This window comes from Gadus macrocephalus, chromosome 20, assembly GCF_031168955.1.
Source record: "Gadus macrocephalus chromosome 20, ASM3116895v1".
Lineage (NCBI taxonomy): Eukaryota > Metazoa > Chordata > Actinopteri > Gadiformes > Gadidae > Gadus > Gadus macrocephalus.
Window position 1 is genome coordinate 18,258,820 of NC_082401.1, and position 123,631 is coordinate 18,382,450.

At 42.5% G+C, this 123,631-nt stretch overlaps 10 protein-coding genes, 1 long non-coding RNA gene and 1 pseudogene across 11 annotated transcripts in view; 10 read left to right on the forward strand and 2 right to left on the reverse strand.

The window, feature by feature from the left end:
- ramp1 (receptor activity modifying protein 1) overlaps positions 1–10,269 on the forward strand; it is a 22,163-nt gene extending 11,894 nt beyond the window's left edge. Inside the window, exon 2 of the mRNA XM_060039481.1 lies at positions 8,656–10,269. Within this exon, the coding sequence (XP_059895464.1) occupies positions 8,656–8,911 (256 nt within the window). The 3' untranslated portion in view covers positions 8,912–10,269. The remainder of the gene's footprint in view (positions 1–8,655) is intronic.
- Positions 10,270–24,753: 14,484 nt separating this feature from the next.
- LOC132449029 (uncharacterized) lies at positions 24,754–26,440 on the forward strand. The gene is made up of 2 exons (XR_009523492.1): positions 24,754–25,932; positions 26,028–26,440. It is a non-coding gene; the product is annotated as an uncharacterized LOC132449029 (long non-coding RNA).
- Positions 26,319–68,293, reverse strand: ube2f (ubiquitin-conjugating enzyme E2F (putative)). Its single transcript, XM_060040612.1, has 10 exons — positions 68,074–68,293; positions 65,414–65,612; positions 62,822–62,851; positions 60,652–60,717; positions 51,844–51,911; positions 49,557–49,627; positions 48,662–48,719; positions 43,630–43,662; positions 40,197–40,259; positions 26,319–26,883 (listed from the first exon to the last, which is right to left on the reverse strand). Exons 2-10 carry the CDS (start codon positions 65,526–65,528, stop codon positions 26,833–26,835), a joined length of 555 nt encoding a protein of 184 aa, XP_059896595.1. The 5' UTR covers positions 65,529–65,612; positions 68,074–68,293; the 3' UTR covers positions 26,319–26,832.
- A 643-nt stretch (positions 68,294–68,936) lies between these two features.
- On the reverse strand, positions 68,937–73,646 carry LOC132448600 (putative methyltransferase DDB_G0268948). Its single transcript, XM_060040036.1, has 7 exons — positions 73,358–73,646; positions 72,385–72,554; positions 71,557–71,708; positions 71,127–71,343; positions 70,206–70,309; positions 69,611–69,748; positions 68,937–69,488 (listed from the first exon to the last, which is right to left on the reverse strand). The coding sequence occupies exons 2-7, from the start codon at positions 72,493–72,495 to the stop codon at positions 69,392–69,394; spliced, it is 819 nt and encodes a 272-aa protein (XP_059896019.1). The 5' UTR covers positions 72,496–72,554; positions 73,358–73,646; the 3' UTR covers positions 68,937–69,391.
- A 6,940-nt stretch (positions 73,647–80,586) lies between these two features.
- Positions 80,587–83,389, forward strand: LOC132448122 (olfactory receptor 51L1-like; annotated as a pseudogene).
- Positions 83,390–84,558: 1,169 nt separating this feature from the next.
- Positions 84,559–85,506, forward strand: LOC132448318 (olfactory receptor 4B13-like). The gene has a single exon (XM_060039482.1). The coding sequence runs from the start codon at positions 84,565–84,567 to the stop codon at positions 85,504–85,506; it is 942 nt and encodes a 313-aa protein (XP_059895465.1). The 5' UTR covers positions 84,559–84,564.
- A 1,763-nt stretch (positions 85,507–87,269) lies between these two features.
- On the forward strand, positions 87,270–88,631 carry LOC132448824 (olfactory receptor 10J5-like). Its single transcript, XM_060040367.1, has one exon. The coding sequence runs from the start codon at positions 87,313–87,315 to the stop codon at positions 88,318–88,320; it is 1,008 nt and encodes a 335-aa protein (XP_059896350.1). The 5' UTR covers positions 87,270–87,312; the 3' UTR covers positions 88,321–88,631.
- Positions 88,632–89,684: 1,053 nt separating this feature from the next.
- LOC132448786 (olfactory receptor 2K2-like) lies at positions 89,685–91,225 on the forward strand. Its single transcript, XM_060040310.1, has one exon. It carries the CDS (start codon positions 89,935–89,937, stop codon positions 90,940–90,942), a length of 1,008 nt encoding a protein of 335 aa, XP_059896293.1. The 5' UTR covers positions 89,685–89,934; the 3' UTR covers positions 90,943–91,225.
- A 1,107-nt stretch (positions 91,226–92,332) lies between these two features.
- LOC132449188 (olfactory receptor 734-like) lies at positions 92,333–93,777 on the forward strand. The gene has a single exon (XM_060040881.1). The coding sequence runs from the start codon at positions 92,557–92,559 to the stop codon at positions 93,562–93,564; it is 1,008 nt and encodes a 335-aa protein (XP_059896864.1). The 5' UTR covers positions 92,333–92,556; the 3' UTR covers positions 93,565–93,777.
- A 1,968-nt stretch (positions 93,778–95,745) lies between these two features.
- Positions 95,746–96,720, forward strand: LOC132448319 (olfactory receptor 6C1-like). The gene has a single exon (XM_060039483.1). The coding sequence runs from the start codon at positions 95,785–95,787 to the stop codon at positions 96,718–96,720; it is 936 nt and encodes a 311-aa protein (XP_059895466.1). The 5' UTR covers positions 95,746–95,784.
- A 4,985-nt stretch (positions 96,721–101,705) lies between these two features.
- LOC132448817 (olfactory receptor 10G4-like) lies at positions 101,706–103,528 on the forward strand. Its single transcript, XM_060040355.1, has one exon. The coding sequence runs from the start codon at positions 101,849–101,851 to the stop codon at positions 102,836–102,838; it is 990 nt and encodes a 329-aa protein (XP_059896338.1). The 5' UTR covers positions 101,706–101,848; the 3' UTR covers positions 102,839–103,528.
- Positions 103,529–117,984: 14,456 nt separating this feature from the next.
- LOC132448694 (cytoplasmic protein NCK2-like) lies at positions 117,985–120,031 on the forward strand. The gene has a single exon (XM_060040178.1). It carries the CDS (start codon positions 118,894–118,896, stop codon positions 119,239–119,241), a length of 348 nt encoding a protein of 115 aa, XP_059896161.1. The 5' UTR covers positions 117,985–118,893; the 3' UTR covers positions 119,242–120,031.
- The last annotated feature ends 3,600 nt before the right edge of the window (positions 120,032–123,631 follow it).

Here is a 123,631-nt window from a genome sequence, read left to right on the forward strand (position 1 = left end):
ACTTTAACGACAGTTCACCAATTGACACTGCAAATGGATTCATTATGAACATCACACAATAGTGAATAAGTACTGAATAAATACAAACTCTCGAAGGACATTTTTTTAAATATTCCAGTGCTGGTTATGAGCCTTTGAGATAAAAAGATTGGTAGTTGTGTTTGTGGACATGAAGACGAGGAGTTGTTGAGCAGGCTCAGACGCCGACCTTCAGGACCGGGAGTGTAGAGGAGGAACATTGCGCTCTGTTTTCTTAACCTTAGGCAGGAGGTATCTTTTATTACAGTTTTTTCCTATCGTTTTCGGTCATGTACCCATACTATGGTCACTTTTCCCTATCACTTAACACAGTGGGCTTTAGAGACACACACCTCTGCATATCTGTTAACCTTTGGTGCAAAATGCACTACAACAACCACACCACAAACAATGCTGCCATAACTTAACACATGTTTCCTCTCAGAACACTATGACCTAAAAAACACTAACATCTTGAAGCATTGCCAATTGCATATATAAAATGTTGCTGTGTCCTCCAGTTTGGCATAGATTTCCTGTAGTGTTGCATTGAAAAAAAGAGAAAAAACACAGACAAACACTTCTTTGGACTACAGTAATAAAGTTTGTAATATTACAGTATGACAATCCAAGCCAAGTATCTGCTGACAGTGTTCATATGTCGGTTTACCTCCCACAAAAGATGTCACAATTGAGTGTGGTAAATGTACTGTAATTGTAAATACAGTAAATACTGTAAGTGTTTTATGAGAAACTGAGAATAACAATTTTCAGTTTTTGTAATGCAAATTACATACAGTAAGTACGTAATATATGATCCAGAAACAAATCACAAACACAACAGTTTTTTTCACTGTGCTTTACTTTTTGGAGATTTTGTGTTACACAAAACAGAAAATACATTACAAAGTCAAAAAATAAATAAACTATAAACTAAATATTTTTTCTTATTCAAACATGGAACTTCATTTGTCTGTCCAAATGCAGCATCTTTCCATCTACAGTGATCTAAATTACTGATAAGTTAGGTTTTGAACAGAAAGTTCACTGTTTTGAACAGAGTATCTAAACATTGGTAAAATATGCTGTAGTTCCACAGCGTTTTGCCGGTAGTGAACATTGACTGGGGCAGGTATCCATGAAATTTGGAAGAAGGCGTCATTGCCAGCATTTGTATCTTAGCATAGGGGCAAGTAACCACAGTTTGGTTCACATGGTCTACTGGTATGCTCACTGTGTGAAGTGTTTAGGGAATGTGAACATGGTTTAGGTAAATTGCCTAAAACGATAGGAAAAAACTGTATTTAGGAGCTTGACATTTGCTCCTCGGTTTCTATCAGAGCTGTATTTTACACAGAACACAGAACGACACTGACCTATAGCACTCTGTGCAGTTAAATGGGGATGTGTGTGTGTGTGTGTGTGTGTGTGTGTGTGTGTGTGTGTGTGTGTGTGTGCGTGTGTGTGTGTGTGTGTGTGTCTATCTGTGTGTGTGTGTGTGTGTGTGTGTGTGTGTGTGTGTGTGTGTGTGTGTCTATCTATGTGTGTGTGTGTGTGTGTGTGTCTATCTCTGTGTGTGTGTGTGTGTGTGTGTGTGTGTCTATCTGTGTGTGTGTGTGTGTGTGTGTCTATCTGTGTGTGTGTGTGTGTCTATCTGTGTGTGTGCGTGTGTGTGTGTGTGTGTGTGTGTTTGTATGTTAAACAGGAATGGACGTCATCATCGGAAGCTATGGACAACCAAAAGCAATAAAAAGGTGTTAGGTATGTATGAGTGTGTGCGTACGTGTGTGGGTGAGTGTTACCTTGGGGATTCGCAATAGGAGATAAAGCTCAGAGAGAATAGGCTTTATTGGAAGAGACAGAAGATGAAAGATCCATTGCTTACAGTTTTTTCCTATCGTTTTAGGCAATTTACCTAAACCATGTTCACATTCCCTAAACACTTCACACAGTGAGCATACCAGTAGACCATGTGAACCAAACTGTGGTTACTTGCCCCTATGCTAAGATACAAATGCTGGCAATGACGCCTTCTTCCAAATTTCATGGATACCTGCCCCAGTCAATGTTCACTACCGGCAAAACGCTGTGGAACTACAGCATATTTTACCAATGTTTAGATACTCTGTTCAAAACAGTGAACTTTCTGTTCAAAACCTAACTTATCAGTAATTTAGATCACTGTAGATGGAAAGATGCTGCATTTGGACAGACAAATGAAGTTACATGTTTGAATAAGAAAAAATATTTAGTTTATAGTTTATTTATTTTTTGACTTTGTAATGTATTTTCTGTTTTGTGTAACACAAAATCTCCAAAAAGTAAAGCACAGTGAAAAAAACTGTTGTGTTTGTGATTTGTTTCTGGATCATATATTACGTACTTACTGTATGTAATTTGCATTACAAAAACTGAAAATTGTTATTCTCAGTTTCTCATAAAACACTTACAGTATTTACTGTATTTACAATTACAGTACATTTACCACACTCAATTGTGACATCTTTTGTGGGAGGTAAACCGACATATGAACACTGTCAGCAGATACTTGGCTTGGATTGTCATACTGTAATATTACAAACTTTATTACTGTAGTCCAAAGAAGTGTTTGTCTGTGTTTTTTCTCTTTTTTTCAATGCAACACTACAGGAAATCTATGCCAAACTGGAGGACACAGCAACATTTTATATATGCAATTGGCAATGCTTCAAGATGTTAGTGTTTTTTAGGTCATAGTGTTCTGAGAGGAAACATGTGTTAAGTTATGGCAGCATTGTTTGTGGTGTGGTTGTTGTAGTGCATTTTGCACCAAAGGTTAACAGATATGCAGAGGTGTGTGTCTCTAAAGCCCACTGTGTTAAGTGATAGGGAAAAGTGACCATAGTATGGGTACATGACCGAAAACGATAGGAAAAAACTGTAACTGTGCGATGTGCTCCTCACTACAAGACAAAGGAACCAAACCGCCATTTTAGCCTGTTTGATTAGAAAACACAAACAGCACAACCACGGTTGAGAAACCTCCACAAATTAGCAGTTTTCTCGTGGCTGGCAGCAGTTCCAAAAGCAGCAAGATAATCCGATGGCCTCCTCGACGTTCCGACCCCCTTCTGTGCTCTGGAGGCGATGTCAATAATCACAGACCAATGGACCGTTCAAATAACACATCCACGTTCAGGATCTGTTGTTATCTTTCCACGCCATCGCGCCCGTTACTCCCCCACGGACCGGTTCATCACGCGCAGTCATTGACCCATTCACTCACTCTCTCATCCACTCCTTCCCTCTTTCAAGCAATTCACACATTCACTCCTTCACTCCTTCACTCTTTCACTCACTCACTCAGTCACAAATTTCATTCACAACATTCCTTTTAAACGATGATGAAGACTAATCTGACTGTCCATGCTTGACCTAAAATACCTCCAGACATTCAAATGAGGCAAATACCTCTTGGCAAACTGTTAATATGAGCTATTATCATATAATAAGGGCTTAACATGAGATACGTAGCATCAGGGGTTGATTGAGACTAATTAGGAATAATTAAGACAGATATTTCTGCACTCTCCAGTTGTCGTGGTAGCCTCCCAGGGGTGGTGAAGCAGAGATAACTGTGAGTCATCCCTCTGGTGTGTTTTCCCTCTTCTACCCCCATATGGTTGGCTTTGGGTCCTGGAAAGTCATTAGCAAAACATTGCTAATGCTGACACGAATTACATCCTACGCCGGTTGAAATGCTTCATTAAATCAGAGTCTTTTGCCCTCCCCCCAGCACACTTGCTATGTTATGAGCAAAAGACGTGTTTCCCTGATCTCAGTTGATACAAATGTAGGAAGACGCATTTGAGTGTTGAAGTGGTGAGCTGGAGAAGGCTTGATGATTAAAATGAGGACGTGTTAGCAGTGGGCGGTCGTCCAATACCAGCATGGCTATTGCTTTAAATCTATTCACATTTAGGGCGTTTAGCCTTTATCCAAAGCGACTTACAACGGTTCATAAACCCATTCACACACTGACGGGAGAATTGACCATGCGATCGGAAGCAGTTAGGGTTATGTGCCTTGCTCAGGGGCTCCTCGACACTCGGCTATGAGGAGACGAGGATCGAACTACCTGAGTAGTAGCCCCTTTGGTAGATGCTGCCGTCCCAACCAATTAATGAATTGATAAATTAAAGAAAGAAAATGGCATCTACCAAAGTTAGCACTGCATAAAAGCGTAAGGAATTCAAAAGGTGTTCAGTTGGTGGCCATCAGCAACCCCACTGCTAAATGCCACTTAACCATACAAACTTTGGTGGCTTTGGTCCCACTAAACAGGTTCTAAAATTGAAAAAAAAAGGATGTTCAGATTAATACGATCATGATAAAATAGCAAACAATACCGTACCAGCCTCCCCTCTTGCCCTGACCGTAATAAGAGGGCAGAACCTAGATGAACGGTTCATGTAGTCAGCCTGAGGTCAGCGGCTTCTGAAAAAACACTTTACATTTGTGCAAAAGTGAAATTGTGTTGGGGCCATCCTGCTCTGCCTCCTGCCGTGGTCCACTTATGGGTCGCTACCCACAGTTTGAGCACCGCTGCTCTACACAGGCTGGGGGTCCCTGTAGAGGCAGAACAGACAGACAGACAGACAGACAGACAGACAGACAGACAGACAGACCAACAGACAGACAGACCGACAGACAGACAGACAGACCGCCTACTGACCTCATCTCTTAACCCAGCAAACCATGTGTGAGGGATGGAATCTTCATCGCTTAAGTGGTCCTTTCAAGACTGAAGACTGGGAGAACTGTGTGTGTGTGTGTGTGTATTTTTGTGCGCGCCTGTTACTTGTGCTACAAGGGAGAAAAGTCCCGTTAAGCTGCATTCTCCCACGACTGCCCAGCGTGAGACATACGAGCCGTGTGTGTGTTGGCGTGGGTGCTTCGTAGTGCTGGAGACGGCTTAAGGCAGTGGTTCCCAACCATGAGGCCAGGACTCCACTTGGGGTCGCCTGACATACATTACATTAACATTTACCTTTAGGGCATTTAGCAGACGCTTTTATCCAAAGCGACTTACGATAAGTACATTTGTCGGAAGAAAAGCGACATGGGGGCGCTGGAGATTGCGACCCCATTTGTGTATCAGAGCTTATTTTAAAGGGTATCATAGAAGCTCTGTGTGTATTTACTGATAGCCCTGATGATTCAAAGCAAGGAGCAAAACACTTGGTGTATAGGGGAGTGAGTCAGTGACATTTACGTACATTAATACGGGTAGATATTCAATGGGTGAAAACAATTTGTGATGATGCAGATGTACGTAAGCTACAGTTGCGCTCACAAATATATTTAGAGCTAGAAATGGGGCCACGGGCCAAATAAAGTTTTGGAACCAGTGGCCTACTGTGTAAAGCGCTAGCACATTATGGAGTGATAGACCTGCAACAGGCTGGTGTTTTTTAATGTTCACAAGCAATAAAAAAAACATTTACTCTGTTTATCGGGATATTTCAATTTGCGTGTGCGTGTGTGTGTGTGTCTGTGTGTCTGTGTGTCTGTGTGTGTGTAGTGAGTGCAACAGTCCCTTCCTGAATGTGAACGGCGGATGTAAGCGATCCCAGACCAGAGTACAAACGGCTGCGATCAGATGGCTACAGGGTTACAAGTAAACAGCAGACATGGTACACCTCCACGAGGAGCTCTGCTCACCTCAGACGGAACGCTGGACATTAGAGGCGGTCGGATGTGATGGTTTAGTGGAGAGGGTGTTTGACTCCCAGCCAAGAGGTTGTGGGTTGCGAACCCCATGTCAGTTCAGACTGTATCCAAACAGGGTTCAGACATTATTAAGACTGGGTTAAGGCTACGTCCAGACTGTACGTGTACAGAATTCAAACAGGGTTTAGACTGTGTTGAAACAGGACTTTGACCTGATTCAAACTGGAAGTCAGACAGTATTCAGAGTATTCAGACTACTCAGACTCTATCCAGGCCTAATTCAAACAAGATTAGAATCGGATGGAGGCTGAATCGAGACTATTTTCAAGATGAATACAAACAGGATTCAGACTGCATTCACTTATACATGTCAACCGAGATGCGAGCTGGCCAGGCGTGCGTGGCTGGCTCATAATCAGCCCCCAGGAACCCAGCAGCCAGACTTATTTCCCGCTTCACCGGAGCGGCCGTCTATGGCGTCGCGGACTCGCGGCGCCCTGTTTACTTATTTATCCCTCCGTCACGTGGCACCGTGCAGTAAGCGGAGCAAATCGCTTTCAACCTCAGCGTTTGGCTCCTGTGATCCGGGTGTCTGTGAAGCACGTGGAGTTGGTTCTTTCAGTTGAATTAAATGTGAACCTCAACACCTGGTAGACGTCCCTCTCTCTACGATCCTTTCTCTTTTCTTCCACCCTGACGTCAATGCTTCCACCCTCTTTTACTTCGTCTGGAGGTTGTTTTGCCCGCTGCTGGAGTCGTGGCGAGGGTATGTGTTTGTTTTGGCCTACGCGTGTGCATCTGTGAGCCTGTGTGTGTGTGTGTGCGCGTGGAGCCCCAGCCACCCGCTCTCTGCTCTCAGTTGATACAGAGATCTGAGCTGATGTGTGGAAAGGGTGTCAGCAGCAGCGCTGGTGAGGTCGGGGGGAAGAGGGAGAGAGAGAGAGAGAGAGAGAGAGAGAGAGAGAGAGAGAGAGAGAGAGAGAGAGAGAGAGAGAGACACACAGAGAGAGAGAGAGAGAGAGAGGGAGAGGGAGAGGGAGAGAGAGAGAGAGAGAGAGAGAGAGAGAGAGAGAGAGAGAGAGAGAGAGACACAGAGAGAGAGAGAGAGAGAGAGAGAGAGAGAGAGGGAGAGGGAGAGAAGGCTCGGCGTTGAGGTCTGAGGTTAAACACGGCTCACTTCTGCTGGCCAAACGTGTTTTACACACAATGTTTTAAAGCCTCCCACACACAGGCACGCACACACTCAAACGCAAACACACTTTCTTCTACTAAACATCTTACATTTTTTGATGTAATGTGTGTGTGTGTGTGTGTGTGTGTGTGTGTGTGTGTGTGTGTGTGTGTGTGTGTGTGTGTGTGTGTGTGTGTGTGTGTGTGCGTACACATACAACATTGCATATATGGCCATGCACCTAACACAGTTAAACACACAAAAATTCTAACTCAGAAACACCCACGTACACCCAGAAGCTCAAACACACACTCACACACAAGCAGGGTCCTCCTTTATCTGCCCTACACATACGTATATTCTGTACCACAGAAACGTTTCAAATAGACTACACAGGAAATGTGAAACGAAGAAATATGAGGGTTTCTTTGTAAATCAATTTCTATGCAATTTCGAAAGTGTGACACAGGAGAAACTATTTCAACTGGCTCTATGTGACGTATAACCTATCTCCTTGTCTTCTAATTTGAAAAAGTTCATTTCAGAACTAAAAACAGTACACTTTTTCTTTACTTTTTGACTAAAAACTACTACAACAGCGATACCCCAAATCGTGTACAAATTAAGACCTCATGCCATTGAGGAACTTGGATTGGCTACCTGTATAGAAGTCATATTGCATCTCAAGTTATACATATACACCACATACAGCAATTAATTATCGAAAGCATTTGGAATGGTAAACCGCAGATCAGAGTTAAATGAATTTGACCTTTATTGAGGCGTTTCAATGGGGACAATTGTTGGTTATTAATGACAACAATTCAGGGTTGATAGACCCTATTGTCGACACAATTGTGTGTATGTGGGTGTGTATTGTGCGTCTGTTGTTTACCGTTTCTGCAGAGATGAATGTTTCTGAATCCATGCTTCTCGTGTGACTCATTGCAATCACTTATTACGGTAACCTCATTCGCTTGAGATCATATGGCCCTTTTTATAGTCAGTAAGACACACACACACACACACACACACACACACACACACACACACACACACACACACACATACTTATTGGCCGTTTGTGATGATTAATTAAACAGTGGTTGACCCTCCTAAACTCGTGCAGTTGCCAATAAGGATAACGTACTAATAAATTATCCTTATGACACATTTTGCTTGAACATATTTCCACATTCTACTTCGACCAATACTTGTACAGAAACTTCCTGAATCTGGTCCAAATTTCCAAATAAACCTGAATCATCTCCTCGTTATCTGATCTCTTTCTGTTAAAATTTGTTTTAAAACATTTGTCGATGCTTTTGGCCTTGATATTATATTGTCAGTGTGGACAAACCAAAATTGGTTTAGCTCACATTGTGATCAGATGAGCGAGGTTGGTCTCGCTTTACTGAGAATATTCTTTGGTATTCAGCTGGAACTTGAAATCCAAGCACAGATCGATCTAAAGAGTTTGTATTCAATTGTAAAGTTTGGTCCCTGTTCCTATCCGACACAAACAATGCCAAACTCTGTTGCTATGCTATAGAGTTGATAACTTGTTAATATTTGCTCTCAAAGTTGCACTTATTAATTTCTGACCACCAGAGGGCATTGGAAATTGCAAAAAAAAAAAATCATACAAAGTGAAACAAGCATGACCATCTTAATTTTTCATGTGTATTCTTTAGTATTTTTGTCATACAAAGAGATTAATACTTTATTATCCTATCTTATCCTATCTCCTCCAGGGCTTACAGTGAGTTGACCAACTGCACCTTCTTGGTGGCACTGAAGATGGGGTGCTTCTGGCCCAACCGGCTGGTGGACGACTTTTTCATCAGGGTCCACAGAGACTACTTCCACGACTGCTCGCTGTCGGGACGCATGCTTAAGGACCCTCCCAACCGCATCCTGGGACCCTTCATCATGGTCCCAGTGATGGTCACCCTGCTCATGACCGCCCTTGTGGTGTGGAGGAGTAAACGCAGTGAAGGGATGGTCTAGGTGGACCATGAAAGAAGGGTGTAAGGAGCTGGTGGGAATGAAACGAAGGCGATGGAACAGGAGGAGGATTTCATCAGAAAGTGCAAGAGAGAGAAGAACAGCCATGCCCTGTTTAATCTAAACAATGACATAGGGCTGATACTCCGTGACCCCGGCAGGCGATCTTGTTTGTTTTTATTTTTCCTTTCCAAGACCAAAGTTGTACCGTTGCATCTCTTAGTCCCACACGATGCCATGCTACTACCTACTGCTCAGACCTCAGTAGGAAGAACAAATGTTTATTTTTGCTTGACCGGTTTTGGGTTTCAACGTATACCATATCGACGGTGGAATGGTATACGTTTGAAAAGAGCAAAACCTGCCGTGTTTATATGCATATATATATTTTTGCAGCCCTACACCGCCAATTTAAACATGATTGTAAGGATGTTTACATTTGATGATGTAATTTAATGCTTAAAGCTCAAAGAATACAGCATACAGGAAACATAGTCCTGGCATAAATATGGTTCACCATTCACTGTAATATTTTATGGTTATCAACTTTCTTTTTCTCATTATTATTATTATTATTATTATTATTATTGTATTTCTAATTGAGTACCAGGAATGAACTGATTGAATGTGTTAACTAACACATCTAAAATGAATGAGTTACAACTCTTGGTCGTCCTTTAAGTTATCCCAGCCAAATCCACCTGTGACAACAAACATATGACGTGGTCCGTTAGAGATGGGGACGTGCACTACCGTGCCACAGCGGTTTGTTGTGAGACGGTGACTCCTGTGGCTTCTTCTACTCATCACCTTGGCATCGGGGGCTGTGCTTCTCTAGAAGTGTGTGACTATTTTTAATAATATTTTGCAAGAAATTCCAAAAAAACAGGTGTGCCCAGAGTTGACATTGAAGCGTCAGCTCTCTGCTTCATGTTGACAGTCAAAGGTCACCATAGGTCACAGACTTTTAGCAGAAACCCCAGAGCAGAGTGGGAAACTGTGGGAGAGCAACATTGGAGCAAGGGAAACATTTAATCTGCTTTGAAAGAAGACGCCGAAACTTCTATCAATGGAAAACCGTTGGATATCCATACAGAAAAATATTTTAACACTTATAATGCCACAGTTCAGTGCATGGACTTCAACCTTGTGTTAATTAAACAAAAATGTCTCCAGATTAAAAGTTTCTGCATTTTGATCTACAGAAACTATCGCTGATGTTACAGTATATGTAACATGTGTATGTTATAATCAATGCTGATAGTTTAGCTATAGCTAAAGCAGGTTGGAAATGTCATTTTGTGTTTGTTGGTTTTGAAAGATGTTTTCATGGCTCATAATAAACTTGCTGGATTCATTTACATGACGTCCTTTACAGATTCTCCAACTAGGTTTCCCTGGCTGACTTGTAATAGTTTGATTAATTGAGTCAGTAATCTAACTAGCTTTTTAAATATATGCATTTATTGAGCAAATATAATAAAAAGAAAAAACAGTTAAGAAAGACGGATGGTCATATCATGAATAAACCACTAGGTCAGCTTTTTATAAAAAAATGTCATGGACTAAGTAATTGCTACTCCTTCAAGTTAAGTAAGTTAAGTCATTCAGTTACTAAGGAATATGAGAGTCTAAAACACTTGTTCCTGTATTATTATTATTATGTCTCCTGCGATCAAAAGTGAAAGTTCTAATTATCGTCACCATCGTCTTTTAACTCAAGATAATTCAGAACACAGAATCTGGCAACCTGTTCTGTATTTAACAGCGTTGCCAGGTGCTATTGTCCCAAATCAGTTCCGCTTTCATCTTGCACTGCCCAGGTTCTGTTGCCTATTGATTCAAACTTCAGAGGGATGGCTGAGTGAGCTGTTTAATAGTTCTCAGTATTAGAGCCAAAAACAATGCAAACGTGGCTTATTAATCATACTTTGTTATATAAAATGGACAAACTATGGATTTTCAAGTACCTCACCATTTCGTCAAATCCAATTATGATGAAAACAGCATAAATACAATGTCAAAACAACTATGATGAATGGGTATAATCTGAGGCATGGGTATGGGCCTTGATAAGATACCTGGGTGGTGTATTTGAGTGACCTTCTTTTGAACAGAGGACACCTACAGGGAAACACCGGCATCAGGCGAGGAGACGGGGATTAGGTATCCAACACAAGGCCCTGCTATACGCATCACAACCAATCAGCATCTTCCAGCTCATCAAAAGACCGCTCTCACGCTAGTTGCACTCCAGAGTAGTAATGCACCTTTTACAGAGCAAAATCTCATGAATTGATTTATAGAACGCTGGCTTGTCTGTGTCTGTGATGTTGATTAGCCACAACAATCCTTCAAAATCAGTGTCCACCCAAATGTATGATGGATAGATCAGCATACACGTTGGTATAGTCCAGTATGGGCAGCAAAGATGATCTACCCATCATATATCTGGGTGTGCAATCCAACGTGTGACAACGTCAGAGTGTTCTTAAACATCATACTTGGTGCTTAAATCAGGGCCCATCAAGGAAAGTCCATATCTTAAGGAAATAAACAAAATATTACATTCGCTAATAATTTAATATGACCAATTAGTGAGGGTGAGGTGTGTGTTATTGCAGGCAGAGCTTGCAACACTCATTTAAGGACCATTCTGTTTAAATGTGTCAAAACAATGGAGCTAATGAAGCAGCCAGATCCATGTCGATGTTAATTGTTTTGGTAGCACCTGACCAGGTGACGATCCATGAATCATGAGCCTTATCTCCAAAATCTCTTATCTCCAAAAGGTCTAATAAATAAACCAAAATCTGTTATCTCAAAAAACTCTCTCTCCAAAACCATTACAAAAATTGGAAAAAAGCCTATATCAAAACAAGATAAATTTACATCAATTTAGAAAAAGTGTTGATTTATGTTTACTCTGCAGCTATGGAAAGAGCCTCAGTCGGATGCTTATGAAAGATTTGGTTGAATTAAATGTTCCATGAGGAGACAGACTTCAGGGTATAAATTATAGCCATGACTCATCAGGCTAAGCAACAAAGCCTCTGGAAATCAGCAGTGATAACACGATGCACCAGGAATACGAGGTTTCATAGATTCTATGTTATAGACTTTATTCAATATAATTAAAATAAACACATTTGAGAGGGAGAGAGATGTATCCACTACATACGTACCTACCAAATCTTGTTGGGGAAATGTCACATACATTTAAATGTACATTTATCCAAAGCAACTTACAACAATTCATACACTCAGCGACAGTGGAGTCAGCCACGCAGGGCGACAGCCAGCTCGTCGGTTGCAGCTCGTCGGTTGCAGTTAGGGTTAGATGTCTTGCTCAGAGACACCACGACACTAAGCTAGGAGGAGCCGGAGATTGAACCTTCTGGTTGCTAGTTCAACCCGCTCACCAGCTCTACCTTCTGAGCTAAGCTGACCCATATACTATGTTATCAGACATCTCAAGGACAGCTGACGTGCTGTAGGGATTCTTCATCATCACAAACACACAGCACATGTCTTTGGAAGATAAGATGAAATAAGATAAGATCGCCCTTCCTTAATCCCAGACGTGAAATCTGGGTATATGCCATAGCCCTTTGCTGTAGGTGTAGCCCTCTGAACAATGTTTATTCAAAACAGTTCTTCCCTTTGAAACGTGGAGAACCGGGGGTTGATCTCGCCGGGCGACGCTGTCAGCTAAAATCAGGTCAGCCTCAATTCCTGCCAGGGATCCAGAGTTCACCAGGTGGAAGAAAGGTCTAGGTTACCAGCAGAAAGATCTAGTTTACCAGCAGAAAGGTCTAGGTTACCAGCAGAAAGGTCTAGTTTACCAGCAGAAAGGTCTAGTTTACCAGGTGGAAGAAAGGTCTAGTTTACCAGGTGGAAGAAAGGTCTAGTTTACCAGCAGAAAGGTCTAATTTACCAGCAGAAAGGTCTAATTTACCAGCAGTGAAAGGTCTAATTTACCAGCAGAAAGGTCTAGTTTACCAGCAGAAAGGTCTAATTTACCAGCAGTGAAAGGTCTAATTTACCAGCAGAAGGGTCTAATTTACCAGCAGAAAGGTCTAGTTTACCAGCAGAAAGGTCTAGTTTGTGTCAATCTTGATACTTGTGAGTGTCTAGAGTGAGTTTATGTTTTTTAAGTTTTTATCGGTTGTAAAATAAGTTAATATCAAATGCTATAGAACGGAAGGTTGGGGAGGGCAGGCTGCCATTGAAATTAGTCCAAAGTTCTAAAATGTTTCAAGTTTTTTAATTAAATCACTGGCTGTATGTGTGTGCGTACAATTTGCTATGGGTGGGTTAAGGGTTTATTAAGTATGTTGATCCTTGTGGCAATATTCTGCCATTTTTGGCAATTAGCAGTAGCCTAGATTCTCTCTCTCTCCCTCTCTCTCTCTCTCTCTCTCTCTCTCTCTCTCTCTCTCTCTCTCTCTCTCTCTCTCTCTCTCTCTCTCTCCCTAACCATCTCCCTCTCCCTCTCTCTCTGCAGGGAGACTAACTACAGATCCAAAAGCTTACTGATGCTAGCACCCAAGATGGCACTAACCTCACAGGGATACACACACACACACACACACACACACACACACACACACACACACACACATATAGAGATCAGCACTGTTGATGCAGACTCCTGTCATGTTAGCTCTGATATCACATAGCCAACAAGCCATGCGGGTCTGCTACAATATCCTCCAAAGTACTGAATGAAAAACCCTTTTACTATTTACACATGTGATTGATTTTATATGTATTAGTAATGTACTTGTTTTAACATTGGGTTCATTTTAGATTTTTGTGCTAACCAAATAAAACTACAATCAAATGAAACACAAGATAGATTATTTAGATTCTCCTGCAGAATTGACCATGCAGAAAAACCTCTTGTTTATAAAGGCATATTCCACTGATTAGTAGTCTTTCTGTTTCATCCACTCGTCATTTAACCTGATTGAGGCTCTTAATGAGTCTTTGGTTTGGCAGAACAGCTGAATAAACTGATCTCAGCTCAACAATATGCGGGTTCCCTTTCCAGAGCAAATACACTCAACGCTCCTCTATGATGCCCGAAGGCTAGCACACTTTCCACAAAGTGTGTTCAATCTTCATCGGTAGACCCAGCTCTGAAGATGGACATTGGAATCTCGTTCCAGGATGTGGAAAGTTCTGTCCCCACTACCTGCATCCATCATATAACCATCATCTCTCTGGGCACAACCTCCATAACAGGGGGGGGGACGGTTCAGCCACAAGCACCCAGGAGGAGTGATGCTGCCCAGGCTATTTTTCAGCCTCCCCCCACCCCCCCCTTCACCCAGCCCCTCCCATATCATCTTTGTAGCCTGCTGCTATTTCTGTCTCCAATGGAATCCCTCCGGAAATGTCCCTTAGGAAGTAGTAACTCAGGAAGTACTTTTTACATAGTAAAGTAATTAAACACCATGTAAATGCTTTTCGTTTTTGATTTAATTTCTGATACTTGCAATGTTTCTGCTTGGGAGTGAAAGTGATCCCCAGCACCTAACGCCGAAGAGCTGAAAATAAGGGTTGAACTTGATGGATGAGCATGTCCAGCTATAATATTATAACTGTGATTATGTCTGCTGATGGGAGACCTTCGTCAATAGGTGTCCCATGGCGTAGCTGTAATAAATCCCAGCTCCTGTTAACACAGTCCGTTACACTTCCTCTTACCAGCTCCTATCCTCTCCAGTCTCTCGCTGTCATCCTGCCGGCAATACAACTCCCTAATGCCTTCCGCAGATGTCGCTTGTTGATGTTAATGCATATCCTATTTCCAAGCATCCAATTATGCACGTCCAAATTTAATTTGACCTCTGTTCCTATGCGGCGCCGGCATATTTTGGGCCTTGTTCAGGAATTTCCCAGTGGATTCTGAATGCAGCGTACGCACTGCCAAGCAACAGCCACCGAAGATGGGGAAGAGAGAGAGAGAGAGAGAGAGAGAGAGAGAGAGAGAGAGAGAGAGAGAGAGAGAGAGAGAGAGAGAGAGAGAGAGAGAGAGAGCAAGAGAGAGAGAAAGAGAGACAGACAGACAGACAGACAGACAGACAGACAGACAGACAGACAGACAGACAGACAGACAGACAGACAGACAGACAGACAGAGAAAGAGAGAGAGAGAGAGAGAGAGAGAAGGAGAGAAAGGAGGAAAAATAGGGAGACAGAGAGAGAGAGAGAGGTAGAAAGAGAGAGAGACAGAGAGAGAGAGAGAGAGAGAGAGAGAGAGAGAGAGAGAGAGACGTTGACACAAACATATTCATCACAGGCCCCTGGTTGGATATGTATGCGTGTAGGGAAGGATTGTTGACTAATACACTAGAGATATTTGATATTTGAGTGAGAGAGAGAGTCTTGGAAGTAGTTGTTTATCATTCTCTGGTGGCCTGGCCAAGCCTGAACCCTGTGTATATGGGACTTTTCTGTTGACCAGATATCCATCTGAGATGTCTAGTATGAGCCCCTTCCTCAAGTTTCAACCCACAATTTATGGACAGAACATGTGTGTGTGGGCGCAAAATGCATAAGGCAACATAAATGTAACACTTTTTCATCCATACACCCCCTCTGCTTGACCCTACTCTCTATCTGAAGAACGAGACAGAAATGAAAAAATTCGATTACATAAAATTGAAGACCCCAAGCCTTCAATTATGTGACTGTGACTTTACTTACCCACCAGTCGAGAAACAAATTAGACCTCATTCACCTGACGGCCATATTGGTTTGTTGGATGAGAATATTCTGCATTTTCAATGCTACCTGGCTGGGGAATTGCATTGAACTATAAATAGCAATTAGAATGTCCAACATAGCCGCTAGGGGAACAGGTTAGGGACAATCTACGACGACGAGGTGGTTTGGTTGCAAAAACTGATGTACAAAGTTGGGGCTGAGAACACATGGGTTTGCCTCTTCCAGGTGCATTATCTATGATAACCACAAAACTCGTTGTGGATTATCCTGTTTACACCATCGCTACTGGCAAAACATTATAGAAAATATAAAATAAAATAAATATATCAGATTTCTGCAGATTCTGTCCCCAAAACAAAAATGTTCAGCTTGCACTGTTTGTTCGGTTTCTGGAAACACAGATGTTCAGAGTGGAGAAATGTATGGGTCGGACTAATGCCTTGAAAGCAATCAGTTAACATGAGATTCATATGAAATGCAGAAATTATCTTATCACTCCGGTAAATAGCTCAAGTTCTTATTAAGGACCTGGCAACGGTAAAGCTTTCTTAAATAGTCCCATTTGAGTTCTGTCAGCAAAAAATTATTTTACGGACTACGTGAGATTTCCCAAACTGAATAAATACGGCACAACAACAAAAAATCATTATGATTTTTGTTGTTTGGTACTTTGAAGGAAGCCGTGTATTTTTGCTGTATTGATAAACGCTACTATGTAATGAGTTAACAGGGTTGATTTAGCTCACGGAACACTGGCTAGTTGATATGAGGTTGAGGAAATGTTGGGCATTAGTTTAAATTAGAGTTATTTTCAAGTTTGAAATTGAAAGTGTCAACATCCACCTTCGATTTGATCAACTCCCTGAGAATTTCTCTCAGTCAATTTAGAGAAAAGGGCGAGAGAATCCTTTTTATGATATTCTCTCAATGAAAAAGTGTATAGGCTACTACACTTGCTACTTAGTTTGAGTTTTTCTATATTTAAACTTTTCAACATAATAAATAATAGCATTGTCTTCATTTGTTTTCTTTAAGAATCAACTACATTATTTGACTTCTATTCTCACTTGAGCACTTCTTAAGAAGTTGGACTTCACCAGTAACGGCCCCATCTCAGAGGGCTATGGGGTTATGTGAATCCAGTCCCCTTGTTCCAAAGTGAGAGGGGAACAAACAGAGCCAGAGGAAGAGCACTGACTGGAAGATCTACACGCACAACACTTGCTCACCACTTCCACCCATTTGAATTGGAAGTGAAGTCCAGCAGCACAACTGTTCGCCATGTTTGGCTGGAAAATGTCCACGCTTGTGTGCTCAGCTGAGGAGGGGAGTTATGACAAGGCAGTTTGGTGGATGTTTTGTGTTTTTTGGTCATGTCATGAAAGTGAATATCTCTGGTTGGTACGCTATGCGAGGGATGATTCACAGGCTTTCATTGTTGGTAAAGTAACTTTCATGGACATTTCTTGCTTGTTCAATGACTAATGCTTCATTGGTTTGTGGGGGGTGAAGTGACTCAGGTCTGACTGTCTGATTGTAACTAACAAATATTTGTTGTTCACTAACACAAACACCCACACACACACAAATACCTTTGTTTTGACGGTCAAATTCAGTTTGAATTCAGTAGGCCTATTGTAATTTGGTTGCCATTGTTTACTGTTGAGAACCGATGATTTGCAGGGATAGCAAGAAATATTCGAAAGACAAGAAACAGGGACATGCAATTGTAAAACATTCTTGTTTTACGTATTTGTATTGTAAACATGACCATTTAATCTGCATACGAAGACTAGCCACATACCAGCACACAGGTCTACTGAACAAGACAGACACACACAGTTGTCTTAATCAACTACAAACTGTGATATTATGACTTTAACTGCATCCGACAGGTATCGTAACGCCATTGGCTATAGACGCTCTTTTCTCTTCTTTCTCATGAGTCAAGTTTGCTTCACTGTACGTTTCTGAATAACGTCGTTATCGGCGCCGCTTTTACCTTGCTTTGTTTTTATCCGATGTGGCAAAATGCATTACCGTCTGCCTCCTGTCCAGCTAAGCTCCTCACAAATCGCAGTTTCTTCCACGAGCAGAGCGTGCGTGGGCAGCCTCAGAGACTGCAGAAGAAAAGAAACCAACTCACTTTATACACGCAAACTCAAGGGGTGAGCAGAAGAGTCTGTGTGTGAGAAAAAATGTGGAAAATGTTGACACCAACATGGCGTGCACACGCGTGTTTAAGTAACAACAAGAAACGCACTTTCCCGGCACATCCTACACAGACGCACAACCCCCGCTCACGCGACAAACACCGTACGACAACCTACGTAACACGGCTCTCACCTTTTATCATCCTCTCTCTGAAATGATGTCACAGAGTCTGCGTAAGAGCACGCTCCCTCTCCTTCCTGCACTAAATGTTTTGCATCGCCGCGAGCAACACAAACCTTCACCGGGTTTCAACAAGTTTGGGGTGCACACAATATCTCGTAGACAAGATCCACAAACAAAGAAAAGTCAGATGACCCTGAACATCAGCTGCTACTGTATATTTTTAACTGTTTTAAAATGCATGTTTCCTGTTCTCCACACACTGTCATTTACAGAATGTGAGCGGGCTTGTCTGCAGGGTCTCCAGTTTCTTTCTCCCTAGCTTCCTGACCTCTGACCTCGTTTTTCCCTAAGACCCATATGGCTAACCGAACACTCGGTCACTCATAAGCCCTTTAACCCAGACAGACATGTGAGGCCTTGTGAGACTGTTACTTCAGGGCTAGATAAATAAACGTCCCTTGAAATATTCAACACAGAAGACCTTATTCAGTGTGTGTGTGTGTGTGTGTGTGTGTGTGTGTGTGTGTGTGTGTTTGTGCGGATTTGAGTTACCAATGTGACAACTGCTTTAAGCCCTGATACTTTGGTAGTAATAACAAGTAGTCATGTCAGATTACGAAGTTGGTCTATCCCTAAATACTAATAAGTATAATCCAATAATAAAAGTAATTAATTTCCTTCATTCATGGAGGCGGTAGAAGAGGTATATGCATATTCATTAGTTGCTACCTTGGAAACGTGTGGTGAACATTATAAATGGTCTTTGGTTGTTAGTATCAGGCAGCTTCTGTTTTATTCATTAACTTTCTATCTTTGTAGAACATCCGTTGAGTCTTAAAATAGAGATCAACTGTTATCCGTGGATCTGTAATTAAAGTATGTTCTGGTATGCCAATTTTAATTTAGGAGTTGAAGAATTAGCAACCAAACCAAGTCTTTGTATATCAATCCTGAGTGGTTATTTTTTTAAATTGGACTACACCACTCATCACCTTTATATTTAGGAGTGCACTAGGTAAACTAGGTGTCTTTATAATCCAGTATGGATAAACCAGGTTTATAAAGACGCCTGGTCTATACAGTGTATAAACTGTGTCTTTATATACCAAGTTGCTTCGTATACCAGGTGTTTTGAGTGCGCAGGTCTTCTCATAAACCAGGTGCTGTCGTCATAATAATAATAATAATACATTTAATTTAGAGGCGCCTTTCAAGACACCCAAGGTCACCTTACAGAGCATATAGTCATCATTCAAAACTATGTAAAACAGACTAGGAATAAAAGGAAAACAGAGGTCAAACATGAAGAATAATAATAATTAATAACACTCAAAGACGCCTAAAGTGAAGGGGGGACCTCACTAACCACCACCAATATGTAGCACCCACTTGGGTGATGCACGGCAGCCAATCGGTGCCAGAACGCTCACTACACACCAGCTTGAGGTGGAGAGTTAGGGATGAGGTGGAGAGTGAGTGAAAAGAACATATTTAAACACTATCGATCACATGTAAACACTATCGACCACACTTAAACACTATCGACCATATTCAAACACTATGGACCACATGTAAACCCTATCGACCACATGTAAACACTATCGCCCACATTTAAACACTATCACCCACATTTAAACACTATGGACCACACGTAAACCCTATCGACCACATTTAAACACTATCGCCCACATTTAAACACTATCGCCCACATTTAAACACTATGGACCACATTTAAACACTATGGACCACATGTAAACCCTATCGACCATATATAAACACTATCGACCACATTTAAACATGTAAACCCTATCGACCACAATTAAACACTATCGACCACATTTAAACATGTAAACCCTATCGACCACATTTAAACACTATCGACCACATCCAAACACCATCGACCACATAGTCATAAACCAGGTGTCTTTATAAAACAGGTGTCTCAGAGATGAATAACCCAGATCCAGCTGTCTGTTAACCTTCGCCACAAGATGCTGCAATGGGAATAAAAAAAACTCTGGTATTGTTTGCAACCAAAACACACAGAGGAAAAATAAGATGAGTGTGTGCGCCTCTGTTAGATCAAGGCAGAGACAGAGTGGGGTGGGGTGGGGGGGAAAGGTGATACAGCGTGAGAGTGACAGAGAGAGGGAGAGAGATACACTCCCTCGACACACACTTAACATTTGGTCAGCTCTGGCAGAGGGCAAGTGAGAGGAGACAAATATCTCTACGAGGAAAGCTGCTTGCCTTCTCATTAATCTCCTGAGTGCTCGCTCCAATCATTTGATGCATTATTCTTCATGTTTCTACTAATAGCATCCTGTTTTCTTCTATCGAATGACTCTGTCCACAGGGGTTTTCTGCAGGGCGTGTATTTTATATAATTCATTTTATATAAATCAGATCAACAACAGCAAATAAAAAATTTGCCGTCTCTCGGAGTCTTCTTCAGTTCAATTTCCACCCACAGTGAAGGCGTAGAAATTGTACATTTCTGCTCACTATTTTTGCGTATTTTCTAAATCACAAGATGTGTGTGATGACACGGTTCTTCTCCCCCCGCTGGGCATACCAAATCAATTCCTAAAATGTGTTTTGATTTGAGCACGGTTGCAACTGGAGTAAGACTAATGAATGTGTCATGACAAACCGTGGGCAGTTTAACCAGGTCAGGGGTGTGATATATAAAAGCAATGAATTATGAGTTGATCAGCGTATCAACGTACAGACCCAGGGTAAAGGTTTAACGCCTGAGCGTCGACGCCAGCTTCGTTGAGGTTGAGCCGAGGACATTGGAAATAGCTCTCCGTCAATAAGGTCCCTGGGAAGATGTTCAAGTCTACACATATATTGTCTTTGGTCCCTCGTGATTTTGGTAGGATTTGTCTGTTATTATGATGTGTAGCAGTTTCATTGCCAAATAAGATGTTTTGAATACGTGTGTACAGCATCAACAAATACAACTACCCAACAAAACATAATTCTGCACATCGACATGCGTGTCAAATCCGTAACGTCGGATTATTTTAATTTATACACGTCGTTCAGGCAGGTTGGTAGAAACCTCCAACAGCATTGCTCCATTCCAGCACCAAACTTTATTCAGACATTCCTCTGGTCTGCTCACCCCTGGTCACCCCCCCCCCCCCCCCTATCTGGAGCAATGTGTCCCCATCGGGTAGAGACTGTGTGTCCATCTGTGAATACTGGACAGAAGTTCTGGATGGCTGCTGCAGGCAGTGCTGAGAGTGTACCGGGGGGGGGGGGGGGGGGGGAGAGAGGTCTGCCAGGACAGTGAAGCCCGCCGGACATGAGCCACAGGAACCCGGAGCTCACGGCCAGGAGCGGGAGCTGTGGAGCCGATGTGGAAGGAGATTCAAATCAAGGCGTATAGTTCTCGGACTCTGTTGCTTCGGAACATGCCACAGAGACCACACACGAAGCACCATGTTCAATCTGTTATCCGCGGGCTATCGCGGGAAACCCAACAACCAGCATCCAACCTATCCTGCTTCATGGTTGACTCTCTTCTTTGTTTACGTGTACATCCGTTTTAAAACACAAAACCTATTGGAGACGGTAAAGGTTAGAAGGCTTTCATATCTTGACCTGTTCTCTAGGCTATACCATATAGAAAGGTGTACCACTCCGCGACTGCGGAGGGCGGTAGAGAGCTCTTCACAGGACCCCGTAGAGAGATGTGCGTTAAAGCTAGGGTGGGTAATTTCTTTACTGTAATATTTGGCAAAACTGTCCTAATAGCCAGTCAGCTATATGTAGGTGAAGTGCTCTGAGAATATCTGCTCATAACTTTGCTCTCCCCTGCCTCTGTGGGCCGCACCCAAAAATTGCCACCGCTCATGTACACTTTGACCAATCAGAGCGAGGCTCCGATTCTCCGTTCTTATTGGCTGTGGGACTGTCCGGTCACCTTGGCAACGACGTTGGTGCGTCCCTGCGTGAGCGTTCACGAGCCTAGCGGTCTGACAGTTTTGTACTACTACGGCGAACAACAAATGAATAGCCGTGTCTTCATCAACGGCCCATAAATTTCCCATTTCCCGGATACCATCAACTAACACCACTAAGACAGCGAAAAAAAGAGGAAAGACACTTGTTGAAAGGACAGCTACTAAAAGGGAGGCGGAGAGAGCTCGAAATAAAACCAGAGTAAACATCGGCGTGGCTTATGAGCGATGGAGAGAGTTACGTGACCGGAGAAACTTAAAATCGGACGCTGAGATGGCTATATTTCTTATAGACAGGTAAGGAATTGTGCTATCCCTCCATGGTATATTGCGATGAATATGTAAAGTGTCGGCTGGTATGGTTTTTTACTAAGCAAAGCCACGATAACCGTTACATTACGGTTCTGTAATGTAACCATTTCAATACGGTTCTGTAGGATGTCTTGCATCAGCCGATGGTTCTTTTCCCGGTCCGTTTTATAGGTTAGTTATGGTCACACCAACCCTGGCTGTCGGAATAACACAGAGATTGTGCTAACACGTGGCCTAGGCTTCAACTCAACTGTGGATAATGTCCGAGTCACGTTTGTATAAAAGCTACGTTGACACAACTGCCAAGATAAGCACTGCGAGGGAAGTCTAGCATATGATATTCCATGTATTGTTATAACGTTGTTGCAAGCTAGCAGCAGCCTAGCTCAGTTTCGCGATCGCTTTGAAGTGACGGTTTCCTTGTGTGTAATCTGGCTTTCTGTGTTATTTTAACAAATATATATATATTTTCAGCACAGTACTGTACATACACAACGATGGACAACGACAGTAAAGAGATCATATCGATTGTCAATATTGATAAGAGGGAGACCTAGAAGAATTCTGTTATCATGGAGAAGGAGGTTTTTTTTTTTTTTTTTTTTGCTTTTGTTCTTATGCTAACGAACTACAGTTGCAATTAGTTTGCTATCTTGCTTGGCTGATACAGCTACCTTTCTTAGGCCTACCAGCGCAATGGCAATGATTTTAAGATAACATACATGGTATGTCTGTGAGTAAGATGTTGATGCTATATATGTACTTATGTAGCAATCAGCACTAATGTTTAATTACCTCGGAATCGGACATGGTGTTTCGTCTTCCTATCAATGTAACTGAATTCACATGAACGCGCATAACTGACGTTTGGTGGGAGGAGCTACAGCAGGTAGCGTGGCAGGGACGGGCCAGAGAGCACGTGACGGAATCTCAACGGCTGTTTTCTCCAAAATCGCCCACCCTAGCTTTAAGGCCGATTTAGGGTCGTTTTAGACGCAGAGACGTAAGCACGTAATTTACACAAGGGACTTGTTTTAGACAAGTTTTGATTTACGGTTCCTTTAAGGTTCCTTACTCTCCCCCCTCACGCTGGACAGACACCCTCTTAGCAGGCGCTGGTTGGCAGGTGTCAGCGCTCAACACTGTGTGCTGCAATTCAGGCCAAGATTGACGGCCGTTAATGACAAGTACGTAAAGGTCTTCGCAACAGATGACAGTCGGTTATTTTTAGGTATTCCTTCTGCACCCTTGTCGCCCATTTTTAGTCGGATGGTTGTAGATGGTCTTTTTTCCACGGCTGATAGGTTCAGGAGACCCTATCAGGGAAATAAAGAGAGCTGACACACACGCACACGTCCACAGCCGGCGGCCGGTGATTGGTTGTCCACTATTGTCAAAGACTTTCAATCCAAGACAGGCCACCAAAAAAAAAAATCATTTTTTTTTGTACATGTTCTTTAATATATCTTAAAAAATGGATATACAATTTCAGAAAGACAAGGTTGGCTATTTGAGAAGGAGAAATATATCGTAATGCAGCTGCACGCATCTCGAGACCCTGCAGGCTAGGACTTACGCCTCTACCCTCACTGCCACGTCGGCAGTCACGGCAAACATACTACTGCAAAGGGCCCCTATTTTACCACCAGCTGTGATGTTGAATAGATATAGATAAACCAACAAGCCTGGTCTGTATCAGACATCAGTGGTGTGTAAAAGACATCACACATCTGGATGGAAACTCACCACTTGTGACGTTACTAATGCAGATCGACAAGGCTCATCACGCCGGTTGGTAAAATAGATGCCATTTAAATGTATGCTGTATTCCCCATTCTGTCATGGGAGTTTGGTTGATATTGATATCGTTTCTCCAAGTGTTTTCGTAGACTCCTCCACTCTGAAGTGGTCAGCACATGGTCATTCAGCATCGGTGTTGCTAATGTAATCATATAAATGTCAGTGTAGTTCGGGTCCAACCTAGTGTTGATGCTAACCTATCGTTGCCATGCCACTGCAGTCAAGGTTCAAACAACTTGGTTTGATGCCGATCTCCCAAAGCGCGTCCAATCAGATTACAGCTTTGTTTTGACGTTCTTAAACCAACGGAATCTAAACGCAACATTTCTCAATCTGAACATGTCAGCGTGGTTTGAGGAGTAAGGGGCGTTGAACTTTCATCTGTTGGCAGGCTATATTCACCCGACCTAGCGTCCATCTTAGCTGGAGGCTCCTTGTGTGATGACCCCTTGACAATAAACAAACAGTGTGTGTTATTAGCTTCGTGGTGATGAAGTTGCAGTCACAGGCCTGGCTTTTGGAGTATTCTTCCTTGGATGGGTCTGCAATCCACATACCAGTGGGGGTTTGGCAGTTGCCTGCAATTGTGTTATTTCCTCTTACATTGCAACAGTTAGAGGTCGGGGTTCAAGAAATTTGAGTAATTTTGAGAAGTTTGAGTAAGTGTGTGTGTGTGTGTTCTGGGGACAGTTCCAGTAAATGGGGCAGGCCGCCTTGGAACATCCTTCAATGTGTTTGTCTTTTGCGAACAATTTCCTAGATGTTGACCGACAAATGTGTACGTACAAACAACACTCACGCACACAGCATGCACAATTCAATGCTGGTAAGTATAAGAGATGAGCTCACATAATTGTTCTGTATCGTTTCCTCATGATTTATTCATTTAGCCGGAAGAAGCTTTTGAATTACCTCCACGTCATCGTATGGTTTGATTTTGAATGCAGATCGATCAGTGATGAAGGATACAATTGATCACATCGTTTGATCTCTTATTCATGATACACATGGTTTACACACACACACACACACACACACACACATACTGTAGCCTATATGCACATGCTCAAAACTGAATGCCTGGCTCTGCACACATATAAAGACATACGCACAGGACATATTCAAGCGCACACACACACACACACACACCTCAGCCCTTAGCAGAAGGAGCTCATGACAATCCCCTCACCTTTTCACATGCACAGGGATGAATATCCAAAAAGGAAATTCATTACATGTGGGGTTGACGTACACAAGCTGCGCACAAAAAACACAGCCAAACCCTTACACACACGATGAGAGCAATTGGAAAGTCAACACACACACACACACACACACACACACACACACACACACAAGAATATGTAAATCCAAACGCACACACACACACACACACTCATCCATTCAATCAGCTCCCGGCTAACACAGCGAACACGTGACCTAAGCCGTGTGGCATTTTAGCGCGGCGACTCACTGCCCCTACAGCACATTGATTGAGTACGGTCTTCTCTTAATCCTCCTCCTCCTCCTCCTCTTCTTCAGAGGGTCTGAGGAGGAGCGGACGTCAGCGGTTGCCACGGGATCCCGACGCACGGTCAATATGGAACCCCGACTAATCCACACTGGAGCGTGCCAGGGACCAAGGGAACGCTTCTTCTTTGCCTTTTCATTTAGCTTGTCCATGCATTATTCACCCAAACAAACGTGTGTTGTTGCCATGCAGCCGTGGCGGATTCTGTCTCATCACAACAATTTAAATTAGCTCAACACATTCAATAGGTGACGCGCAAGCCTGACCCAGAGTACACGCGGCAATCACCAAACCCAGTGTGTGTGTGTGTGTGTGTGTGTGTGTGTGTGTGTGTGTGTGTGTGTGTGTGTGTGTGTGTGTGTGTGTGTGTGTGTGTGTGTGTGTGTGTGTGTGTGTGTGACCTGCAGCTGTGGGAAGACACTGGAATCAAGATGGTGGTGCATGTGGAATCACAGGCCGAGGTAAAGTGGTCTGGTCACATGGGTGCAGGCCATCAGGCTTCACAATGTAAGGGCACGGGTATCGCTGGATGTGTGTTTGTGGGTGTGTGCCATGTTGAGTGTGTATTTAACGTTTGTACTTGTGTGTGTGTGAACCCACTGCAGTACAGGACATTGTGTGTATATATGTGTGGATGTGTGGATGTGCATGTGTGTGCATGCTGGCATGTTTATATATTTGAGACGTCTACTTCTCTTTAGCAACACAAACTTGGCAGGCACTGGAGCAGAAAACACACAATATATATTCTTTCTTTAGTTTCACAGGTTATTGGAAAGAAAGCGATCCGTCTTGATGGGACTTGGAGATTTGCCTTGAAAGTTGAAAGTACGACTGAAGCCCCCCCACCCCCCCTCACTTCAAGGGGCTAAAAGACCCAGGGAGCAGGGGTCCCTTGACGCAGGAGGGCCACAGACAGGCATCAGGGTCTGGGTTAGGCCCCCCCTACCCACCCAAGCGTTATTTCCCCCAATATCTTCTGTGTTGTTTTTTTTGTGTTTTTTTTTTAACAATTCTTTTACATCCATATTCTTTTGATTCCAGCAACGGTTGGCGGTTGTTGGAGTTGGTTTCGATGGGCGGGACCAGCAAGGGATTTGTTTAATAAGATAAGCGAGCGCTAGGGGAGGGGGTCGGCCCGAAGATGGAAGTGGGCGGAGCCAGGGGGGAGGAGTGGCGACGCGGCGGAGCTGTTTGGTTGGCTGAGGAGCAGAGGCGTGCAGCCGGGTGCTCCTATCATCTGGCATAGTTCTTGATGTAGTCCTGCACCTTGTTCCGGAAGTCCTCCTGCACAGAGGAGGGAAAGCAAGGAGCAGAGGGGGAATACAGGGTTAGACTTGAAACATCTTGCTCGAAGCTTCTTTCATGGGGCATTGCGGTTTCGAAACTAGAACCCTAACACCCTCTAACCAGTTCACAATCTGGTGTCCCTGGTTTGTTTAACAGCAACGACAGTGGACTGGGATCAAGGGAGAAATTATGTTCATTATTAAAAATGCATGAGATGTCTTGTTGGACGCTGGTTTGGGCCAAAAAGCTAAAATGGGGAGAATACAAACTGAGTGTTAATTTTGGTGTTTTATGAGTGTAAGTGATTGCCAGCTGAGCAGGGAAGCTAAGATGTGGGCCCATGCCCACTATATCACCAGCCAAAACCAAAGGATTAGTTTTATATTGAAAACCCCTTTTAAGGAAGCCTAATATTTGCATTTCTAGATGAAACAAAATTCAGACCAACGAGAAATCCATTATACTTCAGTCGATCGGCCCAGCGATGAATCATGTGGCTTCATTTGAGGGCTAGACAGGCCGAGAGAGTGAGTCTGCTCACCGAGGATGGACAAATGTGTGGCTCCTAGCCTCAGTCTGTGTAAATATCCTTAAGGCCTAACGGAGGACACACATGCTGTGTGCTGCCCTGTGTAGCTGTGTCTGCCACGGCATTAAGCTGTAAAACTGGACTTCAAACCATATATATATCGAGACAGCCGATACAGAGCAGAATGTAGGTGATCTCTGAAGGCTTTTTCCCCAAGGCTAAGGTTTGTTTAATCTGCGGAAGAGAGGACTCCTGTGAACTGTCCTCCCAACGGTGGCCCGAGACATTTTAATGGGAAGAAATCCCTCAGGCTCACCAAGGGGACGCATTATTATTCTACGCTGTTGTTCTGCGTCGAGTCGATCGATGAAACACCTCTTTAATGCCCGGCTGATTCAGATACGTCGAGTGAGACAACGTATATGAATAAGGACTGCTCTATAAACATCATTTCAATTTCGGATAATTGTTGTTCTTCCGAATTGATATCAAAGAGTGCATTTCTCCCAGCTGTAATTGGAGCCGGTGTTCTGTGGATATGTGCTACCTACTGGGTAATGATTTGCTACTTGGCGGTTCTGCATGAAGGCACAGTTCCAAAATCTTGGTTTTCCGTTCCATTGGTTCGACAATGTCTGTTCTCTCCTTTATCAAAGATCTCTTTAATAAGGAAATCCATGTGTCAAGATAACAACCTAATGAGACCACACATTGCTCATTGCTCCAGTCAACTTGAAATGAGAAACACTTAAATTAAGACTTCCTTTTCCTTTCTACAGCGTTAATAACGCAATAAGTGATACAACAATATCAAGTAGAAATGCTGGCTGAACATCCGCAGCATGCGGATGTTCAGCCGTTAAGACTCAGTTACGGCAGAGCTTCAATGGGCCTACGATTTTCAACAAAGGACACATGGTTTCCAAAGTATGAGAGTAGGCTTTCTCCCAATAATCATAAAGCAAATAGCCGGTTGGAACGTTATGAAACGTTGATAAAATCCCAGGGCAGAAATAGCGCCACGCTGAAGAGAAAGCACAAAGGTGCTATTAGAGGGGCGTAGATCACTTCTATTCATGTTTTGGATTAGCGTCCGGTAATTATAAGAAGGTTGAGCACTTTGCTCCCTTTAACCTAAAGGTTTTTGTATGGAAATAGCATCTAATAATGTTCATGATTAAAACACCACATGAACACCACCCCCCCTGCTCTCCGCATCCTCTTATTTCTATGGCCGCAACTCTAGTGCGACCAATTGAAAACTAAAACCTTGTGAGTAACCTCCAATTTTGGCTCAATATTTGTATTATTACAACCATTACGTGTACAGACTCGAGGGCGGTCTCTGTCCGTCTTGCAGATTCTCACAGTGGACGGCAGGTGAAGACTGGGTGGCCCCGCCCATTCTGCCGGCGATTTGAGTTTGCCCTGCACAAGGGTCAGGAGAAGAGCAATACATTTCTTTCTGCTCCCGATAAGTTTTTGCGGGAGCCAATCACCAAGCTGGCTTTTCCCCTTGGCACGCCATTGGCTGGTTTAACACATGGACGACAGGGAAGCGACGGCAAGCAGCCAATTGCGTACCGAGTCAGTTCAACTAGGCCCGTTGATCACGCCTCTTGTGCTGAAGAAAATGACAGCAGCTTCACCAGACCAACGTGCAATCTACGATTGAGCTTGGTCTGGCAATAGGCAGATTACGGCAGGTGTCTCAAGTATTCCAAAAAAACATTGGAATGCAAGAACAACGAAGGATAGCTCAGTCATCCCATGTTTGGCCAAGCTGCTTTGATAAAAGGCTACCATTACCTCAATTTAAGTGTTGATGTAAGGCCTCATATACTTCGGTTAATCCTACCTCTGAAATACATCTGTGTTACCGATGCACATTTCTAAATAAAGATTCATAGAAATTTTGGGACAACCGTCCGTCCAGTCATCCCAAATTGCGGAAACATCTGCCATCTGTACAACAGAAACATTGAGAGCCCAGTACCACCCAACTTCCTCATCTTGTTAGGAACATTCAATCAAACGTTAAAGTGCACAAGCAACGGTTTGCCCTGACGAATGAGCCCTGAAAACCTGCTCTTTATCCTCTCATTGTGCTCTAGAGGCGTTTTACTGGCTCTTTGTCTGACACCTGCCCTCGGGGAGCCTCGGTGACCAGTTAAATCCTGATGGCCTTCTCCCCCCCCCCCCCCCACCCCCTCCCGACCCTCCCCGTTACACCCTCCATCTCCCCACAACCGTTACGCTCCCTGCTCCATCCATCTCTTTCCTCACAGGTCACGAGGTCATGGGGCACCACGAGTCAACTGCCGCAACGCGTGACCCCGCGACCTGTCATATTCCACTTCCGTTGACACGGTGACCTCCAGCCGTTTTGCTAGGCCCCTTGCTCTCACACTCCCGGGGGGGCGTTCTTGTATTGGTCACGACAGATGGAGAGAGGGAGCGAGAGGGGAGCGAGAGGGAGGGAGAGAGAAGGAGAGGGTGAAAGACGGAGAGGGAGGGAGAGAGGGAGTGAGAGGGGAAGCAGAGGGAGGGAGATAGAAGAAGAGGGTGAAAGAAGGAGAGGGAGAGAGAGGGAGAGAGAGGGAGTGAGAGGGGAAGCAGAGGGAGGGAGAGAGAAGAAGAGGGTGAAAGAAGGAGAGGGAGAGAGGGAGTGAGAGCAAGAGGGAGAGTGAAGGAGAGGGAGAGAGAGGGTGAAGAAGGAGAGGGAGAGAGAGAGGAAGCAGAGGGAGGGTGAGAGAAGGAGAGGGAGAGAGAGAGGGAGTTTGAGCAAGAGGGAGAGTGAAGGAGAGAGAAGGAGAGGGAGAGAGAGGGAGAGATATGTGCAATAGAGGGAAAGCTTGAAATGGAGAAAGATAAAAGGAAAGAGTACACTCAAAAAACATATGGCTCGTTTGTATGACAGAGGGAAATAACATACAGCCCAAGCCAACTATAAACACATCTTATCTTTACATATCCAGCCAGTGTATTGGGAACTCGAAGTGTGCCTTATAAACATAAGTGTCCCGTGTATCTTAACTTTAAGAGACTCTTCATTCATCTCCTAAACGGTTGCTGTAAAGATATTGACCGCAGCTGCTTCGGGCTAAACATTCGGGGACCAGAGCGTCACATCCACGCTGCTCTGGGACCTCTGCCTAGTAGCTCAGTGACACGAGTACACCCACACCCAGTCACGTACGCACACATAAATACACACGGGCATGTACACACACGTAAATACACATGGCATGTACACACACGTAAATACACATGGGCACGTATACATGCATATGGGCACGTACACACTGCTAGGAAAGCACACAAACAAGGTCGTACGTACGCACGCAGAGTTAATGATTTGCACACACAGAAACAAAGATGCACCACTGCATTGCAGAGGAGTAGGCTGTGTTCATGTAATTGCAAAACAAAGTCTTGAGTGTGCGACCACACAGCAGCTAGGAAAAGAGATGGGGCATCAAGGGCTTCAAATACTACCGCGTTCACGCCGTATTAGTGCAGTTTTTCCACAGTACTACCACATTAATAACAGTACGACAGTCATTTTGTCAGTTTTGTAATTCAACATGCTTTCAAACTTCATATTTGCTGAGGTTTTTTTCCAAGTTAATTTTTGCAAATTTATACCATCTATCTCACATTGTGTGCGAACACACATCTCCCTTTGGTGTGCTTTACTTTGTTTTACCCTGCCAAGGGAATATGGCTGCAAATTCGCCTAAAGCTATAATCCGGCACGTTGTCCCTTTAAAATAAAACAAACAATCCATCCTGGTGTGTTTCTACGTCCTCTGCTGGACCAGAACCAACCCTTCCCTTACTACTACTGCAGCTCCACCAGGGAGATGTTCAATGAGGACTGTGAACCAATCACAACGCAGGCTTGCCGCCATCGCACAGAATGAATGGCATGTAGCCCAAAACGTTGACTACGGCCGTCCTGTCCCTACTTATGACTCCCGACCCAGGGCTCCTCTGGAGCAGCCGGAGAGAGGAGGAGCAAGAGTCTCGGCAACGGAGCAGCTTCTGTCTCCATTGTCTGCTTAATCTTTATCTCCACTGTGAGTCTGCAGGTGGAGTTTTTCCTCAGTATTATCGGCTAAACCCGGTACATAGTGCAGTGCGGTTGGCATTCGGTGAGACACCCACGTTCCTGGTTCCAACTATGTGTGCGGAAGCAGACGCAGGTTGGGGTTACAACGATTTTCAGACATGACAAATTGGGTTACAGACCTAAAAGGTTTTGGAGCTACTGATTTATGCGTTGTTTGGAGGCTCTATGACAGCCTGTAGAGATTGTTGGATAAGCAGCTGGACCAGCCGGGGGCTGATAAGTGATAATTAGCCCCAGGAGAGAGCTAGGTGTCTGGGCAGATCAGGTCCCATCAGCTGGGTATGCTTATATATCTGCTACACCAACTGTCTGCCCGGTGCAGGTGGTAAAATGCCCCCCTATATGTCCCCAAGTGACTACTAAAGCCAGAGAACATGATGGGAAGAGAGCCAGCGAGGGGGAGAGTTCCATCAGCAAAGATTGCGATGATACAAGCTATTCTACAAAAAACACAGGCTGCTAGAAAAAACACGAGCTATGGTATTAAACAAAGTACACCGGAGAAAAGCAAAGCTATGCTAGTTATAACACGCAGCACCACAAACACTCAAGCTAGGCTATTAAAAGACTACAAAAAATAAAAATAAATAATCACACAAGCTTTTCTAAAAAAACACAGGCTAAAAACTTTAAGCTATGCCAAAAAAACACAATCTACAATAAAAACACAAACAAAGACAATAAAACAAACGCAATGCTTAAAAAAACAACTAGCACTTGATCAATACTGGATTTGATTGGCCGATGCCAATACCGATATCGATATATTGGCCGATATTGAAGATATAGATATATCCAATGATATTCTATATACATATATTTTGTATTCTTGGGTTGTAGCAGCTACATTGGAATTGTTGGTCACCCTGCAGCCATGCTTCGGGCCACAGCAATATATCGCATTAAAATCATGAGCTAAAGGAACCGATTCACTTTATAAGGGAGGAGGTACAAACTTTGACACAGAACATGATAAAAAAACATTAATAAATCAACACCATTTCAAAAGTTTTCATATCGGCAAACCACAATACCGATATACAGTATCTGAGATAAAATCAGCAAACCAATATCAGGCTCTAGCTACAAGCTATGCAATGAAAACACAAGCAACAGCTACAAACTGAAACACCAAAGGAGGCATTTAGTGGGACCAACTATCGTTGAGTCTACAAATTTGAAGTACCCCCATTAAAGTCAGGCTAACCTTCATAAATCATTAGCATTTACAGAAACAGGTACAGCTGCTCGGCTCATGCCAGAGACAAAGTAAATAGAATAAAAGAAACGCAACTAGCAATATAAACACAAAGTACAGAATAATATTTGCATTGTAACCCTAGATAGAATTACTGGCTTACTGAGGCTAAATAGGTCGATTAGGTGACTCAAGTGATACTTACGATTTCACACGTTATATACAAGACGTTTGCGAACTGTGAGTAAACTTTGCACTTCAGTGGAACTGCTGTGTAGCGAAAGCAAGGCAATTACCTCTCCCCTCCTGCCTGCTACACTTATCAGTACTAACGCATCCCCAGGGTGCCAGCTCACAAATTAAAAGTGAGGGGCCTTTCAAAACACTATTTTTTAAATAGCAAAGCACACGATAAGTAGCCAAAAGAAACAAAGGAATAAGACAGGATAAGATGTAGCCAAGGTGTGTGCAAAAAAGACAGAAAAGGATACCTTCTGTATCTGGACGTGGCTTCTTATATACAAGCATAAGCGTGCATGCTTATACATTTGCGCAATAGTGCATGTGAGTGCACACAAACACTGGTCTGTTCATATGCCGATAAACAGTCTTTTCCCCTTGTGTGAAAAGGCCATTTCATGGCAGCCAACCAGAGAGAGAGAGAGAGAGAGAGAAGAGAGAGATAGTGTGAGAAGAGGGAGAGAAAGAGAGATAGAAGTGGGAGAAATAAAAGGTAGAAAGGGGGAAGCAATGAGCTATGGAGAGAAAGTGCAAGAAAGAGAGATAAAAAGCGATAGAGAGGAAGAGCCAGGGGTAAAGAAAGAGGAGGAGAAAAGGGAGCGAGAGAGAATCAGGGAAAGAGAGGAAAGAAAGAGAAATGAGTGAAAGAGGGGAATAGAGTGAAATGAGAGAAAGAGTGAACGAGTGGGAGCAAGGTCATCGAGGAACCCTGCAGCTCTGCTTCTTAAGCTCCCAATTTGGAATGAGAACAAATTGTTCCAATCATATAGAGCCGTGCTTTCTCCACCGCACTGACACTTGAAACACCTCGGGGAGACATGAGGAGGAGGAGGGGAGAAGGAGGAGAAGAAGGTGATGAAGAATGAGAAGAGGAGGAGGAGGAAGAGAAGGAGGAGGAGAAGGTGGAGAAGAATGGGAAGAGGAGAAGGCGGAAGAGAAGGAGGAGAAGCCGGAGAAGAATGGGAAGAGGAGGAGGAGAGAAAGAGGAGGAGGTAGCAGATGATGAAAAGGAGGAGGAGGAGGAGGAGGAGGAGGGGGGACAGGAGAGGAGGTAACCAGGAGCAGAGGAGGAGTAGAAGAAAGGGTGAAAGAGGAGGAGGTGGGTGGAGTAAAAGGAGGAGGAGGTGGTGTGTGGAGGACCCGGACCGTCATACGCGCTGTAACAGAAGCTCAAACCACTGGTCCGTATTAAAGCAGAGCTGTTGATTCCATCACATTGATCACTTTTATGTGTGCTCCATTCAATACAAAGCTTGACATGTCTGGCCCTAATCATGCTGCTCAACATGTGCGATTGATAACGCCGCCAACACCACCCATATTCATTCAAGCTGAAATATCGCCTCGTTCACTAGAGCCGCTTGTTAAAACAAGACAAGGACAGGAGGGGAAGGGAGAGGGGAGGAGGAGAAGGGAGAGGGGAGAGTGGATAGAAGAGGAGGAGAAGGGAGGAGTGGAGGGGAGAGAGGAGAGGAGGAGAGGAGGGGAGGGGAGGAGAGGAGGAGAGGAGGGGATGGGGGGATAGGAGGAGGGGAGAGTGGATAGAAGAGGAGGAGAGAGGAAGGGAGGGGAGAGAGGGGGGGAGGTGAGAGGAGAGGAGGGGAGGGAAGGGGAGAGGAAAGAAGAGGAGGGGAGATGATAGAAGAGGAGGAGAGGGGAGGAGAGGAGGCGAGAGAGGATAGGAGAGGAGGGGAGAGGAGAGGATAGGAGGGGAAGGGGGGAGAAGGCGAGAGAGGATAGGAGAGGAGGGGAGGGGAGAGGAGAGGAGGGGAAGGGAGAGAGGCAGGGAGAGGGGGAGGGATGAGAGGATAGGAGGGGAGAGGTAGGGGAGGAGGGGTGGGGAAAGAGGAGACAAGAGGAACACAGATTCGACAAATGTTGGAGAAATGTACGTCATAGATTCATTTAGCTCTTGGGGGGTGTTTGAATCGTCCAAACATTGCTGTATAGAAGAAGACTATTGTACTCGGGCGCTGGTACAACTGGTACTGGCCATACACATGATGAGCTATGGTGGGCCGAGAGTGCTAAAAGAAGGAAGAAGGAGGGTGCCTGGACCAAAGTAGTGATGAAGAGGCAGAAAGTGGAGCTAGATGGATCGCTAAGCGTTTCCACTGCGTTAGGAGTCTCAGGGTGTCAATGTGATGTCACCTCCTATGACGGATTGCAAATCAAAGACCTCAAGCCATCCTGACGTGAAGGACTATAATTGTGTGTGTGTGTGTGTGTGTGTGTGTGTGCTTGTGTGTGTGTGTGTGTGTGTGTGTGTGTGTGTGTGTGTGTGTGTGTGTGTGTGTGTGTGTGTGTGTGTGTGTGTGTGTGTGTGTGTGTGTGTGTGTGTGTGTGTGCGTGCGTGTGTGCGTGCGTGTGTGTGCTTGCATGGTGGGACGTGTTATGTTAGAAGGTTGGGTTCATGGTTATTGATCGAACGAATCGATGTGGCTAAGGTATGCTAAAGGGTTAAAGAAAAACAGAAGGGAGTGACACAAGAGGTGACAGAGTGGGATTATAAACACAAAGCACAGAGAGCGAGAGAGAGAGAGAGAGAGAGCGAGGGTAAGAGCTGGGTGTTGCAGTGGACCTGATAGACAGAAGGGCAGGGTGTATGATAGCATACAAATGGTGATCTATATACCTAATCTATATTAAAGCACTTTGTAAATGTGCTGTACAAATAGCTAGTATATAGATAAAAGGTCATAATTATTATTATTACTAGAGTTTTCGCGTCCGCGATGAAATATGAAAAATAAAATAATGTGGAAACTCCAGACGGAAATGTAAGAAATTTCTGAGCGCATAATATAATAACATTTTGCCTATAATTTCAAAACGTATAACATTCGTTCACCACAAATGACTCTTAAAAGCAGTGCCAACATTTCAATATTTTTTAAAGGTCCCCTGGCATGCTACTTTATGAATGCTTTAATATAGATATTAGTAGGCCCCAAACAAAGTATTTGAAGAAGAGGAGGGGAGATGATAGAAGAGGAGGAGAGGGGAGGAGAGGAGGGGAGAGGAGAGGAGAGGAGGGGAAGGGGGGAGAAGGCGAGAGAGGATAGGAACGTCTTTGTCTTGACGTACGGTGTGTGAGCGTGCGTATGTGTACTCTTCCGTGTAATCGTCGCTGCCTTTGTCTTGACGTGGTGTGTGTGCGCGCGCACGTGTGCGTGTGTATGTATGTGTGTTTCCATGTATGTTCGTGCTCATGTGCGTGTGTGGCGTTGTGTGTATGTGCGTGTGTGGCGGTGTGTGTATGTGCTTGCTTGCGGTGTATGTTTGCGTTCGCGCGTGCTGTGTGTGAGCTGTAGGCTGCTTGGCACACGCGCACATCAGTAATTTCAGTACTCGTGCGACAGGCCTGCCATTATAGTAGTACGATTATTAACAACAAATCTTCCTTCCTGCCACAATCAAACGGTACCAAACCTTGCATACACAAAATACTATAAATCACTATTCCCAAGGCCCATTCAACGACCGGGGGGATATTCTATTTACAGAAAGAGGACAAGTCTCTCAGGGTTAATGCAACCCGTTGATAAACCATGAACAGCAGACACTCTGTATGTTCGAGCTCCACTCCAGGAACAGTTACCACTTGAGTTTCTACCCGCAAACATACATAAGATTGGTGCTGCTTATATCCGAGCCAATTACCACTCACCTTCCGCCTGGTATGTTTACCAGTAATACTGCATCCCCCGAGGGCCAGCACACAAATTAAAACCAAGGGGCCTATATATCAACATCATACATATCTCCCCATTGTAATGAGCTTGCTGCCAACTGTATACATCTGCATACTGTTTAATCTATGAACAGATTGCCGGTGCATACTGGCCATGCAAACAGCAGTGATCGCCTCGTGATGGAACGAGGCGCTCGCTAGCTAACGTCCGATGGCGAGTACAGAGTGGTTAGTAGAGAGCGGCTAGCATCAAGTGGTTAGCGTCGACCACCTGCTTGTGTTTAAAATTGTGCACGTGTCTCCTTTGTGGTAACATTCAAAACAGAAGGTTTGTCTCCTGTAAAATCAAACAACTGAAATGGAGTCTAATGGAAATTTCCATAAGACACTTCAGACACGGAAGACACTGAGACCCCTTAGCTATTAGCACAACCATTTCACTGTTTGTACAAGGAATTATTACTCAAGGGGAACTGGGACAGCCTGGGCCGACTGAGACGGCTTCGGCTGACTCAGACGCAGCAATACCACAAGCTACATTGCCGAGATGGCCGAAAGGACTAGTGGCAGCTCTACCTGCAGCTTTACCCTCAAGGCCCTATTCCTGCTCTTCACCATGGAGTGTGCCCACTGTTCGGGGAAGACGATAGTGCTTCAACCTTTGTATGCTTGTCGTGTTGAGTGGCGTCTCTGCAGTGACTCCCTTTATTTTGTTCTATTTGAACCCTTTATTACGATGCACCTTCCTGGGAAAGGAGTTTCGCTGGTCCGGTGATGAATAAGATCCTTTAAACCAGCCAGGCGTTCCAGGCCTGGGGAACAACACCTGCTCATCATCGGCTGCATCACACTCCTTTCCTCGTACATGTTCGATAGTGCTCCGACATATCGTGGATCATGGCTCGCCCCCCATTTTTCTTAACATTCTTCCTCGCTCGGGTTAAAAAAACCGGTTCCCTGCCATTGTGTTCCAAAACTTTTTCATGTTCTTTATTGCCATCGCAAAGAACGTCAGGGGATTTGTAGTATTATTACTATTTGCACATTGCCTTTGTGTGCACTCAAGGCCCGTGGAGCCGTGTGCGAAGGACCCAGTGCCCGAGGGCAGGGTACGTGCGGCAGCGTGCGCGTCCACGTACTGGGTGCAGTAAGTGGTTGAGCTAACAGCCCTACGTGTAAACAGGCTGAGATGTTTGTGAGCGCGTGGTGCATTTCTGTGTCAACAGTTGTAGAATCCAGATGTTTCTCTTGTGTATACATACAAAAATAACTGCCAAAAGAGCCTTTTCCCTGTTCCTACCAATCGACTTCCCCGTTCTGTGAACGGACCCTGCATGCTCTGTGTGTTGAGCTGTAAGCCGTGGCTCTCTCTCCTTGTTATTTTGTACGCTGCTGCACACACAGTGGACGTCCACTCTGCACCACCAGCAGAACTGACAGAGCCCTCCAACACCAATTAACTAAGAACACACACAAACGCGAACTAGCGCCACTCACACACACACACACACACACACACACAGAGAGGCGCTCTGACGCCCATGAGTATGGCTCCAATCAACCACTTCATTCAGGCAAAAAGCACAAAGGAGAGCCACTTGAGAAGCCCCCCCACACACATGCACAGACACACACACACACACACACACACACACACTCATACACACGCGCACACAGAGTAAATGGCTGCGTTTGCTAGTGTGTATGTGAGACACACAATTTTCAGACAGGCATAACCAATTCACAAAGGCACACACATATACAAACACACACACACACACACACACACACACACACACACACACACACACACACACACACATCAGTTGCAGAAGTTGCATAGAGGAGTAGCTCTGTGGGAGTAGGTCAAAGTTAGATAAGACCATGTGTTCTGTTCATCTGACGACAGATAGAGAGACAGATAGAGAGACAGAGACAGAGACACAGAGACAGAGACACAGAGACAGAGACAGAGAGAGAGAAACAGAAGGACAAGGAGGAAGAGACAGAGAAAAGTGACAGTATCAATGGCGGTTCGGGTAAGAAGATGTGTGGTTACATTTACAGACGACACATTTAATAAAAAAGAATAAAATTAAAGTGAAAAGATGTATTCCCCGATAGCATGTGGAACATTCATCCCCATCTAAATCAATAATTTCCTATAGTACCTCCAGGTGCTCAATCAACATGGAAAAAAAAGAAATCAAACAAATAAGTGGTTTTCTCTGAGGTTTGCAGTGTGTTACGTAACGATTCAAAATAAGCTTGTTTAAGCATTCAGAAGGAACTAATTGCTACCCCAACCCCCAGCGTGACTAACAGTAGTTAGTGAAAGGTAAATTAATTAACTGGATCTAAACGGAGCTCTCTGCTTGTACAGCCAGCTGGATGCAGCAGCTCCTCTAACAATGTCTCATGAACCATGATTAGCAACACAGAATCGGGTCTCTGTGTTAGTGTGCTTGCGTACTTGTCTGCATGCGTGTGAAAGATCGATAGTGAGGGATGGAGTGAGTACAAACTCAACCCCGGTTATCATCACACACACTTGGACATACCCCAATAGAATCATAGAGAACCTTAATGAGCTGAAGCTGATAGGCTGGCCGGTATTTGCTCCTGCAGAGCCGGGCGGTTGGGGATGAGAGTCCCACATGCTGAGAGGACTTGGAGAATCTCTAATGTTTGCTGATAAGGGGGCAGCCTCGTCTTTTAAAGCATCCAGATGTCGAGCGGAATACTGAGGCTCAACACTCCCGCTCGAGTCGAATGTGTTTTGAGGACATATGAGAGAAATAGCTTCTTAAAGGCCTGAAGAGGGAAACACACTGAATAGTCTGGTGAATCAGTACTTTCCCTTTGCTCAGAACTGGGGATGGGCACTGGAGTTCATTTTCACAGTTGAGTAGTTGCATTAGATTATTTAAGACTTGAGTACATGCAAAAAAATACAAATGCATCATGCTCCCAAACGAGGTGATGCGGGTCTACTTGTTGTCTGCATCCGCAGGTTTTGTTTTAGATGAATGTGCAAATGAAACACTGAGCATTCAACAAAATACTTCTACATGTTACTCTTTCTAGTCGCCATATCTAACATCCCAGCAACCTGAGACCAAACGATCATTCAGTTAGTCTATAGACGATTTCAGCCAACTATTAGTGAGGTTGTCCTTGCGTCTCTCATCAATGTCATAGTGATGGTAACAGAGGTACCATCACATCACTAAATTCACTGCTATACAGACTGTCAAGCACAGTTTAATGATGAGGAAGGACAGCCAGAGTGAATATAGGGGATACTGACACCGTTAATCAAAGACTGTATACTCAACATTTACAGAATCGCACAACAAATCGTCCCGGCATTCAAGAATCTCTCTCATATCGTTTTATGATGCTCCTGCTGATTCCTATCACTAAGGCCTAGTGTTTATGTTCTTGTTACTTGGGGGGGTCGGTTCAAGTGGCATGTGATATGAAGCAGTTTTGTGTGGCAGTCAGACCGTACCTTGTCCCTCAGGTGATGTTCTGCAGCGTCGATGTTCAGTGGGTCGTCAAAGTTCAGCAGGTCCTGCATCACAGGGTCAAGAGAGGTCAAGGTTGGAGATGGGCTGCAAGGCCACACGCTTGTTCCGTAATCAAGGATACCCTATCTACAGTACAGCTCAATGTGTTTGATTGTTCAATTATTCATAAACATCTCAAGGGAAACCTTCATTGTTCAGGTTTGGAGGACATAGGTTTATTGTGATCAGTTGGATAGGATCACTTCCTGAAACGACCATTGTTTAGTAAGGGAACAAACACCACAACAAACAATAAAAAGCACTCTATTAAAAACTTTAGCGCACACAACAACACTTTTCATCACCGACAGGCCTGCATCCTTTGTTTTCAATACAAAGCTAGCTAGCGAGCGAGAGCGAGAGAGAGACGATGGCCGCTGGCGGTTTGGTCGTGTCACCCTGGATTTGGCTATCGATGTAAGAAATACATTGCAATTATGCAGTTGCCGTAGAGACGCCGCGTACAGGCTGGGCGAGGCCAGACTTGAATTGTTATTAAAGAGCTGAAGCAATGGATGAGCCACAAGCTCGTCTCCTTATTAAACCTTTAGCCCGAGAACGCAATACCTGTCTCACTGGGAAGGACGATAAGGCTTGATAGGTGACCCCTTACAGACAACGTTGACGATCGGAAAGGAGAGGCATTTCACTAACGATTGGACTTTTATTTCAATTAATTTGAATCAAAACAAAAATGAGGAGGTTGATGTGGTTTTAGGGGTGCATTCACACCTTAGCGGTTTGTTCCGTCTTTATGGGGTGTTTCCCCCGATAGGTCGGTTTGTTTGGTGTGAACGCGCTATGGAACTCTGGTGTGGTGCGGGCAAAACAAACAAACACTGGCCTGCTTGAAAACAAGGGTCTAGGCCCGCTTCCAAGTGAACTCCGTCTGGGTTTGCAAACTTGAAAAAAATCCTGAAACTGCACGAAGTTGCTTGTGAGTTTCGGTCCAATAGAGGAGCGACCCGCTTGGCCGCCAGGCATTTGTTTACAATACAACGTTTGTTTCGCCAACAAAGTCCAGTGTGACCACTCACTGAACCAAAGAAAAAATGCACGAAAATGAGTCCAGCCAACTACAAGTGGGAAATCGCCCTTATATGTTCTGCTCAGTGTAATGGGAAAATCATATTTTCACACTCTGTTTCCCTAACTGCCCTTCCGTGTCTCTAACTGTCATTTGTTGGTATGTGTCATTTCCTTGACCCCCTTTGGGAGGGGGGGTCATTGGGTCAAAGGCTCCAACTCAGAATCCACGGTTACGTCTCCCTCTGATACACACATGAGGGTTACCATCTATTGTTGACTACCATCTGGTTAACCAATACTATAGTTTTATTGGGGAGCAGAGCTGTTCTCAGCCTGCTGCTTGACAACCGTGTACAATACGTTCTTGCTTTTGCCCAATGCTTTGGACTTCTCCTTGCGCAGCTCTTTGAGGGAGGCAGGGAGAACTCCCATCTGGGGACTACTCCTTGCGGTGCTCTTGGAGGGACGCCGGGAGAACTCCCATCTATGGCCTCGGATTATTTCATGTTTGTTTATTGTTTGTTTGTTGTATGCTTGCTGTTTTTATAAATTCAGATGACTCTTTATTCTGACTCAGTATAGACAGAAACGTTTGACGTTGGCAAAATTCCCCCCAAACTCCGCTTTTATGTTTTTACTCTTTGAAAATTAAAGGGATTTTACAATGACTTCAAGCTGTGAAAATACTCACTATCTGAACCCCAGGAATACTTGAAACTGAATGATGAGGTCTGAATATAAAAAAAGGATACATGTAATTTCAAAACTTTGATTTGCATTAATTTGCCTCATAACTTGTGACTGCCATCAATTTTATGTCGCCGATTCGTCTTCTTTAAAGGGGACATATTATATATTATGAAAGCAACACTTCCCCACCCCCCTCCAATCAGAGCATAGCTAAGAATTCCCCCCACCCGACCGCCGCCGAAGCTTTGGCGGCAGTTCAGCTCCCGGATCACACCCCCCGGGGGGAGCTCGGCGGCAGTCTGGCAGCTCAACTCCCGGAGGACGATCCCTTTCTCCTCCGTATCACGGTTCAATATGGACTTCAGAGAGCTAAGGCCAAAGTTCCTTTCCCCCCAATTCTTTTCAACCATGGCCGAGATAACCCCCAGTACGAGTCTTTACTTGTTGTGGAAGTACCACAGACGTCAGACGCATTCTTTATGATTCATAATATCGCCGAGGCACACATCGATTTTGGCCATGATATTAGATATAATATTATATAAATACCTATATACTATATTTTATATTATTTTATTTTATTTTATTATATAGAGCTCCAGGAGTCCGCACACGGCAACAATCCCTTCCCATTCTGAAGGGAAACAGAGGGGAATAGCGGTAGGCGAGATTTTTTTTTCCTAAAAGCTATTTCCAGCAAACAGCGTATTCTGGAACTCATATACTATGTTTACTTGTTGGGAGAACGCCATAATATGTCTCCTTTAAAGCCTGCGTTAACCCCGGATCAGTTCTTCTTCCAAACATCCCAAATGATGACTCAGTTACAAATTATTTACAATCAACAAATTTTATCTAATTAAATTCTAATCGATTTAATCACCACCCACTTTATCCCAATTGATTTCATCACAATGTATTTAATCCCAATTGATTAAATCAAAAATCACTTAATCCCAGTTTATTTATATCCCAGTTTATTTATATCCCAATGTATTTAATCACCACTCGCACAATCCCAATTTATTTGAATCCCAAGTAATTTAATCGATTTCAACGACTTGTAATCTTGACCATCCCTCTACCCAATGATGATCATCTGTAACCATTAAGAAACATTGGCCTTCCCAGTAAAGCTCCAGAAGGCGTCAGGAGGAATCTCATTCTCAGTAAATTACTTTCTATTATCTGAACCCGGGGGTGGGCTCTTCATCATTAGAAGGGTCACTTCCCCTCAGGAATTAATTGGAGCCTGATTATGGCTGCACACCCTGGACACACAATGGCCAGTTTTGGCCTAGGCCGGCACCGTCCTATTTTTACACTGGGTTCATGAACATTGATGTGTTTTACCTAGAAGCAATTACAGTGAGTACATGATTATACATATCCAATCTCAATGAGTAGTAAATATGACTTAATTTACGGGTTGCACACGAACACACATATTTATTTTACCCATATATCAATTATTGACTACTTTCTTCATAAAAAATAATGTGTGTGTGTGTAACATTAAAATTGAAATGTGCTCAAACAATTTCAAATTAAATGGACTACATATTCGAATATGTAGTCCCTTGGACCTATTCAAAAATATAGTCCAAAAGTACAATTTAACTAATAATTAAAGCTGATAGAGAGTGACAGACTTACTGTAAATAAGGAGTTCAGACCCCAGACAACGTCCTGAAAAACAGAGTGAAGACCTTTTAAGGCATGTAAACATTACCAACACAACAAGTTGAACCACGACAGCAAGAATAAACACTGAATATTACTTTTGGAGCCCAAACTGTTTGTTAAACAGGGTTTATTAACTGTTTATTAAACAGTTAGGGGAAAATAAGGGAAAATACCAGCCACACAAGAAACCTACAGTTCACTCAAGTAGTAATTGAGCCAGTTGATGGAGCAGAGTAATGTGTACACGTCAGCCCCTGATTATGGCCGTTCAAAGTAATAGACCATCTGAATCAGCAGGAGGCTCTAAATGCCATCCCAGATCGGCTTCTGCTCCTCCTCAATGGTGTCCCAATGGTGCCCAGAACAACACAGGAATAATTATGATGAGATCACATTAGCTCTGCCCGACTGAACACAATAAAGCATTTTAGCATCTTAACGCCCCGGAGGCCGTCATAAGAGAGGTAATAATGTAGGTAATGTTTACCTGTTTACCTACTCTCATTGTGTATAGACATAGTTACTGTATTTATTTGTAGCTTCCCTCCTCTTTACACTTATTTAATCTCTTGTACAATAAGTCTTGTACCTCAAAGACGTGTACCTCAAAATGGTGTCAGGGAAGATGAGGGAGGAAGAGGAGCAGAGATGAAGGAACATGAACAGCACAACAAAACAAATGGATGAGGTGTATCGCTGGGCTTTAATGTAAAGCCTTCGTCTGAACGACCACATTAGCATTCAAATTGAAAAATAAAACGTTTTTTGTGGAAATGTTTGATAAGGGTTTTAAATTAGTCCAGTGTGTTTCGCATGAAGAGCTTGATGAACGTTGTGTGGTGTGTTTACTTGCAAGAAAACTGGCAGCTCTAGTGGGTTCCGGCCAAGTGGAAGATTACTAAATATTGTCTTACACTGATTCAAGGAGAAAATCAATTTGACTTTTACAGTTGTGATGTCAAAAACACATTAACGCTTCATACAGCCTTTTGGCGTAATGCATGAAATAAAAATGACTTTATTATTCAAACTAGATTCAGGGACATACTTGAGTAATATTAAAATAAAAACAAGTATAAATAAAAAAGTTTGTTCCCTCAAATTATACCATAAAGTATAGATAATGTATAAATAATTTATCATACAATGTATTCAGACCTACTTTCTATCCACTCTGCTTCTCGCCGCTGCGCTCTGATTGGTTTGAACGACTTCATGGAGTACTCTTCATTATTGCAGATGAGTCACTTTTTGTTTCTGTTTACATGGTGTGTGTGAGTGTGTGTCTGTGTGTGTGTATGGGTGTGTGTCAAAATATGTCTGTTGCAGTATATGGGTGTGCATGTTTCTGTTTAGGTGTGTGCATGTGTGTGTGTTAATCTATTTGGGTTCCAGTTTAGGAGAGTGTATACAAACGCAGCCAAATGGAGCCATCCGGTGTTTGGCCGTTGACGCAAACAGAGGAATGGAGTGAAACTGTGAGTGTGTTGAATGCAACTCTACTATGCCGTTTCCCCTAACCTTCACGTCACACATAAACACTTCCTTTCAACTACAGTACACCACCAGCTAGAAACCAGCTATACTGTAGACCACCCGCTAGAACCACCTCTGCTCTAGACCACCAGCTAGAACCAGCTCTGCTCTAGACCACCAGCTAGAACCAGTTATACTGTAGACCACCAACTAGAACCAGCTCTACAGTAGAACACCAGCTAGAACCAGTTCTACAGTAGACCCAACCCCTTAACCTAGACTAGCCCTCCAGCTATAACTGGCGCTACGGTTGACCTCAGCCCATCACCTACACTAGACCTCCAGCTAGAACCAGCTCTACTGTTGACCTCACCCTTTCACCTACTGTAAACATCCAGCTATAACTAGCACAACATTAGACCTCACCCCTTCACCTACAGTAGACCTCCAGCTATAACTGGAACTACATTAGCCCTCAGCCCTTCACCTACACGAGACCTCCAGCTAGAACCAGCTCTACTGTTGGCCTCCTCCCACTGTCCCACTATCACTCAGAATACTTTTGGAACATTTGGAGAAAACCCGAAAAATTGCTTTTCTACAATCTCCTCAATTCAAGTCACACAGAACTTTTTTTCTGCTCAGCTCTGAGGAGATTTGATTCAGTTCAGTCCCTGAACCAACTCAACCAGAAATCTCAAACATAAATAAGAGAATAGTTTAAATTGTCTGGTTTCAATGCCACTGTTTGTTCCCGTCCAAACGTGTACGACTGCAAGAACTATTGTAAACAAGCTCCTGGGTTACTGGGCTGCTGGGGAAAAGTGAATGAAAAGTGAGAACATGGAAGTATATGATATATAAATATAACAAAGTAGTTGTTTTTATTCGAGTGCTGAACACTGCCAACACCTGTCCAACTGCAATGGCTTTTGCTGGAATACAGAAAAATAAATTGCTATCTGTATAAATAAATTATGACTTCAGGACAGCGATGATGGAAAAAGGGCCAGAAAGGCATAGGGGTAGCCGTTGTATATACATGCATATGTATATACACACACAAGTATATACACAGACAGACAGACAGAGAAACAGACAGACAGTGAGAGTGGGAGGGAGAGATGAATCATTATTCCGTCTAGAAAACCGGACTTCTCAATTGTCATTGTTAGAAGGAAACCGATTGTGATTTCCCTCCCCGGAAAAAAGAATTGTCTCGGCTGGGTGTTACCATCTGCTGCTGTAAGCATCATACTGAATGGCAGCAAATAAAGAACTACATCGATCTCAGTCACGACAAACACCATTACTTAACCTCATGTGTATGATCGAAGGAAATACCAAATATCCCAAGGATACTTGAAATTCCCCTCAATTCTGTAACCTCTGTTGTGTGTACAATCAAGATGCCTTCTGTCTTGCCAGATGACAGATATCGTACAACTGAACATACTTGAAATAAAACACTAAAGAACATCCATCTCTCAGTCCCCCCATCACTTATCTTCAAATGACCTCCTCGCTCCTCCAAAATACATGGTCTGGTCTCTTGTTTTATCAGATCACAATCCCAGAGGTTCCCTTGTTTGACATCACACCTCTTCATCTCTTCTTTCCTGCCTCCTTTTGCCGCTCCCTCTCCAAAAGGCCTCTCACACACTTTCGCTCTTAACGACTCTCAATCCACTCTCTCTCTCTCTGTCCTTCCCTGTCTTTCTCTCTTCATCTCTACCTCTCACTCTCTCTCCATAGCACTTACTCCCTACCTCCTTCACTAGCTCTTCCCTCTACCTCTTCATCTACGATTCGATTCGATTCCGATTATGAGGTCAACGATTTGATTCTGAAGCGATTATCGATGCAAAAAAATGTTGTATGTACCATGCGTGATTTTCAATAATATATGTATACATCTGGGTTTGCTACTCAGAGTTTGCTAATTACTTCCTACTTTTGTGATGATCATTAAAGACATCAACAGATTAATTAACTTATCTAATATTTCATAAGAGAGAAAGCTTTTGTCACAAATATGACTTTCTATGAACAATGCAATAATCAATGCTGCTTGCATTATAACACAATATGAAGCATGCAAAAAATAGGTTTCAGTTTTCTTTTCTTTCTTTTCTATGTCATTAAAGGAAAAAGCTGCTCTTGAATTAGAAGGAGTTCTTGTGTCGGGCTGTGAGTTTGCGCGCATGCTATGCGTAGGCTGAATCGCAATCGTGTCAAGACAAATCTGATTGGCCAATACACACTGAAGATAAATTAAATGATTTTAAAATTACAAAAATTGTCCCTCTCTTGGGGAACAGAATGTTTTAATTCCGATTATTAATTTGTCTGCATCGAGACAGAATTGTTCCAGCGAGAATCGCGATGCATCGAAGAATCTATTATTTTTCCCACCCCTAGTGAATGGTTTGGAAGAGGGTGGGGATGATGGACGCTGCGTGGATGAGAAGCAAATCATTTGTCTCAACTAGTATGTATCAATAGACGCCACCCTCACAATTCCTTGCCGAGGGTGGGTTTGGTCCTGAATGAATGAATGAATGAATGAATGAATACAGGAAGAGGGGTGGATCCCAACCAAAATCATTTGTGATTGAGTTATTAGGATGACACATCCTACGCTCCCATTTGGTTAAATTGTTTTCAAACCAATTTAGATGCCCTGTCTCCATTTAATTGCATACTCATCCATATAGAAGGGTCTTTATAATAATAATAATAATGGTTCAGTTTTTTATAGCGCTTTTCTAAATACTCTTTCCCTGGAAGAGACTAACCAAATAGAGACCAGGATAAGTGGACTGATGCCGCGGAAAGAAGAAAGAAAGAGATTTTGAAAGAAAGAAAGGGATCAGATCAGACGTGAAATATCAAACTGTTCTGTCAGCTTTAAGGACATTCTTTATCTCATATGAACCTAAAAACACTTGCAAATGTGTCCTAAAATGTTAATTAAACACAGGTATATGGGAATCTTTATTTGAAAACCTCTTAAGATATTTCTTAAGAGACTCAAGGTACTTTTATTTGAAGCGCCGTCTCCCTGATGTCATTGTTTACATACTTCTATTCTTACCCGAGCAAGTGTTCTCTGAATAGAAACCAATTTGGAGGATCTAACAATCAGGAAAGCATAATGCACTTTGGTAAGTATCCTGATCTCAACCCTTACTCCCTTTCATCCGTGGAAACTATGTGATGTGATAATGGTCAACATTATCATTTGGGGCAGCACATCAGAGTTGAAGCACGTGTAGCCAAACATTTATTTTTACCTTATCTCAGGCCAAAGTTAACAACAGATACGATTTTTTTGCTTCATGCGCTTACCACCCGTGTGAAATAACTTGTCAAGAACCTGCTCAATGTAGTTCTCTGACTACACCCAGCACCTTTGTGGGCACTAAATTATATTATTTGATTCAATGCAAAAAAAATGTACAGCACAAAATAAATTCTTGACTTCCTTTAAATATTCCCAAATAATAATAATGTTGTTGTTTACCTTGAGTGATCGGGTTGGGGCCCAGCCTGTGCCATCGATGGAGTGTTCCCGCAACAAGCTGCACGCACAGAATAACAGGTTTAATACTCGCGGTCGGCTTAAATCAGGAGGTAGAGCAGTTGTCTTGTAACTGAAAGGTTGCTAGTTCGATCCCCAGCTCCTCATAGCTGAGTGTTGATGTGTCCCTGAGCAAGACACAGCAAGACACACCGTAAATGCTCCTGACGAGCTGGCTGTCGCCTTGCATGGTTGACTCTGCCGTCGGTGTGTCAATGTGTGTATTAACCGATGTAAGTCGCTTTGGATAAAAGCGGATATAAACCCCTTGCCTGCTTTTTAATGTATGACGGTGTGTTAGGGGGCCATTGTAGGTTAAGAAATACATTAAATTCAGAGCCATTTCCTCTAACTGATTATCATATTCAATGCTTACCAAATCGACACATTAGCCAAAGAAGTTTGTTTTACTTATGGCGTAAGGGAATCAACGCATTTAATCCTCTTCGGGAACACTAAGAAAGCACAGTATTCTGGAAGAACATGTTCAAAGCCTTCCAAGGGAATCTAATTTCTCTGGAGGCATTTTGGATAAGGCCTATTTCGGGACATTTGTGATTCATTTTCTCGTTAATGTACAACTTTGGTATGCAAATTCGGAGTTCAGTATGGTTACTTGTATCATCCTGAAACCACACAATATTCATAATAGAGCATTACAATGATATAGAATAAGTCAGCTATCTGAAAGTTGTCTTCCTCAACTCCATCTCAAATGAACAATGGTTATCATCAACAGCCGAGACAAAACTAATAAATTGCCAAAGTAAAATAACGACAGAGTCAGTGATTTGGACGAAAGAAGACAAAAATTTTGGACTGAGCGAAGCGTAGTTACCTCAGGCAGATCTCGCCAGTCTCAGCAATGTTTGGGTGCCATATTCTGGTCAGACATTTCACTTTTGGAGGCTGAGAGAGAGAAAGCGAGAGAGAGAAGGAGAGAGTGAGAGAGAGCGAGAGCGAGAGCGAGAGAGCCAAGATGAGAGGGGAGAATGAGCGAGAAAGAAGGTCAGGGAAGAGAAACAAATTAGGAGATATAGAGATAAAGTGATGAAAGAAAAGTCAATGTGAGATAACAGACACTTTGAGACAACAGACACTGAGGACTGATAAAATGAATTCTTCCTCTGCTCTTCATCTTCAACATACAAGAGACTGTCCCCCCTGAAGCAACCTTCCTGCAATTCAGCAAACACTCCTTGGATGCACAGGCTAAACTAACACAGGCATTACCTTCTTAAGTACTGGAAAGAACTGCAGCTTACCAGACAGTCAATCACCATTTCAGTCAGGGTTTAGGACATCCTATTCCTCTGAAACTGCTGTGACCAGAGTGGTTAATGTGACAGCAATGCACGCTCCTTGCTTCTGCTGCAGCTTTTCCCCTTTGACACAATTTACCATAGCATCGTTCTTGATCGTCTTGAAAATTATGTTTCAAGAAAAGCTTGGCTCTTCTTTGTTTTAGATCTTCACACATAAATGGAACACAATTCGTTTTTTTTTTGTGAAGATTCATAATTGAAACACTGCAACCTAAGCTTTGGGAGCAGCTATGGAATTAGCTTTCACTGTTATGCCGACGAAGCTTAAATCAACATTCCTTTTAGATCAAACGAATCCTCCCAGATCCAGAAGGTTGAATCTCGCCTGATTGAAATTAAAAGATGGTTATCCCAAAACGATTTTCAGTTTAACACAGGGAAAACGTAACTGATATCCATTTTGCCCCAAAGCAACACAGACACACATTTTGAGGACTTCACACTGCGTTCGGAGAGCTTTGATGTCTCCATGAGTTTCTGTGTAAAAACCGTTGGTGTGTTATAGGACTCTACCTTTTCTTTTGATCAGCTCAGTCTCAGTACAGCTGAATCCCCCTGCGAGCCAGCACTACCTTACCTCTGCTTCGTATCGGTAGGTGCCAATCAGAGGTGCCCTACATGTTCCTTGGTCACCGTGCCCAATTTAACCAGACTGTCATCTCTGTTTTAATGTGTTGATACGATTGTGACTGGACGCCTAAAAACACCTGACGCATAGCATCTTGCTTACCAGCAAGCACCCAATCACCATGGACAAAACATATTTTCAATTTGGTTGACATTGAATTTAAATGTTGTGCATGTAATACTACTATACTGTATGTCCATTATGGCACCCATTGCATTCCCTCCTTGGTATCCTTGGTAGGAGGGATCCCCCACTCTCCCCACTCGTTCATTCTCAAGATCTCGTGCCCTGGGGTTTGGAGATGTCATAAATACGTGACCTGTAAAGCCCTTTGAGACTGTGACTGTTATTCAGGGCTTTGCAAATAAATGGGACTTGACCTGACTTGATAAAGAGGCGGAAGAGGTGCTCTATGTGACAGCTCGATTTATTATTCAATATTGTGATATTCACTCACACAGTAAAACACGCATACAATTCCTCTCACACATGCCCAGAGAAACAGTTACCACAGGTGCGTGTAAACATTACTGTGATTTGCAAGTCAGGTGAGGTTACGTCCTGATATGACACAGAGAGGTGCAATGTTGTGATTTTCCGTGGTAAAACGCTGAATAAATATTATACTGTTTATACTCGTCCCTTTGAACGATCACAAGTGCACTTGACTATTTCCCCATCCGGTGGAGCCAAAATAAACCCCAGTTTCTTCATCCCACGTACCAGCGTGACGCATGCATGGACGGTGTTTTGAACCTCAGTGAGTCGTTCTGAAGGACTGAAGCACAATTCACTTTAACTTTCAGATTCAGGGTTTTAAGTGGTCCAGCGCCAGCAATGTCAACGCTTCAGCATTAAAAGGGTTCAACATGGAAATCTGTGGTGGCAGCGTTATTTAATCTGTTAATGTTCTTTAACGTTATTATATACAAGTTAGTATCAATGTTTACAGGCGAACCCTGTAAACTTGTAAAATACGATAGACTAGACTTAAATATAATAGGGCAATGTTTGTTTTGTTACCAATATGTCCCCCAGCAGACAGCAACATTTTCTAAATTAGTGTGGATCTTCATGGCTGTTGGAGACACTTGGATGAGAACACAGCAAGGGACATACACAGACAGAGAAGGCAAGCAAAGAGCGGGAAAAATGAAGGCTTTGTCACTCACCACCATGTTGTAGGCTTCTGGGACGTTGATTTCAAATTGGAATCTTCCACTCTGGTAGTAGCCCTCATCTGGAGGGTAGAGACATAGGGAGAGAGAGAGAGAGAGAGAGAGAGAGAGAGAGAGAGAGAGAGAGAGAGAGAGAGAGAGAGAGAGAGAGAGACATAGGGAGAGAGAGTGACATTGACAGAGAGACAGAGAGAGAGCGACAGAGAGAGAAAAGAGTATTGACTATTTCGTATCTGTATCTTATTGTGTTAGTTGTCAGTGCATGCCAATGAAGCCCATTGAACTGACACGTGAGGCCAAAAATTGACTGTCAGACAAAGATAAACTACCTCTAGTAAACTGAATTACATTCCAAGGAGAGGTCTGGTACTCGACTCTTTATAGAAGACGTATACATCACTTCCCTTAGCCAGAGACATATTTTGATACTCTTTATTTTTAATATACAGAAGTGACTGCAATGGTTGGTGGTCGTTTTCTCCCCCGTGCAAAATCCCTCTCTCTCTCCCATTGGAAGAAATACACCATCTACGAATTATAATGACTCAATTATCATTAGTAGAAAAGGGCTGTTATCTGGTCTGACGTTGTGGAGAACACTGCTCCGAACAGGTTGGACTCATTCATGAAGCTATTAAAAACATACAGGAATCAGCAAAAATAATAACGGGTGCAGAACTTATGCCCCTTCCACTCAGGAAGAACGTTAGCAGTTAACTTCTGCTAAAGAAGATTGTGAAACAACAGAAGAAAACGCTTTAGCTGCAGCGGCATTTTTTTTAGCAAAGTCCATATCTTTCTTTATATTCAAATTAGGAATTTAAAAAGGCAAATAGTGACCACTATTAAATAGAAGATAGAGGGATATACAGTAACTACTATTATTAGTAGATATATCATAAAAAACCAATGGCAACCAGGGGGCCAAGCCATATCAAAATATACACATACAGAAATACCATGACTCAGAATGAGTGGAAATGCCTTGAAAATATGTGAGCTGTGTGTGGGAAAGATTGAGTGGAGTACAAGGGAAACAAGCCTCAATTGACCCCCCCGCGTATTTACTGACTGCACATGGTTCAAAGATCCGGATTTCTAGCGCTGTGGTACCACACACAAGCCACCTCCGGTGTCCTGAACAGCCCTGGGTAATTGCAGTGCCAGCCGTTAAAGCCAGGGACTGCACAGCGCTCACGAGGGAAGGAAAGTCAGTGGAGATGGATTGTTAACACCGTCAACCTTTAGGGATGGCTGTGCACCGCCACCCTGGTCAGCACTTTATGGACCCAAGTGTAGAATAAACTGTAATTGCCAACTTGTTAGTTTCCGGGAATGTCTATTTGACCACTATTTAATGATTTAGAAGAGGCTTTTATCCAAAGCCACTCACGAAGGGGCAGGTAGGGGTTAGGGCATCTTGCTCATAGACTGTGGACATTGGCGTACTACCCAGAATTCCTCGGCTGCATCGCAAATGTTTTTGTAAATGCAATTAGAAACAGGAGTTTGAATGTTATGGATGCCACACACACACACACACAGCAGCATCTGCTTTATCGTCCATAACTGTTCCTTAATACCATAGCTAGGATGCGACGGGGGGGGGGGGGTGCCATAATACAATGTATTCTATATTTCCTGCGATGTCAAAGAAAAAGAAGCAAGCACATTTTCCGCGAGACACTCTGGCATTCCAACTCTCAAGTGAAGCTACGCGTTAACATTTTCCTCCAACAGCAAATTGGGCTTCCGAATAAGCCTTGCCATTACCTAGGAGTCTTGTGGGTTGCACCGAGCAGGACCTGATTTAGAGCCATGGGATCGAAGGTTCATATTTCTTAGAAGAGTGGAAAGGGATTCCCATTCCCAAAGGGCTTTCTATAAGGGACAGGCTTGGGCTTGACGACCCTTAAGATAGAATGGTGCAAAGGGTTCCTGCTGTTCTGTAAAAAAAATAAAACTTAACAATAAGGGTACAGTAATTCACCATTAATCAACATCAGTTGGTAATAAGAATAATTATAGAGCAGTATCATAGGGGTTAGGGTGACGAAAATGGTCAGGAGCAGCGGGTTAACCCTAAACATAATAATATGGTATAAATGAATACCGTAGTTAACATCAACAGCAAATGTACTCTTCCTGTAGGCATGGTCAGCAAGATGCACTAACTCCCACCTACTACTTGATGGGTATCTAGCAGAGAAACGACCGGATTGTTGCTACAGTTGCTAATTGCTATGGATAAAAGTATTTGCCAAATGACTGTAAGGGACCAGAGGGCGCAGTTAGCCCCACCTGTGAGAGCGGGACAAAGGGGTGCCGCAATTATGATTACTGGAAGTCACTGAGATGCGGTCTAATCATGTTTACTCTCTCTTGCAGAAAATTCCTTCCTAAAAAGCAGCCGTCAAGCTTAAGATCATTATGAACCCAGCAGGAGTTGTTGTTTGATGTTTGGTTTTGATTGTTGCTGTACAAGGTCAAAATAAAGTGGTGACTGGATGGCTTCCTAGAACCAGCGGCAGCTTGTCGCTGATGGAACACAGCGTGCTGGGGTTCTTAAACCTTCTGCCATTAGCAGTCTAGTAGAGAGGTACCATTAAGGTGAAATCGAACACATTTATCCCTACCCTATATACCACGTAAACAACCCACACAAAATAATTGAAATCACAGGTAAGAAAAATGAAAAAAAAAAACTTACATTTTCTTTTGTATACTATTCTACTATTTGCGTTATGGCATTTAGAGAGGGGAAGACACAGACACACATAACTTTCTCCCTAACTTTTTTTAAAATCACAATTGTTTCAATGGCAGACGCAGAATCAAATCTCGCTTGTATCACAGGTTATGCTTCACTTTGAGACGTAAATTAAGACACACCGACATGCGGCTTCCCAGCTAGAGAGGGGCTGATAAGCTTGATATACAACCTCTCCTGACCCTATATTCTTGCATTGGTCTCTCTCTCCCGCTCTCTCTGCACTATATGCTCAAACACACAAATGGTCACCGGAGATAAGGTGGTCCACTCCGGCATCTAGTCACACAGTACAGAGACAACATCGTCAGGCCCAGCAAACACACTGCCGTGAATTATAGAGGACAATACAGATGGAAGGGCTGGAGGTGTCTCACATGGGGAGGAGAGCAATGGGGAGGGAGGGATGGAGAGGAGAGGAGAGCCGGATGAGGAGAGAGGGATGTAGAAGAGGAGGCGAGAGAGGGAGAGGAGAGGAGGAGGAGGAGGAGAAGAGAGGGATAGAAAGGAGAGGGATGGGGAGTAGAGGTGGAGGAGGAGAAGGGAGAGAGAGGAGAGGAGGAGGAGAAGTGTGGGATGGAGAGGAGAGGGATGGAGAATAAAGGAGGAGGGAGAGGAGGAGGAGGAGGAGGAGGAGGAGGAGGAGAGAGGGATGGAGAATAAAGGAGGAGGGAGAGGAGGAGGAGGAGGAGGAGGAGAGAGGGATGGAGAGGAGAGGGATGGAGAATAAAGGAGGAGGGAGAGGAGGAGGAGGAGGAGGAGGAGGAGGAGGAGGAGGAGGAGGAGGAGAGTGGGATGGAGAGGAGAGGGATGGAGAATAAAGGAGGAGGGAGAGGAGGAGGAGGAAGAGGAGGAGGAGGAGGAGGAGGAGGAGGAGGAGAGAGGGATGGATAATAAAGGAGGAGGGAGAGGAGGAGGAGGAGGAGGAGGAGAGAGGGATGGAGAGGAGAGGGATGGAGAATAAAGGAGGAGGGAGAGGAGGAGGAGGAGGAGGAGGAGGAGGAGGGAGAGGAGGGGGAGGAGGAGGAGAAGGAGGAGGAGGAGGAGGAGGAGGAGGAGAGTGGGATGGAGAGGAGAGCGTTGAAGAGAAGAGGGAAGGAGAGAAGAGGAGGAGGAGTGATGGGTGGAGAGGAAAGAAAGGAAGAGACAAATAGAGAGAAATGGAGAGCATGAGGGAAGAGGAGGGAAGTTTGGGGACGAGGGAATGAGAAAGTGAGTGGGGGGAATGAAAGGGATAAGGAAAAGGTTAGTGGGGAGGAAAAACTAGACATAGGTGGAACGAAGGGGGTAGAGAGACTGAGGACAGAGGAAGAGCGATTGGCGGAGATGAGAAGAGAGGAAGAGACTAGTAAGGATGGACAATAAAAAGGACCAAAAGAGGAGAGTGGGTAGAATGACGTTATGGAAAAGAGAGCAAGGGAAGCAGAGAGACAGTAAGAGCGCGAGTGGAGTGAGATGGAGACAGAGAATGGCTAATCATTCGCGTCACAAAACATAAATAAGTCAGGAATTTCCGCTGTACTGGAAGCGGGAAGAATCAGATCCTTCCGACAGGGGAAACAAACCTACAAAAAACCCATGCACACACACAACGTTTGTACACAGCCGCATACACACAACCATGTTTGTACGCACGCACACACGTACCTAGACTCAGAGACACTCGCAGGGATGTGTGTGCGTGCACAGAGCTCACACAAACGCCAAGATGCCAACTCTGCGATTGGTCACACCAGTAACCCCTGCTACATCACATGATGGGGTACAGTGGGCCATTCGCAAAGCAGCGCTCTTGAGGTCAGGGTCCTCCGAGGGAAAAGTGTGGTATTTCTGGCAAGGATCAAAGCACCCCAAACAATAATAGCGCATCAAAGAGAGAGATCAGGGCACTGCGTAGAGTAGGGTCACTTTAAAAGAGTGGAGCTGGATCAAGATCGCTTCACGACAACCTTTCCCTTGTGTATCGTCTTCAAACAAAAGGGCTGGGAGATTAAAGGGCCAACCAATTAAGTTGGATAAGTCTGTGAGAATGCTAACTAAGAATGGCTAGCATTTTATTTCCCTTCTTCACACCTATGTATTCTATACTCTAGGATCTCTAAGTAGCACACTCTTTCTCGCCAACACATTTATGTTCTTCATTAAATGTCCCTTGCTGATCAATCAGGGCATCAATCTTGCCTATCAATCGGGGGCATGAATGCAACATTTCTTAATGGTGGAGAAAGGTCGAAATCTTGCTCTCTTCTGCTCTCTCTCTCTCTCTCTCTCTTTACAACTCTCAAATCGTACCTACTGCAGCTTTGATACCGACACAGTCAAACAATTCATGACTACAGGTAATTCATGTTTGATGCGCCTTAAGCAAAATTAAACATCCCTCTTTCATGACACCGGATCCTAAAAATAAAATGACCCCCAGATGGCTCGGCCCAATAATTAAAGAAGACCAAAGGGAGACAATTAACGAAGTCCAGACCATAGAAAATAAGAACCAAAGTCCACAGGCATTTGGGCAGTGAAGAGAAGTTTGAGCCCTAAAGTGTTGCAGGCGACCCGATTCCTCATGGATAAACCCACTGCATGGGAAACATGCAGTGTTTCGCCTTGCTTGGTTAATTCGGTGGCTAGCAATTAGGAAAAATAGCCTTAATTCAACGTGTGAGTGGATCGTTTAAGGTCATTATCACTTGGTTATTTTTGGACCAGTACGGTTTCTGCACGACAGGGGGTAAGAGGGATGTTGAATACAAACAGTGAATCTTTTGTGCACAACATTCCTGCACACACACACATCTTGGGAATTAATGAATGAATGATAATTTGTCTTTAAATAGACACAATATTCTGTGAAATAAGTTTAGGTTCCACTTAACTACTGTATAACGAAAAAGTTTATTTTATTCATGAATCGATGGCCGGCATAAATTAACCCTGGCTATCTTCAACGTGACCTTAAGACTTAGTACTACGAATTCATCAAACGACTCAGGAGGTTCATCATGAGCGACAGGCACAGAAAGAGACAGGAGCGAGGATAAGCAAAGAAAGGAAGATAAGAGACATTACTCGAAAAAACCGAGGGACAAACAAGACATATTAAACGTCTTTGTTGTTCTTCTCTGGCAATTTGAAGGATTTGAATGATCGATAGTTTAGGTATCGAGTCTAGAGTAGACAATCTCTGTGTCGTATTCTTGTAAAGGACTCACAGACCTCAATATAATTGCCCTTTTGCTTTTTTCGTGCTTTTCTTGTTTTGGCAACGTCAGCCTTTTTTCCTGGAGGTGGCGTCGGCAGTTTTGTTGCATTTTGTCTTGATTGTTCCAGAAGTAGCGCGGTATGTTTCTGCTACCAAGCATATAAGGCCTGGAGAGGGCTTATACACTGCTAGATGATTCTAATTCAAATCCACCTTATAACAAGATAGGGCAGAAGAGAGGCTCATTGAGTCTGGTATGTACAAGATTTTTCAGGTCTCAACCGATGGACAAACCCACAAATTTACATTTGAATTTAAGCTCCAGCTTCACATCTATGCGCCTATCGAAGAGGAGAATTTCTCGAGCGATACATTTTTTGAATAGAGGATGCAGGTGGAACTGCAGCCATGGAGTTGAGGTCATTTTTTGAGGTCATTCCAACTGCATTAACTTTCCAGCCAATCCTCAACTGACCTTGCAATGTGCCATGTGGACAAACAGCCAAACCACTTCACAGATTTTAAACCCTGAAGGTTTTCTGTGGGGGGGTGGGAGTGTTTCGAAGGGGGATGCGACGAACAAGACCCTGAAATATATATTTTCTCATTAACAGTGAGAAGAAAAAAGGTAAAAAGTTACAAAAATGAAAGGTGTCAATGTGGTGACAAAATGAGACGGCAGTTGGTGAAATATCAGCAAGGGGGTTTAGCGAAAACAAACCAAATTCCAGGTTTCCCATTGCTTTTTACTGTCTGATGGACTGAAGAGGGTTAGGAAAACGCTGATAATGGATATCCACAAAATGGTGTTTTCCATGCTTACGACTGTCGCTCAGACAATATTTTACATAGTGTTCAATTAATTTAAAACCTTACATTTTACCTTACAATTAACTTCTACATTGCTGATTAGCAGGACAATCTTGTATCATCAAAAAGTTCTCAAAGTTTCACTTCAGCACCAGCAGCTGTGGCGAGAGAAATGTAGTATTATAAAACTGCCATCTGTGCTCTTTTTTTCATTTTTGGAATAAACTACTTTCTTAAAATCTAGACAAATTGAAGAAAAAAGTACAAAGACTGCATCACAATGCTATCATGAATAGCAATGTGGTATATGAGCAGATGAAGGGGTTAACCGTACAGGTTAATAGCTTCAAGTCAGGGTGTTTGCAGCCCAGACGAGGCACGGAGCATCTTGACGTGTAAAGGCGCCACACATACGACACCTAGATTGGGGTCTTGTTCTGTGTTTATCAATGGGTGACGTTGCCTGGCGTGCCAAGGTTTAGAGGATTGTGTGAGGGCGAGGGTCCATACACCAGAATTGTTGTTTTTACGGTCTAATGTACCTTCTTTGAGGAATTTCAAATGTTTTAAATGTGTTTTGCCAGAGAATGTGCACTCGTGCGTGCGCTTGCGCATGTGTGTGTGTGAGAGTGAACGGGAATTGGACCAAATTAACTGGGTGAAAAAGCAAGCAATAAACAACTTAATGCAAGCAATAAAAAAGAGAATGAAAGGACAAGATTTGACATCAGAAAGGTAAAACGAAAACGAGGCATAAAACGAAAGAAAGAAAGAAAGAAAGAAAGAAAGAAAGAAAGAAAGAAAGAAAGAAAGAAAGAAAGAAAGAAAGCCTAACACAAGCAAGGGAAACACCCTAGGGATGGTAGTAATTATGCACCACTCTGTGTGCTGTACTCTGACAGCTAGCGTATTGTGTTAGCGCGTTAGCACACTGCTGAGTAGGCAGAGCCAGCGAGGCTACTGCCGCTAACAGCATTAGATCTCTGACTACACAGGGCAGGAACAGGAGGCTCTTTGAATGAGTCATTTAGCTCTACAAGCACACAAACTGCACAATAACTAAACACAGAGCAACTGATGGGAGTCAACAAAGTGCTTGAAAAAGTATCACAGTTTTACTGCATATCTGTATTGATCTTCCATGTAGAGATGCATTCATTTTGACACACTCACATTGTTGTTTTTTTAAATGTAGAAGTACATTATGGACTGTGCACGCAAACCTCTCTCTCTCTCTCTCTCTCTCTCTCTCTCTCTCTCTCTCTCTCTCTCTCTCTCTCTCTCTCTCTCTCTCTCTCTCTCTCTCTCTCTCTCTCTCTCTCTCTCTCTCTCTCTCTCTCTCTCTCTCTCTCTCTCTCTCTCTCTCTCTCTCTCTCTCTCTCTCTCTCTCTCCTTTGGTGACATCAAGCTTCAAGACAACAGGACATTGCTGCTCTACCTTGTGTGTCTTCCCCAGGAGAAACAGTCAAATCAATGGGGACATTTGCTTTGTTTGTGTTGACCCAGCAGAAATAATGAGTCTGATTCCAACTGTATGTGAACTTTTCTTTAACCAAGTCCCAGACTGTGTGTCAGAATACAAAGACAAAATAGGCTTTAACGGTTGTGTTTTCAGACCTCAAGCCATAAAGTCAACCAGCAAGAACTGTTTTAAATCATGCATTTGTTACGCAGTTTCCACTATATTTCACTGTTGGTAGCCACACGACCCAACGGAACCTAGCGTAGCCATGCAACCAAATAAGCTGCAACAAACAGCTAAGTCCAACAATTCAGCCCTGTTTAGGGGCCATTTTATAGCGTCAATGTTAACAGTCAAAAGGGATAATGAATAGTGCAATAGTGCATGGGAGGAAGTAGAAATAGAAGTGGTTGTCATCAGACTATGATGATACTAGACTAAGAAAATGCACACCCTACCCTATACCAGTGAAAAATTATGCTTTATCTTGTTGGAGGAATTATTAAGGTTATCGTAACATTTTTATTGCATTTTGTGATTGTTATGTTGCCGTCTTACCGGGGGAGACGGCCAGGTGAAAGTGATGCAGTTTGTCCTCATCTGGGAAATTGGCTTTGCACGTAGCTGTAGGAAAGACAAAGAAAGAGTGGTTATTATTTGTACACTGGCAGCGGTTAAGCATCATGTTCCCCAGACTACAGAACCACAAGATGCAGAGCCAACATCGCAGCCGGACTTCGACATCCGAGCCCTTGAGCAAAACTCTCAACCATCATCCAACCATTCATTGTCTCCTGGTGGACCTTATTTATGTAACCGTTTATATATGGTTGCTGCATATATATACATATATATATATATGTACATACATACTTACATACACATACACATATAAATCAGGTAACATTTACACAACAGTCTGGAGAAATATAGGAATTTGAGTCGACATATGACCCTGAGATGCAGTGACTTTCTTTGTTCTTTGTATCTCTACTCATCAGTCAGCGTGGTTTGTGTTTTATTTGGGCAGAGGCAGTCTAAGTGACCATCACCCTCTATTGGCCATGTGATAGCATTACATTTAATCTCATTAAATCCGCTTCCCACACCATTTCCATTATTTTAATGTTGTACATTATTTACACATATTACTCAATTGTAGTAGTGTAGTAAATGTAGTACTTTATTATTTCCACTGAGCTTGTGTGTTTTTGATCAGGATTTAAAAAAAGGTTACAGTTTTAAAAGGTCTATAAGTTAAGTGCAAATATTTTCCTGGATGCATTTCCTTTTTTTCTTCAAAACTCAAGCACTTCATTGCCACTGGTTTCCACATACATTTGTTAAGTGCAAATCATTAAGAACCTATCACACCACAGCCAGACCAGAGCATGTGGACCACCGAACAAAACAGCGTCCATACAGAATCCTGCCTGAAGTCAACTTGGCGGACCGGACCTCATGTCTTTGATCAACCTCAGGATTATCTTAATACTCTCTGAGAGGCAGGCAGCCTCTTCCCTACGAGAATGAACTCCATGATAATGGTATTCAGAGGACCTCCTCTCCTGTGGATGGGTACAATGAAATCAAACTATCTAAAGGAATAGCTCCCGGCTAACGCTAGCATGTTAATGATCCCAGCTGGGAAATACGGGAGCCACAGTATATCACAGTAGGAGAACAAAATATTAATTTAACAATACAGCTACAAAATATATAAGGAACATATGTATATATACACAATAAGAGTGGTAGAAATGTTAAGGCATTATGTACAGTCCAACAAAAAAGGGGTATATGTCTGTCAAGTCCTGATATGAAAACAGGAAATACATTTCAGGGCCGTTGAGTCATCACGAATTGCTGTCATTGTAGATGAATGTCATGTCTCGATCTGACTTTTTAGTGCAGCGTACAAAACCCAGTCACGGCCTGTGTGCATATGCAAACTCAAAACCAGATCACGCAAAACCATATTTTGACTTCAATTAGTATTCTTCACCGCAGGCTCCTTGATCCATGGAGCAGAGCTACGACAGAGAGAAGTTTGTGATGCAAGTTTTTCTGGTCTTGTAACATTTCCTCTGCATAGATCTTAAAAAATGTTGCGGCATGTAGTGTCACGCACAAGAAGTGTATGCTAATTCCCGGGAGTATCTTGTCGCAAATGTTTAGAAGTCTCCTCACATTGGTGATGCCAACACAATTATCTTTCCAGTGAAACCATATAGCTGGACACGTTTTTATATCCGTTTAGCAGACGCCTTTGCCCAGGAGCGACCTCAGCTGAGTTCAGATTCAGAGTTCAGGCCAACATGGCCTCAAAGAGCAGGCAGGGTTAGGGCCTCTTGCCGACACGCACAGGGTGTGGCGATTGGGGATCGAACCCAGTACATTTTATTGGATATTTAGTATATTGTATCATTATATTGCAAACTTTATATTGCTTATTAGCTAAATAAGCCGTACATAATACCATAAGCTATCAAACAACAATAAGCGACTTCGCACACAGCAAGTCCAATAAGCAACGTGTGTAAAGCTATGAGGACAGACCCCAAATCATTTTCTGGCCTTATTGAGCCATGAGGATTCGCATTCATGATTAAAACATAAGGTGATGGAAGATGATGGAAGACCAACTGATCCTCCTTAGAGAGGCCTCTGTCTGCCTGGGTTAATTGAGCGCGTGATTCAGAAGGTAACAGGTCCTAGGTTTACTTACTGGGGAGGTGTCCTTCCAGATCGGCCACTTCTGTTGAGAGAGAAGAAGAGAGGATGATTAATAAAGTGCGGCTGGGTGAAATCCAGGAAAATATATTCAAATTACATTTACAAAAGGGACAAGACAAGGCACTGGACGGATTGGGGACTGCTGGCTCTTGGTTGCAGGAGTTTTAATTGGATTTTAGTTTGAAAAACATTTGACCATGTTCATAAAAACAGCCCCGTTCCTCTTTCAACAGAGACAATATAGGGTAATGATGTTATGGATGAGGTGCATGCTCCTTTCCCCTGGTTTGTTTGAATGCTTGGTCACATTATGTTCAGTAAGCGTAGACGTTCAATGACAAACCAAGAAAAAAGAAAGATAGAGAACACCAAAAGCAGGCTTTAAATTAGGATGAACATCTTTACTTCCATCGGTTGATCTGACACAGCGTTTAGGTTGGGCCACTACAAAAAGAGATTATGTAATTTGTGGCCAGGAGGATGAGGGTGAGCCAATGAATGTTCAGCCCACTTTATTTTGTAGTTTCCTTTGATGTTTACTAGTCTTCCCCTTTCTTAGTTTGTTTGTGTATAAATAAATTCAGCTGGAAACAAGATCCTCTTTCTGCATACAAGAGTTGAATGGAATGGTTTCTTTATCAAGTAAGAGTCTCGATGCACTACACACTTCTCTTCCGCCATCTTGTGGTCTGCTTTGGTATGACTCTTGAAGCTATATTTATTATTATAGGAAAAATAAGACAGTGTTTTTTTTCACAGTAACCCAAAGGCTTGCGGGCAGCAACGAGAAGGCTATATGAATACAAGAAAAATACATTGAGTGAAATAAAGATAAGTATAGAAAAAAAATACAAAAGGGTCAGAAGACGGGTAGGAAAAAGTCATGAAACTATGAATGTTGAGGAGTGTACTGCTTAAGTTGCCTGAAGGTTATATTCTTTCGAGAATAACATTTCTACCCTCCTTCTAACTCCTTTTTCCCTATTCATTTGAATGGCACAGATTGATCTCCTCTCCAACCTCAACCCGAAGTCTTCTGAAAGATTGAGATTCAGTTGGGTAAGGTTGGAAAATAATGACAGGATCCACACAGTAGGGCTTCATCTGGAAGCTCCCTTTATCTACTGAGTACAATAGGGTGTTTCTTTGCTCTTGAGAGGCCGTTCGTCTTAAGGAGATTGGTCACAGAGATGGAAACCGCATAGAGATTGATCACTATCTGTTGTATGTCCGGAATTGGGGTTGGGTTTTTCTTGTCCAAATCGTGTGTGGATATTAAACTATAAACAAGCACAGCTGATAAAGCATAAGACTGAATACTCCCTATACAGCACTGTGTAAAAAGTTGGCTTGGGTTCAATATACATTAAAGCACTAATAAAGCCATACTAGTAATAAAAACATTGACAGTTGAGTTTCCTTTGAAATTATTCCATTTGGAATTCAAACCCCAACTGAACAATTTCAGTTATAAAATTGTTCATAACAGCAATACGTTGAAAACAGAACAGAAAACAACCAGAGAGCTGGGTAAGTGGTTTCAGTTCCCCGAAGCTCAGCCTGAACATCCAGTCTTTCCTTAAAGTGCACAAATTAAACCAGGAGCACCATGGAGAGGACGACTTCAGCTCTTTAACATAATGTGATCCCCAGGAGAATAATTTGCCTCATGCCTAAACACCTAGTCAATTTACCCTTATATGTGCTCAACAGGGAGAGCTCACATTCCCCAACATGTAAAATCAGAAAAAGGGAAAAATGTCAGTTGACGCAAGCGTTCACCCTCGCAAACTGAAGCTCGCTATTTTTGTTTAACTTGGACTGCGCCATTGGACGCAGCGTCACACGATGGATAATTGTTATGGCAGCGTTCCCCAACATAACGCAAAAGCCCAGGGAACGCTGATTGAACCTGACGCTTGGCGGCTGTCATGGTGACATCATTGGATTCAAATCAAAGGAAGAAAGTTGACAAGCCGAAAGAAAACTGGCGAGAAAGAGCCGGAGAACGCCAAAGAGACAGACAGGAACGAGCCTTTGAAATATATGACTGGGTCAAGGATAGATGGATGAAAAAGAGAAGCAGAGAGGACGAGCGAGACTGACTGAGAGGACAAGAGAAAAGAGGAGAGTGAGGGAGCCACAGAGAGGAGGAGAGACAAAGACAGGCTTGATGGAAGGCATGGTTACTGTCACAAACAGTTGTCTTTCAGACACACACACCAGTACCTTTGAGTGCCTGGTGTTAAAAAAAAAAACAGGTTGAGAAACAATAGTGACCAAGACAATATCCACGCTTTGTTCTAGCCAGGTCTCAGGCATTCATGCTTATATTTATCGCTCCTTTAAACTAAGTGTTCACTGGCTAGTATGCATATGCGTTAATACAATTTTATTTCTAATTAAGTAATCAAAACATTTGTACTAAAGTATGTTAAATCGACTGCCAATTTTCCTTCTTATAGTTTGACTGGATTTGCCTGGCACTCCATTACACCTCGATTAAACAGTCAAAAAAGCACAGCAGTTTGTGTGTGCGTGAGTGAGTGAGAGCGTGCATTTGTGCGTGCCCGTCTGTGCGTACCTTTGGTGAGCAGGCGGTCTCTGATGGAGACCCTGTGCGTGGAGTCAGAGGTGGCGGAGGCCCGGCTGGGCTTGCCTCCGTCCTCCCTCTTCAGCTTACTGGCCAGGGTCAGCATGGCTCCAACCACCTGGTGTTCTCCCCTGGTCCTGTCCTGGTCTGGCCCGGCACCACGCTACCTGCCCCGCCTGCGCTCCCAGTCCTGCAGTCACACCACAAAGACCATTAGCTGGGGTGTGGTCCAATTTATAATTAGCCTTAAATCCAATGGAAGATGGATGCATACCGTTACATGTATAGGACATACAATGTAGCATATACTGGTGATCACTTATAACTAATGGTCAACAAATATGTAGTTTTGATCATGTAGAATGATATGCCGCCTTCAATAATATACGGTCTACCTTCATCAATGTTTACATTTATTTCATCTGCATTTCTATATTCCGTTAAACAGTTCAGCATACCTTCTGAATGTAATCCTGCATTTATTACTATTAGGTATTTGTAAGACGCTTTTATTCAAAGGGATTCACAGTGCATTCAGATACACGTCATCAGTAGGGGTCGGGACATCTTGGCTGGAAGTTAATTACCCTAGCCACTATAAACTATCCTGCTAAACCAGAATATATTTGTAATGGTATGTAACGTGAAGGCAGGAACACTATTTCAGTCTCTCATACAGTTTTCATATATTACACACCCATGCAATATGAATGTCTTCACCGAGCTAACCTGAATTACAAGACAATTCATAACTACAGCAGAACCAAGTGCTTGTCATCTCTTGGGTGAGGCAATTCAAATCAGGCTGTTTGAATGGAGAGTGAGGGACGTAAGGTCCTAGAAAGCAGCAGGTTAAATTTGAATGTGCTATGGATAAAATTAAGGTTATTTGCAACAAGCTAGCATATACAAATGAACAACACAGATCAGTGTATAGATTGGTATAGAAAGGGGTGTTGCACTATTAGCCTTTATTCCTACTGTGAAGGGCTGTCTTCTAGTTAAATATCTCATAATGCAATGACACAGAAAATAAACAGGAAGAATTTTTGCAATTGTAGCCGAAAAGGCGAGAGTCTAACCAAATTCTAGGGATTGATAATATACAATCTTAAAAAGAACCACAATACCAGTCAAACAATTTAGTATAAGTCATCATGACGTAGATAGCAGTTAAGCAGTGTGTGTCCTTTTGTTGAAATCTTTAAGGAATGGGAAATCTTCAACAAACTACTATTAGTAGTACTACAATAAGGCATATACTGCCTTAGAAGAGGAATCACCAAAAAAATAAAATACAGGTTAAACAGTCACAGCCCGACACATTTCGTTTTTGCATGCATGATAAAAAAAAAAGATCTGCTTAGTTTGACATTGATTTTCTAAACAATTTTGTTTGAATAATAAAAGTTTATGCATTTTTTATTCTAAGTGAATTTGAGGGCTAGTACATTGGAGGGCTAGTAAACTGGAGGGCTAGTATACTGGAGGGCTAGTATACTGGACTAGCTCATTTGGTTGGCATCAGTTTGGGGGAGGGAAAGGGGGGAGGGTGTCGCATGTCAGTGTTCATAAAATGTGTGTCACCGAGACCAACTCACTCCCACCTGCCTCAGATGTCAATCAGACTGCTGCACTATGATGGTGATCATGTTGTATATTACGTTTTTCGTAAAGGGATTTTAACATTATACGTTTCAGCAATGCATTAAACTGATCAATATTGTTTATTGCTAAAACAATTGTATACAGTATGCTACATGTCCTACAACCATTTTACAGCCCCAACTATTCCAAAACGAGCTACTTGACTTTAGCTATTTATTAACAGGTTATGGATTTATTTTCCAAACACTTCCTCAAAAAATAACCATGTAATCAGACCTAATGGTTTTCTAAGTCAACAGACACATTCCACAAATAAGTTAACGTCTTCTTTTGCAATATCTTGGCACACGACAGAAGTGTCATATTACGTTTAATAAGGTTGTTGTAATCCAACACATTTAACCAGTTTCAAATTAACAACAGAGATTCTGCTTTTAAACTGACCCTTTGTGGGTCCAAAATTAAATAACCATATCTCCATCGAGGGGAAACAGCAGAAACAGACGAAGCCATAAGGCGTGTCTGGTATGATGTCAGAAAAGATAAGGATCGTGGCAAATTAGAACCAAGGTTCAACATTAGAACCAAGGAATCAAGTTTGTGCTAAAGTTCAAGGCGACTTTAACTACTAACGAAAGTAACATAATATAAAGCCCTGTGTTTCAATGTGTACGATATATATATCAAACATATTTTCATTTTGTTGGGGCTAATTGTATTATGTTTTGTTGTATGCTATCGTTGTCTTGTCCAGGTATCTCTTGTAAAACATTATGTTCACTCTCAGTTAGATTAACCAGGTTAAAAGTTCAATAAAATATACCTAACGTAACGTAACAGCCTTATCAAGTTACCTGTTTCCAATGTGTCAAATAATGTTTTCCTCTGTCTCGGGTTTTACTGTATTGTTGTCTGGTCTGCTGCTGCTGAATAGATGTGTAATCGATATAAGACTAACCCGGTTGAATAAAAGAAATGGAAAAATAAAAGATAAGGCATACATATTTATAAAGACCTTATGCTGTGGCCAGTGAGTGTTTTACCTTTCAGAAGCAGCGCTCCTCTCTACACCATAATCATCTAAAATCTTGAGGTCAGGGACTGGAAGGTTCAAATAGGCTCTTCAAACAGCAAAACCGGTGGAAAATAGTATGATATATGTACTAAAAGATAGATCAAATATCAATAAACATGAAATTAACTGTCAGTCACAACTTCAGTCCGGTGTCAGAGACAGCGGAAGTTAAGTGTTTAGTCCGTCCGGTATTGTTGTCCGGGAAGACACCAAAGAAGAACACTAGGGTTCTGCAGCACTTATTTTTTATTTTTTATGCACTTAACTAAGATACGATAATACGACAGTTATTTATTGACTCCAGAAGATTAAAAAAATACTGGTATTAATATATATGAAATGCATGTGTTTGTAAAGTAAGGTTGGGTCATTGTAACATTAATACAAAGTCAGATAGACCATATACCGATTCCAATGGAAAATCTATTTCACACTTCCTCTCTCGGCAAGGCAAGGTGAGGCAAGGCAACTTTATTTATATAGCACTTTTCATACATGACTTATCAATTATTTTATTTTATTTTATTGTATGAAAATATTTCTACGTGAACCAGTTTGAGTCTGCCTCATGTATGAAAAGTGCTATATAAATAAAGTTGCCTTGCCTCACCTTGCCTTGCCGAGAGAGGAAGTCTGAACTTACTTACTATAATAGTAAGGAATACAAGTGTTTTTGTCTTTGCGGCACCATAACTGATATTGTTCCAAGATGTTCATGGATTTGAGTTTCTCAACGTTCATTCAATTAATTTATTTAATCATTAAAACTCAATCATTCACCCTGATACAAAAATTTAATAATCGTCAGTCAATAAGTACAATTGGGAAATCTTTGAGTAAGTGGGCGTTTATTCAGATATTCAGACATTAACACATCACTGTATTTCAGAAAATATATTTTGAATAAGGTACATTCCGCCTTGCTAGTTCAATCCCCAGCTCCTCCTAGCTGATTGTTGATGTGTCCCTGAGCGAGACACTTAACCTTAACTGCTCCTGACGAGCTGGCTGTCGCCTTGCATGGTTAAAAAATAAAAAAGTGTCTGCTAAATGCCCTAATTGTAATTTGTAAATTGATACGCACTTAAAGAAAGAAGAGTACCCACTAAGGATGGATACTGCAGAGCACTTCCTTTCACTTGGCATCACTTCAATCAAGCATTAAGACGTAGCCTAACATGACACAATGTACAGGATACACGATTCATTCTAAGCATGCGATGGAGGATTAGTGTGTTCAAATCCGTAGAAGAAGTAGAAGCAACAGTCCTTCTGCCGTTGAGCGCTCAGTCTTCGGCTGGTTTGCAAGCGAGAACATAGAAGTACTTCACATCCACAACGACCTCTGTGTCTGGAGAGGTCACCTTCATGGCCGACATCAACCTGAGACACATTGTGAAATAGTCTTCATTCTGCTCCTATTACCGTGTTACAAAACTAAAAAAACATATTTTTGCCTTTCATGTTGAAGGTGCATCTAAACATGTGTGTTGGTGTGTGTGCACCTGTTGGTGGTCTGGCCGGACAGCCTGCGAGCCTCTACAGGATCCTTCTTGAGGAGCGTTTGGTAGCTGGAGAAAGACTCCACCATCCCGATGAAGCCAGACAGGGGTACTGTCTTACTAACACGCAAACAATCATGCCTGGAACACAAAACAAGCCCGCCCTTTCAGATCACTATTGTCAAATCACGTTGATGACTCTGTACCCACGATCCGGTCATCCTATCCTTTATTAAATTATGATTAGGAATTTATTTTGCTATGGAAAAGTACAGTTTTGTGTGTTTCCTGTAATTTAAGTATGGTTTCAGTAATGTTTGCTTTGGTCATTGATTAGTAATTATTCATGAAATTATTTGTCATTATGGGCAGACATTGTTGTGTTTGAAACAGTTGAAAAACTGAAAAATAGCGTTATTCATGCAAAATGTGGCAAAAACACTGTTTTCATTAGCCTAGGTTACAGTATATTTATCTTTAATGCTACAGTACTGCAACAGTACTGTCTTCTCTCGAAATGGTGTATGACCAATAAAAAAACTCACGATGCATTCTGATGTACAAGCCGTATACTGAGATCATTGGTGGGCAGCCTCACCACTCTTTGTCTGGATACGGGATGGCCTCGTAGCTTTCTTTGTAGAGTGGTTTAGATGTGGTTCCCAGATGAGCACTGACATGTTTCCGCAGAGCTACATAGAACTACACAAACCAGCCTGGTATGAGATAGGGAGTGCTTGATACCATCGCATTTCTGTCGGTTATTTTGCAAATTGTTTCAGTTGTTTTGGCTGTTGCTTTGTTGGGAAATAGTTAGAGGAGGTTTCTAGGTCCACAGATTTAACCAACCACAAATGCAAAGTGAACCTGCAAATCTGGTTTACTATTCAGTTTTCGGGAGAATGTTCTGAAAATGGATAAAACCTTAAATACTAGTAATAAGTAGATGTAGCACATGTCCTTCAGTTGTAGTTTTTCCTGTCAGTAGTTACTGTTTACAGAATGCTCTCTATGGGTAATAAACTGACATCAATATGAAATAAAATGTCCACCATGACATATCTAAACATATTTAACCCTGTGTCAGACCTTTAGCAGACGCTTGTATCCAAAACGACCTCAAGGGAAAGTAGATGTATGTGATTAAGGAGCATGTAAGGGTTGGTGCATCGAGCTCTGGGGGGCCTACAGACAGACTACAGAGATTGGAGTTTGAACCCAGAACATTTGCGCTTGGAGTAAAACACCAGGCACCTTGGATATGGTCCCACCACTCTAGGCTAAGTGCTCCCAAATGGGCCTTTCTCATGCTGTGAGTGTTTGACCAACCTGTGACTTCTGGCCCAGGAACCACCAAATACTTTTTGTCATTGTCATTGCCAAAAAGTGGCAATCCCCCTGCCTACAAAAAAACCTAGTGATCAAATAAAAGACAGTACGTGTATACGTATATCGTTTGTGGCCAGTTCGTGACCCCTGCTGCTATGGGTCTGGAACTCATCTATCCTGCCGTGGTCACCTCTTCGCAGATGGCGTTCAGGGTGTCCGAGCAGCAACCCTCCCGGTTCAGCTCCATGTTCAGGGTGTAGTTGAGCAGCGCCAGGCAGCCGCGGGGCTTCAGAACCCGGTGGGCCTCCTGGAGGAAGCGTGGGCGGTCGAACCAGTGGAAGGCAGACATGGCGGTCACCAGATCCACTGAGCCGCTGGGCGTGGGCAGGTCCTCGGCCGTGCTCACCCTGGATAGAGCGGGGTAGGGTTAAAGTTTGAACCATCAGATTGTGGATGGAGGACAGGGCAAAGGTCATGCATTTGATGTTTTTTATGTGTGTGACTTTTGTATGAACAGGTTAACCCCGGATCACTTCTAGGCCAATTTTAATTTAATTTAATTGTCAAAAAATACACATATTCTTATGTCCTGATTTAGTGAATTCATAATTCACACTTACTTGTATGTGACATTTGGCACGGCCATGGCCATTTCTATCTGGGCGGGGCTAATGTCTGTCGCGACCACAGACGCAAAGTGCTTGGCCAATAGGACACTGCCCTGGCCTGAGCCACACCCCACATCCAGAGCCAAGTCAAAGGGCCGCCCTTTCTGAGGACACAGAGGACACAGCCATGCATGTTAAACGGCCTGCTAACGAGAGCCCTGTAAATAGAACATTCTAGAAGGCAGAGTGCACAGGTCTCTAATGCTGCGGGAATCATCAACCTGACTCTGTATTCCATGCCACTTGCCAATTGTATGCCAAATGTCCTTTATCTATTCATGCATTCCGTCATGGATGCATTATTTTATTATACTGCTTCTTAATCGGGGAGGGATGAAGGGTGGCAGCGGAGAGGAAGGGGAAGTCTTTTTGGTTGTTTAGTTTAAAACTCTGGCTTTTTTTCCGCTCTATCTCGTTACAGCTCTGGAATTTTGCCTACAGCAGCTTTAAGGCACGATTGATAAAGATATGTTAGTCAACTATAACCATGCAGACTTTAGGAATGTTGACCTATATTGTGCAGAACCACACACCTCCCCCCAACACACACAAACACAACCACACACACACACTCAGCAGCCTATGTTAACAACTTTAGGTGTGAAAGGGACTTTATAAATGCAGTTATTTATTATTATTAATGTTATGTCTCCATCTTACTCTCCCATCAAAACATCAACTATAATATGTTCGCAAGCTGTTACCCAATGTGGATTGAGTTATGCAATGTTTGTTGTACAGTAATTATTGACTCCAATTCAACTTCCAGATCCCTCCTACCTTCTTCTCCACAAAGTCCACCACCTTCTGTATGAGATGATCCGGGGGCGATACCCTGAACTTCAGGTACTCCTCAGCATGCTGCTTTCCCTCAAACAGACGGTAGGTCATGCTTGATCTCCTTCTTCACGACACGGCACAAGAGATATCTCACCCTGTTCTTTGTATGTCTAGGGCAGGGGTGTCAAACTCATTTTAGCTCAGGGGCCACATGGAGGATAATCTATTCCCAAGTGGGCCGGACCGGTAAGAATATGGCATAATTATGTAAAATTAAACATGCTGTGAGCACACCAAACACAGGTTTCCCATTTACTTCCGTGAATAAAAAGGACGATGACCATTTTTCTTGGAAAACTCTGCACTCTGTGTCCACCTTTCGTCTTTTTGACAGAGATATTTTGGGGCAATGAGAGTACCAAAGCGCATAATGTTGAAAGTATAAGGCAGAACGACAAGGTAGCTCCGGGCTAGCTGCACTACCTGTTTATACTTGCTCCCTGCTCAGCCCCGGTATAAAGTTTGCTTGCTTAACATAATTGCTATTGCGACTTCTAGTGGACACATTAAGAACAGCAGTTTCCTTCATTGAAAAATAGCAGATCATTTTACACATTCCAAAGCGACTTCCAGTTACACACAATTGTCCAGTAGTTCAATGTACAACAAATTAATCAGTGCCAGTCAATGCAATCCATGTAATGCTAGGAAGGATTTTTATAAAAAAATAAATAATAATAATCTTTTTTTTTCTTTTACTTCACAAAATCATCTCGCGGGCCGGATTAAACCCGTTCGCGGGCCTGATCCGGCCCGCGGGCCGTACGTTTGACACCCCTGGTCTAGGGAATACAGAAAGTTCCTGAAAGTTACTGTCTTATACAGTTTAGTGAATGCACTTTCATCCAATCTGAACAAATATGACAAATGTTAGGGGATTTGCATTACAAGAGTGAAGGAATCTATACTCTACCTCACACACTCGGCCTCTCTCCTTCACTCTCTAATTCCCTCTCTCTCCCTCTAACAGGAAAACAATAGGGGGCTCCGATGGGGGCGGAGCATGTGACTCAGACAGAAGCAAACTGTGTTGAAGGTCTGCTTTCATCTACGCTATCAAGACTTTGTCTCAGCAAAAAACTTTTGATCAAACAGCTCGGCCTGGACGTTTTCCTGCAATGACAATCAAGTCAATTTCAAAATGCAGAGGCATAAACTACACCCATAATAATTTCTTAGGTCAAAATGTCCAAATCATTCAAACTCGCCCACTATGGGTTTGAATATCAATCTGCTCCCCTCCCACGCACCACCCAGTGGGCAGCTCAGGGGTCACCACTGGATGTTACATGGGAGGAGATCGTCACCCGAGACAATAATTGGCCACAAACCTGCTAGAAAAACCCAGAACAGAGTTCAATGATTATTTTGTTTCCATTTAAATGTCTACTCATCGAATGAAGTTCAATAAGTAATGAATAACATTCTGTAGTGTTGAGTTTGGGGCTAAAGGTTACATGGATGAAACATTAACGTGATGAGTGCAGAAGGCTTGAGTTGAATCAGAAAGCTTTTGGTTTGTTAGAGACAATGTAAAAGGGCCTCAGTGGGCCTCAGGCCTGAACAGAGAACACTGTCTAGGCCAGCAGGTCATCTAACTGTATTTATCGTTATAAAAGTATCATCTTACCTCTCTGAATGAAACTTTGAAGACAAAGAGAGCAAAGAGACAGAGAGAGCAGGGAAAATAACAAACTTTACAGCATTTCTGTTTTTTTGGGTGCTCAGTGGAACACTAGTCTTAATCCTACAATTTGAGTCTTAAAAACACAGATACTACTTTATTCAGCTAATACTGCAATATATTGTTATGCTTAAAGTCAGTGAATGTTGTTTTAGGCAAATAAGTAGACACATAAGTACACACAGTAGCGAGATGTTTAATAGCGGGGGAAAGGGTTTTAAACTATGAATATATGTTTTGAAGTGTGTGTGTGTGTGTGTGTGTGTGTGTGTGTGTGTGTGTGTGTGTGTGTGTGTGTGTGTGTGTGTGTGTGTGTGTGTGTGTGTATTGAATCTTTACAAAACGGTGTCTGTTTGCAGCATCATGTGAAAGAGGTACAATTTTCACATAAAGTATATTATTAATACATTGATTTAAGTTATTTTATACTGCCCTCTCTCTCAATTTTGCTCAGTTCTGGTAATCATTTTGGGAACATTTGATAGTGAATAGCTGTTCATTACCAACCAAACCGATGCATTTGTACTTTGTACTCCTCGGTACTACACAATTATGTGGTATTTATCTATTTGTAATGTATTGTATTTATTATATTCTCTGAGCTGAGGCAGAAAAGCCCATTTCAGACCGAGACAGGACAATACTAGAACACATTCTTCTCTATTCTACTGAACAGTATCTTTAGAGGCCCCCCACCTCATGTCGGATGCGAGTGAGCTGGTCTCCACACTGTGAAGGTGGACGTTGTCGTGGTCGAAGCCCAGCTGAGCCATGCAGCCGCTGGGCCTCAGCACCCACCTGGCCTCCGTCAGGAAGAGCTTCTTCTGGAGCCTCCGCCCAAGCCTTAGTGGTGGAAGAAACCAGAGGTCGGTTTGTTCCCGAAATGATTACCAGAACTGAGCAAAACTGAGCTGTAAGAGAGAGGGCAGTATAAAATAACTTAAATCAATGTATTAATAATATACTTTATGTGAAAATTGTACCTATTTCACATGATGCTGCATACAGACACCGTTTTGTAAAGATTCCATACACAGACACACACACACACACACACACACACACACACACACACACACACACACACACACACACACACACACACACACACACACACACACACACACACACGTTCAAACTAACGACGCACAACAAAGATGAACTTGTTGTTTGATCCAGAACACAGACCTGAATGAAGAGACAGTGTGACACAAACATCTGTGGATTGTTTTAAAGTCTCCATTTTGACATATAGGGCCCTATCTTAATCACTTGCTAGTTTGCAACTGGCGCAGAGCGTTCTTTTCCCTCCTGCGCCACGCGTCGGTAAATTAGGGAATGATCTGGCGCCCCAAGGGGCGGCTCGGCGAAAGGAGGAGGCGTGATCTGGCGCAAACGTTCCCTGGTGCTATTTTGCCGTTTCAGAAAACACTTAGGGCCCTATCTTGCATCCGGCGCAAGTGACTTAGTCACTGGCGCATGTGTCGTTGCTAGTTTACAACTGGCGCAGAGCGTTCTTTTCCCACCACCGCCACTCGCCGGTAAATTAGGGATTGATCATGCGCCCCAAGGGGCGGTTCGGCGGAAGGAGGAGGCGTGTTCTGGCGCAAACGGTATTTTGCCGTTTCTGAATACCATTGCGCTACTGACCAGGAAATACCTGGTTTAAAGTCAGTGGCGCGTTGTTCAGATGCTATTTTAAGGGCGCATGCATACATGCGCATGCGATGCATACGGATTGCTTGTGCACCTCGCGCATACACTTTGCCTCTCCCATCTACCTAGCCGCACATTCTTGGTAAATTATTTGGGAAAGAACAGCTGATGCAGCGGTAATAAGTTGTACTTTTAAATCAATGCATCTGCAAACACCGTACAGCAAACACATATTTTCTTGACAGAGACATCGTGTAGGCCTACATGCCCATAACTTTTAGGATTGATGAGTAGGCCTATTTGATCGTGAAAAACATTGTTTTACCGCGAGTGAGTGTTAAAAAGAATGAATGAATGCGGGCGCGCATGTGTGCTCTGTTTAAACACACGCAAACTAAACACGTAACGCATAATACAATCAATGGCAATGTCTATTACCGCGGGGACACATGCATATTAGGATAGCATACAATACTGATAAGAAACAATGTTTATAATGTATTGCGTATATCATTAAATAGAACCACAGTTACCGCATATCATATGTTAGGCCTATATCATATACGTTTTCTTTGCCGAAATTTATTTGAGGACTCAGTATTTCTGAAGTTGTGGAAGAAAACCCCTTATTCCATGTGTGAATTAGGCCATATTATTTGGCAATAAACTGAGCCATTTGCAGTTTGAAATTCATGTGCATCTCTGTCTCATCGGAGACTGCAGACGCGCTGTCAGAATATCAACTCGTCCGATTAAAATGCGCTCATGGCTCTTAAAGGGGATGGGAGCTGGCACTCTCATTGGTTTGTTGGACGTTACGCCCAAACCACACCTACGGGTAACTAGGCTGCTTCAGACCAACCCTTTTGACACTTGCGCCGCGACGCAAGTGTCATTTATCCGCCTGTAAAATAGCGATAGCGCCGTAGAACCGCCCACAAAGCTACTTGCGCTTTGCGCTTCCCACTTGCGTTTCAGACCGTTTATGTGCACACTCGCGCCCGCGCGCGTGTGTGCGTCCATCTGTTTAAACACACGCCAACTAAACACGTAACGCAAAATACAGTCCATGGCAATGTACACAAGTCGATAACGATAATGCATACAATACTGATAAGAAACGATGTTTATAATGAATTTCGTGTATCATTAAATATAACCAGTTACCGCATGTTATATCATATACGTTTTCTTTGCCGAAATTTATTTGAGGACTCAGTATTTCTGAAGTTGTGGAAGAAAACCTTATTCCATGTGTGAATTAGGCCATATTATTTGGCCATAAACTGAGCCATTTGAAGTTTGAAATTCATGTGCATCTGTCTCATCGGAGACTGCAGACGCGCTGTCAAAATATCAACTCGTCAGATTCAAATGCGCTCATGGCTCTTAAAGGGGATGGGAGCTGGCACTCTCATTGGTTTATTGCAGTTACGCCCAAACCACACCTACGGGTAATGAGGCTGCTTCAGACCGACCCTTTTTAGATATGCGCCGGGCGCAAGAGTCATATTTCGCGCCGGTAAACTAGCGACATCGCCGTAGAACCGCCCACAAAGCTACTTGCGCTTGGCGCTTCTCACTTGCGTTTCAGACCTTTAAAATAGGGCCCATAAAGTAGGGTTTCAAATGATGTCACACACATTCCAAGAGACCATCTTGGAGCTTTTTCACCATTATAATAAGAATAATAACAACTTTTTGTACCGTTATTCAAGAATTTTTGGTCAACAAATAGGCCTACCAAAATGGCTTGAACTTAGATGAACAGATAAACTTTATTTTCGATTTCATATTTTATTTATGTAACCCCTAACCCTAACCCTATTTTTATACCATATTACAATTATGTTTGTCTCTGTGTATTTTGTACTTTTATATCGACCAGCATAACTTTTAGTGTGAAAATGTAAAAGACAATAAGCTTTTTCTAATGCTTATTATTTTATGGAACTTAATATCAAATTATTGAAACATTATCAGGGAAAATAATTTATATAAATTCACCAATAGAAACACACATAGTATGGAGTTAACAGTCTTACAACAATAGATTTCGAAATCTATCTAAAGGAAGATTACGTGCTTCATGTTGAATAAAGTCCCTTTTTCATCATATCGAGTTTCATCATTCTCTCAACTCTCCCATCATGCATGGGGGACCATTCAGGTATGTTTTGATGGGCAGTTTCCTTCTCTGAGTTTCCCAAGAGCGGGTTTAATTACCCTCCAAGTCGATGTAGCAACCTGTTGACCACTCACACAGCCTGTTTTGCATCCATGTATCCACTTGGTACTCATGGCTGCTTTACCCATCCCTGTGGTCTTCATTAGAGCGATGTAGCTACAAGTCCTTCCCTTTGGCATGACTCTGAGGCGGTCTAGTTCACTTCCATGTCTCAGAAGTAGACACATTAACAAATCTTAACGTAATATTTGTCAATAAGGGTTTTTATTGTTTTATACCTTTTTGGCCAAAATAAATCCCAGCCAGCCTGGAGTCTCTGTTCATCCAGTTCAGGACTAACACATACGCGCACACACGCACGGGCACACGCACGCACTCACAAACGCACGCACGCACGCACGCACACACACACACGCACATACAGGCCTTAAGCGCCAAGGCCATGGTTTTAACAGACCAGCTCTAAGGAACTCTATTACCCCAGGCATCCCAAGCCCAATATCTAATGTCATTTTTTTAAAACAAACTAATGACGACTCATCTTTTTACCCAGTGGCCCTCCTTTTTCATTTTCATGTAAAGGATCTTTGGGTTTTTAAAATGCACCAAAATTGTGTGATTGAAGTGAACCTGTTCGTTGGTGTCTCATTAGGGTTTTGTCTGAACACCTCATTAAGGCAGTGACCATAGGTTGTAATTAGTGGTGCTAAATGTGACTATCCCCCTTAAGGTGTGTTCCCTGGAGCCCGTGGGTTATCACGGACAATGGACACCAGGGATCGCTGAAATGCCCAATCACCAACACCTTACATCAATAACAACTTCTTTGTTTGGTGCTTTGGGAATCAATAACCTCTCCAGTGTCTAAAGTGTGTAGAATGGGTAAGTGTAGTGGTTCCCAACCTTTTTTTTGGCCTGTAACGCCAACGCGGAAAGTTTTTGTGACTCACCAACAACCTCTTGTTGTTGTGCATCTGTTTCAACACACATAATCCTACCCCAATGAAACTTTGCCGGAAATATCAATGCAATAGATTGACAAAGATTGACAAGCAAGCTAGTTGACCGACTCGTAACGCATCTCCGAATGCACCAGACTCAAGGAGTCGGTATACTTGGACTCAAGCTTCAAATCACTACATTTTCTAACCCTAACAGAGCTTTGGAGATTAAATCTGTGCAAGCCGCTGACCATAATTACCAATAAACATAGATTTATACAAACTGCATCTGAAGAGACCAACAAACTGTGTTTTTTTATGAGATTGGCTCACAACAGGGTAACTCACACACTGCTTGGGTCCCTAAAAAACAAAGCTGTGACAAGACTACTAGGGAGCTGCGCCTTAACGTCTAAACATTGGCAAAACTATGCCTGCAAGGTACTATTTTTTTTTTTGTGTTTTTTACCAATTAAAAAAAATGGCAAAAAATCTATCCAGACGGAAGTCAAAGGCTCTTCAGGCAAAGTTGTGCCTCATTAGGAGACACGTGTGAGTGCCAGGTGTCATGACTGTAGGTCAAAGGGGTTAGGAGATATGTTTCTTCAAAGTTAGCGTTTTCAGACGATTGCTATAGTGCCACTATTGGGCCAATCAGTGTAAAAAGTGTTTCCGTAGCCTAAAAAATAACAACACGATTTAGTTATTGGTTATTTTTTACATCTTAATATATCTTCTGAACTTAAATATAGTACTCAATGCCATAGTGTAGGTTACCAAAATGATAGCGTCATTAAAAACAAACTCAAGTTGCTTACTTTTTGTGAAATCGAACTGTCTTATAAAATGCACTTTGACGACACAACGAAGAGACACTGATGCCAAGAAAGAATGCTACCGCCACGTTGTGTGTGTGTGTGTGTGTGTGTGTGTGGATGTATGGTTCTCCGTCTGGGGAGCAGTTAATGGTGATGGGTGCATTTGAGAAGGTTAAGGCTCGTTTAACTCCATGGTGTGTGGAGTATTTCATGTTCAACATTGCCGATTATAATGCTCATACTCAAAGTGTTTAAGATATGTATGTTACAAAGTTACAATGGGGATAAAAAGGGGATAGGACAGGAAAAGGCTGCAGAGGGTGATAAGGTCAGCCGAAAAAACTATTGGCTCTCCTTTGCCCTCCTTGGATGACATTGCCAGCACACGATGCATCTCAAGATCAAGAAAGATCATCTGTGACCACCTCCATCCCGGCCACCACCTGCTCAGCCTACTGCCCTCTGGTACAGGAGCCTGAAGTGCAGAACCAACAGACTGAACAAAAGCTTCTTTCCTTGGGCAATCAGGACACTTAACACCCATAAAACTTGAAACAAAGATTCCTCACTATCTATATAGTGCAATATGCTTACGGCCTTTATATTTATTCTGACATCACCTGTCCTTGTCTTGTTCCAAATGTTTTTCTTATTTCTGTCTTGTTTTGTTTTTGTTTTTTTAAAATGTAACTTAAATTGCGTGTTTATTTATTTATTTGTTTATTTATTTATTTATTTATTTATTGTGTAATGCACCTTCAGTTGGCTCTCCCAATTTTGTTGTATAGGTGACTGTACAATGACAATAAAGTCTATCTTTATCTTTATCTTTACCTTTTATATAGGGGTGTTCAAATTTTAGCTGAAATAGGGGGTTCACTTACACTTTTAAGTAAAATAAGCCCAAAGAATTAGTTATGGATATAATTATATCTATCCATATAATTATGGATGTGAATATTAAATATTATCAAGAGTGTGACGATGATGATGACGTCAGCCCCATCCAAAAAAAAAAGAAGGCATTGGGCTTCTGTTATAAATTCATACTGTAGTTCGACTACATCAAGCAAAGTTACTACTGCCTCTTAGCCAGACCAACACCACATACAAAGTACATACTAAAGTCTACCAACATTTTGATATTCCTTTCCTTACCAATGCAGGTGTGAATAATTCTGAAACTATGTTCCTAACTAACTTTGTCTTTTTATAGTTGTAATCAGTCAACTCTTTCACAGCTGTGACCTTACTAACATCGTCCTACAAAAGACTTGGAAGGATTTGAACTTCACACAAAACATGTGAGGATTCCAGCGTTGAAACATTTTCTTCCCCTGAAGAACTCAGGGGAAAATGGAAAATGGTTCACATCCATTTTATTTTAACCTCACTGCATTTGGAAATATTGGATACTACCGCTATCCAGCGTTTATCTTTTGTTTTCTTCTGTATTCAGTTATTGTGTTCGCTAATGTCATCATCATACTGGTTATCTCACGAGAGAAATCGCTGCATCAGCCCATGTATATTTTGATTTTGTGTCTCTGCATCAATTCTCTATATGGATCAGCTGGCTTTTTCCCCAGGTTCCTGATAGACCTTCTATCCGACACTCATGCCATTTCCCTTCCGGCTTGTTTCACTCAGATCTACTTTATTTATTCATATGCAACATGTGAATTGACCATGATGAGTGCCATAGCGTATGATAGGTATGTGGCTGTTTGTCACCCCTTGCATTACCACAACAAGATGACAGCAAACAAGGTGATTACAATTGTAGCCGCAGCGTATATCTATCCCGTATGCGTTCTGTCCCCATCTGCCTGTCTGTCTTTTACAACTCCCCTGTGTGGTAATAATATACCAAAGGTATTCTGCGCAAATTGGCTTGTTTTAAAGCTGTCCTGTGTAACAACTTTTATCAATAACGTGGTTGGACTTTTTCTTTCAGGTACTATATTTGCACCATTACTTTTTGTTGCATATACCTACCTGCGCATTCTTCTTATTTGTAGAAAAGGCACCTCAGTCTAGGCTCAAAGTCTTACAGAGCTGCTTGCCACATATAGTTACTTTTGCTAATTTTGCTGTCTCAATGTTTTGTGATGTTGTCCTGAGTCGGTTTAATATAGAAGAATTTAGTCCATTTGCATCAATAGTTATATCACTTGAGTTTGTTGTGATTCCCCCAATTCTGAACCCTCTTATGTATGGGATTAAGCTACAAGAGATAAAAAAAAATATTCTTAAAATGTTATTTTAAAAAATAATACTGTACATAGCCTTTAATAATTACTAGTGGGATACGATACTCAAACAACCTATTGGTATCAGAGTCTTACTGATGACAAAACCCTTATTCAAATATGTCAAAATATTGCTTCATATTATTTGTATGTAGCCTGGTCCTACCAGACCATCGTACTTCATTTCATTTTTAAAGAAGTGAAATGAAAATTGAGTGGAAGTAGGTAGGTGGGCGGTGCCAGGCTAATTTGTATGTATGCATGTTAGACCATTTTTAAAACCAGTTGTGACTGTGGCTTCGGATAGTTTCAGATGGTTTTTTGAATGAGTGGACATTGTGCATCACTTTGCAATTACCACGAAACAGCAATGTTTGATTATGGTTATGCACAATAACGAGAACATCGAATCAAGCCAGAGATAAGCATACGTTATATTCCTTTGTAAGAATCCATTCGATAATGTTGTCACACTTATAAATGTCATTGGAAAAACAAGCACTATTAGAAGGCCTAACTGTAGGTGCAGCTTTGTCTCAAAGGATGACATTGCATCCAGTTTTGTGAATTGCGGCTTCCACTTTCGCGCTCCGCACTTGAACAAAATTATTGTTTGCAATTAGTTCCTAAGACCCAAAATGAAAGGAAAATAGGCTCCAGGGTCAAAAACCCAGAAGTTGTCCTTTAAGTCCAACTGTAACAGAAGGCTTTCTGGACGTTGAGGAAGGGTGCATCACTCAATCATTGATCGGAAACAGGGTCTCAGTGATGACTCTGAAGGATGAACCCAAACGATATAGAGGCAGATTATGCCTTACAACAGCAAATATTAACCTAGGTTTTATTGATAGTTTTGGACATTAGATTGGATTTCAATCAATGGACTTGAACATTAACAGTAATAATACCAAAAAAAAGTAAGATTGGTACCTGTATATATATGTGTGTCATGCTACAATTTGACCTAAAAAAGAAGTGGACGAACACAAATCTTTGGGGGACGGCACTCTTGAGGTGCATTCACACTAAAAGCGAAGCGAATATTCTACTTGTGTTGCACAAGAAAAAAAAATATTGCGCAAATGATTCAGCATCAGGCATAATTTGAAGAACAAACACACGAATGAGCAGAATCGCGTCATTCGCGCTAGTAGAATTTGACATTGCCTTGACATTCAAGCCATTCGCACCGTTGGCAAAATATATGCTTCTATTCTCATCTTTGCATTGACATTGTATGTATCTGTGCCCGCATTCATCAACAAGTCAGAATCCACACTTTGAACTACTCTTTATTCCAGAGGAAAAAGTCAGTTGTGATTTTGCTATTTTTCGGTAACAGGTATAAACTCAATGGTCTGTGGACTATGAAAAACTGAAGAATATTGCGATCATCAGAGACAAATGAAAATAATCTGTAATCAACTGGAACTCTGTACTGGTATCGTAAGTCAATCCCTCTTGACATTAGGGCCATCAAGCAGGCTGCATGTTCAACGACAACTTGCAACAATCTCAATGAAATTGTTAATATTATACATCATATTATACGTTATGAACGATAATCAAATAATCACAATTTCCAGTTTACTATTCAACTGTCACTTGTTGCACAGTTTAGGCCTGCTATATGAGTATCTTTGTGTGCATAAATAAACACATTTGTTCTTTCCATCCAAAATAACGTATAATGTATTTTAATTGGAGATCCACTGAAGTTTAGCTTAGAACAAAGGTGGTCATGTCTCACAGTCATTTTAGTATGTATAATCAACACCATTATGTGTTTAATTCTGTATCCCTGGGAATGAAAATGGCAGCCAGCTGTTCATACTCACACCAATAAAAAATAAAAAACACTCGCTCTTAAGTTTAAAGGAACTGCTCTAATGTCCAATACTGTAGGTTTCAATTGTTTCCAGCCTCACCTGTCAGTCGCTTTGAATAAAAGCATCTGTCAAATGACATCACTGGATATCACTGGGATATTTGGATGAAATGTAACCTTATGCTACCTATGCCTCACAAAAATGCTGACAAATCAACTGACATGTTAAAAAGTTTATTGCAGCAACAGTGTGCATAGCATTTCCTGTTGTTGAATACACCTGGCAAAAAACTCTTGCTAGTAAATGCTATGAAGAGGCTCTTGTAGAAGGTATTGTCTATTATTGGATGGCCAATGCTACCCTGCTTTTCAAGACAGAGGCCTACGAGGTCAACCCACAGACATACATAAAGAGTGACCAAAGCATTGATTTATACAAATAAATGAATTATGAATATACAAGGCTTCCGCATTTATACAAATATGTATAACATATTATCATGTTATCATGTTGACAAATCAACATAAGCCATAGAGGTGTTTTTGAGGCTGGCCTCCCCAGGCCCCATCATGGATCCGCCCCTGCCACTGGGACTGTGTTCGGCATAGTGTGCGAGAGTCAGATTAACTAATATTACTGCCGGCCACAGGGGAAACATTAAACCCTTACATAATGACTGCATGAGTTTGAAAGCACCAACGACGCCTGACCCACAGTGGAGGACTGAAGAGGAGGCTACTGTAGATCATGTCATGATCATGATCATGGATAACACTTCTGACATAACAATGTTGACACTTTCAGGGTTGAGCGGGGAGACCACCAACAGAATGGTTATTTTCTCCCTCACTCTACTTTGCTACTTATTGATTCTGATGGTTAACATTTCCCTGGTTCTGACCATCATCTTGGACCACAACCTCCACCAACCCATGTATATCTTTGTGTGTAACCTGTGCCTCAATGCTCTTTATGGAACTGCCGGTTTCTACCCCAAGTTCCTTCTGGACCTGCTCTACTCTCGCCACGTGATCTCGTTTTGGGGTTGTGTGGTGCAGAGTCTGGTCATATATTCCTCAGTTTGCATTGAAAATTCTATCCTTGCACTGATGGCCTATGACAGGTATGCTGCAATATGCCGACCACTCGATTATCACTCTCTTATGAAAAAGCAGAACGTCTGTCTGCTTTTATGCTCCTCCTGGATTATTCCTAATTTTATGGTACTTGTTGCTCTGATAAATACATCAACATTGAAATTATGTGGCTCGCACATTGATAAACTCTACTGTGCCCTATGGTTGATTGTTAAAATTGCTTGTTCTCCTGGTGTGACAAACGCTGTTATGGGTTATATTACCATCATTGTTTATTTCTTTCATTTTGTTTATATTTTTATGTCGTACTTTTATCTGGTCAGAACATGTGTGAAGTCGATCGAGGGTCGAAGAAAGTTCATGCAGACTTGTTTGCCACATTTAGTGACTCTGCTCAATGTGACCGTGGCTGTGTTGTTTGATGTGATGTTTATGCGATTTGGTTCAGCAGATGTGTCGCCAATGATTAAAAATGCATTATCACTCGAGTTTCTTATAATACCTCCTATTGTCAACCCACTAATATATGGTATTATACTTACCAAAATTCGTAATCGAATTAGGTTTATTTTGTTTCACAAGAAAGTTACAAGATAAATGGTTAAGTGGGTACATTTTTTAAGTCTTTTTCAATTAGGTTTCGATTAGGTTAATTTTTGATAACAGGAAAGGTGATTTATGAGTCAAGAATATTAGTCTCATTTATTCATTTTTATATTTTACATGTGTTATTTTAAATGAATATTTACAATGGCAAGTTGTAGAAAATATTATTAAAAAATATATTAATTATAATGTCTAATAATCATAACAATATGTATGCTAAATTGTTATCAGCATTAATTAGCAATATATGTGTGCTAAAAAGCCTTCCTAGGATTTTCTATATATTATACGCTGTATATATTGGTGAACCATGGGAATGGGTCAACAGGTATAAAAAAAACAAAGAGATTTCCAGATATATAAATGTAATTGTATTGCTTGATAGTTACATATTGTCTCCATACAACATGTTTTTTTTTTTTAAATCTTTCAATAAAAGAACATGGGTGGGTGGAAATTAAATATTTCAACTTTGAACTACTCTTTATTCCAGAGGAAAAAGTCATGAACAGTTGTGATTTTGCTATTTTTCGGTAACAGGTAGATTCTTAATGGTTTTTGGGCTTTGAAAAACCGAAGACTATTGCGATCGTCAGAGACAGATTGAAAATGTGTTTGCATTCTATGGCAGTATGTCATCTGTAAACAATTGGAACTCTGTATTAGTATCGTAAGTCAATCCCTCTTGACATCAGGGCCATCAAGCAGGCTGCATGTTCAACTACAATGTGCTACAATCTCAATGAATTTCTCAATATTATACGTCATATTATACGTTATGAACGATAATCATGTAGGCCTATCAAATAATCACAATTTCCAGTTTACTATTCAACTGTCACTTGTTGCACAGTTTAGGCCTGCTATATGAGTATCTTTGTGTGCATAAATAAACACATTTGTTCTTTCCATCCAAAATAACGTGTAATGTATTTTAATTTGAGATCCACTGAAGTTTAGCTTAGAACAAAGGTGGTAATGCCTCACAATCATTTTAGCATGCATAATCAACACCGGTATGCGTTTAATTCTGTATCCCAGGGAATGTAAATGACAGCCAGCTGTTAGACTCAAACCAATAATAACCTTATGTTCTGTTTTCTAAAGCCACTCTGTCCAGTTGTTACAGCTCTTAAGTTTAAAGGAACTGCTCTAATGTCCAACACTGTAGGTTTCAATTGTTTCCATTCTCACCGGCCAGTCGCTTTGGATAAAAGCATCTGTCAAATGACTGAGGGATATCAATGGGATATTTGGACGAAATGTAGCCTCACCTGCTACTGATAGCTTAGAAAAATGCTGACGAATCAACTGACATGTTAAAAAGTTTATTGTAGCAACAGTGTGCACAGCATTTCCTGTTGTTGAATACACCTGGCAAAAATCTCATGTTAGTAAATGTTATCAAGAGGCTCTTGAAGACAGTTGGCTATGATTGGATGGCCAATGCTACTGTACACTAACCTGCTTTTCAAGATGGAAGCGGAGTGGACCTACGAGGTAAAGCCACGACGTACATAAAGAGTGACCAAAAGCATTGATTTCTACAAATAAATGAAAATGAACAAGGCTTCCGCATTTATGCAAATATGTATTTATATGTATAACATATTATCATGTTATCATGTTGACAAATCAACATAAGCCATAGAGGTGTTTTTGAGGCTGGCCTCCCCAGGCCCCATCATGGATCCGCCCCTGCCACTGGGACTGTGTTCGGCATAGTGTGCGAGAGTCAGATTAACTAATATTACTGCCGGCCACAGGGGAAACATTAAACCCTTACATAATGACTGCATGAGTTTGAAAGCACCAACGAGGCCTGACTCACAGTGGAGGACTGAAGAGGAGGCTACTGTAGATCATGTCATGATCATGGATAACACTTCTGACATAACAATGTTGACACTTTCAGGGTTGAGCGGGGAGACCACCAACAGAATGGTTATTTTCTCCCTCACTCTACTTTGCTACTTTCTGATTCTGATGGTTAACATTTCCCTGGTTCTGACCATCATCTTGGACCACAACCTCCACCAACCCATGTATATCTTTGTGTGTAACCTGTGCCTCAATGCTCTTTATGGAACTGCCGGTTTCTACCCCAGGTTCCTTCTGGACCTGCTCTTCTCTTGGCACGTGATCTCGATCGGGGGTTGTGTGGTGCAAGGTTTGGTCATATATTCCTCAGTCTGCATTGAATATTCTATCCTTGCGCTGATGGCCTATGACAGGTATGCTGCAATATGCCGACCACTCGATTATCACTCTCTTATGAAAAAGCGCAATGTCAGTCTGCTTACATGCTTCTCCTGGGTCATTCCTTTTTTAATTATACTGGCTTCTACTATAAAAACATATACACTGAAATTATGTGGCACGCACATAGATAAACTCTATTGTGCCAGTTGGTTGGTAGTTAAAATCGCTTGTTCTCCTGGTCTGACAAACGCTGTTTTAAGTTACATTACCATCATTATTTATTTTTTTCATTTTGTTTATATTTTTATGTCGTACTTTTATCTGGTCAGAACATGTGTGAAGTCGATAGAGACCAAAAGAAAATTCATGCAGACTTGTTTGCCACATTTAGTGACTTTGCTCAATGTGATGGTGGCTGTGTTGTTTGATGTGATGTTTATGCGATTTGGTTCAGCAGATGTGTCGCCAATGATTAAAAATGCATTATCACTCGAGTTTCTTATAATACCTCCTATTGTCAACCCACTAATATATGGTATTATACTTACCAAAATTCGTAATCGAATAAGGTTTATTTTGTTTCACAAGAAAGTTACAAATTAAATGGTTAAGTGGGTACATTTTTTAAGTCTTTTTCAATTAGGTTTCGATTAGGTTAATTTTTGATAACAGAAAAGGTGAATTATGAGTTAAGAATATTAGTCTCATTTATTCATTTTCATATTTTACATGTATTATTACAATTGAATATTTACAATGGCAAGGTGTAGAAAATATCATCAAAAAAATTCATTAATTATAATTTCTAATAATCATAGCAATATGTATCCTAAATTGTTATCAGCATTAATTAGAAATATATGTGTGCTAAAAAGCCTTTCTAGGATTTTCTATATATTATACGCTGTATATATTGGTGAACCATGGGAATGGGTGCAAGTTTCAAAGGGTATAAAAAAACCAAAGAGATTTCCAGGTATATCAATGTAATTGTATTGCTTGATAGTTAGTTAGATATTGTCTCCATACAACATGCCATTTTTTTTTTTTGATCTTTCAATCAAAGAATATGGGTGGGTGGAAATGAAATATTTCAACTTTGAACTACTCTTTATTCCAGAGGAAAAAAGTCATAAACAGTTGTGATTTTGCTATTTTTCAGTAACAGGTAGATTTTTAATGGTTTGTGGACTATGAAAAACCGAAGAATATTGCGACAATCAGAGACGGATTGGAAATGTTTTTGCATTTTGTGGCAGTATGTCATCTGTAATCAATTGGAACTCTGTATTAGTATCGTTAATCAATCCCTCTTGACATCAGGGCCATCAAGCAGTCTGCATGTTCAACGACAACTTGCTACAATCTCAATGAATTTGTTAATATTATATGTCACATTATACGTTATGAACGATAATCATGTTTCAAATTATGACAATTTCCAGTTGACCATGCAACTGTCACTTGTTGCACAGTTTAGGCCTGCTATATGAGTATCTGTGTGTGCATTAATAAACACATTTGAGATCCATTGAAGTTTATCTTAGAACAAAGCGTTAGGTCTCCTAGTCATTTTAGTATGCATAATCAACACCGCTATGTGTTTAATTCTGTATCCCAGGCAATGTAAATAAAAATTAAAAAAAGCACCTGTCAAATGACTGAGGGATATCAATGGGATATTTGGACGAAATGTAGCCTCACCTGCTACCTATAGCTTCGAAAAATGCTGACGAATCAACTGACATGTTAAAAAGTTTATTGTAGCAACAGTGTGCACAGCATTTCCTGTTGTTGAATACACCTGGCAAAAATCTCATGTTAGTAAATGTTATCAAGAGGCTCTTGAAGACAGTTGGCTATGATTGGATGGCCAATGCTACACTAACCTGCTTTTCAAGATGGAAGCGGAGTGGACCTACGAGGTAAAGCCACGACGTACATAAAGAGTGACCAAAAGCATTGATTTATGCAAATAAATGAATTATGAAGATACAAGGCTTCCGCATTTATACAAATATGTATAACATATTATCATGTTATCATGTTGACTAATCAACATAAACCATAGAGGTGTTTTTGAGGCTGGCCTCCCCAGGCCCCATCATGGATCCGCCCCTGCCACTGGGACTGTGTTCGGCATAGTGTGCGAGAGTCAGATTAACTAATATTACTGCCGGCCACAGGGGAAACATTAAACTCTTACATAATGACTGCATGAGTTTGAAAGCACCAACGACGCCTGACTCACAGTGGAGGACTGAAGAGGAGGCTACTGTAGATCATGTCATGATCATGGATAACACTTCTGACATAACAATGTTGACACTTTCAGGGTTGAGCGGGGAGACCACCAACAGAATGGTTATTTTCTCCCTCACTCTACTTTGCTACTTTCTGATTCTGATGGTTAACATTTCCCTGGTTCTGACCATCATCTTGGACCACAACCTCCACCAACCCATGTATATCTTTGTGTGTAACCTGTGCCTCAATGCTCTTTATGGAACTGCCGGTTTCTACCCCAAGTTCCTTCTGGACCTGCTCTACTCTCGCCACGTGATCTCGTTTGGGGGTTGTGTGGTGCAGAGTCTGGTCATATATTCCTCAGTCTGCATTGAATATTCTATCCTTGCGCTGATGGCCTATGACAGGTATGCTGCAATATGCCGACCACTCGATTATCACTCTCTTATGAAAAAGCGCAATGTCAGTCTGCTTACATGCTTCTCCTGGGTCATTCCTTTTTTAATTATACTGGCTTCTACTATAAAAACATATACACTGAAATTATGTGGCACGCACATAGATAAACTCTATTGTGCCAGTTGGTTGGTAGTTAAAATCGCTTGTTCTCCTGGTCTGACAAACGCTGTTTTAAGTTACATTACCATCATTATTTATTTTTTTCATTTTGTTTATATTTTTATGTCGTACTTTTATCTGGTCAGAACATGTGTGAAGTCGATAGAGACCAAAAGAAAATTCATGCAGACTTGTTTGCCACATTTAGTGACTTTGCTCAATGTGATGGTGGCTGTGTTGTTTGATGTGATGTTTATGCGATTTGGTTCAGCAGATGTGTCGCCAATGATTAAAAATGCATTATCACTCGAGTTTCTTATAATACCTCCTATTGTCAACCCACTAATATATGGTATTATACTTACCAAAATTCGTAATCGAATAAGGTTTATTTTGTTTCACAAGAAAGTTACAAATTAAATGGTTAAGTGGGTACATTTTTTAAGTCTTTTTCAATTAGGTTTCGATTAGGTTAATTTTTGATAACAGAAAAGGTGAATTATGAGTTAAGAATATTAGTCTCATTTATTCATTTTCATATTTTACATGTATTATTACAATTGAATATTTACAATGGCAAGGTGTAGAAAATATCATCAAAAAAATTCATTAATTATAATTTCTAATAATCATAGCAATATGTATCCTAAATTGTTATCAGCATTAATTAGAAATATATGTGTGCTAAAAAGCCTTTCTAGGATTTTCTATATATTATACGCTGTATATATTGGTGAACCATGGGAATGGGTGCAAGTTTCAAAGGGTATAAAAAAACCAAAGAGATTTCCAGGTATATCAATGTAATTGTATTGCTTGATAGTTAGTTAGATATTGTCTCCATACAACATGCCATTTTTTTTTTTTGATCTTTCAATCAAAGAATATGGGTGGGTGGAAATGAAATATTTCAACTTTGAACTACTCTTTATTCCAGAGGAAAAAAGTCATAAACAGTTGTGATTTTGCTATTTTTCAGTAACAGGTAGATTTTTAATGGTTTGTGGACTATGAAAAACCGAAGAATATTGCGACAATCAGAGACGGATTGGAAATGTTTTTGCATTTTGTGGCAGTATGTCATCTGTAATCAATTGGAACTCTGTATTAGTATCGTTAATCAATCCCTCTTGACATCAGGGCCATCAAGCAGTCTGCATGTTCAACGACAACTTGCTACAATCTCAATGAATTTGTTAATATTATATGTCACATTATACGTTATGAACGATAATCATGTTTCAAATTATGACAATTTCCAGTTGACCATGCAACTGTCACTTGTTGCACAGTTTAGGCCTGCTATATGAGTATCTGTGTGTGCATTAATAAACACATTTGAGATCCATTGAAGTTTATCTTAGAACAAAGCGTTAGGTCTCCTAGTCATTTTAGTATGCATAATCAACACCGCTATGTGTTTAATTCTGTATCCCAGGCAATGTAAATAAAAATTAAAAAAAGCACCTGTCAAATGACTGAGGGATATCAATGGGATATTTGGACGAAATGTAGCCTCACCTGCTACCTATAGCTTCGAAAAATGCTGACGAATCAACTGACATGTTAAAAAGTTTATTGTAGCAACAGTGTGCACAGCATTTCCTGTTGTTGAATACACCTGGCAAAAATCTCATGTTAGTAAATGTTATCAAGAGGCTCTTGAAGACAGTTGGCTATGATTGGATGGCCAATGCTACACTAACCTGCTTTTCAAGATGGAAGCGGAGTGGACCTACGAGGTAAAGCCACGACGTACATAAAGAGTGACCAAAAGCATTGATTTATGCAAATAAATGAATTATGAAGATACAAGGCTTCCGCATTTATACAAATATGTATAACATATTATCATGTTATCATGTTGACTAATCAACATAAACCATAGAGGTGTTTTTGAGGCTGGCCTCCCCAGGCCCCATCATGGATCCGCCCCTGCCACTGGGACTGTGTTCGGCATAGTGTGCGAGAGTCAGATTAACTAATATTACTGCCGGCCACAGGGGAAACATTAAACTCTTACATAATGACTGCATGAGTTTGAAAGCACCAACGACGCCTGACTCACAGTGGAGGACTGAAGAGGAGGCTACTGTAGATCATGTCATGATCATGGATAACACTTCTGACATAACAATGTTGACACTTTCAGGGTTGAGCGGGGAGACCACCAACAGAATGGTTATTTTCTCCCTCACTCTACTTTGCTACTTTCTGATTCTGATGGTTAACATTTCCCTGGTTCTGACCATCATCTTGGACCACAACCTCCACCAACCCATGTATATCTTTGTGTGTAACCTGTGCCTCAATGCTCTTTATGGAACTGCCGGTTTCTACCCCAAGTTCCTTCTGGACCTGCTCTACTCTCGCCACGTGATCTCGTTTGGGGGTTGTGTGGTGCAGAGTCTGGTCATATATTCCTCAGTCTGCATTGAATATTCTATCCTTGCACTGATGGCCTATGACAGGTATGCTGCAATATGCCGACCACTCGATTATCACTCTCTTATGAAAATGCAGAACGTCTGTCTGCTTACATGCTTCTCCTGGATTATTCCTTTTTTAAATCTACTTGTTGCTCTGATTAAAACATCTACATTGAAATTATGTGGCTCACACATAGATAAACTTTATTGTGCCAGTTGGTTGATAGTTAAAATCGCTTGTTCTCCTGGTTTGACAAACGCTGCTTTAGCTTACATTAGCTTCATTATTTATTTTTTTCATTTTGTTTATATTTTTCTATCGTACGTTTATCTGGTCAGAACATGTGTGAAGTCGATTGAGAGCCGAGGAAAATTCTTGAAGACTTGTTTGCCACATTTAATGACTCTGCTCAATGTGACCGTGGCTGTGTTGTTTGATGTGATGTTTATGCGATTTGGCTCAGCAGATGTGTCGCCAATGATTAAAAATGCATTATCACTCGAGTTTCTTATAATACCTCCTATTGTCAACCCACTAATATATGGTATTATACTTACCAAAATTCGTAATCGAATAAGGTTTATTTTGTTTCACAAGAAAGTTACAAGTTAAATGGTTGAGTGTGTAGCGTTTGAAAGTCTTTTTCAATTAAGTTTCGATTTGGTTTATTGTTGCTAACAGGAAAGGTGAATTATGAGTTAAAAATATGAGTCTCACTTATATATTTTTATATTTTACATGTATTCTTTTAGTTGAATATTTACAATGGCAAGTTGTTGAAAATATCTTACAAAACTATATTAATTACAATGTCTAATAAGCCGAACAATAATTCAATTCAATTCAATTCAATTTTATTTGTATAGCCCTTAATCACCATTACAGTCTCAAAGGGCTTAACAGGCCAAATATTTGTGACACCCCCCTTTACCCATGCCCCCACACGGGCAAGAAAAAACTCCCTTGAATCAGCAAGGAAGAAATCTTGAGAAGAAACGCAGTGTAGGGGATCCCTTCTTCCAGGGATGGTCAGGAGTGCACTGGGTGCCACAGATGGCATACAGGTAAATACATGTACATCATATTAAAATGGTGATGGGGTTCTGGCCGGTTATCCATGAGGAGAGTCCAGGCATCCAGTCCAGCACCCGCAGCACGCTACAATACGCATCCTAAATTGTGATCAGCAATAATTAGCAAAGTTTGTGTGCTCAAAAGCCTTTATAGGATTTTCTATATATTATATGCTGTATATATTGGTGCAGCATCAATGAACCATGGTCATGGGTCAAAGTCCATGTAATGGGTAAAAACCAAAGAGATTTTCAGATACATACAATTAATTGCATTGCTTGTTAGTTGGATATTGTCTCCAACATGCCATTTTTTTTATATTCTTCAATAAAATCATGTGGCTGGTTGAAAATGAAATATTTCCACTTTGAATTACTCTTTATTGCAGAGGTCAAAATCAAGAACAGTTGTGATTAACTATTTATCGGTTACAGGTAGAAGCTTAAGGGTTTGTGGACCATGACAAACCGAAGAGTATTGCAATTATCAGGGACAGAATGAAAAATGTTTTTGCAAAGGGATCTAATAATCCAAGTATGTCACCTGTAATCAATTGGAACTTTGTACTAGTTTCGTAAGTCAATCCCTCCTGACATTAGGGCCATCAAGCAGGCTGCACGTTCAACAACAACTTGCTACAATCTCAATGAATTTGTTAATGTTATATGTCATATTATACGTTATGAATGATAATCATGTTTCAAATTATCACAATTTCCAGTTGACTATGCAACTGTCACTTGTTACACAGTTTAGGCCTGATATCTGAGTTCCTGTGTGTAGACTAATAAACACATTTGTTGTTTCCATCCAACATAATGTGTAATGTATTTTAATTTGAGATCCACTGAAGTTTAGCTTAGAACAAAGGCGGTTGGGTCTCCTAGTCATTTTAGTATGCATAATCAACACCGCTATGTGTTTAATTCTGTATCCCAGGCAATGTAAATGGCAGCCACATGTTTCTACTCATAAGAATAATAACCCTATGTTCTGTTTTCTAAAGCCACTCTGTCCAGTTGTTACAGCTCTTAAGTTTAAAGGAACTGCTCTAATGTCCAACACTGTAGGTTTCAATTGTTTCCAGCCTCACCTGCCAGTCGCTTTGGTTAAAAGCATCTGTCAAATGACTGAGGGATATCAATGGGATATTTGGACGAAATGTAGCCTCACCTGCTACTGATAGCTTAGAAAAATGCTGACGAATCAACTGACATGTTAAAAAGTTTATTGTAGCAACAGTGTGCACAGCATTTCCTGCTTTTTAATACACCTGGCAAAAATCTCATGTTAGTAAATGTTATCAAGAGGCTCTTGAAGACAGTTGGCTATGATTGGATGGCCAATGCTACACTAACCTGCTTTTCAAGATGGAAGCGGAGTGGACCTACGAGGTAAAGCCACGACGTACATAAAGAGTGACCAAAAGCATTGATTTATACAAATAAATGAATTATGAAGATACAAGGCTTCCGCATTTATACAAATATGTATAACATATTATCATGTTATCATGTTGACAAATCAACATAAGCCATAGAGGTGTTTTTGAGGCTGGCCTCCCCAGGCCCCATCATGGATCCGCCCCTGCCACTGGGACTGTGTTCGGCATAGTGTGCGAGAGTCAGATTAACTAATATTACTGCCGGCCACAGGGGAAACATTAAACCCTTACATAATGACTGCATGAGTTTGAAAGCACCAACGAGGCCTGACTCACAGTGGAGGACTGAAGAGGAGGCTACTGTAGATCATGTCATGATCATGGATAACACTTCTGACATAACAATGTTGACACTTTCAGGGTTGAGCGGGGAGACCACCAACAGAATGGTTATTTTCTCCCTCACTCTACTTTGCTACTTTCTGATTCTGATGGTTAACATTTCCCTGGTTCTGACCATCATCTTGGACCACAACCTCCACCAACCCATGTATATCTTTGTGTGTAACCTGTGCCTCAATGCTCTTTATGGAACTGCCGGTTTCTACCCCAAGTTCCTTCTGGACCTGCTCTACTCTCGCCACGTGATCTCGTTTGGGGGTTGTGTGGTGCAGAGTCTGGTCATATATTCCTCAGTCTGCATTGAATATTCTATCCTTGCACTGATGGCCTATGACAGGTATGCTGCAATATGCCGACCACTCGATTATCACTCTCTTATGAAAAAGCAGAACGTCTGTCTGTTTACATGCTTCTCCTGGATTATTCCTTTTTTAATTGTACTGGCTTCTATTATCAAAACGTCTACATTGAAATTATGTGGCTCGCATATCGATAAACTATATTGTGCCAGTTGGGTGATTGTTAAAATCACTTGTTCTCCTGGTCTGACAAACACTGTTTTAGGTTACATTTGCATCATTATTTATTTTTTTCATTTTGTTTATATTTTTCTCTCGTACGTTTATCTGGTCAGAACATGTGTGAAGTCGATTGAGAGCCGAGGAAAATTCATGCAGACTTGTTTGCCACATTTAATGACTCTGCTCAATGTGACCGTGGCTGTGTTGTTTGATGTGATGTTTATGCGATTTGGTTCAGCAGATGTGTCGCCAATGATTAAAAATGTATTGTCTATAGAGTTTTTTATAATACCTCCTATTATCAACCCACTAATATATGGTATTATACTTACCAAAATTCGAAATCGAATAAGGTTTATTTTGTTTAACAAGAAAGTTATAAGTTAAATGGTTAAGTGTGTACATTTCTAAAGTATTTTATTTATTTGCTCATTCAATCTATTTAAGTTAAATTTATGGAATACCTGATATTTTCATAGTTTCCCTCTTTGACCCATTACCTAAATAATCAAATAATGATAAGTTAGTTTAATAATTCAACTAACTTATTCTTATTTGAATATTTTGATAATGTCGTCATATAGACTGTATAATGGTGTCCAGACTTACATGTATTTGTATGGAAATTGTATGCATACAATTAACTTGTTTTTCATTTGTTTTCATGCATCAGTTCATCTTGGATATTTTGGTAAATTATTTGGTAAATTAAAATAAATAAATTCAAAAAAAATTAATTCAAGGCTTATTGCAATATACAGTATATGATGGCTTTTACAATTTGGTGTAATATTAATGTATCTTTTATCTTGGCATTTTGTTATCATTATTTCAGTTCCAAGTGCTGTTAGCAAATAGTGAAGCAGAGTAGAGGAAAGCAAAATGATAGATTCCCGGCGGCATACGCAGGCCTACATCCTGCTCAAAGCAACAGATGAGAAAGTGCCATTTCAATGTCTTTCTAATGAACATTTTAACGTGTTACCTTTTCCATAAAAATAAAAAATCAGAACCTCTTGCCGACTTGATTGACAGAGAACATTATTTCCTGATTAGAAACATATTTTTAACCTGTTAGTTAGAGATTCAAGTTCCTCAAAACTGTTTAACATCAAATTTTACATTAAATACATAATTTATTCATATAGAACTTGAAATTAGAACATAGACATTGTTGCATGAGAATTCATGCAACAGCACGATTTTATTTATTTAATCAGATCTCTTTTTTTGTGGGGCCAAAAAAGCGATCTGATTGGCTGGCATTTTCTAGAAATCAAATTGCCTGGGGTTTTACGAGCTATCCTACCAGCTTCGTATATCAACCGATCATACTGGGCGATCGGACTGGCTGCGGTTTTCAAGTGATCAGACTGTCTGGGGTCATTCGCTTGGTTTAACCACTAAGATCAGTGACCACAATACATTCAGCCTGTTCATCTCTGTTGCTGTCGTAGTGTTTTAGATTGAGAATTGTTCGCGCAGCCGGAGAGCTGAGCTGAAGGTGAAATCGTGGGTCACACGCAAGCAGCATGAAACCTGGCAACCCTGACATATAATGTGCGCCAAGGTTTATCTGCAGAGCTGCCGAGTCTTTGACCGTTACTCACGCACCAACCTCAAATTTGTAACACAGAGAATTCCAAAATACGCAAATTACTGAAGCAAATGGTCCCATACACAGCAGAGAGTAGGTTTAAGAGCACACAAGGGAATATTAGGAGTTCATATGGGAATACATAGGCCTAACAAAACTTTCAACATTATGATATTTTATATGAGATGTAATAGTTGGCTCTACTCCCAACGCCGGCCTCTCAGTAAACAGCGCAGGGTTTTTCCTTGGCCAGATGAGTAGCTGTCTTAAATCTTAATTTGTACTCATACCCTGCACCAGAGTGATTCCCTTCAGTCAGGAAGGTAAACATTGTGCAAACCTGACACAATTGTCTGGGTCAACAATGGAGACGTTCCATTCCCTCCACCCATCCTACAAGTCCAAGGCTGAATCCCATTTGTTCCCACTTGTCTCGCTTCAAAATCTCAGCCCTAACCCTCGCTGTTGCGCGTTCACGCGCCGTGGAGCCATGTCCCAATCAGTGTTGTTTTTGGCAGGCATTTTAGATTTAGTTTTAGTCTTAGTCTTTTTGACGAAATGCTTCTTAGTTTTAGTCCCATTTTAGTCATTTCTATCTTTGAAAGTTTTAGTCTAGTTTTAGTCTGACGAAAACTCAAAAGGTTTTAGTCTAGTTTTAGTCAGACGAAAACTCGTCCACCAGCCTCTCTCTGTAGTGTATGAGTGTGTGTGTGCCGTGTGCGTGCAGGCGCAGCTGCGCGCGAGCACACGAGCCAGTGTTGCGGGGGGGGGGGGTGGAAGGGTCTCACGTGACGCGTTTTATCCAATCAGGTTGCTTGGATGCTCCCATTGAAACCCATTCTATTCTACGTGAACCACCTACATGTAAGCCGCTAGAAGCAGTTAAAATTGGAGCGGACTAGAGCGGACTGGAGCGGAGTCAAATCCCCGCTCCGGCCTTTGAATTTAAAACCGCTCTGCGCTCCAACCCGCTCCAACGTATTTCTTCCGCTCCGCTCCACCACCCGCTCCACGCTCCGCTCCGCTCACATGCTCTCACTAACAATTTAGTCTCGTCTAGTTCTCGTCTGACGAAAATGTCTACATTTTTCGTCACATTTTAGTCTTTATATGGCTTTGGTGACGTTCGTCTTAGTCTCGTTTTCGTCATGGAAAAAAGGGGTCTGACGACGTCATTTTCGTTTTCGTCTTGCCTGACGAAAACAACACTGGTCCCAATACAGTTTAAAGGTAGCTTAAGGGGTAAGGGGGAGGGCTAACATCCCCTCAAAATTGAGATTTTCGATGGGCACCCTCAAAGCGCTTCAGTTCTGACTTGCTCCCACAATACCTTGCGAGAAAACGGAAAATCAAGAAATATCCTAGACAAGATGGAGGGCGAAAAGATGCGACAGGATTGGAAAAACACAAATGTAAGTGTTTTCTCTGTAATTAACTATTAATTATTTTATTGATTATACTCTGCAGCCCGGCCGTGGGCTTCGAAGCCCGGCCGCGGACTCTCGGAAGATCGCGAAAGTCCGATCACGGGCTCTGCAGCCCGGCCGTCGGACTTTCGCGGGCCGCCCGACCCCGGCCGTCGGACTTTCGCGGGCCGCCCGACCCCGGTTCTCGGCCGGGCTGCAGAGCCCGTGATCGGGCTCTGCAGCCCGGCCGAGAACCGGGCTGCAGAATGTCCGAATGTGTCAGACAGCCGGGCTGCAGAGCCCGGGCTGGATATCATGTCGTATGATATCCAGATCTTCCATGTTCTAGCGACTCCAGGTTAAAAATAAGCTTTATACTAATATATTATATTATATTAGTAACATTCTATAAGTAATATTATATATACTAATATATTATATTATATTAGTAATATTACATGGTTAATCAATGTAATTTTTGGCAGTACTATATTGTGTACATAGCTATTATATATTGTACGTAACATATGGCCATATCACCCAGTTCTGGCATATAATTCCTAATTCCTTCTTATTCGTTTTCTTTCAGGACATCGTTGAGTCCACTGCCACCAGCCCCCCCACCTCTCCCTCATGCTCCTCCACCCCAGGCACCTCTTCCACCACCCCAGACACCCCTTCCAAGAGGAGAGTGCCAGGGAGCAGGCGAGGCATGAGGAGAGCGAGGCAAAGTTGGCGGAATGGTGGAGAAGATGTGATTCTCCACCATTCTCTCAAAAGCTGAGAAAAAAAAAAAAAAGCTGTGTGTGTGTGTATTTTTAGATGTGTGGTTCAGTGTTTCTTATTTAAATAAAGTGTTTCTTCTAAAGTGTTCTTGTTCTTAACCGATTATTATCTAAGGGTGCACTCACACTAGGCCATCTGGCCGTGGCCGTGGCTGTTTTAGCACCTAACCGTGCTCAAATCTGCCAGTGTGAGTGTGGCCAGTCTGGGGCCAGTCTGCTACAGCACGGGCCGCTACGGTACAGATGCTAATGAGCCGACACGCGCACACGCACGGCTACGCAACCTGAGCTGGATGACGTATAGTCAATGCGACGACCACGGACATAATAAAGGCGACGAGCCTTCTTTCCCATTAAACGGTAAACATCGCGTCAAGCGGTTCAACTGTTGGTGTGTTCTCTGTGTTGTTGTCCATTGTTGTTAAAACTCTGACTGGCGGCAGACTTTATTATGGTCCATGCAGCGGACGCTTGGTGATGACGTGTTACGACGTGATGACGTATGTACAAGAGCCTTCCGTGGCCAGGCCACAGCTGCGACGGCCAACGGCCACGGCCAGATGGCCTAGTGTGAGTGCACCCTAATACCACCTTTAACATGTAGCTAAGTGACATTCAAAATAAAGGTATATTACGAGGGACAAATAGTATTATTTATTTTTATTTATTTTTTAACACTTTATTTAAACATGCCAATTACATATAAATATCAATACCATTTCAGGTTAAACATCTTTACAATGGGTCTTGCTCGTTGCCCGAGACAATGGCAGCCAGTCTGTCTCTTGTAACATTACCAGGGGTCTGGTTATCTGCTAGGGGGCACGGGGAGGCCATGATGACGTCACAGGGTAGGCTTGTCCCATTTGGTAGGGGATCGGTTAGGGGTAGCAATGAGGGGTAGCAATGAGCATGAGCAATGAGGGTTAGGGTTGAGATGTAGGGTTGAGACAGTGAGCAAAGAAACGGGATTGGGCCCAAATCATGTCAGAACCCCAAGCAGGAGAAAAACTGAATCTGAATCTGAAACATTTTAACCGTAAACATGAATGAGAAAAAACTATTGCTACTACATTTTGAACATGTGAACATGTCGAAATCCCGCTATGAAACAAACAGGCATCACGAATGACTGTAGCGGCTCTGGGTAACTTGTGTTGAGAGGTTGGGTGTGTAGAGCTTAGGTGTTTAGCCTTTCTTATTAGGTATTTAATAAAAAATATATATACAAAATATTTTAATTACTTCTCATACATAAATAGTTATTTGAATTGTTTATAAAAAAAAATAATAATGACTTCTTATAATTGAACAATTATACGGCAAAATGCAAATTCCTTGACTTAAAAAATAATTTGTAGAGTCGACAAATTATCTGTTAAATCTCACCATTGACTCACGTTAAAATTATTATTTTTTAAAGGCGTAGTAAAAAAAAATTGACAACACCTACTTTCTGAAATGGGATGGAACCATAAAAGCGAAGTGAAATGTAAACATTTGATGATTGGTCTATTCATCTCCAGAGTGAATACTTAAACAGAAAACACGAGGAGATCAAGGCACAAACATTGATGCGTTGTACAACTACTATTACTGCTACTACAAAAAAACGTACATATAATCTTTCATGTATGTATAATTGTATAATTGTATAATTTTATTTTTACTTTTGTACCTTGATCAGTAAATTTGTGTCTTATCTTACCAGTGATTTATTTCCAACAATGTATAATGTTTCAGTTGTAACAGTATTTACTCTTTCAGGTTTAGATTACCTAATGGGACACAAACTAACTCTCTTTTCTTTTACTTTAATATGGTATGCTTTGATTCTCTGTGTCAATTTATCCGTCATTGTTGTCATCATTATGGATAAGCACCTTCACGAGCCAATGTATATCTTCTTGTGTAATCTGTGCATTAATGGGCTTTACGGAACAGCAGGATTTTACCCCAAGTTCATCGCAGATCTTGTGACAACTCATGTCATCTCGTATACAAATTGCATGCTACAGGGTTATGTAATCCATTCTTCAAACTGTGGAGATTTGTCCATCCTTGCTCTGATGGCCTATGACAGATATGTGGCCATTTGTAAACCTTTGGTGTATCATTCAGTGATGACAACTAAGAAGGTCTGTATATTTGTATGCATGGCCTGGTTTGTGCCTCTTTATCTTATGTTGATGAATTCAGTCTCACTGGTCGGGGTTGCATTGTGTGGCTCACATATAAACCGGCTCTACTGTGTTAACTGGATGATTGTTCAACTTACCTGCTCTCCTCCAAGGGCAAACCAAATGATTGGATATATTAATATTGCTTTTTATTTTTCCCATGCTGTGTTTATCGTTTGGTCTTACATATATTTAATCAAGAAATGCCTTATATCTAAAGATAAGAATGGGAAGTTTATGCAAACATGTATGCCACACATAGTAACAATTATTAATTTCAGTTTTGGAATGTTGACGGATATACTGTATATGAGGTATGGATCGAATGACTTGCCTCAAAGTCTCCTGAACTTTATATCGATAGAATTTCTACTGATTCCACCACTCATAAATCCCCTAATATACGGATTTAAACTGACCAAAATTAGAAATCGAATTATCACCATTTTTCAATGTCAAGTCAAAACTTTTAAGAAGAGTGAACCTCCTTGTGATTCAATATCGACCGTGATGGAAGCAACGTTACCAGCTATCTAATAAGAAGCGACTTTTCTCTCATCAAAATATTATTGTAATGATACATGGGGTCAATGCTTCGTTGTAAAGTATACACAGTATTGGTTATTTCAATAATAAAAAAATTGATGTTTTGTAATTTTTGTTTACTTTCAATAGTTAATCAGATAGGTCATTTAAGAATATTAATATATCTTCACTACGGCCTCTTTAAATGCACTCCATTTACTTTGTACACATAAACTACCAGAGAAAAATACATTATATTTCACACTTCTTAACATCTATTTGCTGACAATATTTATTTTTTTTCTTTTTGGCTCACGTTTATATTCTATTTATTGAAAATATTGTACGAGTAACTTGTCCTGTTCCAAGTTTATTCTGTGTATTGTGACTTTGTTACTCACTTAAGATTTCAGAAGGTTACTTGGAAACGCTGGAGGGCGGCGCATGAAATAAATTGGCCACTATCCTAGGGCCTAGTGCATATTATATGTAGTTTAAATGGTTTGATTATCCATCCGACTGCCTCTTGAAAGCCAACCATTTTGTGCAGGCTAGGTGTTCTGTTAAGAGATACTTGATTGTGTCAAGAGGAGGAAGGGATTATTCTCCAGGCAAACAGTTGAATACAAGCAAAAGGAAAGGTGATTTACATTAAATGTTCCATGTTTCGCTTTTAATGTTGCTTCTTGGCCCATGAAAATAAAATCCATCTATAAAAAAAACTTGCTTTACCCCTTGTTTCTATGACATAGACCTTGAAGCACTTTTCCTGTTCAATGTAGCCTACTTAATGAACTTGCATGATTCTTGCCTTATCTGGAATCTTGGTTGAATTGTAAGTTGCTTTGGATAAAAAAAATATAATAAAATATATAAAATATAATATGTCAAAAAGTGTTGTCATAATTGTGCCCTCTGTATACCCTGAAGATATGAAGATGTAGGCCACAGATTTCCCCAAACCCATTCGACAATTTTCTTGTAATTGACATGCTTCATGCCCTTCCTTCTTTTATAAGGTTTATAAGTTTGCCAGAAAATGGTTGAAAAGGCAGCGGTATTAAACATGGCAGGAAATTGTCAAAGATGATTATGCCTTGACCCACCTGTGGAGGTAATATTGGCCCAGGCAGGCCCAATCAAACATTTTGTTTAAAATTAGCAATACATTCTTATTATGAGTAAAAAATATTTAAAGGACTACTTTGCTCAGTTGCTGGTTTTCAATCAGCTTTGTATCAAGACGATGTGGGTGTGGGTATCAGCAAATTAGCAATGTTGTATGATCCAGAGTCAGTTCGGGAAAGAAAGCGAGTGCAAGATATGGCAAGAGAGATGAAGAGGGCAAGAGAGAAAGAGAGGGCAAGAGGGAGTAGTAGAATTTAAAACTTAGCAACTCAATATGAAACAACAATTCTCTATTAGCCTTCTTTTACAGCTATTGTTTTAGACCACACACGTTTTTGTTATAAAGTTCACCCGACCCATTTCATGTAGTTAAGGAAGTATTTTTAGGACAATAATCAAATAGAAATGCAATGTTGAAAATGCAATATACCAATGCTTTACTAATATAAAAGCTTTATTTGAGTCATAAATAAAACAAAATGCAAACCATTCAATTTACCAATTCAAAACAAGTCTGCTTACAAGAGGAAAATATTCAAATTAATAAAAAATATAACTAATTAAACTCATATCACGTTTGCATTTTCAAACTATGCCCGCGTAATATTGTGGACAATATAAAAATGCAAATAAGTGGGCGGGAAATACTCCACCCATTGGATCTCGCAACAAACATTTACCTGGTGGGGGACCCATTGCCTAAAAAGTGGCCCAACTGGGGTTACGTTTCGCGTTATACTAGCTGGTCCAGATCGTTTTCATATCCACATCTAAATATTGGAGAACATTATATCACTCTGCCATACTGCAATAACTCCAGCAGAGATCGCTGTCCATCTCTCTCACAAGAGTGTTATTATGGGAGAATCTGAAATAATTGGTTTAAGCCGGTTTGGCAACGAATGGATTCAACCAATGTATATAAATGATTATAAGTACGGTAGTCAACAGCGAAAGAATAATTAAAATGTTCTCGTTTGAATTGTGGCATGAATGACATGATGTTTGTCAATTTATTTTCAAATCTAAAACAGTAAAGTAACATCAAGGTATTTTTTTCTCTCGTCTTGCACATATAGGTCCACAAATGTTGCTCATCCCTTTGTTTACGGCGGTCAAACATTTGGTCATAAGGGTGGAGCCACTGTTATCGTTGCATTGATCTGAAATATGTCATCCAAAGAACTATGGTATTGATATGTTGTCTAATATCATTATCTAGGGGTAACAGCATGTGTTTTTTATGTAGGCCTACTCTGAGCACAGAACCACAGTTATGAGCTGGAATATCAACCCACTTCCCAAGACTGTTACGACGATCCACTGAAATCTAAAACAACTAAAACAGCAGCCTTATCAGATTATTTAGTATTTTTGTTACGGGTCACTTGAAGGAGGGTGGATTGGAGAGAAACATATATCAATTATTTTAGAGTTGTGTTGGATAAATATGTTTGCATTGCACATACCCCTCAATATCGGCAAGGGGCGGTAAATCTGTGTCCAACGATTGGCCCCTTATTTTGAAGGTCCCGTAGTAGCTCCGGCACTTGTGACGTCAGTGGCATGACTGTGGAGCAGTCAGCCTGCCAAAGGATAGGCAAAGACTATTAGGCTCTATGGTGCTTCCTTTGCCTCAGCATTACACTCGAATAGCGCGGATCGCAATATTATTTCGATTTGTTTTAGTCTCGTTTAGTTTGAGCACACTTTATCGGTGTGATCAAATATTTCCATTCCGCGTGCGGTCGGTGTCTAACCCGGGTTGCCCGTTCTCACTGGAGTGAACACTAAGGTAAGCATGATAACGAAATGAGCGAAGATTTCAACTCCCATTGGAGTATAAACTCGTTTTTCATGGGCATTTACTACTGCTGTGTATGTTTTCTATGGGTTTTACTTTGTATTCCCCCTACAAGAACAGTTTTGAAAGTTAGACCAACATGGAAGCTTCTCGTGTCTCACCTTAATAGTTACTCATTATATTTGTCCACTCGGCTGTTTGACGATTTCGGACTATATTGTGCTCTGTAACTGCAAGTATTTTGGGGAACTCTCGTACGAGGTTTTACAAGTACCTACTGAATTTGATTGTAATCACGCTTCAACAAAGGCCAAACTAATCGCACGCTCATGATCATTGAAATGAAAACAGACCACACTGCCAACCTTTTTCAGCTGTGTGTGTTGGTGGCATTGACATTGCTTCTTTAATACCATTGCGATGTTCACATCCAAACCCAATCTCGGATGTTTTAAGGCACCAAACAGCATATTGTTGTATAATGTATACATGTCAAACGTTACATTGAATATGAATGACAAATCTAGGAAAGGTCTACAATCAAGCCGGCGCCGTATTCTAGTCACCCAGAAATGTGATCAAAAATTAAAGTTTATTGGATCAGTCTATGAATGTGCCAACAAGTTCTTGATTTTAAGATTCACAATGTAGTTAGCTTGAGTTAGCTCGTCGCAAGTCATGTTGCAGGTAGGAGTTTCCTACCACACCTATTCCGGGGCCGCACCCTTCGCTACAATCACCCTGATAACAGTTTTTAGGACAAGGTTCATTTGGCAGTGACAGGTAGCAGGCAATGTGGAATGTGAGCTTATGTAACACTTTTCTTGGTTACAGGGAAATGAGGTCGAAGTTGGGTTCGGACTGGAGTCTAGCTCAGTTCACTCTCGTATGGATACATGAACATATAGACCTAATGCAAGGTGAAAAGCTCTGTTGTTGTTGTCAGTATAGGCCTTAATTTTTCTTATTTTTTTCGGGTCTGAACAGTGTTGGTAGCAATGTAGCCTACTTGAAATATTGAATGTAGCCCAATAATGAATTAAAGGGGTCACGTTTTGTGAATTATTAATGAATAGGGACATTTAGTTTTACTGTATCCGACTATACCGCTATGCAAATCGACACATTTTGTATGTGTCAAAATACCTAATCAAATATTATTTCAGTTGAGGTGTGTTGTTGGTTAAGAAGGTAGATGTTCCAGCTCGAAGTTTTCCTCGTGCTAGTAGGCCTATACTTCCCACCTGCAGGCGTGTCTTTCTGAATGTGAATCATGAACTCGTAAGAAACCAGACACAGAGGGACAGTTGGGGGAGACATGGGTTATGAATGGCGATGCAGGCCATCCCATTGTAATTGTAATTATATCTCTCTTATCACCATAAACTGGGCCATGGCACTCGTTTGACTGGGCCTGTAGTAATTCCCACCAGCAGGAACCTCTGACCCCGGAAGAGTGGGTTCAAAAGAGGATTTGCTCTTCTGGGGACGAAGAAGGATTTCAATTTACGCTTAATCACAACCTATTCAGACAGCCCTGTAGTATGTGAAACAAGTATCCGTCTCTCCATTCCTATTGTTGTCATATCCCCTTTACATGACTGTAGAGGCGTTCAGCCAGACTCGTGGTTAAGCAAATGCACAACACATTCAGGGCTCCTGTCCCGCGTTCAATTGCACTACAAAGTCACTCCGTCCCTCAGTCACTCACTCGCTCACACAATTATATAAATATAACTATCCCCCACCCTGTGTTCAGTCTTCATGTTCTCACTTCATGACAGGCGACTGAACCGACAGTCTGTTAGGTCTGCTGGCCCTGCGTCACCAGTGGGCACCAGGCCTAATCCTACTCTGGGATGCCGAGATGGAAAACAACACCAGGGACGCTGAGATGTCTCAGTGTGTGTTTCATCTCTTCTCTACATACACTCCACACTATACACTGACAAAGCCTCCGCTCCACTATTGTCCTATTGTCCTATTGTCCCAGGCATATAAGGTACCCCATTTCAACATCAGGGGCCAGATGAAGAAGCCGTGCTGCACAGAGAGATGCCCCATGAGACATGCGCTTTCGGCTTTCCACACAGAATTCCAGATGTGTGGACAAGCATTTGAGACTACGCGTATATCTAAGCACCCTATACAAAACTAATATTCAGTGTAGGAAGGTAGTGTGACATGGCAACACCGTGAGCGAAAGGAAGAGAGAGGGAACATAAAAATACATTATTAGAAATAGAAAGGCATGTTTGATTCAATCCGCCAGCCTTAGCCCTACATTTGTTTACCCTACATTGCAGTCGAACAGGCCATCATTAAAGCTCGATTTGCAGTGGCAAAATGTTATTCCCGGAAAGTAACTTTTTCGCCGCCTCTGCAGATTATTTTAGTTTCCCTTGGTATTTAAAATGAATAGAACAAACACGTATGATCCTAAATGAGCAATGAGTTAATAGAGATTCCAGGTAATAATTGGCGTCCCTAGAACCATGTTTGGTAAATGATTGGAGTGGATGGGGGTGGACTCGTTCACTTGCGCACACTCTTAGGACAATTCGATGTCCTGAGACAGAAAACCCTGTGGCGTTGTGCTAAGCACTGTTCCAAAATCTCTACGTTCACAGATTTACAACTTGATCATGATCATTCATTGGCGCGGACCCTATACGCAGATTTCTATGCATATGGCCCCTGATGCGAGTTATTGGGCATGGTTTAAACACGTGGGTTTCTATCAAGGCCGGGCCTGTTTATGTCGGCCATTGGTGTAACCAATGAGGCTTTGTTGGTTGAACTCTTGTACAGCTACCTCGTGTCGTCTTTCCCACCAAAGCTTGGCCACAGTGGACAGAGCCCCCCCACCCCCACCACATAGGAAGGCTGACCGGGGCAATGCATGCGTGGGAAATGGGTGGATTGCGAGAGCAAGAAGGTTGAAGGAGTGGACTTATAAGTCCCAAAGAGAATTCATCTTGGAAAGCTTCAGTAGATCTGAACAATTGGTTTGTCGGGAAAGACTCTGGGGCACAACGCCCATAGTTACACACTTAACAAACACAATGTCGCGGAAAACAAAGAACCTCCAATAATTCATAAACACACTCGGAGACCTATCTGAAAGGGCCCATTAAATAGTAATTAGGGGTCATTGGCTGTCTGTTACCAGCTCTAAGTGGGTATGCCAGCCCTGGGTTCAGGTTACACAGAAGGATATCGGCAATGTTGGGCTCTGAAGTGAGATGGGCCTCGGGTGGAAACCCAATACCTTCTCCGAGGGGGAGATGAACTTGTGGACACAAGTTCAGGAGGACCACAGGCTTCTGTGTGTTGTTGAGAAAGAGCTTACTGCATCCCTCAATTAGTCTGAATATTGTTAGCAGCACTCAATCCTAAAGGAGACTTCACCTTGCCTGTAAATGGCCAGCTCAGCAAAATCTTCTCCCTGCATCGTAATTATTGTACATAACTGCAACATCAGCTTAGATGTTGTTTATTCTTTGACCCTTTTGTTTAGGAGTTCACTCCTAAGTAGCAGAAATTGTTAGTGCTAAAATATATGCTACGTTCTCCACAAATTACAAAGAGATTTAGGTTGTTTATTTATTGTTGTTACACTGTTGTCTTGGCATGCGCTTCAGGTTGACCCTTCATGCTATAATGGATGAATTAACCGGACCATTTCCCCTTTAGCCTGACTGTCACAACACAGACATGCCTAGCTGCCCAGAACATTGACGGGCACGTTTATTGTACCATTAAGAACTGGCCTCTTCAACCTTATATTTATATGGATAACATGATACAAAGGGTTGAAGATGAGCGAAGACCGATTGAATCGAATAGCCTAATTTAGTTATTGTTCACAAATCGGGCAATCAACCGAGAGAGATGCGTGGCTTTCAATGACCAAACATTATTATGGGGGTGTTGATTCTATCCACATAGTGTTTCTGAGATGGATCAAAATAACAACTTTTTCGATGCTTATGTGATCCACTAGGGATTGGACCTGTGTTCCTCTCACTCAACTAATTGAGGGTTACACGAGGAGTAGCTGGTGTCCTCCAGACGGTGACCTCGACTTTGACTTGACCGTAATGTGCTACTGAGTCTTACTTTCGTCTGGCGAGAGAGACGGATGACCTGACGATCGCATACACGGTTGGGATGGGATTCGGCAAGGAGGCCTCTGAGCATGGGGTGATTTGCGGATGCAGCCGGAGGTCACAGAGTGCAGTTGCGCCACCTGTTTCCAATCACAACTGTAATTACAGCCTATGTGAGCAGGCCCTGCAGAGAGTGAGTGAACAAAAATGGCAGGTGTGACTCAAGGAAGCGTGCTCAAAGCTTGACAAGTCTTCTATAAATTAATCCAAGACTGCTCTTGAAACTTGTGTGTGCACTGCCCGTGCACGTGCGCACCTCATTTTCACAAGGTGAAAAACAAGGTCAAGGGGTCAAATGCTCAATGAGCCGAGACGACACAGACACAGAGAGAGAGAGAGAGAGAGAGAGACAGACGCACACACACACCCTGTGGTGAAGGCTGTGAACTTTAGCACTTGAATAGGTCGGACTTTAAAAACATCTCTGTGAGCTATATCATGGATCACATTTTTCTTGTGAGGAAAAAGTCTTGTGTGAGAAGGACTGTGTTCAGATGAGCAGATGAGATCAGTGATGGTTCGTCTCTGAGAAGCAGTTTGTCTAGTCAAACCGACCATCTGGGCTACAATTCGAAAATCCACCATGAACAAATCCCTTTTCTGCAGGAAACCTTCATGCTTAGTAGAAATGCTTTATTAAAAATCAAACCTTTTATATCCCAAATTAAAAGGCATCCTTCAAACACTGAACACTGAATTTTTTTAAGCCATTATGTGACTTGGTTCTGTAGCCTACTACCATTTGAAACATTTGCATCTATGTTAATCAATATAAACCACACATGGTATTTTTCCTCTGATTATCAGAGCATACAATAGCATTGCACCACCAGAATGATGAACAAATCTTGGACAGAGCTGAGCCTTAGGAACATTTGGGCGGAGGAAGGATGAGAGGCAATATCTGGCGCCGAAGAGCAACGGAAATGGCACGAATCCGGTCAAAATATTTAGCATTTTTATGCTCCTGGCCAAAGTACAAATGCCTGCTATTTAACTTGGCAGCCCTCAACTGTGTGTGTGTGTGTGTGTGTGTGTGTGTGTGTGTGTGTGTGTGTGTGTGTGTGTGTGTGTGTGTGTGTGTGTGTGTGTGTGTGTGTGTGTGTGTGTGTGTGTGTGTGTGTGTGTGTGTGTGTGTGTGTGTGTGTGAAGCATTGTGGAGGTGCCATCATTTACCCTGCTGCATGTCAGAACCACGGAGAAAGCAACCGACATTAAATCCCTGTATGGACATGGGTGTGTGTGTGTGTGTATCAGAGCGTGTCAAGCCGGGAGTCCATAGTCCAATGACGTACAGTGGCGAGGCGGCGATCAGAAAGTGTGGTTTCATGCTATCGGTCATAAAGTTATAGTTTGGAGTCAGTTTGGCACGTTGATCAGCGGATTATAATGGCAGCAGGGAGTCCAGATGGCAGCTCTGCCACCTCTCCTTCTACATTGAATTGTCGGTTAGAAACGCCAACGTACAAACACATTGCCATGGTTGAACTGCATTAGCGCTTTGACGATGACAACGACTTTTTGGGGTTGTTATTGTTTGTTTGTCACAAACGAAAAAAAATCGCAACCTCCCCTCCGACGAAGACTCCTGCTTATCACGCAGGCCAGAAAAAACAAACGGCTATTTTCAAATCCTTATGTAATCTATGCAACACAACAGCATGTTCAACGTGTCCCGGGGGGGGGGGGGGGGGGGGGTTGGGCTGTGATACATGATGGGAGGGAAACGGAGACGTCCAACAGGTCTGAAGAGCCAACCCTGCGGAGCACGCCCCCCACGGTCCCTCTGCCGGCTCTCCTGAGCAGCCGGTGCTCTCTGGGGGGGGGTGTAGGAGGGGGGGGGGGGGGGGGGGGGGGGGGTGGATCATCCGCCACCAGGTTGCGGCTGATCAAAGAGAATAATTCAGGAGCGTAGAGGGCATGAGGAGACGCAAGCAGCGCCCCCCACCACAGAAGACGAGGTGCATCTCCCCGTAGTCGAGAGGGGAATAGTTGGCCGCTGCTGTTGGTGGTCTTTACTGGGGGGGCGAAATACAGCAGGAGCGAGTGTTGTTGTGCTGCTGCTTCCGGACGCCATCGGCGTCTCCTTTTTGTTTGCCGTGGTGGTGTACATCGCGTTTTTGTTTACGATAAACCTAAGCCACGGAAGAAAGTTACCAACATGCCCCTGGCTGTTTGTTGCTGTTCATGCACAGTCGCACACACGCGCGTGCAGTAAACATTACGCATGCATACCAATCTTATAAATGATAATGAATTCATTCATACTTCACCCCAGGGTTTATCTTCGCAGCAGTGCGTGTGTGTGGGGAGCCTGCACACACCAAATCGGTTTGTTTTATCTTTTCGGGCCATGATGAGATGAATTAGACATAAATAGGGAATCTGAGGCTCAAGTTGATTTTCTTAGTATGGCCTACTATATTTGACTATGTCGTCTCTGTCTACTGGGTCATTTTCCCAGTAATCAACCTCCTCCGGTTTCCTCCTTTGTTTTTCCTGCCATGTTCAGCTCCCACTTCTGGGTTTCTTCAAAAGCCATACGAGTTTGTCTATTAATAGAAAGCATAATAATACAACTGCCTGCTGTCTTCCCGTGGGGTCGATCGTCAGACGCAGCAGATAAACACAGATGCCGGAAGAGGCTTGAGGTTTTTGGCTGTAGAATGATTATAGCAATATACTGTCAGGCCCACGTTCACATTGTCTTGAGCAATTATGAATTATTGGTTATAAGAGTTGTGGCAATTAGGTTGATTGATTGCTTTTCTTCCAGCTCTTTACTGGGATGGGCCAAATAATATCTACGGGATCTCAATAACCTTTGAATAGCACGCCACATACTATAGTTAAAACTGTTGAGAATCGTCAAAGTTGAAAATAATTTAATGTACTATTGAGCAACATTTCTAGAGTAATCTGCACCAAGATATTCCTCAATGTTATCCATCTTTTGCTCTCGCTCGCTCTCTCCTTTGCCCTGGATATGACCCTGATTTCCCATTGCATTAGCACACACACACACACACACACACACACACACACAGTTTTTCCCTGGCTCCTCCAGGCGGCCGTGAACAAACATCGCTGTGCATCAAAACTGTGTTTTCAGTACCTTTTGTCGTCCTACACATTACAGCACCCGAAGAAGTGGTGCCATGGGACCAGGATAGCAGAATGTCACCCAAGGAGGTGAAGGAGGAGGCAATTCTCACACCACGCGTCGCTTTTTTTGGAAGGAGAAAGGGTAGTAAAAATAACAACAAAGCTATGGTAATGAGGCATGATGCACACTGGGAAGAGACTTTAAGAAGGGTTTTTGTTTTCCTTTGCTTTAATAAACCAAAGACAAATGTGTGTGTGTGTGCGTGCAGTGGAAATGGATAAAAAAAGTAAGTAGGCCAGAAATGTGTAAGCAATAATATAAGCAACTGTGGGCATGAGAGAATACAGCAAGAAAGAGTTTGGTGCCATTCTGTCACATGCACTGGCACTCTTGTTGGTACACAAACAACAGCTAAGGAAATAAAGGTAGGCCTGGGTTAAAGCAATAAAATGCAATAGAGTTTCAAGAGGCCTGCTGCCTAAGTTCAACTGTGGGTCAGCCTGCCCAACGACCAATGGTAAAGCTGTTTATCACCCGTCTTTACTGGTTGATTAGGGCATGATAGTGGGTCAAAGGTCAGATAGATGGATCACCAAGCCAAAATGCTTTTAAAGGAGGAATGAATGTAGATAGTGGAAGTTATTTACAATTTAAAGAGTAGCCTAAAGAACATTCTAAGGTCAGCAGTAAGGATGGAGGTCAGATTCTTCAGGGATAACCTCAACAGTGGAGTATGAGCCACCCGTCATCATAGAAACTGTTCAACAATGACGAATGAGCTCATGGCAAAAAATGGAAGCGGTGTGTGGGAAATTGCCTTGAAAGAGTGACTGTGGGGGGTAAGGAAAGACTCAAGAAAGAAGAGGATACCACATGTTCCTCATTCCTTGTTTGAATGAGACTTGGTGCTGAGTAACATGCTAATCGTATATTAATGTGCTGGGCTGGTATAATGGTAATGTGCTTGGGTTATTATGGGTGATCTGGGATCCAGGAGTGTGGTAGCAGAACTACTGGAGGGAGACTCCACAGCCTGAACCAGAAACCAGAAAAATTTGCGCTAGTCTGCCATCAGACTTTAGTTATTCATCTAAAGTCTGATTTGTGAGACTGGATTAAGGTCGACTCTAATGATATTCTGTTTGGCTTTATTTTGGTCCTCGGTTTCAGAATGTCAGACTTGTAACCGCAAAAAAGTGGAACTGATGCCATTGACTGGCATCAGAAATGCCAGTCACCGGTCCATTTGGTTCCGAGTGAGTCCATCCGAAAATTGTGTTAGGGGGCGTTACCCTCTTCTACACACACAAGCACACACACATGCACACACGTGACAGTACAATGGAGCTTGGCTCTAGTCCTGTGGTCCGGAGAGTCTGTCGATAGCTGTACTCATCCCCACTCCATCTCACTATTTGGGATTCTTAATGAAGGGTCTTCTTGAAGTGTGGAGCTGGGGGTTGAGACCTCCCCGAGTGGTAGTCCCAGGTCTGTTTCATCCTGCGTCTCTTTGATAGCTTCCGCACGCATGGTAGCCATTCTCTCGTCACCAACTGAAGAGGATGGGCCGACCACCAACCTCACCAAAGATGAGCTGTGTGTGTGTGTGTGTGTGTGTGTGTGTGTGTGTGTGTGTGTGTGTGTGTGTGTGTGTGTGTGTGTGTGTGTGTGTGTGTGTGTGTGTGTGTGTGTGTGTGTGTGTGTGTGTGTGTGTGTGTGTGTGTGTGTGTGTGTGCATGATCTACACACAGACATGCAGTTTTGATGCCACCTGTGACCAATTACACCAGTGTTTTTTATCTGTAACCGAATATGTTATCCAAGCATTTTCTATGGCTCGAACGCAGCTGCCTCCCCAGTAGTTATTAATATTCCCTGTGTGTGAAGAGCATCAATTGTCTCTTCACCACCAACGCTTGCTTGCTTATTTTGAGAGAGCAGGGTGAGAAGCTTCAGCAGGATACTGAAGGGGCTTCATATGGCCTGTCCACATCAGTGCTCCGATCACACACCGCTCAGTCGACTGCGTTGTAAGCATCGCGCCCGGATCTGCTGCGCCTTTAAAGCTCTTGTATATTCAGGATGCATTCAAATGCCTCAAACACTTACAGCTTGTAGGGGGTAAATCGGCAGTGTTGTAAGTAGGAAGCAAGCAATGCTAACAACTCGAGCCAGTGGGTGGGGGTGGGAAGGGAGGGTGGAAACTCCTCTTCTTGTTATGGCTGATCTGTCTTCTGTCTCAGACAAGATGGCAAACATTGGGAAGCTTTTGACAATAACTTTCTTTTCTTTTTTGAATATAATCCCCTTTTATTTCCTTTTTTGCTTTTGTGTCAGCGGGATAATAGAACCACTGAGGCCCCCCTACTTCTCCACCTCCTGCTCCACCTCTTCATTGGAGGGGCATTGAGAAGTGCTGGCAAAGCCATGCTCAGCAGTCTGTCAGTCCTTTTCCCCTCCTTTGATCCTCAGTGGAGGAATGAGGGGTCAGGGGGGAACGTGAACTCTCAAGACCCTTCTCCTCTATACCCCTTTCTGTCCTGTGTTTGTGTGGGTATACGCAGACTCGCAACAGTTCTTATTTGGAGTGAAAGCAAAGTGAGGGACCGCCAAGCCCAGAATTAATTAAAAATAATGCAACTTTATTGAAAAAAAATCCCCACTGACAAACCCAAGGACATCCATTCATTTGGAGTGATGTGCTCTTAGTCCAATAAATGTCCCGTGTGGGCTGCTTTCATTGATTACTGGGCACGGTATGTGTGTGTGTGTGTTTGTGTGTGACCATCATAGAAGATGGATATGATTCCAAGTGGCATCCTCATCCTTCTATCTAATGATTTGAAACGTTGTCAAGGAAACAGAAAATGGTGCTGAATACAGGGAGAAGGATCTACAACGGGGAACCGGTTAGGAAGCAGGTCAGTTGGCCAGTTGAAGACCAGTAGCTGGGAGATGCTTGAACAAAGAAGAAAAAATAAAAGGTTACGAATTTATCAAAGACTCATTGAAAAACCAGATCACCCAGGGTTAATTTCTGGGTGGTCTTGGATCCCTCTGACCAAAGTTAATTTAGTTATTGTCTGAAAGTGTATTCATACTTTAAATTTGTTTTTGTCAGGTATCCATCAGGGATGAACCTATCCAAAGTTGCAGATTTTGAGCTCAAATCCGTGCAAAGCCTTTGCCACGTTATGGGGTTTGTCTATCATATTTATCTAGTGTAAGCTATTTCTCCAAGAATTCAAACTCGATGTCTCCTTCCTTCAGAGTACACCGAGCTCACCAAAAGAATTTGACTGAATCTCTCCTGGCCCAGAGGCAGAGAAAGGCCACAACACGCTCACATACCAACTGTCATCCGGAAGACTTAACAGCATTACGTCACTCCTCAACCGGGCTCCATAAATCACTTCATTCCTATCGCTCCCGCTACCTGGATACTTCCCACCTGTGTAATTCACAAGGAAACCACTCGTTATCCCGCCTTGTCCTTCCACTTCAATGGAATAAATTGGAGGGGATGGTCTACGGACCCGGCATGCAAAGAAGGACACCATTAAGTTGGACAGCTTCTTTGATTAGTCCATTGTACAACTCCGTCCTTTCCATCAGCGCCTCTCTGCCGTCTGTGCCTGTAAAGAAAATCCAGTTTGACAGCTTCAGGGTTGGCAAGTAGAGGCACATAGCAGTGTTTAGACAATGCAAACTGTGACAGGTTTCTCCTTTTGGCGCTGGGGGATGGTGGATATGTGAAGGAAGACATTTCTGCGATGCTCGTGTCTAGTACGCCATCAACCGGATTTGGCCTTCATGTGAATGTAATGTTGCGACACAAGCTGATTTAATAATGGCCGCCCTTCTCCTTGGCTAGACTTCTATCTGTGGCATTGGTTTAATGGAAGGGGAATCGAATATCTTCTGTTGGGGATTATGAAGAACCGTCTCTCCTGTGGGCCCGAATGCTCCCATTTGCCTTTGATGAAAGATAGTCTGCACACAGGATATCCATCTCTCTGGCGGTAATGGGATCTTTTTTTTTTATATATCTACAGTCATTTGTGTGGCGACCCTTCTCATAAGTCATCATTCGCCTCTGCGGTGCCGCAGTATCTGCCCTCTGCCTTCTCATTAAGGAGCACATTTAAACGGACGGTACTGAGACTTTAAATCTGCCTTCCCCACGCAGCCTCAATGTGCCTCTGTGGCAAGGTCAATTTGTGCTTCTGTTTGTTCCCGTCTGGACAACTCCAACAAACCCTCCCACACCCTCACTTAAAACACCGCCCAATCTTATCCCTCCTGGCTAGCGGGGAGGAAGCTTAGCGAACACGGCGGTTAGTCTCGGGTCACGTTCTGTTTTCGGTTCTTTATTATTATTATTATTATAATTTATAAACGGCTAAAGCTGGAGCCAACGTGCGTGTCTCAGAGAGCGCATGTCTTGACTATAGTAATTGCAGCCTAGTTTAGACTGATTAGACGTATGGTCTATTTAGCTGTCAATTTAGGCCAAGGCGATGCTTTAGGGCTGGAAAATATTCAGGGAGCAGGCCGGACATTTGTCCAAATTGCAGCTTAGCTCAACAGCTGGCTCCCGATCATGGTTGCGGTTGAAAAAGCTGGTTCTGCATCAGCTGTCTGCACCGCGGCTATTTCTAAAATGCTTGAATGTCTGGCTTGCTCTCGAGTAGATGCTAGTCACTCCCATTTTCCACGCTTGTTTTCCTCACGTCCTTTATAATTGAATTTATCCTTTTGTTTTGTCAGTGAGCATCGATGAATGTTTGGCTGTTCTAAACATAGACTGGTCTGCCGGGATGCTTGACGTGCTTCATAGATGGCGCGCTGCGTTCCTCTTTATTAGTGGTGCAGATTCTTTCAGAAAATATGTACACACACACACACACACACACACACACACACACACACACACACACACACACACACACACGGGGGGGGGTTAAGGTGCAGCCCTTCGTCTCAGGCCTAGTGAACTAGAGCATGTAATCCCTCTGTCTTCCCTCCAAACTAATGGCCACTGTACACACCGTACGTACGATCTTGTCTGTCTTCATATTTGAAATCGAGGCCGATGCAATGTGGAACAGCACCGGCGGTGGTAGGTTCTCTTCGTGGTGTGGTACCGAAGCTGTTAAGCTGAAACTCTGCGTAGGCTAAACTTGCACACTTCAGCGCTTTAGCGGTGCACGCCAGCTGTGGTAATAAGGGTTTTTCACACCGCGATGATGGCTTAACTCCGATTTAAGGGTAATGACACCGCGTCGCACACGGGCACTTAACGTGTAATTGAAGTGGTGCCCTAAACCGACTATTGGATTAGGCCTCAGTCGGAGCCGGCGGAGCCCGGTGATGACCTGGGCAGTTTCCCAATGGGTACCGATGTGGTCGGGCTTTATGCTGGTATGGAGTACATAAAGAAAAGATCCAGATCCAATGCAGGATTTAAAGGGACAAAGCCATTCTTAAGGAATATCATTTGGGAGTTTCACCACCAGTACCAATCCTGTGTTTGAACGTCTTTGTATTTCTGTTTGACGGGCTTTTCCTTCCTTCAGTGACAGGAGAACGGAGCGAGACAGTAAAGTGGGTTGAAAGGGAATGATGTATAACGTAGGACCACATATCGGACTCTAACCCGGATCTCTCCGAGGCATATTAGACCGCTGAGAGAGCGTTGCTCTCGAAGGTTGTGCTTTCGAGCCAGCCTCCTTTTTTGTTGTTTTTACTTCTCATCGCTCATCAACTTTCACCAGCTGACTCCTCTGACTCCTTTGACTCAACCTCCATCTTTCCCTTCCGCCTCCGCAGGGTGGGGGGGGGGACTCCATGAAAGATGACGGAGGAGGTGATAGTTGTAGCCAAGTGGGACTACACCGCCCAGCAGGAGCAGGAGCTGGACATCCATAAGAGCGAGCGGCTCCACCTCCTGGACGACTCCAAGACCTGGTGGAGGGTGCGCAACAGCTCCAACCAGACGGGCTACGTGCCCTCCAACTACGTGGAGCGCAAGAACAGCCTGAAGAAGACCTCGCTGGTGAAGAACATCAAGGACACGTTCGGTATGTGGAGGGGGGGGGGTCTGGTCCTTGGTGTAGAGACCGCCGCTCTGAGAGAGGAGCAGAGGGGTCGACTAAAGCACCATTCCACAGCCCGGCTGCTGTCCGGTCTAATGGTCCCGTAGGCCAGGGGAGGAGCATTCGAGGTTATTGATTGTTGTCGTTGAGTGGTATCCTTTACCTGTTATTAGCGGGAGGCAGAGGATTTATCAATGATTTATTCCAATGCTCCCCAGCACTATAGACATGATTGAAAAAATATACAGCTTCATTGCTTAATTTGCTCCCAATGTGAGGTTCCCGTGTTACATTCCTCAGAATATGGAGATTATTATGGACTATTATGTATAGCTGCATATATTTCCTCGTGGATTTCTCCTCATAACCCTCTTGCGTGTCAACTCTATTGTACGGTGGGTCCTCTCTGCACTCTTCCGGTTCAGCCCCGGTGTAATCCACTAGGACCCCGGGCCAGGGCCTTTGATTAACGAGGCTGGGATTCAAACCGAAAAGGCAACGCGCTTACCGTCGGTTGCGCCACGCTGGTTGAGCTCCAAATGAGACGAGCCCGGGTGAGTGCGCACTCGCACCCCTTTGAAAGTGCAACACATTCAAAGCCGTTTTGTGCAGCGCACACGCATAAACATTTGGACCCGGGAGCTGTGGCTCCCTTGTAGTGGGTGTGAGACTGATTCCCTCCTAATCCTAGCTGCCACAGCGCCCCCCCCCCCCCCCCCCCCCCCCCCCCCCCCCCCCCCCCCCCTCGGGGACATCCGTATGCAGTTGAATCTGTCACCTCATGCGCTGACACTGCCTCAGAGCGACGTGTGGCATATGCATGTTGTGATGCAGCTCTTCTAGATCCACTGGGGGTGATCACGGCTGATGAGCCGAGAGGGCGACAGAGAGGGGTTGATGTGGAGCCAGGGAGGGAGATAGAGAGGGAGAGGGGAGAGGAGAGTGAAGATGTAGAAGGAGAGAGGGGAGACGAGGGGAGTGAGGGAATGAGAGATGGCCAATGATGGAGAGTTGTAGAGAGAGGGAGAGAGACGGATCGATCAGGGGTGATGGAGAGTGACACACTCATTTATCTCACCCGTGGGGGAGTCAAGCCCATCAGACTATGTGGGCCAACACGGTGGTGTCTGCCTCTGTCCAACTGTCCCCGGGACATCTTACGTCACCCTCGCCTCACCCCCTATCCTCCCCTCCCTCCACCCCCCCCCCGTCCCCCCCCGTCGTCGTCGTCGTCGTTTGCACATTGATCACCGCAGGAATCTGCAGCACTAATGGCTGGAATGCGCTGGAATGATGTATTTGCCTTCCCCTCCCCCCCCCCCCCCCCCCCCAGCCCTGTGACATATCGACGTGAACACGGTGGCAGCGTTCCACTTTAATCTGGATCAAACCGTCCCTCTACCGATGAGTCATTTTTTTTCTTCCTCTGTGCTGATAAAAAGGAAGCCCATGCAGCCAATGGGACGAGCATATTCCACCGATGAGGTAACTGCCAAAGTGTGAGGTCATAGGCTAATGTAACTCGTTAACACCTGCGAAGCCAGGATCCGATTGGCTCCTGGTTCGATGGAGGTTCAGCAGCAGCAGTGAGTCTCTTCCCTCGCTCTGTCCCTGATGTAATTAGAGAGCGTCTTAAGATAATGAGCCATTTCGGCTTTCCCGGTGATTCATGAGGAATTAACGGCCCTTTTACGACTCTTTTCAGCCGTTTCTCCACACCGCTTGAGCGTCAGTTTGTTCAGGGTGGGCACGCTGGTGTGTTTCCAGGGTTTTTTGTGGGAGCTCAGAAAATCGATAACCGACCGAGCACAGAAAGCCCATTTGCTGAGCCTCTTGAAGCCTCTCTCACTCTCTCTCTCTCTCTCTGGCAGGTTTCCTCTTGGCTACTCTCGAGGGCTCCTACATCACGCCTCTCGGAGAATACACTGGTGTGTGGAGCACTTGGGGGAACAGTGTGTAGTACTGCGTACCAACTGACATAGAATGAAAAACACGCCTTTAGAACCATCAGGACATTCACTTGGTTACAGCCACTGAGGAGAATGATAATGTGATATTTTTGGCAGGGGATTTGGTGTCTCTCTTAAGAGAAAGAGAGAGAGAGAGACACACAAGCGCCTGACACAGAAAGAGATGACACAAGCGGCTGTGTGTCTGGTTGTATCCTATGTGTAGAGAATCATTCAGCCCAGTATCGCTTCTGCTTCCTATGCTCGTTTGCGTTCTGCAGGGATGTCACGGTGTCCTGCTCCTCTGTAGTTCCTCCTGCTGGGCTCGGGATCCCCAGGGCCCGTTCTGATTAAAACACTTACAAAAGCGGGATCCTCTGTCCACACAGCCGCTCGGAGGTTGGGTGAAGGTTGGGGAGAGTGAATGCGCGGGAGGAGAACCAAGAAGAGAGGACACCGCTCCTCGTGCCAGCAGGCCTGGGCCTTGAAGTGGAAATGAGTTAGGGAAGAAAGTGTGTGTGTGTGTGTGTGTGTGTGTGTGTGTGTGTGTGTGTGTGTGTGTGTGTGTGTGTGTGTGTGTGTGTGTGTGTGTGTGTGTGTGTGTGTGTGTGTGTGTGTGTGTGTGTGTGTGTGTGTGTGTGTGTGTGTGTGTGTGCGTGCGTGCGTGCGTGCGTGCGTACCATTGCTTATTGTTCATCCGTGTGTGTCCCTGCTCTGCAGCTAATGAGTCCGAACGAGGGTTCTTGGGGCTGTTTTTTTTGTTCCACCTTATTACCCATAAATAACCAACAATTATTATATCCTCAAACCTCCAAGATGACCTTTTTACCTGAACCCCCTCCCCTCCAAGCCTATACCACCACACCACCTGCACGGCCAGAATCATGCTCACAGCATCTGCTGCTGGCCGCTAGTGTGACGCCATCAGAGCTAACCATATCTGACTAGGTGTGTGAGCTGCTCCGTATTCTCCTCTTCCCCCCCCCCGGGCTGCTATTGATGCTTCTGGTCTTCTCCTCCACTACCAGAACCCTCTGCCAGGGGATCTCTCTCTCTCTCTCTCTCTCTCTCTCTCTCTCTCTCTCTCTCTCTCTCTCTCTCTCTCTCTCTCTCTCTCTCTCTCTCTCTCTCTCTCTCTCTCTCTCTCTCTCTCTCTCTCTCTCTCTCTCTCTCTCTCTCTCTCTCTCTCTCTCTCTCTCTCTCTCTCTCTCTCTCTCTCTCTCTCTCTCTCTCTCTCTCTCTCTCTCTCTCTCTCTCTCTCTCTCTCTCTCTCTCTCTCTCTCTCTCTCTCTCTTTTTTTTTTTTTTTTTTTCCCCGCCCCTCATTTCCTGGCTGGTTCACAAGTTTGCTGCTACTCTGGTTGAACCCATCACCCAACTTTCTTCCAAACACTTCTCTAAGTTGTTTTATTCCGACCTGACATTTCTGTGGCATTTTCCCGGCGTGTCTCGGGAGTAAACTGGGGCCGCTGGCTGTCGGGAAAATGAAGCCAATCTGAAACGACCTGACATCAGCGCTCTCGCCTGCTAGCATATGTTGGATGCTAATGCGCGACCTAAAAAAAAATACTGGTCTGCGAGCGCCGGAGCGAACACGGAAATTACCATCGGGGAACAATGGTGTCAGCACCGTGGTAGTAGCCAGGTTGTAAGCTAATCCCTGTAAAGGCACTAAGTGAAGGGATAGAATGTACATTTCTATAAACATGAGGTTAGGCAAGGCAACTTTATGTATGTAGCACTTTTCATACACGAGGCAGAAGTGCTTCACATAAACATTGTCATACAAAAAAATAAAATAGATGCGTAAAAGAAAACGAAGGCAAAGTTAGGTTAGGCCAAATTTCATTGTGGTTGATGAGTCTACAACCGCAACAATCCACAATCTTCACGGTACAGAACCATCCATGGTGATGCTACCTTCCACTGCTCAGGCGGAGACTAGCATCACCGTGTTGCGGTTCAGTGAGCTCCAGAACTCGGCCATGGCCTCCGCACCATTAGAGCCCCTTTCCGCCCCTTCTTAAGAAGCTCCCCCCTGAGCCTCTGGTCTGTACAACTCAGAGAAGCAGGAGGAGTGGATGCTTTTGATCGGGGAAGCTGTCTGTCAATATGGAGGCCGGCTGGCTGCCTGCTCCACTTTAGCTCTGCGGTCGACACTCTTTCCCCCCCCCCCCCAATGCCACTGGCTCTGATCAGCCCCTGGCTTCACAGGTAGAGAGTTGTAGATAGAATAACAAGTATACACGAAACACCATCCTGCCTTCTCTTGACCTAAGGTGTCAGGAATGCTGTGTGTGTGTGTGTGTGTGTGTGTGTGTGTGTGTGTGTGTGTGTGTGTGTGTGTGTGTGTGTGTGTGTGTGTGTGTGTGTGTGTGTGTGTGACTCTTTGTTGATACAAGCCTTACCAACTCTCAAGGTTCACCTGTACGGTTGAGGCAGTCATTTTTTTTTCTCCCCCCAGGAATGCACAAATAGGTTGGTCTAAACTTCAGTATACGCCCAACCCTTTCCATGAAATGTTATGCTTCAAGTGTGTCGACACCATG

Bases quoted from the DNA above. Each gene is read 5' to 3' on its own strand.
- ube2f (XM_060040612.1), bottom strand. From the start codon at position 65,528: ATGCTGACCCTGGCCAGTAAGCTGAAGAGGGAGGACGGAGGCAAGCCC. The intron at 60,718-62,821 runs GTAAGTAAACCT...TCTTTCCTACAG, and splicing joins TCTGGAAGGACACCTCCCCA to CTACGTGCAAAGCCAATTTC. The intron at 26,884-40,196 runs GTACGGTCTGAC...TCCTCTGTGCAG, and splicing joins AACATCACCTGAGGGACAAG to GAGGACTTCCGGAACAAGGT.
- LOC132448600 (XM_060040036.1), bottom strand. From the start codon at position 72,495: ATGACCTACCGTCTGTTTGAGGGAAAGCAGCATGCTGAGGAGTACCTG. The intron at 71,344-71,556 runs GTAAGTGTGAAT...CGCTCTATCCAG, and splicing joins GTGCCAAATGTCACATACAA to GGTGAGCACGGCCGAGGACC. The intron at 70,310-71,126 runs GTGACCACGGCA...TGGTTTGTGTAG, and splicing joins TGAACGCCATCTGCGAAGAG to TTCTATGTAGCTCTGCGGAA.
- LOC132448318 (XM_060039482.1), top strand. From the start codon at position 84,565: ATGATCATGATCATGGATAACACTTCTGACATAACAATGTTGACACTT.
- LOC132448824 (XM_060040367.1), top strand. From the start codon at position 87,313: ATGAGTTTGAAAGCACCAACGAGGCCTGACTCACAGTGGAGGACTGAA.
- LOC132448786 (XM_060040310.1), top strand. From the start codon at position 89,935: ATGAGTTTGAAAGCACCAACGACGCCTGACTCACAGTGGAGGACTGAA.
- LOC132449188 (XM_060040881.1), top strand. From the start codon at position 92,557: ATGAGTTTGAAAGCACCAACGACGCCTGACTCACAGTGGAGGACTGAA.
- LOC132448319 (XM_060039483.1), top strand. From the start codon at position 95,785: ATGATCATGGATAACACTTCTGACATAACAATGTTGACACTTTCAGGG.
- LOC132448817 (XM_060040355.1), top strand. From the start codon at position 101,849: ATGTATAATGTTTCAGTTGTAACAGTATTTACTCTTTCAGGTTTAGAT.
- LOC132448694 (XM_060040178.1), top strand. From the start codon at position 118,894: ATGACGGAGGAGGTGATAGTTGTAGCCAAGTGGGACTACACCGCCCAG.